The sequence below is a fragment of the Ranitomeya variabilis genome, chromosome 1, assembly GCF_051348905.1.
Source record: "Ranitomeya variabilis isolate aRanVar5 chromosome 1, aRanVar5.hap1, whole genome shotgun sequence".
In the NCBI taxonomy this organism is placed as follows: domain Eukaryota; kingdom Metazoa; phylum Chordata; class Amphibia; order Anura; family Dendrobatidae; genus Ranitomeya; species Ranitomeya variabilis.
The window spans coordinates 840,975,586-841,119,764 of NC_135232.1; the positions used below are offsets into that span (position 1 = coordinate 840,975,586).

General features: G+C 45.1%; 1 protein-coding gene across 1 annotated transcript; it reads right to left on the reverse strand.

The window, feature by feature from the left end:
• Positions 1-13,675: 13,675 nt before the first annotated feature.
• On the reverse strand, positions 13,676-71,452 carry LOC143771742 (transmembrane protease serine 11G-like). The gene is made up of 10 exons (XM_077260608.1): positions 71,320-71,452; positions 55,827-55,954; positions 51,334-51,473; positions 47,147-47,214; positions 43,915-44,072; positions 38,520-38,558; positions 22,764-22,932; positions 21,486-21,745; positions 17,035-17,177; positions 13,676-14,154 (listed from the first exon to the last, which is right to left on the reverse strand). The coding sequence occupies exons 2-10, from the start codon at positions 55,951-55,953 to the stop codon at positions 13,993-13,995; spliced, it is 1,266 nt and encodes a 421-aa protein (XP_077116723.1). The 5' UTR covers position 55,954; positions 71,320-71,452; the 3' UTR covers positions 13,676-13,992.
• Positions 71,453-144,179: the final 72,727 nt, after the last annotated feature.

A 144,179-nucleotide genomic window follows, 5' to 3' on the forward strand; every position in this document is an offset into this window, starting at 1 on the left:
AGTATTCAAGGGCAACAAGAACAACAAGAACAATAGGTAAAATTACAATTCAAATGCACTGGAATAAAGACCTAATTAGGAAGAATCTTAATGAAAGTCAAAGTATGACAGGGTGATGTAGGCTTCCATGGCAAAACATGAAAGGAAGCAGCTAGTTGCCTAACTATGTGTGAAGAGACCGAGGCTGCTTGGTGGGACATGGTGCTGAAAACAATTGAAGGGAATACGGCTAAGTGCCCTTTGTGATTCTGGTAATTTTTGTGCATGTACCCTCAAAAAAGAAATATGCCTGACTATATGGATGGATGCCTAAGCAAAAAACAAAAAAGAAATTGTTTAGCATTGATGTCCCAGATGTGCTTGATGGAAGACAAGTCCGGAGATGCTCCAGGCTATTGTAACACGAGCAATTAGTGACCTGTTGTTGTCGTGTTAATAAACAGCTCCTAGGACACTTTTTGAGAGTTGGCCATACCACTGGTTTCATGACCAAATCTATTGATTTGTATCTGGAATGAGGACTAGATGGTTCCGGCTACCATACATTGTTCCATCCCATGCCATAATTCCAAAAGTAGGACTAGTATGATATTCCCTTGTGAAGGCCTCTTCATGGCAATGCCTAAGTGGTCTCCAGACCATTCTCTGGCTATCTTTGGGTCCAAGACAAAATCAGGACTTATCGTTGAATAGGATTAACTTCCATTCCAGCCTTCTTTGTCATCTTGCTCTTCTTGATAACTTTTGAGAACGTGGCATGAGGTCAATGAAGAAGCTTTTATGAGAGAACGTCATTCAGCGTCGGACTGAAGCACTTTAGGCCCATCAGAGAAAATCATTCTCTGGTGGGCCCACTATGGGGCCCACTATGTAGCTACATAGAAATAAATTCAAGACCATCAATTGTGTGGTAAAACACGCTAATATCAGGGTATAATATAAGGTAGTACATGTCTTAATTATGTAGCAGGGGTTGGGGTAGAATCATAGAGGGGTAGCCCCCTCATTGAATATAATGTCGCCCCCTAATAGAATATAATGTAGCCTCCCTCATAGAATATATTGTTGCCCCCTCATAAAATAATGTAGCCCCCCTCATAAAATATAATGCAGCCCCCTCTCATAGAATGTAATGCAACACCCCACAAAATATAATGCAACTCCTTCAGGTATAACACAGTTCCCACCATAGAATATAATGTAGCACCCTCATAGGGTATAATGCAGCCCCCCTCATATAGTATAATGCAGCCCACCTCAGAATATAATGCAGCCCCCCATAGAGTATACTGTAGCCCCCTCATAGGGCATAATGCTGCCCCCTCATATAGTATGATGTAGCCTCCCCAGAATATAATGTAGTCCCCTGAGAATAATACAGTCCCCCACAGAATATAATGAAGCCCCCTCATAAAGTATAATGCAGCCCCTCTTCACCCCATCTTTGTCCTCATCACCACTTCCATCATTGCCTTCTCCCCCACCACCCCTATTATTCTCCCCCACCACCCCATCACTGCCCATTTCACCACCTCCATCATTGCCTCTTCCCCCACCACCATCATTGTCCATTTCATCATCTCCATCATCACCTCCATCATTGCCTCCCCCACCATCATTGCCTATCACCTCCATCATTGCCTCCCCCACCACCATCATTGCCCATTTCATCACCTCCATCATTGCCTCCCCCACCATCATTGCCCATCACCTCCATCATTGCCTCCCCCCACCGCCATCATTGCAGATCACCTCCATCATTGCCTCCCCAACCATCATTGCCCATCACCTCCATCATTGCCTCCCCCACCATCATTGCCTATTACCTCCATCATTGCCTCCCCCCACTGCCATCATTGCCCATCACCTCCATCATTGCCTCCCTGTCATGTTGGACGCTATTCACACTAGAGCGTCCGACAGACAGCGGTAATTCCGCATTCGTCCACTATGCGCTCAGTGGCGCCGGCTAGATTTCATCTAGGTTGTCCAGGGTTAATCTAGCTGGTACTCGGATTGGAGGCTGGGTCTCGCCCACTGCCTTTAAATAGTTTTGCTGAACTTTGGGCGTCGCCGATTATAGCTTGTGACTTGTGCCTGGTGATCTCAGTCTGGAGTGGTGGTCTAGTAGAGGAAATATCATATCTGGTGGTGTATTATCCTTCGTCATATTTCTCCTTCCTATATTTGTATTTGTTTTGCCCTGTGCACATTATAGTGTTTTCCTGTGTGTCTGCGGCGTGGTGCGTTTTTTTAGTTTTCCCTGTCTGTGCTTTCTGTAGGGGTTGGTGTGAGGTTTTATCACTGGGTGGCGGGTGGAGGTTTCAGCTTAATACTGAAACAGGAGTCAGGGTCAGGCCTGGCGGCCCAGACATGCACACCTTCAGTGTAAACTCTGGGAGAGGGACAGACAGGGTTTCCCTAGTCTGAGGGATATTGCAGGGGCCCGGGTAATCAGCTGTAGTCTACCCAGTACCCCCGTGACACTCCCCCACCATCATTGCCTAATCACCTCTGTCAATACTATTATTGGGTGCATTACACTACTATATATAATAATTATGGGGGTGCATCATACTACTATATATGACTATGGGGTGCATTATACTATTATACTGTATATGACTATGGGGATGTATTATACTACTACAGTGGGGAAAAAAAGTATTTAGTCAGCCACCAATTGTGCAAGTTCTCCCACTTCAAAAGATGAGAGAGGCCTGTAATTGACATCATAAGTAGACCACAACTATGAAAGTCGAAATGAGAAAACAAATCCAGAAAATCACCTTGTCTGATTTGGCAAGATTTATTTTGCAAATTATGGTGGAAAATAAGTATTTGGTCACCTCAAAAAACATGATTTCTGGCTCTCACAGACCGGTAACTTCTTCTTTAAGAGGCTACTCTGTCCTCCACTCATTATCTGTAGTAATAGCACCTGTTTGAGATTGTTACCAGTATAGAAGACACCTGTCGACAACCTCAAACAGTCACACTCCAAACTCCACTATGGTGATGACCAAAGAGCTGTCAATGGACACCAGAAACAAAATTGGAGCCCTGCACCAGGCTGGGAAGACTGAATCTGCAATAGGCAAGCAGCTTGGTGTGATAAAATCAACTGAGGGAGCAATAATAGGAAAATGGAAGATATAGAAGACCACTGATAATCTCCCTCGATCTGGTGCTCCACGCAAGATCTCACCCCGTGGGGCAAAATGATCACAAGAACAGTGAGCAAAAATCCCAGAACCACACGGGGGGACATAGTGAATGACCTGCATAGAGCTGGGACCACCATAACAAAGGCTACAATCAGTAACATACTACGCCTCCAGGGACTCAGATCCTGCAGTGCCAGACGTATCCCCCTGCTTAAGCCAGTACATGTCCGGGCCTGCCTGAAGTTTGCTAGAGAGCATTTTGATTATTCAGAAGAGTATTGGGAGAGTGTCATATGGTCTGATGAAACCAAAGTAGAACTGTTTGGTAGAAACAAAACTCGTTGTGTTTGGAGGAGACAGAATGTTAAGTTGCATCCAAAGAACACCATACCTACTGTGAAGCATGGTGGTGGTAACATCATGCTTTGGGGCTGTTTCTCTGCAAAGGGACCAGGATGACTGATCCGTGTACATGAAAGAAAGAATGGGGCCATGTATCATGAGATTTTGAATGCAAACCTCCTTCCATCAGCAAGGGCATTGAAGATGAAAAGTGGATGGGTCCTTTAGCATGATAATGAATCCAAGCACACCGCCAGGGCAACAAAGGAGTGGCTTTGTAAGAAGCATAGGAAGGTCCCGGAGTGGCCTAGCCAGTCTCCAGATCTCAACCCCATAGAAATCCTTTGGAGGGAGTTGAAAGTCTGTGTTGCCCAGCGACAGGCCCATAACATCACTGCTCTTGAGGAGATCTGCATGGAGGAATGGGCCAACATACCATCCAACAGTGTGTGCCAACCTTGTGAAGACTTACAGAAAACGTTTGACCTCTGTCATTGCCAACAAAGGATATATAACAAAATATTAAGATGAACTTTTGTTAATGACCAAATACTTATAGGGAATCTGTCTCCTACTTTTTCGTATATAAGCTTCGGCCACCGCGATCAGGGGCTTATCTACAGCATTCTCCAAAAGAGGTCTGGATACACATGATGAGAGCATTATACTGCCTCTGTACAAATCCCTTGTTAGACCACACATGGAGTACTGTGTACAGTTTTGAGCACCAGTTCTCAGGAAGGATATAATGGAACTAGAGCGAGTACAAAGGAGGGCAACAAAATTAATAAAGGGGATGGGGGAACTACAATCCCCAGAGAGATTAGCAAAATTAGGATTATTTAGCCTAGAAAAAAGACAACTGAGGGGCGATCTAATACCCATGTATAAGTATATATGGGGACAAAATAAATATCTCTCCGAGGATCTATTTAGACCAAGGAAGGTGACGGCCACAAGGGGGCATTCTCTGCCTCTGGAGGAGAGAAGGTTTTTCCACCAATATAGAAGAGGATTCTTTACTGTTAGGGCAGTGAGAATCTGGAATTCCTTGCCTGAGGAGGTGGTGATGATGAAGGTTCAAGAGAGCCCTGGATGTCTTCCTGGAGCGTAACAATATTGTATCTTACAGTTATTAGGTTCTTTAGAAGGACGTAGATCTGGGGATTTATTCTGACGGAATATGGGCTGAACTGGATGGACAAATGTCTTTTTTCAGCCTTGCTAACTATGTTACTATGTTACCACAGAGTAACCCTTGACTCTGCCCTGTCGTTCAAACTGCACAACCAGGTTCTAACCACTTCCAGCTCCCAATGTCCTTTACTTTGCTGCCCAATTACTCCACATTAATGCCCCCTCTAAACTAATGTCTCAATATCTACCCACACATACGCTCCTATCATCTTAAAATCTCCTTCACCTCCACACTCGTACGTTCCTCACCTGATCACCTCCAAGAGTTCTCCCAAGTATCCCCCATCCTCTGGCATTCCATGCCCCAACAAGTCCAGTCATCCATCACATTTGGAACCTTCAGATGGAAATTGAAAACCCATCTCTTCAAAAAGCTTACAACTTGCCATGACCCCCGCTGCCACCTCACCACTGGAGCTGCTTCAACCCATAACCTGCCGTTTCCTTCCCCATCACCCTGTAGACTGTAAGCCTGCAAGGACAGGGCCCTCTCTCCCTCTGTTCCAGTCTGTCAATGTTAGTTTTCTCATTTTAATTTATATCTGTATTTTGTACGTAAACCCCTTTTCACATATACTGCACCTTGTCTAATGGAGCTCTAAAAATAAATAATCATAATAGTACATTAACATTTCAGCAACACATTGATTTGGTAGTGGAACGGCAATTTCTTCAAATTGTCTTGGTGAGTGTTTTTCAACAAGACAATTCCAGCTCATATGTTGCCTGTGCTTCAGTGAGCAACCGGAGTGGCTACCATGGCCTGCCGTGTCTCCGGATTTGTCTTTCATGGAGTACATCTAGGACTCCATTGGTTTGCAATTGCAAAGGGAGCAGCCTACATTCAGCGTGGGAGGACATTCCTCAAATAATCATTAATAACCTCATTGATAGTATGACAGGGCATGTATTTGCAAATTTGGAAGGCTGGAAGTGCACTGGGGGATATCAATGCAGTTGTGTGCCAGCCTAATTTGCACAAGACATTGCATCTGAGCAAAAAAAATTTTTTTTTTGTTGAATATGGGCCTAAACATCAATACTGATTGCTCCATAAGTAAAATCCTCCTGATTGGATCTCTGTTAAAAAAAAGGTCTATGTTTCCTTTAAAAGATAAGCCATAAAAAACCCAGAATTCGTCAAAAAACTATGTTCATACATAGAAGACTGGGGGGACTTTCCATGCCTAATTTCACACTGTATTACAAATCGGCTCAGCTGGCCCAATTGGCTAATGCCTGCGCAACCAACCGTGCTCCGAGATGGGTTGACCTAGAGTCATCCCTCTTACATCCGTTTTCCTTGCCGGGCCTCATGTGGTCCACACAAAAACTACCAAAAGGTCTACACATTACAACACCTTTCACAGCACACTCCCTAATCCTTTGGAGGAAGGAAAGATTTAAATTTAAACTCCAATCTGAGTCCGCCCCACTGACCCCCCTCTTCTGCAACCCCATGTTCCCACCAGGACTTGACCCACGTTCTTTTACTTGGTGGAAGGTTAACGGAATTACTACTTTAAAGCACCTCTGCTCACCTTTTAATATAATTTTATCTAGACAAGAATTTCTCCATAAGTACAATCCACCCATTAGCGAAACTTTTCGTATCTATCAGGTTTTCCATTTTGCGGAACAGACTCTACAACGGAAAATCCCTTTTCGCGCGACTGGCTTTGAGCAGAGATGCATGGATGACCCACTGGGAAGGGGAACTATTTCTCTGCTATACGGATCTCTCAATACTGCACATGGTGATGACAAATTGCATTACATGAAACAGTGGGAGGAAGACCTGGGTATCCAATTAACTTTGGAAAATTGGAGACGATGTTGTGACACAATTTCCAGGGGCAGTCATCAAGCCTCCCTGGCAGAGACATCCATTAAGGTCTTACACAGAACATACCAAGTTCCAAGTAAACTTCACGCTATATACCCCAACATTTCAGATAAATGCTTTAGAGGATGTGGCGCTGTGGGAGATATGAAGCATATTTGGTGGGAATGCCCGGTTGCCTCGGCTATGTGGCAGGAAGTAGGATTAATAATTGGAAAAATGTATGGCGGAGCAATACAACCTGACCCGGCCACTTTCCTCCTGGGAGCCAAATACCCGGGATTTACTAATAAATTCCACAAGCTGATGGGCCAGCTGCTTATGGCCGCTAAGCTACATATTGCTACCAATTGGAGGTCGCCGTTTCTCTCTGTCCAGACAGTTAGGGATAAAATGAATTCAATCCTCTTATTTGAACGTATACACGCGACTAGGGAGGATCTGTGGGAGGCCTTCTACCAGATTTGGAAACCGTGGATAGATCTTAACTCGAATTTAAATCTTGAACAAACCTTGACTTTATCTATTTGAACTTTATTACCCTGTGAGAGATTCTGATAACACTGGGGTTAAGCCGGCGTTGGGTGGGGTGCGGAGAGATAGGAGACGGAACCCATAAAACGGAACATAGTATAACCTGGTCTGACAAATATACTACAGCTTACCACGAAACGAAGTGCAGTATCTCATTTCCCTCCCCTTTTGCCCTCTTTTATGTCTCCCCATGTTCTTGTCTTGTCATATTTGTATCTTTGAACTTGAGTTTAATATATGTATGGTTTTTCCACTTTGTTCAGATTTAATGCTTATTGAACTCCCTTGTAAGGGAAACTGTTGTTCAATTGCTATGTTATTGAAAATAAAAACTATTGAAACTAAAAGATAAGCCATGTTCCCTTTGATAGGTTAAATGCCAAGATCGGAATAGTGGCAGGAGCAAGACTGGTTTCATTAGCATTGATGAAACTGTACGTCATGGTGTGGCAAGTGACTTGGATGATGCAGGAATAAGTTAAAGCACTTCTCCTTTATAACTGATACTAGCTGTTTCCAGCCAGCTAACGCTCGACACGCTCATTGCTATCTAATTAATGCTGCTGGTGATTATGCAATTAAATGAACATTTACCTTGGCTGAAGTGGTTGAATTACATAGAAAGGAAGTGCTGGGTGTGGTAATGTGGGGGGAGGAGCCTCGTGTGGTAATGTGTGGGGACGAAGCCTCGTGTAGTAATGTGTGGGGACGGAGCCTCATGGGGTAATGTAGGGGGACGCAGCCTCGTGTGGTAATGTGTGGGGACGCAGCCTCGTGTGGTAATGTGTGGGGAAGCAGCGTCATGTGGTAATGTGTGGGGACGGAGCCTCATGTGGTAATGTGTGGGGACGGAGCCTCGTGTGGTAATGCGTGGGGACGGAGCCTCGTGTGGTAATGTAGGGAGACGGAGCCTTGTGTGGTAATGTGTGGGGATGGAACCTCATGTGGTAATGTTGGGGGCGGAGCCTCGTGTGGTAATGTTGGGGGGCGGAGCCTCATGTGGTAATGTGGGTGGACGGAGCCTCGTGTGGTAATGTGGGGGAACGGAGCCTCGTGTGATAATGTGGGGGAACGGAGCCTCGTGTGGTAATGTGTGGGGACGGAGCCTCGTGTGGTAATGTGGGGGGGCGGAGCCTTGTGTGGTAATGTGTGGGGACGCAGCCTCGTGTGGTAATGTGTGGGGACGGAGCCTCGTGTGGTAATGTGTGGGGACGAAGCCTCATGTGGTAATGTGGGGGGGGCAGAGCCTCGTGTGGTAATGTGTGGGGATGAAGCCTCGTGTGGTAAAGTGGGGGGAGGAGCCTCGTGTGGTAATGTGTGGGGATGAAGCCTCGTCTGGTAATGTGGGGGGAGGAGCCTTGTGTGGTAATGTGGGGGGCAGGATTATGTGTGGTAATGTGGTGTGGGGGCGGGATTATGTGTGGTAATGTGGTGGGGGGGTGAGATTATGTGTGGTGAGGGGGCGGGATTATCTGTGGTAATGTCGTGGGGGCGGGATTGTGTGGTGATGTGGTGGAGGCGGGATTGTGTGGTGATGTGGGGGTGGGATTATCTGTGGTAATGGGGGCGGGATTATGTGTGGTAATGTGGTGGGGCCGGGATTATGTGTGGTAATGTGGAGGGGGGGCAGGATTGTGTGGTGATGTGGGGGTGGGATTATGTGTGGTAATGTGGTGGGGCGGGATTATCTGGTAATGTGGGGGGGCGGGATTATGTGTGGTAATGTGGGGGGGTGGGATTATGTGTGGCAATATGGTGGGGCGGGATTATCTGGTAATGTGGGGGGGCGGGATTATGTGTGGTAATGTGGGTGGCGGGATTATGTGGTAATGTGGTGGGTGGCGGGATTATGTGGTAATGTGGTGGGGGGTGAGATTATGTGTGATGATGTGGTGGTGGGCGGGATTATGTGTGATGATGTGGTGGGGGGCGGGATTATGTGAAATGATGTGGTGGGGGGTGGGATTATGTGTGATGATGTGGTGGGGGGCGGGATTATGTGTGGTAATGTGCTGGGGGGGTGAGATTATGTGTGGTGAGGGGGCGGGATTATCTGTGGTAATGTCGTGGGGGCGGGATTCTGTGGTGATGTGGGGGCGGGATTATCTGTGGTAATGGGGGCGGGATTATGTGTGGTAATGTGGTGGGGCCGGGATTATGTGTGGTAATGTGGAGGGGGGGCAGGATTGTGTGGTGATGTGGGGGTGGGATTATGTGTGGTAATGTGGTGGGGCGGGATTATCTGGTAATGTGGGGGGGCGGGATTATGTGTGGTAATGTGGGGGGGTGGGATTATGTGTGGTAATGTGGTGGGAGGCGGGATTGTGTGGTAATGTGGTGGGGGGTGGGATTATGTGTGGTAATGTGGAGGGGCGGGATTATGTGTGGTAATGTGGTGGGAGGCGGGATTGTGTGGTAATGTGGTGGGGGGTGGGATTATGTGTGGTAATGTGGTGGAGGGGCGGGATTATGTGTGGTAATGTGGAGGGGCGGGATTATGTGTGGTAATGTGGTGGAGGGCGGGATTATGTGTGGTAATGTGGCGGAGGGTGGGATTATGTGTGGTAATGTGGTGGAGGGGCGGGATTATGTGTGGTAATGTGGAGGGGCGGGATTATGTGTGGTAATGTGGTGGAGGGCGGGATTATGTGTGGTAATGTGGGGGGCGGGATTATGTGGTAATGTGGTGGGGGGCGGGATTATGTGGTAATGTGGTGGGGGGCGAGATTATGTGTGATGATGTGGTGGGGGCGGGATTATGTGTGATGATGTGGTGGGGGGCGGGATTATGTGAAATGATGTGGTGGGGGGTGGGATTATGTGTGATGATGTGGTGGGGGGCGGGATTATGTGTGGTGGGGGGTGGGATTATCTGTGGTAATGTCGTGGGGGGCTGGATTGTGTTGTGATGTGGTGGGATTATGTGTGGTAATGTGGTGGGGGGCGGGATTATGTTGGTAATGTGGTGGGGGGGTGGGATTGTGTGGTGATGTGGGGGGCGGGATTATGTGTGGTAATGTGGTAGGGGGCGGGATTATGTATGGTAATATGGTGTGGGGCGGGATTATGTGTGGTAATGTGGTAGGGGCGGGATTATTTGTGGTAATGTGGTGGTGGGGGCGGGATTATCTGTGGTGATGTGGTGGGGGGCGGGATTATCTGTGATGATGTGGTGGGGGGCGGGATTATCTGTGATGATGTGGTGGGGGACGGGATTATCTGTGGTGATGTGGGGGGTGGGATTATCTGTGGTGATGTGGTGGGGGGCGGGATTATATGTGGTGGGGGCGGGAATATATGTGGTGGGACAGGATTATCTGTGGTGATGTGGTGGGGGGATTATGTGTGGTGATGTGGGGGGTGGGATTATGTGTGGTGGGGGGTGGGATTTTGTGTGGTAATGGGGTGGGGGGCGGGATTATGCGTGGTAATGTGTTGGAGGCGGGATTATGTGTGGTGGGGGGGCGGGATTATGTGTGGTGATGTGGTGGGGGATTATGTGTGGTGATGTGGTGGGGGTGGAGCTACTGTGCAGGGGGTGGGATTAGTGAGTGTGATGCGGTGGGGGGCGGGATTATGTGTGGTGATGTGGTGGGGGCGGGATTATGTGGTAATGGGGTGGGGGCGGGATTATGTGGTAATGGGGTGGGGGGTGGGATTATGTGGTAATGGGGTGGGGGGCGGGATTATGTAGTGATGCGGTGGGGGGGCGGGATTATGTGTGGTAATGTGGTGGGGGCGGGATTATGTGTGGTAATGTGGTGGGGGGCGGGATTGTGTGTGGTAATGTGGTGGGGGCGGGATTGTGTGTGGTAATGTGGTGGGGGGCGGGATTGTGTGTGGTAATGTGGTGGGGGCGGGATTGTGTGTCATAATGTGGTGGGGGGGCGGGATTGTGTGTGGTAATGTAGGGGGGCGGGATTGTGTGTGGTAATGGGGTGGGGGGCGGGATTGTGTGTGGTAATGTGGTGGGGGGGCGGGATTGTGTGTGGTAATGTGGGGGGGCGGGATTGTGTGTGGTAATGTGGGGGGGCAGGATTATGTGTGGTAATGTGGTGGGGGCGGGATTATGTGTGGTAATGTGGTGGGGGCGGGATTATGTGTGGTAATGTGGTGGGGGGCGGAGCTACTGTGCAGGGGGCGGGATTAGTGAGTAATCACAATGCCTCTTATATATATAGATATAATTTGGCTTATCTTTTCAACCAGTAATCAGATAAGGCAGCATGGAACTGCTCACAGAATTGAGCATTGATCCGTTCTAAAAATGGATCTATCCGTTCTAAAAAATGGATCTATATATTTCTTAAAATAATTAAGCTGGTGATATACGGTAAGTCACTGTCCACAGATATTAGTTGTTTTCAGACATATGCAAAAACATTAAAAAAAAAAACACTTAAGACACATATTAAATAATACAGAGCATAGAAGGTGGTAAATGCTAAATGTTTAATAGTGCAGTACAAAACTGAGCAATGACTGGCATGCACCTACATAATAAAACCAGTAATTAAATTATATTGCTACTGAACTAGTGCTGAAATAAATTAAAAGACCTGGCATTGGGTCAAAAGTGGACAATTTTTGCTTTTTTATTATTCCTGATGTTTATGAGTATGACGGCTTTTTCTTTTTTTAAATTTGCCATATGATTCCAGAGATTTGGGCCTTTTTATTTAGTGCTAAAGTTTATGGTGTTTACAAGGAGGTGTGGCTCACAAGGAAATAATACACAGCAGCCTAAAGACTCACCCCTAGAGAATCCGTGTGCAACACCCCTTTGGTGAATTGCAGAAAAATGTGCACTAAATATAAAGGCCGATGTCTCTGGAACCATATTGCGGATTTAAAAAAAAACAAAAAAATGAAATCTCAGTGTAGCAGTGGGAATAAAATAAGAGAGAAATGTCCAGTTTTAACCTGGAGCCAAGTCCTCCTTAAGTGCAGTCAGTAAAAATCTCAAGTACCAAGTCAGACGGTGTGCCAGGTATACAACGGCTTGTGGTGACTTCACATTAAGTTCTTATTGTTTCACAATTAATTTTTCATATTATATTCAGTTCATGCTGCCTCTAAAACAGTGCACAGTATTTCATCACTGTTTCATCACAGACTTATCATAAGGCATTTATATTATATACAGTAAAATAGTAATAGTACAGCATTATTATATAGAGATAGTGCAGTATTTTTTTTTACATGGTAATAATCGGATACATATAAAATGTTAACATAAATGAAGTGCTATAATTCTTTCATTTAAAATCTTAGTATCAAGTTTCTACATTGTCGCAAAGCAATATGCCATACACAATCCTGTATAACAGGAATACATCTAATAATGAAGTCGAAAGGAAGCTCGTGATCAGCTTCCGAAGTGCTAAGTGCTAGTTACGTTTTTCAATAACATGTCCCTTAATGGGAATATGTCAGGAGGTTTTTGCTTAATCTGAGAGCAGTAAAATATAAGGGTAGAGATCCTGATTTCAGAGATGTCTCACTTACTGGGCTATGTGCTGTAGTTTTGGCAAAATCACTATTGTATCAGCAGGAGATTATCATTAGAGGACAAGTAAACCTGCTGTCATGTAGTCTTCCACATTCATGACCTCTGTATAACCCCGCCCCCACCATTGAAAGGCAGATTTCTGCCTATGCACAGTTGCACACAAAAATATGACAATCAGTGATGTGGACGGGGTTACACAGAGCTCAGCATTTAGAGAACTGGTACAAAACAGTGATTTTATCAAAAGTTCACCAAGCAGCCCAGTAAAAGATACATCACTAGAATAAGGCTCTCTGCACCTATATCATGCTGCTCTCAGATGGGTTAGCACAAGCCTGGTGACAGAGTCCCTTCAAGGTGCCTAAACAACTTAAATAAGTGTCATAACGGTCTTTCCAGACCCCGATATACATGCACTCTCAGCTTGGCCAACCTCTCCTGGTCAAAACAAAGGATAGGGCATTTTCATTTAACAGAAATACAGTATGTCACATGGAAAGAAGAGTTAAGGGCTCTTGATTTGACGGAGCACTTAACAAGATTCTGCCTATGGAGGTTGATCACTATCTGCTTTCCTTGCCTGGGGCATGGTGTCACACAGAGCTATCAATCAAGCTAAAGAGGCCGCTGCTCAGCGGGGAAACTATCTAATGAGCCAGAGGCTTGTTAAATGCTCTGCCCCACCCAGAGCTCTTGACAGCTAATTTTCATATAATAATAATAATTATAATAATAATAATAATCTTTATTTTTATATAGCGCTAACATATTCCGCATCGCTTTACAGTTTGCACACATTATCATCGCTGTCCCCGTTGGGGCTCACAATATAATAAAACACACATTTTTGAGGAATTCAGAAACAGAAGATATAAAGGTGTCAGTGGATTTCTAATTCAAAGACCATCCTGCCCCTAGATATGATTTTGGAGAGTGCAGAGAGCTAATCTTACTGATAGATTCACTTTAACATGCTCAATGCATCTCTCCCTAGACTTCATGTGTTGGGAACAGTTGGGAGGCCACCTAAATGTGTATGGAAGCTGTTAGCACTGACCGGTAGAAATTAGAAGACAAGCACTGACACTGAGTTTATTATTTACATAGGATTAGCCCAGTATTTTTTATGTCTTTCCTTTTTTGCACGTGAGGCATTTTGAAGAAATCAGGAGAAGGTGGTCAATATTGAGCCTCCTATTTTCCAGGGTATTTCCTATATGGACACTTCCTTATCCATGTATTTCATATAGGCGTACTCTCTTTTACTGGAGAAAATGGACCGCTATCTATCTCTGGAATAGTATATATCACCATCTTCATCTGAAAGTGCTCTGGACCCAAGATATAATCTTCAAATTTCATAAGTATTGAACTATGAGAAATAGAACTGTTGTACATCACAGGCCCGAATGCTTATTGATCCAATTCCGCAAATAGGTGACACTGGAGTAGACACCAGGCTTATTCCTTAAGGCACATCCATATCCGAAGCTGACAATTCCAATAAGCGTCCACTTTCCATTATTTTGTGTAGTTACCAGGGGACCTCCGGAATCCCCCTTATTAAGAGAAAACATAAGAAACAGCAAATTAGTTCATCTATAAAGCTAAGAGATACAGTATATCCAATCATTGTGAACAGACAATGAGCTTTTATAAATGCCAGGATATGCCATTATATGTTAATATACCTATGGACTTTATTAAAGGGAATCTGTTGTTTTAGCTACCTCATCTGAGAACAGCATAATGTAGGGACAGAAACCCTGATTCCAGCGACGTATCACTTAGTTTAATGGCTGCAGCAATTGTGACACAATCAGAGTTTTTAAATATAGCATGTAGCAGGGGTCAGAAAGCTAAGGCTACTTTCACACATCAGGTTTTTGCCGTCATGGCGCTTTACATGTGAAAAAGGGAAAATATAGACAAATACAATAAACATGAGCAAAAAACAAGGCACTAGCAGGTACAAAAGGAGGGAGGACCCTGCCCACGAGGACTCACAGTCTGCAGGGGATGGGTGAGGATACATTAGGAGAGGGTAGAGCTGGTTGTGCGGTGGTTCAGTAGGTTGAGGATCACTGCAGGCTGTAGGCTTGTTGGAAGAGGTGGGTCTTCAGGTTCTCTTTGAAGGTTTCTATGGTAGGCGAGAGTCTGATGTGTTGGGGTAGAGAGTTCCAGAGTATGGGGGAAGTACAGGAGAAGTCTTGGATGCGGTTGTGGGAAGAAGAGATAAGAGGGGAGTAGTTAAGCGTGTAAGTAAGTACGGGGAGACCATGTCACAGATGTATGGAGGAGACTGGTTGTGGATGGCTTTGTATGTCATAGTAAGGGTTTTGAACTGGAGTCACTGGACGATAGAAAGCCAGTGAAGGGCTTGGCATAGGGGAGAGGCTGGGGAGTAGCGGGGAGACAGGTAGATTAGACGGGCAGCAGAGTGTAGATGTAGAGTGTAGTGTGGATTCGAGTGGTGCCAAAGTGCTAGAGGGGAGGCCAGAGAGTAGGAGGTTGCAGTAGTCAAGGCGGGAGATGATAAGGGCGTGCACTAGTGTTTTTGTGGTTTCATGATCAAGGAATGCGTGGATCCGGGAAATATTTTTGAGTTAGAGATGGCAGGAGAAGGCTAAAGCTTGGATATATGGCTTGAAAGAGAGGGCAGAGTTGAGAATCACCCCGAGGCACTGAGCATGCAGGACTGGGGAAAGTGAGCAGCCATTGACCTTGATGGATAGGTCTGTGGAGGGGTAGAGTGAGATGGGGGAAAGATGACGAATTCTGCTTTGTCCATGTTCAGTTTTAGAAAGTGAGCAGAAAAGAAGGCCGAGATAGCAGACAGACAGTGTGGGATTTTGGTGAGTAAGGAGGTGAGGTCAGGTCCGGATAGGTAGATCTGCATGTCATAGGCGTAGAGATGATACTGCAAACTGTGGAATTCTATGAGCTGTCCCAGGCCGAAAGTGTAGATGGAGAAGAGTAGGGGTCCTAGAACTGAGCCTTGTGGGACTCCGACAGATAGGGGACAAGGTGAGGAGGTGGTGTGGGAGAGGAAAACACTGAAAGTTCGGTCTATTAGATAAGACGAGATCCAGGATAGGGCCAAGTCTGTGATGCCAAGAGATTATAGAATCTGTAGCAGGAGGGAATGGTCCACAGTGTCAAAGGCAGAAGACAGGTCCAGGAGAAGGAAGACAGAGGAGTGTCGCTTGTTCTTGGCGGTTAGTAGGTCATTGGTGACTTTAGTTAGGGCAGTTTCAGTTAAGTGATCGGGTCGGAAGTCAGAATGTAACCGGTCAAAAAGGGAGCAGGAGGAGAGGTGAGAGGACAGTTCAAGATGGACATGCTGTTCCAGTAGTTCTGAGGCATAAAGGAGAAGAGATATCGGGCGATAGCTAGACATAGAGGATGGGTCGATGGAGGGCTTTTTGAGGATGGGTGTGATCTTGGCATGTTTGAAGGATGAGGGGAAGACACCAGTTGTGAGTGAGAGGTTGAAGAGGTGTGTTAGGGTTGGGATGAAGACTGTGGTGAGGTTAGGGATGAGATGGGACGGGTGCGGATGAAGCGTGCAAGTGGTGAGATGCGATCTTGACAGGAGGGTGGAGAGCTGGTTTTGGAGGAACAGGGTTGAGCAGCTAAGAGGGGCATTTGGCGCTGCGGGCCAAAGCTTTCTCTGCTCGTATCGATCTTCTGTTTAAAGAAGGAGGCAAAGTCTTCAGCAGAAATGAGAGGGAAGGGAGGAGGTGCTGGGGGACAGAGTAGAGAATTGAAAGTGTTGAAAAGCTGTTTAGGGTAGTAAGACAGGGAGGATACAAGAGATGAGAAATAAGTTTGTTTTGCGGCAGTGAGCGTGGACTTGAAGCTGGCGAGGGACTGCTTGTATGCAGCACAGTTGGTTCCGACCTTTCTATAAATGCAGGCTTTACCATGTTATTAGCCATAGGTAAGTGTTCACACTAGGCAGAGAAGTCAGGTACCCATCCGATCTGAGATTACCTTGACGTTTGGTGGATGGGCTCACAATTTTTGGCCAAATCTTGTGCTAAGCATCTCATGTGTTTTTTCATAGATTTCACAAGCCATTATGCTATTCACATTTCATGCATCGCACATTTCCTTGCTTTAGTACAGTAAAAATGAGTGCAGCCATTGATCTATTTACTATATGTCTTTTTTTGGTTATGCACCAGTTCAGACTAGATTGCTGTTCAGTCAGTTTTCCTATATTTACTATGCACATCAGGAGCGGGCATAGACAGAAGAGGGCTCCTGGTCAATAACAGTATTTGGGCCCCCAATAGCTCATTATAATTCACAACTCCACCTGCTTTGGAGACAGAAGTGGCCCCTATCCACTTGGTCTACCAGGTGCGTTAATGATGCGTCAGTCCCTGAAGCACACAGTGTAATTAGCATATAACTAATACTCCCTAACTTACCTGACAGGCGTCAATTCCCCCCTCAACGTATCCAGCACATATCATGGATGGATCTATTACATTTCCATACATCTGTTGGCTGCCACATAGATTGGAGTTGATTATCTTTACTTCAGCTTGCTGTAGAGTTGGCGATGGCGGGCCTGAAAAGGGTGAATATTAAAAAAAATCTGATTTTATGCTGTCAAAGCAACCAGGGAATTCCCATTTTTTGCTTATAAGGTTATCATAGTTAGTTACTTAGAAGTAGAACAGTCTAGATTCTCGGTTTATATTGTTCTGTACATCTATAGCATCTTGTTGTAAATCTCTAGCTAATTACTTGCAATTGTATAAGGTCGTGTTCTCGCTAATGTCATAGGTTCTGTTTGTTCCTGGCACATGTGCAGTTACTGTACACCAGCCATTCATAGTGGTTTTTGTTTTCAGCCAAAATCACTACACAAGTGAGAACAGAGCCTTAAAGTTTAACAGTCGTTTTATTTTATTTTTTTGTCATAAAATAATAGTGCAAGAGAAAATAAGAAATTTTGTAATCTATCTTATTAGAGAAATCTGCCTATTTCTCCACCAGAACTAATCATTCATTGTCAAAATTCTCAATTCACAGGTAAGATCTGTGAATATAGATTTTCCCATTATGAGATAAGAGATGACAGTTGGTGCTTATAAAGTTCTATGGAGAACTGGAATTGTTGCAGCAGAATCGCTGTATCTGCCTCTATCGCCTCCCTTCTCTTCCTCCTTCTCCCTTTTCCTTAGTATTTTAAAAGCTCCAACTTCCGTCCTGTCTCAGTAATGGGAAATCTGTCTTCATGGAGTAAGATTTTACCCATAAATTGAAAGTATAAGATTAATCTAGGAGGCGATAGAAGTAAATTTGTCTAAAAAAAATCTATTACAAAGTTGATTATTTTTATGTGTGCTCTCTCTACCAATTCCCCCCACACATGAGCACTCGGATTGGTCTAGGAGAGCGTTCCTGTGTTTTCAGTGGGGAGAAAGGATAAAAGCCCTCTGTCTTCCCTGAAAACAAAATCACTGGCCTTTGAAATTCCAATGCCCAGACTCTTCTTTCTTCTGACATCATTTGTTGGGGGAGACTCAGGAAGCCACCATACACATGAAATTAACCAAAACCTGGTGACGGATTCCCTTTAAGTGCATTAGATTACATGTTCAGTAGATTCAGTAGGTCCAGCTGACCATCCTGTGTGCATTGGGGGCTCTACACATAGATCTATGCACCAAGATAATGAGAGTGCACAGGAATGGTTTTGATAGACTAAATGCTTATCCACATTATTCTACTTTACAGGATGCAATTACAAGGATACATTAAAATTAAAAAAAGTTGGAAGAACAAGACCATACGTAGGGTTGGGCCACGATCACGCGTTCAGTATTTGGTCAGTATTTTACCTCAGAATCTGTAAGCCAAAATCAGGAGTAGAACAATCAGAGGAAAAGTATAATAGAAACATGTCACCACTTCTGCATTTATCACCCACTCCTGGTTTTGGCTTAGGCTACTTTCACCCATCAGGTTTTTCCCGTCAGGCACAATCCGGCGAATTTTAAAAAAAACGGATCTGTTTTTTTTCTGCCGGATCTGTTTTTTTTCTCATAGAGTTGTATTAGTGCCGGATTGCACCTGATGGCCTAACGTTTCATCCGTTTTTTTGCCGGATCCTTCAAAAATTAGTTTTCTGGAGGCCGGAGAAAATGCCCAGAGGACGTTTTTTCTGTCCGGTGGAAAACCGCATAGCGACTGATCCGGCGAAAAATGTATGAAACGTGAGGTGAAATGACCGAATCCGGTGACCGAATCCAGTTTTTTTTTACACAAATCATACATTTTCCTTTCTGGAATATTTCTCTCTCTGCCTCTCTCCCTCTCTCTCTCTCTCCTCTCCGGAAAAGGAAATCCAAACTCTATCCCCGGTTTAAAAAAAACAACCACAAACCGGATTCAGCAAAAAACCGGATCCGTCGCATCAGTTTTTCACATTTTGCACCGGATCCGTTTTTTAAAAATTCAACGGATCCCACCTGACGGCAAAAACCTGATGTGTGAAAGTAGCCTTAGAGATACTGAGGTAAAATACTGACCAGATACTGAACATGTGAACGTGTGCTTAGTCTACACTTAGCGCTCGCTATGTACCCAGGTACACCAATGTAGCTGAAAAACTGTTGCGATTTTATTAGAAATCAGTCCTTTTTTAAATTTATTAGTAATGGCTACATGTGATTGGAGTAAAATATGCTGTATTCCTGAAAAACTACGTGGTCATTAACTCAATATATATTTATATCTTAGCCATTTTGCATTGTACTTATGCCACTGATGAAGCCACACATTTAGTGGCGAAACGCGTGGGATTTTCACACCCCTATCTGCTCTATTTATTTCCCTATACAGGTTGCCCCAACATGCTTATTACTCGATCCTTCTGATGATCCCTTCTTTGAGGTGCTGGTAGTATGTTATATTGTTTTAAGGATTTTCTATAACAATGTTTCTTGCATACATATTATGCTGTATTAGATAGACAGTTTTACATGGGCAGTGTTATATCTGACCACAGATTTGTATATGTTCTAAGAATACTTACTATTAAAGTGGGATATTTATTGTGCCTGTTCCTATATGTTTGGCGAACTTTCACTTTTGGCATTTATTTGATGCCCTTCCTTGTGATATACAGTATGTGTTATGAATCCGGCGTGCACTCCTTTATCACATTCAGTCGGCTATCGCTGTTGGGCTTTTTGTATCATTTGGCAGATAGGGTGGACTGAAACTTTATCATTGCTTTCTGTCTGATTTATTTTATAGCCTTTCGGCTTTTTAATTGGTTTTATGTGTTTTTTTTTTTGGCTTATGTGTTAATAAATATTTATATATCTAATTTCTAACGTGATGCCTTATTTTTTGCATACTACTTTTTTCGTCATATACTTCACAAAAACCGAATCTGTGGACGTAACATTTACTCAAACACTCCCTGTCACAAGGAGTGCCCATAGCACTCCTACACGGGAAACGGGGGGGCAAACTCCCCAAATATAGAAATCCTATCAACTACCAAGAGCCTGATGCCCCATATAAACGCATGACACTTATTGCTGAACAAGTGTAAATTTATTTAATGAATAACATACAAAAATATTAAATACATGTACTGACAAAATGGATGAGGACAAGGTGAATGACTCAGAAGGACAACCAGCCACATAGGAATATACACATAATATAGTAAGGGTTTTAAATGTGGATAGCCCAAGCAATTTATGTCACCCAAACAGCAAGGTATACTGCTGGGTGTAAATGGGAGGGGAGCCAAGGCAGGACAAGGATATCTGGAAAAAATAACAGCAAATGGCGTGTACTGTGCCTATCCCAATCACTCCTAAATCCCCCTAGTATTGCAACAATGCCCATAAAGTGCACAAGTAATTAAGAGCTATAGCATCTATTGGGCTTACCCATTTGTGTTCCTGTGTGGTCAGTGTCCAGCAAGAGGCCCTGACGCGCGTTTCGCGTGATGTGCTTCTTCGGGGGGCATCCATCAAACACCATACCTACTATAAAGCATGGTGGTGGAAACATCATGCTTTGGGGCTGTTTCTCGGCAAAGGGGCCAGGACGACTGATCCGGGTACATGAAAGAATGAATGGGGCCATGTATCGTGAGATTTTGAGTGCAAACCTCCTTCCATCAGCAAGGGCATTGAAGATGAAACGTGGCTGGGTCTTTCAACATGACAATGATCCAAAACACACCGCCAGGGCAACGAAGGAGTGGCTTCGTAAGAAGCATTTCAAGGTCCTGGAGTGGCCTAGCCAGTCTCCAGATCTCAACCCTATAGAAAACCTTTGGAGGGAGTTGAAAGTCTGTGTTGCCAAGCGAAAAGCCAAAAACATCACTGCTCTAGAGGAGATCTGCATGGAGGAATGGGCCAACATACCAACAACAGTGTGTGGCAACCTTGTGAAGACTTACAGAAAACGTTTGACCTCTGTCATTGCCAACAAAGGATATATTACAAAGTATTGAGATGAAATTTTGTTTCTGACCAAATACTTATTTTCCACCATAAAATGCAAATAAAATGATAAAAAAACAGACAATGTGATTTTCTGGATTTTTTTTTCTCAGTTTGTCTCCCATAGTTGAGGTCTACCTATGATGTAAATTACAGACGCCTCTCATCTTTTTAAGTGGTGGAACTTGCACTATTGCTGACTGACTAAATACTTTTTTGCCCCACTGTATGAGCTTCTTTTCTCAGACTTGCTGGGGCTAGGCTGCTTTGGGTAACACATTTATATAAGTTCCATAGAAATAATACACAATTACTTAATACATGGCATTTTATTAATAATAATAATAATAATAATAATAATAATAATAATAATATTTAATAATACATTTGGTACTGACCTTCGGATACAAGTGCTCCCCATCCCGTAACGTAGCATGACTTATCATCCGCAAAGTTCTCGGACCTGCTTGGCAGACATACGGATCGGGTGTTTGGGTTATAGTTAACTGGATCGGACAACTCAAGAAGCGCAATGTCATTTTGGTGCGTTTCGCTGGTGTAAGGTTCATAGATTATAATTTGTTTCAGCTTGAATCCAAATTCAGGCTTTGATGAAATTGTACCTAGAACTACTGTCCACATATCAGCGCTGTTATCACTGAGGAGACAGAAAAAATTATGCAAACATGAAAACTGAGCACTTCAGTGTACCACACAACATACGAGGCATAAGGCCCTGTTCACATTTTACCCTCAAGGCCTTTTTGTCCACTGCCCTATTCCTAGTGTTTTCCCGTGTATAGATTCCATGTATATCTGCATGAATTCTTCTTTCCACTGGCTTTATGGTAAAGGACAACTCAATAATTGATTTATCGGCTTATGCTAAATCCTCCAAAATGCTGCAATTCTAATTAGGTGCAAGCCATGCCTCTCGGCACCATGTATGGTGTGTGAAGCACTTTGTATGGTGAGAGCAAAATCATTTTGATATATTGTAATCATCGTTTCTAAAGTGGCACTATAACCATCTCATCGCCGACAGATGCAATCATTTTTGGCCACAAAAATGTCTTTAAGCGCCAACTCCAGTGTTTAAAATGGAAAACACGGTGCCCCCATAAATATGAAATGCATCACCCACATACCAACTTCAGCTACAGTACCCCATAAGTATTTAGCATATTGCCCCCCACACTAATTTCAGCTACAGTGCCCCATAAGTATTAACCATATTGTCCCCACACCAACATCAGCTACAGTGCCCCCATAAGTATTAACCATATTGCCCCCATACCAACATCAGCTACAGTGCCCTATAAGTATTAACCATATTGCCCCCATACCAACATCAGCTACAGTGCCCCCATAAGTATTAACCATATTGCCCCCATACCAACATCAGCTCCAGTGCCCCCATAAGTATTAACCATATTGCCCCCATACCAACATCAGCTCCAGTGCCCCCATAAGTATTAACCATATTGCCCCCATACCAACATCAGCTACAGTGCCCCCATAAGTATTAACCATATTGCACCTCTATATATGCCAGTAACACAGGGAAAATACATCTAGAATCTACTGAATAGTCTCATTTGCTTTGATCAAAACTAAGTAAACTTCTTATTGTTCCAGTGGTAAATGCATGATGTAGGATGGAGATGAGCACTTACTTATCAAAGCAGTGAGCAGCAGTGAGGAGCCAGGTCCTGCTGATCAGTGACGCTCCACACTTATGGATCCCATTAAGGTGCAGACTGGCCTGCCAGGGCCACGACCCCATAGATGCAGGTTCACCTCCTACTATCCTGCTCGTTACTGAAGGTCCTCCGACTCCACAGTCTGTTCAGAAATTAATTAAATATGGTGTCAGGCAATGTTTATAAAATGTTAAAGTCATGTATTGCTTCAGACAAACGCCCCTTAAAGGGTTTTTCTCATCATCAAAAGTTATCTTCTATCCATAGGAAAGGAGATAACTTTCTGATCCCTGGGGGAGTCTGAGTGCTGGGACCCCAGAGGTCTTCAGCACAGGGATCTGGATCCCCGTCTTTGTCGAGCCCATTCTAAATGGAGTGGAGGTGCCTATGCTTGGCCATTCATTGTATATAGGACTGCCAGAAAAAGCAGAGAGCAGTGCCACAGACAAGGCATGGAGCAGAGGTCGCCCATTCGCTGCTCTGCTGTACTGTGATGAAAATGTACTCTCAGAATTGGCGTACCAGTGGTTACATCCACAGCAATCAGTAATAACTTACAGAACTGGGAGTAACACTTTAACCCCATACATCCCATTAAAGGTGGCTAAAGGTAAGGAGGTGGTCCACCCTTGAAGTCTCTATTACCTAACACTGCAGGCTGCTCCCTGAGCTATAGGAATCCATTGTAAAAATGGATGAATTGATTTCAGAGGTTCTTCCTTGGTAACTGACCGCAGGGGCTCTAAGCAGAGGATGGTATTAAGCCAGGGGGTGCACAGCTCTCACTTCTGGCTTTCATTTGGGCTGTTGTTTACCTAAAGGCACTCCTTCATATAACTAGCCTAATGGAACTGATAGCTGATTGCTAAAATTGTTAAGTAAATGAATCTTATCTGTCCTTGTATATGACACATTAGCCCAGACCCTAGGTCAGTGATTCCTAACCAACCTGTTTGGAGTGATACAGCCAGTGGCCACATGGGGACGCCCTTGATCTATAAAAAAATGTTTATGGGCGGGAAAGGGAAAAGGAGGAGGAAAGGAATGTGAACTAATAAAAATGACCTTTTATTGTTAATTGTCTCTACAGAAAGGAAGAGGACTAGAACTCTAGCGCCATCTATTGGGAGTAGTAATCCTAAAAGTCAATATTGACCCTCTATCGAGCCTCACCACATGACAGGATAAAAGCCAAAAGCAGTGCTGGGTGAGAGGCGTCTGACTGGGATCTAAGGGGTAATGAATCTCTTTGCAGAGACTGATATGTCAAGCCTGACATGCCAAGGTGAGGAAACTTTTAAGTCTTGCAATGCTCCTCTGGGAAATTGTCTCTCACCCGGCCAACCCAGATCGTACACTTTGCACTGATGAGGTGCAGTATCCCGAAACACTGTGTCTGCAAATTGAGATTTTGCTGTTGGCTTTTATCCTAAGTCATGTGGCAAGGCTCGTTAAAGGGTTGATATTGACTTTTAGGATTGCTACTTCCTATAGGTGGCACTAGAGTTCTAGTCCTCTTCCTCGCTGAAGAGATAATTTGCTTATTTCCCGGAGGAGCATTGCAATGATTAAAAGTCTCCTCACCTTGGCATGTCAGGCTCGACATGTCAGTCTCCGCAAGGAGAATAGTTACCTCTTAGATCCCTTTTAGTGTTATAAATTAAAATGTATATAATAAAACAAGGACCTAGCGATCAGTCTGCCGCCTGATTGGTTGGAAATTGACTGGACTTCCAAAATATATTAGTACAGCCAAAAATTAAACAAAAATTCTATATCAATTATCGAAATTATGGAGTATTAAAGGGATAATGACCCACCATTTATTATTATTATTTATTTATATAGCACCATTAATTCCATGGTGCTGTACGTGAGAAGGGGTTACATCAAAATTAGTGTTGAGCATTCCGATACCGCAAGTATCGGGTATCGGCCGATACTTGCGGTATCGGAATTCCGATACCGAGATCCGATACTTTTGTGGTATCGGGAATCGGAATCGGAAGTTCCCAGTGTATGGTTCCCAGGGTCTGAAGGAGAGGAAACTCTCCTTCAGGCCCTGGGATCCATATCCATGTAAAAAATAAAGAATTAAAATAAAAAATAGGGATATACTCACCCTCTGACGCGCCCTGGTAGTAACCGGCAGCCAGCTTTGCTTAAAATGAGCGCGTTCAGCACCTTCCATGACGTCACGGCTTCTGATTGGTCGCGTGCCGCTCATGTGACCGACACGTGACCAATCACAAGCTGTGACGTCATTCTCAGGTCCTAAATTCCTAGAATTTGGAATTTAGGACCTGAGAATGATGTCACGGCTTGTGATTGGTCGCGTGGCGGTCACATGAGCGGCACGCAACCAATCAGAAGCCGTGACGTCATGGAAGGTGCTGAACGCGCTCATTTTAAGCAACGGAAGCTGCCGGTTAACAGCGGTAAGGTGCAGGGGCCTCCGGACAGGTGAGTATATCAATATTTTTTATTTTAATTCTTTATTTTACACATTCATATGGATCCCAGGGCCTGAAGTAGAGTTTCCTCTCCTTCAGACCCTGGGAACCATAAGGCATACCTTCCGATACTTGAGTCCCATTGACTTGTATTGGTATCGGGTATCGGTATCGGCGAGATCCGATACTTTTCGGGTATCGGCCGATACTATCCGATACCGATACTTTCAAGTATCGGACGGTATCGCTCAACACTAATCAAAATACAAATATCACTTACAGTAAACAAACTAACAGTGACAGACTGATACAGAGGGGAGAGGACCCCTTACATTCTACAGGATTAAGGAGACAGTAGGTTGAGGGTTGCAGTAGCTCCAATGGTGTTGAGGTGGTCGTGTGGTCATTACAGGCTGTAAGCTTCTTTGAAGAATTGGGTTTTCAGGTTTCTTTTGAAGGATCCAAATGTGGTGGATAACCGGAAGTGTTGGGGCACAGAATTCCAGGGTATGGGGGATATTCAGGAGAAGTGAGGGGCGAATAAGCGTGGAGGAGAGAAGGAGGTCTTGGGAGGACCGGAGATTACGTGAGGGAAGATACTGAGAGATTAGTTTTGAAATATACGGAGGAGAAAGGTTATGGATGGCTTTGTAGGTCAGTGTTAGTAATTTAAACTGGATACGCTGGGAAATTGGGAGCCAGTGAAGGGATATGCAAAGAGGGGACGCAGGAGTGTAGCGAGGAGAGAGATTAATTAGTCAGGCAGCAGAGTTAAGGACGGACTGGAGGGGTGCGAGAGTGTTAGAAGGTAGGCCACAGAGGAGGATGTTGCAGTAGTCGAGGCAGGAGATGATGAGGGCATGCACAAGCATTTTGATAGAGTGAGGGTTGAGGAAAGGATGGATTATGGAAATATTTTTGCGCTGGAGGTGACAGGAGGTGGCAAGAGCTTAGATGTGCGGTTTGAAGGACAGGGCAGAGTCCAGAGTTAAGGCCCCGTCTCACTAAGCGATTTACCAACGATCACGACCAGCGATATGACCTGGCCGTGATCGTTGGTAAGTCGCTGTGTGGTTGCTGGGGAGCTGTCACACAGACCGCTCTCTCCAGCGACCAACGATCAGGGGAACGACTTCGGCATCGTTGAAACTGTCTTCAACGATGCCGAAGTCCCCCTGCAGCACCCGGGTAACCAGGGTAAACATCGGGTTACTAAGCGCAGGGCCGCGCTTAGTAACCCGATGTTTACCCTGGTTACCAAAAAAAACAAACAGTACATACTCGCCTTTCGGTGTCCAGGTCCCTTGCCGTCTGCTTCCTGCTCTGACTGAGATCCGGCCGTACAGCGAGAGCAGAGCGCAGCGGTGACGTCACTGCTGCGCTCTCACTTCTCACTGTACGGCCGGGAGTCAGTGAGAGCAGGAAGCAGACGGCAAGGGACCTGACGGACATCAGAAGGCGAGTATGTACTGTTTGTTTTTTTTTTACATTTATGCTGGTAACCAGGGTAAACATCGGGTTACTAAGCGCGGCCCTGCGCTTAGTAACCCGATGTTTACCCTGGTTACCAGTGAAGACATCGCTGGATCGGTGTCACACACACCGATTCAGCGATGTCAGCGGGACCTCAACGACCAAAAAAAGGTCCAGGCCATTCCGACACGACCAGCGATCTCACAGCAGGGGCCTGATCGCTGGTACGTGTCACACATAGCGAGATCGCTATGGAGGTCGCTGTTGCGTCACAAAACTTGTGACTCAGCAGCGATCTCGCTAGCGATCTCGCTATGTGAGACGGGGCCTTTACTCCGAGGCAGCGGATTTTGGGGACAGGGGAAAGTGTGATTTCATTTATTTTGATAGATAGATAAGGTAGGGAAGATATGCAAGATAGAGGAAAGATAATTAGTTCAGATTTGTCCACATTGAGCTTGAGGAAGCAAGAGGAGAAGAAGGAGGATATGGCTGATAGACAATCTGGGATTCTGGAGAGCAGAGAGGTGACATCTGGGCCAGAGAGGTAGATCTGAGTGTCATCAGCATATAGATGGTACTTGAAGCCATAGGACCTTATGAGTTGTCCCAGGCCCAGTGTATAGATTGAGAAGAGTAAGGGCCCAAGGACAGAGCCTTGAGGGACACGAACAGAGAGGGGGCGAGATGAAGAGGTAGTGTGGGAGTAGGAAATGCTAAATGTGCGGTTGGTAAGGTATGAGGAGATCCAAAATACGGTGAGGTCTTTGACCCCAAAGGAAGAGAGGATCTGTAGTAGGAGGCAGTGGTCAACTGTGTCGAATGCAGAGGACAGGTCTAGAAGGTGGAGTATAGAGAATTGTCTGTTAGCTTTGGCTGTAAGTAAGTCATTAGTAATTTTGGTCAGGGCAGTCTCAGTGGAATGGTGGGGACGGAAGCCAGATTGTAGGTTGTTGAAGAGAGAGTTAGATGCAAAGTGAGAGGAAAGTTCAGCGTGGACATGCTGCTCAAGGAGTTTGGATGCAAATGGGAGCAAAGATATTGGGCGATAGCTGGACATAGTGCTTGGGTCAAGGGATGGCTTTTTGAGGATAGGTGTGATTGTGGCATGTTTGAAAGCAGTGGGGAAGGTACCAGAAGTTAGTGATAGGTTGAAGAGATGGGTTAGGGATGGGATTAGTGTGGTGGTGAGGTTGGGGAGGAGGTGGGATGGGATGGGGTCAAGTGCACAAGTGGTGATGTGTGATTTGGAGGGAGGATAAGCATGGATGTTGCTCCTATTTGGCATCACTATACTGCTGGAATTAAAATCGCAATGTGAAAGATATGGATTAATATGTAACATAAATATCCATCATCCACCCTAATGATTGATGGTTGCTATTTTGTATCTAGGAAATTAATTATATGTCAGATAAGAGATTATGACAGTGAAGCATAGGTTACGTTAGTGAATTGGATTATCGTATAGATGCCAATCTCCTATTGCACCACTGTGTATTACAACAGACAAGCAGTGTCTGGCAGCATGAGGCAATGTGAGAGATCAGCTGGCGGGCCACATGGAGGCTATAGCTGCATTTATACTACAAGATAATCAGGGAAACACTCGCTAAATGGCCTTCTTTTAGTGTAAACAGGAATCACAACAGATCATTGTTTTTGGTGGTGCATCTGTAGAGGAGAAGACCGCGCTGTGGGTGCTGACAAGGCACTGGGTCCAGAACTGCTGGGGTCGGGCCTTCTGTTGCAGGGGGGAGGGAGATTGAGGACGGAGCAGACCCTTGGCCTGTGTAGAGGGGGCATGGTGAGCCAGGGAAGTATAAGAGGTTTTGTGCGGGAAAAGACAGGGGCGTTTCTCGCCAGAGAGAGGACTTAGTGAGGACCGGCGCTGAGTCGCAGGTAGAGAGAGGCCGCATGGCAGCGATTACGGCCGGGTACAGCAAGGACTCTCAGACCTCATCCAGCGTGCAGAGGGACAACGCCGAATGGAGGATGTGTCATGCCGTTCTGTCTGTTTCTGGTTTTCGGCATGACAATCCATATGTTTGCTTTAACCCTTTATTCTTTTCCCCCTAATTTGAGCTGGGATACTGTTGGCTGTTACCTGGATGGAGCCTTCTCAGTTCCCTGCTCTGCTGCACAGCCATATGGAGCGCCCCCACTGCCGCAGGGCCGAGGGGTACCCGGTACCGGGCCTCTCTGTCTCGGTTCTGGGGTTGTCACGGTGGCTAGACCCGGTCCGTGACCCTGCTGAGGGGCGTCCAGTGAAAGTTGAGAATGTGATGATGTTGTGGTGTGGTGCAGGTCGCGAGGAATAACGAGGACACCAGGTTGCAGTCTCTTTACCTCTTTACTGAAGGCTTCAGGATCCTCAGTCCGGAATACGGTTAACCGGGCTGCTTGAGTCCGGCCGGTCCAATGGCACCTCCAGAGTTCCCTTTGCAGGTGGAAATCTGTGCCTACCTTCTAGCGCTTGTGTGTTGTAGTCCTTCCCTGCTGAGCTTACGGGATAGTCCTCACAACTGTTGTGTCTGTTTCTGATGTTCCCTCACAACTGATTCTGATGTTCTTCTCCGTCCCCCAGATGATATGGTTAGGATGCACCCGTATGACGGGTAGGCTCGGAGGTCTTCCGGGACCCTAGAGTCGCCCCTCTCCAAATGTTGCCCCCTGTGTCTGCTTAGGTGATTTTGGGTGAGACAGCCCGCCTATAACTGACTGTCCAGCCGTAGGTTTGAAGTAAGGCCTGGAGCTCAATACTTCCTCGGTGTTTCCGGCCACCGGCTGCGCGCCTCAGTAGGATGTTGCCTCGTCTTACAGCACGACTCCTACTGGTGTTTCTCCTTGTTGCGTTGATCTCGTTTCTCACTCAGCACAATAAACCTCGCTTCTTGTCCTTTCTTGGGGTACCGCCGCAATGAAGTGCAGGCGCGGTCCCGTAACGTTCTTTCTGTTCGCTAGGCCTCTGTCAGGATCCCACCCCTGACAGGGACCCCCCTGAATCTTCCCCTGCAACACCCTCTGCCACAGGATGTTGCCTGGTTCCAACCCAGTCAGCTTTCTGTCTAACTTTCTATCTAACCCCCAGTTTTACCAGATTGTGAGGAGTGGCCTAATACATAGCGCCCTTAGCTCCCCCTGGAGGCCAGACTGTGAAGTGTATTGGTGTCTGTGATACCTGGTCAGGTGAACTCCTTCAGTGCCATAAGACGTACCATAGCCCCCCTTAGCGGCGGAGCATCAATACTGCAACGACAAGGACTCTGGGGCGCTGCACATACATGGTGGTTAGGTCTTTTCTGCTTAGGACCATCTGCATGTGCGGTCCCTGGTTGCTGCTGTGAAGCTGTCCACGGGTTGTGAGGTCATTTGCAGCTGGTGCATGTCTTTCCACGTGGGTCAGTGCTTGCAGTCCCAGTCAGGTGCCCTGAGCCTCAGATCCTGCACTGATTGTGCTGTAATGGTTTCTGTGTGTGCTTAGGGAGTGCGCGGCCACACCTCCCCTTTTATCAGGGTTAGGGTGTGTACTTGAAATGCTGTCCCCAGCCAATTGCTGAGGGGCAGATCCTATATAATGTTCCCCTGCCCTATGGGCGGGGCTGAACTACTCACAAAGCTCCTGAACTTTGCAATGTGTGTTTCTGTTCCTGCACCTCTCCTGTCTATGTTTTGGTACCAAAGTCCTTGCCTTGATTCCTGTTTTGTCTTGTTCTGGCGCCTGTCCTGGAGGCGGTATATCCAGGCCCGAATCCTTGATCCTGAACCTGTCCTGTACCTGAACCTGTCTGAACTGTGTCTGCTGTGATTATGTTCCTGGAATCCCTCTGCATCTGGAGCCTCATTCCCAGTGACTTTGAGTCTCTTGAAACCGGTGTTTCTGCTGAGCATCTACTACTCTGTGCTCTGACTACCATGCGGTGTTAAACCCATCTGGCTCACATCCAGTACGGCGGTGCTTGCACCATCACGCTTGAGTTCCTTCCTAGTTCCGATGCCCAGAGCCTGACGACCGCAGTCTGGAACCCGATGACCGCTGCCTGGAACTTGGAGCCTGATGACTGGTGGTACCTGTAGGTCGTGTCGGATGTCCGGAACCGAACGACTGTCTGATGTCTGATTTCTGCCAGTGACCCTGGGTCCAGATGTCCTGATGTCCTGTCTGTACCCTGATTTCCTGCCTGTGTCCTGATGACCTCATGGACCCTGATGTCCTGATGTAACTGATGTCCTGGGCTGCCACACCAGTGTCCCAGCCGATGACCTGGGCTGCCACGCCAGTGTCCCAGCCGATGACCTGGGCTGCCACGCCAGTGTCCCAGCCGATGACCTGGGCAGCCACGCCAGTGTCCCAAATGTCTATCCGGTATCCCTGATGTCCTTCCTGTGTTCGATGTCCTGATGTAACTGATGACCTGGGCTGCCACGTCAGTGTCCCAGCTGATGACCTGGGCTGCCACGCCAGTGTCCCAGATGTCTATCCAGTATTCCTGTGTCCTGATGCCCTGCCTGTGTCCTGATGTCCTGAGGTCCTTCTTGTGTCCAGATGTCCTGATGTCCTGTCTGTATCCTGATGTCTTGCCTGCGTCCTGATGTCCTCGTGTACCCTGATGTCCTGCCTGGGTCCTGATGTCCCGCCTATGTGTGCCTCGGTGTTCTGTTGGTGCTTTGGGCTCCACTGGGTGGTACCCTTCTGGAGGTGTGGAATCGGGAGCCTGATATCATCATGTTTTGTTTTTGTACTGTGTGACTTTACTTTAGTAAACTTTACTTTCTTTATACCTGAAGTTGTGCGGTGTAATCAAGTCCTACGTGTCTCTTTCCTTGTCTACATGCTCAGCTGCCACAGAACCCCGGTCTCTGCCCTCCCCTAGTTCGGGTAGGCCCGGGTCCCCCTCTGCGGTTTAAAGGGTCCGTATTGCGTCCCTGTTGGACGCGCGCCCCACGCCTTCTGAGGTTGGTCGGCTTGGGGGCGTCTATGGGCTGGGCCGCATTGGCAGCTGCAGCTTAACCATGACAGGATCGCAGTGAGTTACTCCCTGCTGCGCTGCAGCATAACGGACTAGGGGCTCAGCGGGTCAAACCGGTGACCGCCCGACTTGTTAGGCGGGGCAGCCGGAAGAACTCAGCACCTTCCTCACCTTGTTTATTCCCTGTTGCTCCCTGCGAGGAGCTTGTCCATGTACTGTACCTATTAAATAAGTAATTGTTTTCCCCTGTTACCCTTTGCTCTGTGCCTCTGTGTCACTGCATCCTAGTACCTGTGTTACACATCGTCCTGTGGAAACCGGACTCGCGCTGTCAAGAACCATGGATTTCTATATATACTGAGCAATCTAGTATATATCGCTCCTTTACTTTGGTGTGCCTGTGTAGACAGGTATTTAAATGACTGATGATCAGTAAAAGTTTACCCATCGGCAGTTGTATCATACCGCCAGGTGGTCCAAGTAAATGGACCTTAAGAGTGCTGAGTATACTGATCCTTACTGTGACAGGCACCTCCTAGTATCAGTCTCATGACTGGCACTGCACAAGGGATTTGCATGGCTGGGGGTGTCTATCCCTCCCTTATTCTGCCCCTGTTTAGAGCTTCAGAACATAGCCTCATTAATATACTGTATATACTGTATGTATTATGAATTTTGGGGACAGAAAGCAACAAATATCAAGAGAAGAATAATGGAATTAAAATGTTAGATTAGTGATGCTGCTCTATACCTTAGGCCAGTGTCACACTGGCGTTTTAAACGGCCGAGTGCAATGCGATAAAAAATCGCATTGCACTCGGACCAATGTTAACATATGGGGCAGCTCCCAGCAGACGACTTTTTGTCGGCAGTCTTCCTCGGTCCGAGACAATCGCAGCATGCTGCGATTGTCTCGGACCGAGGAAAACTCTCGGCTCACTCGCACCCATATAAGCCTATGGGTGCGAGTGAGACAGCGCACACCACTCGGATATCATCTGAGTGATGTGCGTTATAAGCGGACCCCGGCAATGGAGGAGATGGAGAAATTCATTTCTCCACCTCCTCCGCAGCTGTGCTCCGATCCTCCCTGTGCGAGAGAATCGGAGCACAGATGCATGACACTCAGCTCCTGCTCGCAGCAGAGCAGGAGCCGAGTGTCATTAGCATATCGCATCCGATGATCTTGCATCGGATGCAATACGCTAATGTGACGTCGGCCTAATGAAGATTTCCAAGGTATCTAAAATATTGAGGCCCAATAGGGAGCTTAACCCCTTCATCCATAATTTTCTTTTTTTCGTTTCCTTTTTGCCTCCCTTTCTTCCAAGAGCCATAACTTTTTTTTGCGGGACAAATTATACTATAGAATGGCATCATTCATTTTATCATATGATGTACTGGAAAGCAGGAAAAAAAAGTGTGTTGAAATTGCAAATAAAGTACAATTGCACAATTGTTTTTTGTTTGTTTATTTACCATGTTTACTATAAGTTAACACTGACCAGGCAATATGATTCTCCATGTCAATATGAGTACTCAGATACCAAACATGTATAGTTTGTTTTTTTAAAAGTGGTGAAAACAAAGAGATATTTGTAAGAAAAACTAATTTTCCTTGTGTCGCCATTTTTTAAAATCAGAAACAATTTCTTTTGGGATCTGGGGATGCGTGATGGATCATTTTCTACACCATGAGCTGATATTTTTTGGTGATACCATTTTGGGGTAGACTCAGTTTTTTTGCCATGTTGTGGCTGCCAAAAAAAACGTAAATTTGTAATTTTGACTTTTTTTCTTATTACGCCATTTACTGACCTTATTAACTTATTTTACTTTTTGATCGGACATTTATAAACACAGCAATACCATATATGTGTATTTTTTATTTTTTTTAAATTATTTTTAATGGGGCAAAAGGTAGGTGATTTGAACTTGTGTGGGTTTTTTAAATATTTGTCAAAACTTTTTTTTCACTTTTTACTGTATTTAATAGTCCCCAAAGGGACTGGAAGCTGTAATCGTCTTCTTGTGCTACACATAGGAGTGCATCAAATCCATTCCACACGCTGCTGTTAACCCCTTAACGCCCAATGACGTGCAGTGTCCATCATTGGACACCTCCCACTTTTTGTGCTGATAGCTCATCGCAAGAGCCCACACCTTTTCCAGCACATGACGGCTGATCTGATCAGCTGTCATGTGCCCCTAACAGCCGCGGGTGGAATCACGATCCACCCGCAGCTGTTATCATGTTAAATGCTACTGTCAATCTCTGACATCGGCACTTAACATGCATATGCAGGGAGCATGTCATTACCTCCTCCCATCGGCGCCCATATCACATGACCGTGGGTCGCTGATGGGTTGGCATGACAACCCGGGGTCAGCAGAAGACCTCTGTGGTTGTCATAGCTGGATAGCAAATGAACATATCTGCTACATAGAAATTAAACTTAAATGAACTGTGTTTTTTTTGTGCTATACCTGTGATATCACCCATTCAACTTTGTCCTTTAATTGCTATTATTATTTTGTTTTGGTTTACATGTCCTTTGAATAAATTATGATAATGATTTTATCTGGGATTTTTGTGTTCTTCTTCTCCTGTGTTGCATGAAGCAAGTAAAAAGTAAAAAAAAATGTTTTTCAAAATATATAAAAAAAAATATATATATAAAAGTTCAAATCACCCCCATACGCCCCATTCAAAATAAAACAATAAAAAAATCTAAGTTACATATATTTGGTATCCCCGTGTTCAGAATCGCCAGATCTATCAATGTATAAAAATAATTAATCCACTCAATAAACGGCGTAGCGAGAAGAAAAAAAATTGAATGCCAGAATTAAGTTTTTTTGGTCACTGCAACATTGCAATAAAATGCAATAGCGGGCGATCAAAAGATTGTATACACACGAAAGTGGTATCAATAAAACGTCAGATCGGCGCACCAGATCATGAAAAATGGAGACGCTAAGGGTCTTGGAAAATGCCAACTTTTTTTTTTTACAAACTTAGGAATTTTTTTTTCACTACTGAAACAAAAAAGACCCTAGACATGTTTGGTGCCTATGAACTCATAATGACCTGGAGAATCATAATAGCAGGTCAATTTTAGCATTTAGTGAATATGGTTAAAAAAAATCCCAAAAACAATTGTGAAATTGCATTTTTTTCACCACATTTGGAATTTTTTTCCAGTTTTCCAGTACGATATGGTAAAATTAATTATGCCATTCAATTGACGGAAAAATAAAAAAGTTATGGCCGTGAGATGAGGTGGAACAAAAAATGGAAACGCAAAAATGGAAATACCTCTGGTCCTGAAGGGGTTAAAGGCACATGATGACTGATTAAATCAGCCATCATATATGAGGAAAAAAGCGGGCTTACAAGTTGGGGTTAAAAAATGGATTTGGGCTATGGACATATTGTCAGAAGCTCGGTAGGTATTTGCCCAAGTGTGGCCTCAGTCAGGATGGTATTGGTCAACAATAGTGACCATTATAAAAAAAAAAACATACCCCATGGTATATCTCTTTATGCTGTGGCTCTCAGTACCAGAAAAAACAGTCTGCAGTTAAACAATATACAGTTAAACAAATGGTATGCAGACACGTCAGGCAAGGCCAAAAACCACACTTGGCCTTCATCTGGAAAATAATGGTCTATTGGAAAGTTGGAGTATATGTTGGGAAAAGCTCAAGTGCATGACGCTAAGTCCACAGACACAATGCCTTCTGTAAGAATCAATGTTCAAGAATGTTGGGTAAAATCCACTATTAGACTATGTGCATGCATTCAGGATTTTTTGTGTTTTTTTGGCGATTTTTCCCGCTGTTTTCCATGGGAAAAACGCTAAAAAAAGCATACATAAGCATCCCATCATTTTTAATGCATTCCGCAATTTTTGTGCACAAGCTGCGTTTTTTTTTCCACGAAAAAACGCATCGTGGTAAAAGACGCAGCATGTTCATTAATTTTGCTGATTTTTTGCGTTTTTGCCTCTATATTATTGCATTGGGAAGCTCCAGAAAAAACACAATAAAAACGCGAAAAAAAACGCATGCCGATTTCCTGCAGAAAAAGTCTGCTCAAAAGAATGCATATATGCATAATTCAATGGATTGAAAGATACAACTGGAAAAGGATGACAGCTAAAAAGACTTAGAACAACACTCAGGAAACAACAACAAAAAAAAGGCACAAAGGACTCTTTAGTAGTGTTGAGCGATACTGTCCGATACTTGAAAGTATCGGTATCGGAAAGTATCGGCCGATACCGGCAAAGTATCGGATCTAATCCGATACCGATACCCGATACCAATACAAGTCAATGGGACTCAAGTATCGGACGGTATCCCTGATGGTTCCCAGGGTCTGAAGGAGAGGAAACTCTCCTTCAGGCCCTGGGATCCATATTAATGTGTAAAATAAAGAATTAAAATAAAAAAATATTGCTATACTCACCTCTCCGATGCAGCCTGGACCTTACCGAGGGAACCGGCAGCGTTCTTTGCTTAAAATGCGCGCGTTTACTTCCTTCCGTGATGTCACGGCTTGTGATTGGTTTCGTGCCGCCCATGTGGCCGCGACGCGACCAATCACAGCAAGCCGTGACGTAATTTTCAGGTCCTGAATGCAGAATTAGGCATTCAGGACCTGAAGTTACGTCACGGCTTGCTGTGATTGGTCGCGTCGCGGTCACATGGGCTGCACGCAACCAATCACAAGCCGTGACGTAATTTTAAAATGCGCGCGTTTCCTGCCTCCCGTGACGTCACGGCTTGTGATTGGTTGCGTGCCACCCATGTGACCGCGACGCGACCAATCACAGCAAGCCGTGACGTAATTTTCAGGTCCTGAATGCAGAATTAGGCATTCAGGACCTGAAGTTACGTCACGGCTTGCTGTGATTGGTCGCGTCGCGGTCACATGGGCTGCACGCAACCAATCACAAGCCGGAACGTAATTTTAAAATCCTGAATGCCTAGAATTAGGCATTGAGGACCTGAAAATTACGTCACGGCTTGCTGTGATTGGTCGCGTCGCGGCCACATGGGCGGCACGCGACCAATCACAAGCCGTGACGTCACGGAAGGAAGTAAACGCGCGCATTTTAAGCAAAGAACGCTGCCGGTTCCCTCGGTGAGGTCCAGGCTGCGTCGGAGAGGTGAGTATAGCAATATTTTTTATTTTAATTCTTTATTTTACACATTAATGTTGTTTCGATACCGATACCCGATACCACAAAAGTATCGGATCTCGGTATCGGAATTCCGATACCGCTAAGTATCGGCCGATACCCGATACTTGCGGTATCGGAATGCTCAACACTACTCTTTAGGAAAAAAAACGGCAGAGTTTCTTGAAAAATTCTGCTTGAAAAACTTGTTGGGTTCACCTGAATTTATGCCTTGTGCACATACCCTTGAGAGGTAAATTTGTGGCACCCCAGGAGTCCTGATGCCACAGTAGCAAAGCATCCCTCACAGGGGGTAATGTCATGCCTGGAAGCAAGAAGGGATCCTCTTAACAGGTACATCAGCATGCAACACTTTCCTGACTCCAGACCAGAAGGGGGAGCTCTAAAACCTGATTTCAGAGGAGCTTCCCTGACAAGTTCTGGTCTGGAGGTGGGGTTAGTCAGTCAGTCAGAGCTAGTCTGAGGAAGAGGAAGGAAGTGAGGAGAGCCTGGGATTGGAGCTGCGACTGAGCTCACCCCAGGACTGAGCGCCAAAAGATCAGACACCAGAGTCCCTAGTTGTTTGAGAACTGCAGACCCAGCACTAAAACCAGAGGACCAGAGATTGCAGGTCTCCTGGTCCCATCTGACACCTGAAGGCACAGCAGCAGATCAGAGCCCGGAGTCAGCACGAGGAAGTGACACCTGGAAAAGGCTGAAGCTGCCTGCCATGCAGGTAGTGTACCATTCAATGAACAGTCTGTAAGAGGGACTTGAATAGAGCATAAAGCATCAGGAACCCAGAGAACAGCGCAGCAGGGAGGCTTCCATCCCCACCTGGCTAGGGGGATACCAAATTGCTTCCAGGCTACCTGGATCTTTACTACCACTTGTTACCTGTGCTCTGGACTGCACCTTTGACCAGGAATTAAAGGTAAAGAAAACTGCAGCCCTTGTGTCCTCTACTCCTTTTTCCGCACCCTTATTCCTGCACCCCAATGTCCAACATCCCTCATAAACTGTTCTGGTAGCCCTGGGGCCCCGCTCCACCTGTGGGGAGCCAAACCATCTCAGCTGCAACACCACTGGCCCCAGCGGTCCCCTTAAGCAGCGTCGACCATCTATAGCCGAACACCACAGGTGGCGTCACGAACAATCCCCTACAAACATTCCCTCATCCCTTTCATTGCACACCCAGGGCCATAGACCGGGTCACCACTGCCGTGACCAACCCTTAAATTGCTGTGCGACCAAGTTACGAGTGCCCCACGGCCCTAGCGGGTGTCGCATTTCAATGCTTCTGTTTTTCATAGGCAAAAATATGCTGTTTCTTCCAGTAAGAAAATAGGCAAGAAGAATTTCTAAAAATTGAGGAAGAAAATATTCAGGAATATACCGTATGTCCTTTCCACATCAGCTCACAGTTTATAATTGTGGACAAGGTGTATAGGACAGAGGGTTTGCCCATGGTTATAAAGATCAGACCAGGTAAGACCTTGGCCGAATCAGATCACCTGAATATACTCTATATTCTCTCGGATGTCAAAAAAATGCAAGAAAGGAATATAAAAAATATCAACTGATAATTTATTCAAAACATTTTACAGTCATAGCAATAAAATAAATGAGGTTATGTCATCTTACCATAATAGAGAAGGTTTTCTGCATTCACGACTGTGATTTCTAAAAAGAAAGATTATCATTTATTATATCGTTGAGTTCATAAAGGGCCTCTAAATAACTTTTAGACATACTAACTATTATTTAGTACATATCCTTAGAGATTATTCTAAGTATGATCCAAGCACTTAGTTCACCTAGAATAAAGACTAGAGGGGTCTGGCTACAGTATATTATGCCAACCCAGACCATAATCCTGGGTGTAAAACCAATGTGACATTCCCGCGTGAAGCCCTCTTCATGCCATTGCCCACGTGGTCTCCGGACAAATCTACAGCTATAATTGTGTTCAAGGCAAAAGCGAAGCTCATCACTGAAGAGGACCTTCATTCCAGTTTGTAATGCTGTCTTGCTCTGCACCATGATGGCCTTTGAGAGCAGTGATTTGTTGTCACCTGTAGCTGGACATCTGTATGTAACCCAATGTCATGCAAAAGCCTTCTGATGGTTTGTGTAGACAAGGTTTTATACCTCAAACTTGGTATGTGATATCTAATTTAACTTGCAGTACAGAATGCACAAATCTTGGAACCAGTGGTACGGCTGTTTCTCCAAAGTGTCCCAGAAGCCATTTATCAAGACGACAATGCCAGGATTATGCTACAGTGAGCAGCCTGTGTGGCCTAAATGTTCTACTATGGCCTGCAACATCTCCTGATTTGTCTCCCATTGAGCACATCTGAGACATCATTGATCAGCACTTGCTAAGGAAGATGCCAGCAGCGGATCTTGATGATTTGCGTGCCCAATTGTATTCAGCGTGGCAGAACATTCTCCAGACATTTCATCATTTGCATATCGTTAATATGTCTGAAGATTCTGTGATTTTCATAATTCCACAACTTTTTGTTCTTGGTGTTGCAATATCAATGATGAGGAGTGTATCTAATAGAAATATGTTTACCACATAAGCAATAATTGTGTGATTACTGAAGGTCCCACTGTTCCTTCTTTCTGTGGTGGGGGTCCAGTAAAGAGGCATGGTTGAGTATGACTACTGCTCCTCTATTCATATCTTTGGAACTGATGAAGATAGCTGAATCCAATGCCAAGTTATCTCCATCAGTTTCATAGACAATGCATGGCGTGTCAGTGTTCATGTGTTAGTATGCCACTCCATCTTACCCCACTGCTGTGAACAGTAGACCCCACAGCAGCAGATGTTCGATGAAATGTGTCCAATCTTTTGGAAGTTTATTTCCCTCTCCCCATTATAATAAATATTCATGCTCAGCTGAGTCATAAGTATAGTAGAGTCAGCCTGTCCGCTGAAAGAGTAGTTGTCTGACAGCTTTCTAATGTGCCAGGCCATTTTTGACATTTATTGCATATGCTATGCATGCGGTTTAGGTAAATGACGATCAACGGACATGTGCCCCAGGTGCTGGGTGGTTGGGAGGACCAAAAAGCTAGTGTGATTTGGTCATAATAGAGACTTAGAAGATTAAATAGGTATATTTTCACTTTTTATTTTTCTATTCATACTGTATTTTTCCTACAGAGATGTGTTCAACATACCATCTTGTTGATGTCTACACTATACACATTATTAGGTAGTGACAATGGTAATGTGAATTGTAGCTATTTCCTCATACTATGTATAATGTGCTCATCTGCTATAAACAGATATTTAAATGGCCTAATAGAAAACAAGTGTGTCTGGTCACCAGGCATGTGTCACCATGCATGTGCACATGTACCATTACGAAAGGCAGGAAATGACACCTATCTCACATGTCAGCCGAGGTTCACTTTAGCAGGATAATCCAACCATTCATACAGTACACTCATGTGTGCTGCAATGTGTATTCTAGTGCTATAAATTCTTGTGTGGAAGGGCAGGATGAGGACCTCTTGTTTAGCATGGAAAACTGAAACCTTTTACCTTCTTCTGCCTAGCCGCCATCTTGATATGTCAGGGGGATGGATTATCTTGGCAAAGGAGAAGAGCTCAATAACACAGATTTAGTCAAATTCGTGAACAATATTTTAGAGAAAAGGCTTTCGGTGTTTGTAGAAAAAGTGTTAGATCTTAGTTCAGATCATAAAAAATGGGAGCAAAAACAAAAAGTGTTGTGTTTATATTTTTGTTCAGTGTAGAAAGCATGACGCACTTTATTAGTTTGTGTCAACTTTAAAACGTGATTCCCATATCAGCTATTCATGGCTAAGATGTGAAAACCTGTGTCTATGTGCTGATCACAGTAGCGTAGCTACCAGGGGGGCAGAGGGTGCGGGTGCCCCGGGCCCGGTGCTCTGAGGGGGCCCACCCGGAGCTACACTACTGTAACTGTATCGGCGCGCGCAGGAAGAAGAGAGGTTAGTATTTATTTATTTCTTTTATGGGTGCTGCCGCCTTATTACAGGGTCTGCCTATGGGGGGATGCCTTATTACAGGGTCTGCCTATGGGGGCTGCCTTATTACAGGGTATGACTTTGGGGGGCTGCCTTATTACAGGGTCTGACTATGGGGTTCTGCCGCCTTATTACAGGGTTTGACTATGGGGGTGCTGCCTTATTACAGGGTCTGACTATGGGGGTTCTGCCTTATTACAGGGTCTGACTATGGGGGTGCTGCCTTATTGCAGGGTCTGCCTATGGGGGGCTGGCTTATTACAGGGTCTGACTATGGGCCTGCTGCCTTATTACAGGGTCTGCCTATAGGGGAGCTGCCTTATTACAGGGTCTGACTATGGGGGCAACCTTATTACAGGGTCTGACTATGGGGGCTGCCTTATTACAGGGTCTGACTATGTGGGTGCTGCCTTATTACAGGGTCTGCCTATAGGGGTCTGACTATGGGGGTGCTGCCTTATTACAGGGTCTGACTATGGGGGTGCTGCCTTATTACAGGGTCTGCCTAAAGGGGTGCTGCCTTATTACTGGGTCTGACTATGGGGGCTGCCCCACAGACCCTGTGATAAGGCAGCCCCCATAGTCAGACCCTGTAATAAGGCAGCCCCCCTATAGGCAGACCCTGTAATAAGGCAGCACCCCCATAGTCAGACCCTGTAATAAGGCAGCACCCCTATATGCAGACCCTGCAATAAGGCAGCACCCCCTTAGTCAGATCCTGTAATGAGGCAGCACCCCCTTAGTCAGACCCTGTAATGAGGCAGCACCCCTATAGTCAGACCCTGTAATAAGGCAGCCCCCATAGTCAGACCATGTAATAACAAGTAACAAGTAACTTGTATTTACGAGGCCATTTTCACTAGCACCATATATTCACAACATTTTTGTCGAGTGCTAACCATCAAATACTATAGACCCTGTAATAAGGCAGCCCTCATAGTCAGACCCTGTAATAAGGCAGCACCCATAGTCAGACCCTGTAATAAGGCAACCCCCCTATAGGCACACACTGTAATGAGGCAGCACCCCCATAGTCAGACCCTGTAATAAGGCAGCACCCCTATAGGCAGACCCTGAAATAAGGCAGCACCCCATAGTCAGACCCTGTAATAAGGCAGCCCTCATAGTCAGACCCTGTAATAAGGAAGCACCCCCATAGTCAGACCCTGTAATAAGACAGTACCCCCATAGTCAGACCCTGTAATATGGCAGCACCCCTATAGGCAGACCCTGTAATAAGGCAGCCCCCATAGTCAGACCCTGTAATAAGGCAGCACCCCCATAGTCAGACCCTGTAATAAGGCAGCCCCCCATAGGCAGACCCTGTAATAAGGCGGCAGACCCTGAAATAAGGAAGCACCCCCATAGTCAGACCCTGTAATAAGACAGTACCCCCATATTCAGACCCTGTAATATGGCAGCACCCCTATAGGCAGACCCTGTAATAAGGCAGCCCCCATAGTCAGACCCTGTAATAAGGCAGCCTCCATAGTCAGACCCTGTAATAAGCCAGCACCCCCATAGTCAGACCCTGTAATAAGGCAGCACCCCCATAGTCAGACCCTGTAATAAGGCAGCCCCCCATAGGCAGACCCTGTAATAAGGCGGCAGACCCTGTAATAAGGCAGCAGCACCCATAAAAAAAATAAATAAATACTCACCTCTCTTCTTCCTGGTTCCTGCGCTGCTCCCGCTGATCTATTGACAGCAGGCACCGGGCAGTGACATCATCGCGCCCGCTGTCAGTGTCGGCGACATCAGACGCCGACACTGACAGCGGGATGATGGGAGAAGGAGCGCAGCGCTCCTTCTCCCATCAATGCAATCAGCTGTATCGGCTAAATGCCGCTACAGCTGATCTTCCGATGACGGCGGGGGGCCCACTGCTGGCACCTGGGCCCCCCGCCGGCTCATAGCTGGCGGCAGAGCAGGGAGATTGATTCTCCCTGCTCAGTCGCAGAAGGTAACTGTATCGGCGGAGTGCGTTTTACTATATTGTGGACTATTTGGTGCATTATGCTACTGTATATGGAGGCTATCTATCTATCTTCGTCATCGAGTTGTAATCAAGGTTACCTGGTTAGGGGCCCACTCAGAAGTTTCGCCCCCCCTGAACCAAAACCCTAGCTATGCCTCTGGCTGATCATAAGCGTTCAGATTCAGAAAACAGCCAAGTGTGTTGTTATTTGCAGCATTGTTGCCTCATTGACCCGAGCTGGAAACAAAGGCAGATTTGCCTGTACAAGAATGGAGCAGTGCAGGATACTGAAGCTAGCCCCAGTGATCGGGCCAGGTTCAGAACAGCTCGATTGGAAGGCGATTGTAAGCACTCACTCCAGCATTATTAAATCCCCACTCCAGCATGGATGGTGCTACTAACCCTTGTTCCCTGCCCCTAGTAATATGTTTAGCAGCCACCATATTCAGCTCAGCTGTACCTGGCGCCAGTCCTGTCCCGGATTCACCTTCTTATGACTGCAACTTCTGACTGACCGGAAGTCTGAGCTAACAGTCACAAGCTCTCAGTATAAGTCTATGAGGGCCTCTACCTTGATCTCATAGACTTACATTGAGGAGTGTCTTCTGGCACTCCCTGCAAACACTGGAGTGATCCGGCAGATCACAGAGAGCGGAAGACGACCAGAGCAGCACTGAGAACAGAATACGACGGCTGGTAAACTTACAATAGTGACATCACTCCAGTAGTAAAATAAAAAACAAGCACAAAAAACACTAGTATGGTGCTTAAAGATAATCATTATAAACAATATCATTTTTTTTAATCAATGATCCATTCGTCACAGGCAGTTTACTTCTTTATGGCACCGGATGAATACCAAACATTATTATGCATGTGTAATGTATTACCTAATCAATTATAAGACTCCTGTTTTTGTATTACTCTGTAATGTCTGATATTGTATGTACATGTCCCCTCTGAATTGTACAGTGCTGCAGAATATGTTGGCGCTATTTAAATAAAGTATTATTGTTGATTTCTTACCTGACAACTGAAGTGAGCTTTTGTCGATGTCAAACCTTGAAGCTGAAGCATTAATTAAGTTGTTGTAGAAAATGTTCTGAACAGAAGTAAATGAAAATGATTTGCTGTCAGCATTCAAAACTTCAAACAGAGTCACAAAGTCTAAAGTATTCCCAGGGCTGCAAAACAATGACATTCATTGTATCAACTCATTGTAAATAATTAAAATAACAGGAAAAATTTGCCTCAGCACAAAACTGCATTTGCTTTCAATACGTAAGAAGAAAAATTGAGTTGTTACTGGCACCACAACAATTTCCTGGACCATAGTTCTAAGCATCCTCCTCATTTACATAAATCTACATGCTCAGTCTGAATTCTCCATGTTCATGTAGAAGTAGAAAACTTTTGGCCAAGTGAATATATTGCAGAGTCTATTATGTATGGCTACTTTGCACCCCTGCTAAGTTTCATATAATTTGTCACAGCCCCTTGGGTTTCATATTAATAATTCATTATTTTTTATATTTCTAGTGTATCAGACCTCTTCTTTCCCTATTGTCTTGGGTGCCATATGACTCCTTCCTTAGCTCTACTATGCACAAAACCACTGTTTCCCTAGCACTGATACTTGCCAGAATGGGCTTAGTTCACATTAAGGTAAAATGTTAACCAAACGTTCTTTGATTTTGTCAGGTTATAAGGGAAAGCTGAAGGAGTATGGGTATCTTAAAGAGAACTTTTCACCAACTTTAGCATGTCAAATAGGTTACATCGTGAAATAGCTGTAGAACTGAATAAAACGTCTTTTCTCTGTTGTAATTTCTAATCTCCGTTACAAAGATTTTAGCAATAAGGTTTATGTTATAATTGATAAGTCCAATGGGTCATTACCAGATTATCTTCCATGGGGGTGTGTACTTTTTTCCCTGAATGACGTTGACTAGTCATAAACAGGAGGCATCATGCAGAGAAAAAAAGAACAGCCCCACTCTCAGCCCTGATCTCTGCATCTACTGTGTAGATGAGTGTGATTACAAATACCTTCAACTTTCATTTCATGGCAGTCAGTGTGGCCCTACAGGGGCACAGTTGACAATGCTGTGAGAGGAGAACTTCAGAAGTGTTTGTTAGAAATTACAGATTGCTCAGCTCTATTCTCTCCCCCTAAACTAACTGCCAACAGTTGAAATATTGAGGTGTTTTTAATGATACTCAGATATGCACCTTCCCCCCCACGATGACTGCCATGAGATGAAAGCTAGAAATGTTTGTAATCACATTCACCTTTTCTCTATTCTACATGGTATCTATAAAAATCAGGGTTGTCTATTGCAGCGCCCCAGAGTTCTGGTCGTTGCAGTACTGTGGCTTCGCCGCTAAGGGGAGCCATGGTACGTTCGATGGCACCGAAGGAGTTCCTCCAATCAGGTATCACAGACACCAATATGTTTCACAGCAGGGCCTCCGGGGGGAGCTAAGGGTGCTATTCATTAGGCCACTCCCCACCATAGTGGGTAAACTGGGGGTCAGGCAGGAAGTTAGAAGAGAACGCTGACGGGATTGAACGGAGCAACACCCTGTGGCAGGGGGTGTTGTGAAGGGAGAGACTGTAGGGTCTCTGCCAGGGGTGGGATCCTGGCAGAGGCTTGGCATTGAAAGAACGTAACGGGTCCGCGCAGGCTCCTGGAAGCGGCGGGACTCAAGAAAGGACTAGAAGCGAGATAGATTGTGCTGAGTGAGAAACGAGATCAAGCAGAAGGAGAATACCAGCAGGGGTTTTGTTGAAAGAGGCAGCACCCTGCTGAGGCGCAATACCGGTGGCCGGAACGCCGAGGGAGTGGATTAGAATACAGCTTCAAGCCATACTCCAAACAGCGGCAGGACAGTCGGTCTCAGGCGGGCTGTCTACCACATATCACCTATGAAGTCTTGGGGGGCAATTGCGGGAGAGGGGCGACTCTAGGGTCCCGGAAGAACTCCAGGCCTACCTGACAAACGGGTGCCATTCCAACCTGAATACAGGGAAGGGGTGGATTGCAGAGGAACATCAAATCGAGTTGTGAGGGAACTTAAGAAACAGACACAACCGTTGTGGGGTTACTTTCCGTAAGCACAGCAGGGAAGGACTACAACACATAGCGCTAGAAGGAAGGCACAGATTTCCACCTGAGAGGAGAACTCTGGAGGTGCCATTGGACCGGCCGGACTTGCGTAGCCTGGTGAACCGTGTTCTGGACTGAGGACTCAGAGATCTCCAGTAAAGAGGTAAAGAGACTGCAACCTGGTGTCCTCGTTATTTACCGCGACTTACACCCCACAACTGCACCGCTTCACCGCTATCATTACTACCACCTATTACACCGGACGTCCCCCACTGACGGACAGGGCCACGGACCGGGTCTAGCCACCGTGACAACCTCGAGACTGAGAACTAGAGGCCCGGCTCCGGGTACCCCTCGGCCCTGCGGCGGTGTGGGGGCGCGCCGCACTATCATTACTTCTCATAGAAGTAAGCATGTTCTTCTGACTTTCTGGGGCATTTTTTTCACTTACATGTCACCTTCTGCTTATGATTGGTCAGTGAGATGCAGGGCAAAAGGTACACGCCAACAGAGAAGACTCTCTTCTAATGCCTCCTTGGACCTATCATAAATTCTAACCTAAACTTTAGAAGCTAATATCTCCACAACATAGATGTGAAATTTAAAAATAAATATACATTTTAGTCATCTTTGCAGACACTATTCAATGATATGGTCAATTTAACATGCTAAAACTGATTAAAGATCCTCTTCAAGATGCACTATATTAAAGATTAAGAGAACCCTCTCTGTTTTCTAAAAGGATGCATCCAAAGTTTAGTTCTAACCTGTCACACTTTTTGTAATACATTTTAGATGGCAATTTTAGCATTATGTTAGACAAGCCAATACCAGGTATGCTAAAGGGATATTTCGTATTTCTGTTCTGCTAATCTCCTTATCAAAAGGTGATCGTAGCTAGTGATGTCATACCTAACGAAACCTTCCAGGAATTATGTGCAATTGGCAGCTATTATGCATCTGACTTATTCAATAGACCAGGTGCTTGATATGCACTTTTTGGCGCACGCATACTACCAAGTACTATCCTGGTAGGTATCAGTCATGCCCCCTTCACTTCCCAACACGAAAGTGAACTGAGTAAGAAATAAAGGTTAGAATTTAGGTCCGATTTTTTTTATCTGTGAAGATTTCAAGGAACTGCTTACCTAAAGCTGATTACTTTGGACATATTGTATTGGGTCTTCAGTGCTGAGGTCTTAAAGGTTTCGCTTACCTGTGACCATGAAAAGAAAATGAGCAAACATTAAAGGGTTTGCATTAAATTAGAAAGGTGATTTTCTTCATAAAACTGCACAAATTTTATCCCAATACTGCGTGTAGTATTTTTGGTTAAACCTATTCATTTTAAGACTAGAACGAGTCTTTTAAGATATTGTCATGTTCATGGCAAAAAAGCAGCCATATATTTTTCCAATCTTACACCGAATGCCCTTTCACCAATAATGTCAATTAGGTAACATTCTTTTGAGTCTCACCATCACAATAATGTCTAAAAAGACTGCACCCAGGCCCAAACTACTATTCTTCCCTTTCAGGCATTTGCCTGGTGGGCTGTGGTGTGGCACTACTTACAGTAGGGTGGACACTAGCCCGTTTTTACGACTACTGTCCCTTTTAATTTTCCAGGTGCCTGGTGGTGCAGCATCAGATGGGGCATGGGGCATGCGCATGCAGCATTTATCAACTGAATGAAGCGACGCACATGTGGATGGATCCGGGAACGCCATGACACTGTAATACGCCAGTGTTCTTTGTGGGCAGAGAGTGATTGCTGTGCTCTTCTACCCTAGAAACCCTGCAGCCACGGCCGGCTGAAGCAGTGAGGAGCGGGGAGAGGTGAGCATTTATTTAAATCAATCAGTACTTTGCGAGGACCTTCATACTATATGGGGGACTATACTCTATGGGGGAATATATATGAGGTCATCATATTATGTGCAGGACTACATGTGGGGCCATCATACTATGTGCAGGACTACATGTGGGGCCATCATACTATGTGCAGATCTATATATGGGGCCATCATAATATGTATGGGACTATTTGTGGGGTCATCATATTATGTTCAGGACTATATGTGGGGCCATCATACTATGTGCAAGACTAAATGTGGGGTCATCATACAATATGGGGGACTATATGTGGAGCCATCATCCTATGTGTGGTATTATATGTGGGGACATCATACTATGTGCAGGACTATACTGTATGTGGGGCCATCATAATATGTGCAGGACTATATGTGGGGCCATTATAATATGTGTAGGACTATATATTGGGGCCATCATACTATGTGCGGGGCTATATGTTAGGTCATCATACTATGTGCAGGACTATATGTGGGAACATCATACTATGTTCAGGACTATATTATTATTATTATTATTTATTTATATAGCACCATTAATTCCATGGTGCTGTACATGTGAAAAGGGGTTACATACAGGGTTATAGATATCGTTAACAGTAAACAAATTTACAATGACAGACTGGTACAGAGGGGAGAGGACCCTGCCCTTGCAGACTTACATTCTTCGGGTGGGGCCATCATAATATGTGCAGGACTATATATTGGGGCCATCATACTATGTGCGGGACTATATGTGGGGTCATCATATTATGTGCAGGACTATATGTGGGAACATCATACTATGTGCAGGACTGTATGTGGGGCCATCATACTATATGGGGGAATATATGTGGGGCCATCATCCCATGTGCAGGACTACACGTGGGGCCATCATATTATGTACAGGACTAATTGTGGGCCATCCTATTACGTGCAGGACTATTTGTGCAGTGATCATACTACAGTATGTGTAGGGCTATTAGGATTTTTGTTATGGGCCCCCATGATTTCTATGTATGGGCTCCAGACCAGCAGTCAGCGGCAGTGTGTTGTCGTCCTTGCCCAATCTGCAGCAGTCTGGGTCACTGGGTGAATTAGTGTTCTATCCCAGCCCAGAGACAAATTTAGTTTATTTAAAGAGGTTGTCCACTAGTTAAACATAGGTGAGCTATCCGTAGGATAGGTCATCAATGTCTGAATGGTGGGGGGTGCGACACCCAGTACTGCTGCTGATCAGCTGTCCTGGTGTCAGTAGTGGCTAGAACTGCATAGCACAGCTCTATATACTGACTGCGACCTGGTACTGCACATTCGCCGCCTATTCAAATAACAAAGAGGCTGATGTGCAGTACCCAAATGCAGCCACTGAACATTAGACAGAGCTGTGCTGTGTAGTTTCGTAACTGACCAGTTCCCGCCGACACGGAGAACAGCTGATCGACAGAGGTGCCAGGTGTCACACCAATATCGATCAGACATCGATGGCCTATCCTAAGGCTAACGATAGGTCACCAATGTTAAAGTAGTGGACAACCCCTTTAAAAATGTATATCTCCCTCCTCTGGTCCAGAACTGGCTAATGGCTGACTTTTGCGGCTTATGATAATTATATTTTTCTCCTACTAAAAATGGCCAGTCCTCCAGCCAGTTTTCCACCAGGAGCTTATTTGGCCAAGAAGATATGATTCCTGTAGGGACTGATTGTGCTGCCCTTAGGCTAGGTTCAGATTGCGTTAGGGCAATCCACTTAGCGTTAAGCGCTAGCGGATTGCGCTAACGCAATGTCATTTTAGGGGTCATGTTAAACGTCCCCGCTAGCGCAGATCCCCGATCTGCGAGAGCGGGGAACGGACCTCGGGCGCGCCGCGGATGCTGCAAGCAGCGTCCGAGGCGCGCCACAAAAGAACGGCACATCGCTAGCGCGTGCCGAAAATGGCACTCGCTAGCAATGCGCTTTAACATTGCTGGCAATGGGAGCGCTAACGGACGCGTTGCACGGCGTTAATTTCGACGTGCAACGCTGTCCGTTAGCGCTCACACTAAAACGCAATGAGAACCTAGCCTTGCAAAAATCATATCAGCCCCTACAAAGATCATTTTAGGTCCCAAAATGTTGTTGATGCTGTAGTCAGCATCTGTATGCGGTAGGGGTAGGGACAGTGATGCCGGCATCGGAGAATCCTCACAGTGCATTTAGAACAGATCGCTCAGTGCTCATCGTTTACCACAGTCACCCAGTGTACACAGGCTAATAACCAACCACCAATCGCTAAAGGACTACCAGATGTAGGCCATCTAGTCCTGCCTGACAGCCCATGTAAGCACCATGTTAAAGGGGTTTTCCTGTCATGAAATATTGATGACTCCTCCATCTATATGGGATTTGTGAGGGTCTGATGCTCAGCACCCCCAGCAATCAGATATTATTTTATATGGCACCTGCAGGAGGTAAACTCTCTGAATGTGTTTTTGCTGCTGCTGTGTGCGGGACTAGAAACCTTTACTTTCGTCACCTGCCATAAAAAATAACAGGTGATTGGTGGGGGAGCTGATTGTCAGACCCCCACTGATCTCACATCGATCACTTTTACTGTGGAATGGTCATTAGTATCTCGTGATTGCACAATCCCTTTCATTTTTTCTTTGTGTGGTTTTAACATTAAGGGCTCCAGGGCCGGACTGGCCATTTGGCAATTCTGGCAAATGCCAGAAGGGCCGGTCTGGTTGTGGGCTGCCTTGTGTGCTACTTTGAATCTTTGAATACTACAGAATCAATGTTCTCAAGACAACCATACTGTTAACAGTTGTGACGGAGCACAAAGCCGGTCACTCCGTCACTTACCTCAGCATGCCATGGGTATAATTAGAAATATTGGTCTTGTAGTAAATCTTCCTTTCCTCCATCCAGGGCAATATTAATAATATATCCCATCTAGTTATTGGGGATGGGGACACCATGGGCCTGTGTGATTTCAAATGCCAGGGCTGAATTTCATCCCCAGTCCGCACCTGAAGGGCTCGCTCACACAATCGATGAGTGCCAGAGAATCGAATCCATTTTCATAATGACACTCTGCTCAAACTCTGGTCTGAGTGTCACAGGTACGGAGAACTTACAGTAATTTATCCATCTTATTCATTGTCTGTTTCCACCTAAACCAGACTGCACTCGAATGATATCCAGAAAACAGTACAGAAAAGATTGCATAGAAAAGACACACTCCCATATCAATAAACAGCGATTTGCATGTGGGCAGTTTTGGTTTGTGTGCCAGGGCCTAATTCGGCCCTGACTGCACTTCTAAGTAATGCTGAACTTGGCATTGCTGGCAGAAAACGCTTGTGCTCACATTACAATTTTCATTTATTGATTTTACTCAGAAGAGAAATTGTGAATAAGCAAGCACTAATGCCAGAGCGGCTGAACAATAGCAATACATATATACAGTATAACATTACATAACTTCCCTATTGTATACTCACAATGAATTCGGTATCAGCTGCCAGACTTCTGAATTCATCACTGCTACTGTCCTCGTAAGCATCATTGTAGTTTACGTTAAGAATTCGGAATGAACCCCTGAAGTAATGCCGAATATTACTGGACCCAGATTTGCGTTTAACTGTTGAAGAAACATGTGAAACCAGCAGTAAAGATTGATTCTAAAAGATCAAGGGTGCAGGTTTTTATGGTTCTGTATAAATTAATGGTGTGTAATGTAATCATAAAAAATTATTGTCTTGAGTCAGTCATGGTATATTTTGTAAAGAAATACCATATGGGTACCATATGGGTATTACCATTTCTGAAATTTAGATGAGAATGGTCCAGAAGTGCACAATGTTGCCCATATGGGATGTAGCTGGAAGATTACTACAGCGGTAGCTAGATAGTTAAAGGGGATGTTCCCTTTCAATTACGTTTCTACCCTGGCTACAGTTATAGTGTTATAAAAAATCCAAACCAATCTGGCTGTGGCGGATATCATATCAACAGTGCAGCAGCCAATCAGTGAGCTCAGCAGCTCTACCAGTGAAGATGAAATGTCTCAATCAGAGCAATTGAGCTCACTGATTGGCTGCTGCACTATCGATATGAAATCAGCACCACAGTCAATGCCAGACACTGGGTGAGGTCTCGCCGATGGACCCAGAGAAGGTGAGTATAGCGTGGTTTGTTGTTTTATAAGAAGCTGCAGCCAGGGTAGAATCTTGATTGACAGAGAAGAACCCCTTTAAAGACAACATGTTACATGCCATAAATATGTAATTTGTTTCTACGTTTTGTAAATGCTGTTGTTTCCTATTCTAGTTTTGCTGATTTTATGTTCCTATGCCATCTCCATTCCTGAGATATGGCTTCCTCTTCCCTGTATATAAAACTAGTCGGCTAAAACACAGAGAAACACAGAGAAGAGAAGATGATCCCGCTCACATTTCTACAAAGATTACGTTTACATACAGTGAAGAGGGGCCACATCTCAGAAAAAGTAAAAAAAAATACCATACATATTTATGGCAAGTGAGAGGTCTTCTTTAACTCCATCTGCAGCTGTAGCCCAAATGAATACCTTAAGTTGCTTTCATACAAGCCATTTTGAAACATTTTTTGCAGCCAATTTCAGGGGTGCATCATAAAGAAGTGCTATGTAGAAAAATTAGTGATGGGCGAACCCGCAGATGTTCGGGTCTGGCTGGTTTGACCGGACTTTTTAAAAATGTTTGGTTCGGGTACCAGAACGGTACCCAAACCCAGACCTGGAATCCATTCAAATGAATGAGGGCCCGAACATCTGTGTGACAGTGTGGGAAACAGCGTCTATGACCTGCGGTAACATTACATGTTATCGCTGGTCACAATGTTGCTGTTCCCATGCTGTAAAACAGATGACAGTGTGTGAGCCAGCCCAGCAAATGTGACTGGCAGTACAAAAGGTTACCACTGGTCAGGCATCGGCTGATGAGAGTACTACTGCTCTTGGTGATAGGACAAAAAGCAGGTGACACTGATGAGAGTAGTACTCTCATCAGCTGGCGCCTGGGCATTACAATAAAGATGTAAGTGTGATATAGTGCAGTCAGTGAGTGTGAATCTTACTGTACAATGTGTTTATTGAATAAGTAAGAAAGGTAATTAAAAACACGGTGTTGGGTTTCTTGTAATTTTCATAACCAGCTGAGGGAAAGTCAACGGCTGGGGGCTGATGTTAATATTCTGGAAACGGAACAGTATCCATAAAGGCTCCCAGACTATTAAAGGGAACCTGTCACCTGAATTTGGCGGGCCCTTTTTTCGTCCGATGGGCGGTGTTTTCGGGTGTTTTATTCACCCCTTCCTTTCCCGCTGGCCGCAATATCGTCTTGAAGTTGATTGGCTTTCCTTCGTAGAACACGTCTTAGCATTAGCGCCGGTGCACTAATGTCCCAGAACACAGCGAAATACTTCCGGGACATAGTGCGCCGGCGCATGCGCACTAATGCTTTTTGGCTTTGCCCGCAGTTGGGCAAAGCATACTGCGCGTGCGCAAGGCAAGATTGCCTTGCGCAGGCGTGTTCTACGAAGGAAAGCCCATCAACTTCAAGACGATAGTGCGGCCAGCGGGAAAGGAAGGGGTGAATAAAACACCCGAAAACACCGCCCATCGGATCGAAAAAGGGCCCACCAAATTCAGGTGACAGGTTCCCTTTAATATCAGCTCACAGCTATTTGCTTAGCCTTTACTGGCACATGTGTGATTTGTCTATAGTACATGTTAAATAAAGTTAGTTTTGTTTCCAAAAATCGGCAACGGCATTTATCACAGTGTTTTTCACTTTCTGGTGTTTTGATTTTTTTTGTTACATTGTTCTCCAATCAGATTAATTTATTTTATATTTTGATAGATCAGACATTTCTGAACTCTGCGAGACCAAATATGCAAACTTTTTATTTTATTGTTTTATTTTCAATGGAGCAAAAGGGTGGTGATTTGAACTTTTGCGTTTTATTATTTTTTTCATATTTTTAAAAACTTTATTTTTTTCACTTCTATTTATTTGTTAGTTCCCTTAGGGACTTGAAGCTGTGATCATCTGATCATTTGTGCTCTACATAGAAGTGCACAAGCAAAAATCACGTATGTCTGTATAGCAGAAATCACAATTTATTCACAGAAGGATTGTAAAGGCAGGCACAGGAGTCAGCAGCAGTCATGACAACAAATTGGCACCCTGCGATCACTTCACAGGCTTCCTGTTGCTGCATGTTACATCCCACTGTCAGAGATTGACAGTGGGTTTTAACGGGTTAATAGCCACAGGCGGAGCACCGCTCTGCTGCGGCTGTTAAAAGAACATGATGGCTGATTAAATCAGCTGTCATGTGCCGGGAAAGACGTGTGTTCGGCAAGCCCACATCAACAGCAGGGGCATATGATGGAAACGTACGTCATACGCTTTGAAGGGCTTAAACTGGCCACATCTTGGAATAGTTTCTGCAAAGTTGAATAAAACATCAGTATACTTTTTTTTTCATTTTCCCACCTCCATTGTCGAGTTTTTATCTTGAAAAGTTTAGACTATCACTTTATAATATAATCGAGGTAGCGTTAGCAGACATTCTTCATTAAGGGGGTGTACTTTTTCACCTCCATGATATTGACCAATCATAAGCAAGAGGCATCATGCAGGAAGAAAAAAAGAAACCTCCCCCAGAGAAGTTCAAAATTAGCTTTCTCTTTGTACTATGCTGAGACAAACAATGACAAATAGCTCTAGTCTCCTCCCTAGGTCACACAGATCTCACTGTTGGCATCTATGGTGACTACAAACAGGGTGGCAGGGGGCAGGAGAGCAAGCTATGTGTGTTATTACAAAAAACTCTCTGCCTTGATAGCTTGTAGTGATTTAGAGAAGTATGTGACATACTGCAGCTCTCATCTTACTGTCAGCTTTGCTCTCCTCTTCATCCCCCCACAATGTCGGTGTTAAGAGATGAGAGCTGCAGAGTATCACATACACCACTCTGGATCCGTCCAGCTATCAGAGTATTATTATTCTCCAATGCCTGGGATAGATTCAGAGAGGTGCTTGTAATGACACACAGCTTTGCTCTCATCCCTCCCCACACTTGTAATCAAAATAGGTGTAAGCAGTGAGACCTATGTGACCTCAGAAGGAGAACAGAGCTGTATGTCATTGCATGCCTTACCATATCACACAGAGAAAGCCGGTTCTAAATTTGTCTATGGGCTTTGTCTTTTTACCTCTGCATGATGTCTCCTGCTTATGATTGGTCGATGTCATACAAGGGAAAAAATACATGCCCCCAGAAAAGAATCTCTGCTAACACCGCCTTGGCTATAGTGCAAATAAGAATCAACAAGCCAATATCTCTACAGCGAAGATGAGACATACAAGCTACGTTTTCCTCAGTTCTGTAGACACAATTCATGATGTGGCCAGTTTAACATGATTAACTCTATAAGGAAAGAAAAATTGAGTTATTTATTAACAGCAGGTGGAACTGTGGAGATGGTGAATTATGTTAGTAGTCTTAATAGGGTACAATGGCTGCATGAGAGGGGAAAAAAGTTAGTGATTAACGAATGTTAACTAAATCATACACTCATGTCTATATAAGAGGTGATATGTGAAATGGGAAAGATAGCGTACAGCCCTGGTCATTCCTTTTGCTATTGAGTTTGCGAGAACATATGCACCAAATGGTGGTAAATAGACCCAGCATTTATGGAATGGGTTCAGCGGGTAAAATAAACACTAGACCATTATTTACTGAGTGGTAACACCATTTTGCAGTTTAATTTTCCCTTTTCGGTGAAGCCCCTCTCTTCTATGATCGCCTTTCACCTTGAAATGAAACCTTTGATTGCATGAATCAATAATTCTGCATTACTATTTTTTTTTACAGAAGCCTTTAGGATGCAAAAAAATAGCAACATTCAATTTATAAATGATCTTGTAATTTACTTTCTTACCAATGACCAGATCTATAACAATGGCAGCAACAATAGCTATAACGATAATGGTGATGGCCACGCTGATGACTGCTATTGTGATCTTGCGCTGCCGAGAAGACTTTGGTGGTTCACCTGATTCAGACATCCTAAAAAAAGATACAAAAAATGACGTTCAGCATCTACAAGTTCAGTGATATCTTTTTATGCTAAAATGTAGACAACTTTCTAAAATGTTCTGTCGGTTTTTGTCATTTGTAATTGATCTCCAATTGTCGTAATTAGTTAATGGAATCTTTGAAAACTTTTTATTGTTTAATCTGTCCTGATTGTGTCCATTTTCACAAACCAATATCCACTGATTGAAAGAAGGGTTCCAGCAGTGGAACCTGGGATTATTCGTCCAGTGTATCGGACCGTTACACCTGTATCATTTTACATAGTAACACAAACATTGCAATGAACTAACAGCAAGCAGAGGCCATGAGACTAGTGAAACATGATTCATCTAGAATGAATAATCCTTTACTGTTTCAAAAATCCAGAAAATATGTTTAATAGAAAAAATGAATATTTATGTATATAGTTTTAGCAATTATCAACTTCCAACTTTGAACTCACCTAAAATCTATTGCTGCCTATATAACTAGTGATCTCTTTTTACTCCTATTGATGTTGCCATAGAGCAAAGCTGTAGGTTGCCAGCAACTGTTTATTCTGCTGCCTAATAAACAGGTGCCAGTAAGCCAGCAGAGAAAGGAAATGCCAGGTAAGCTGAAATACTGATGGGAGTGGTGTTGGAAATTGCTGCAGATATATGTTACTTTTCACAATGTGAATCATCACAGGTTGAGAGAGGACAGCGTTAGATCATGGAGACATAGCAGTGTTCAGTCCTACAGAGAGAACAATTCTGTATAGTGTTATGTGATACTTCTACATGTTATCATGGAGATAAACTACAAATCACCAAACTGTGACATTTACTTAGGGAGGTGACGGGCCACTGCATTGGAACTACAAAATCACCTGGCAAACCTAAAAAAAGGAGTTGTCTGGTCTTCTGATGCAGACTTCTGAATCCTTCAGTGTAAGCATCTCACGCTATCAGCATTCTTTGGTGTTGCCAATGAGAGAGGTCAGTCACATGACTGCAAGTATGTGATTTGCCTCCTTTCGGTCACATGCTAACTAGACTTGTCCAGCCTCGGTCAATTCACTTGTATTGAGCGAGGTCAAGAATATTTAATCAACATGTAACCACATGTACGCAAATCGCATACTTGAAGTTATCACACTGGGGGGTGTGGACCCACTGGGCCACAGGCCTGGCTTACCCTGGAGGAGCCTAACTAAGCGTCTACCTGGTCTTCACTACAGCCATTGATGGTGAGGTTAGGCTTGAGCTGCAAGTAGATGCTAGGTACCATTCAAGGGCAGTCCCTGATACTGCAGCAGCTTACACCAAGGGTAAGGAATGCAGGTACTGACTCAGAGTAGCAGCCAGGGCAGGATCTGGATTACTGGAAGTATGGACACTTATGTTATTCAGATGGACCTGCTTCTGGAACTGGTGCAGGTTCTGACAGGATGAGTTCAAGGTCTGGTTAGTGAACAGTCTGTAAGAGTTAGCAGGACGGATTCAGGAGCACGGGATAGACTCAGGTGCAGGGTCACAGAATTAATTCAGGGTTAGGAACAGAGGAAAGATTCTTGTACAGTGTCGCAGGATGGGTAAGCAAACAGGCACCTAACAGCGAACTAGTGGGCTAATACAAATTATACTAAATTTACTCAGGCATCTCCCTACAGTGGGGGGTGTCTTAAATACCTAATGTCTCCCAGCTATAAGCTGGGGACATTTCTGGAATATGTGCGATGTCCCTTTAAAAAGCTGGGAGCCTGCATGCGCAAAGCACATTGCAAGGAGACCTGCACAACATACACAGGCACTGGGACCTGAGGCAGAAGCCGGAGCAGGAGAGGCCGCAGAATGGCCGTGACGGTGAGCTTTTGGCATCCCTGCCAGGGGAAGAAAGGGAAAACATGCAGGGACATCAGAATTACAGCAGTCACCTGACCTCCAGCTCTCACTTGCAATACTGGAGAATCCTCTCAATGTGTGGTACAAATCTTGTAAGTTCCCATGCTTTTATGATGGCCCCCTTAGTAGTAGCCCCCTCACTGTTAGAATGGCTCTCTTAGTAGTAGCCCCCGTGATGTTATGATGGCCCCTTTAGTAGTAGCACCCACGCTGTTATGATGGCCCCTCTAGTAGTAGCCAGTACGCTGTTATGATGGCCCCTTTAGTAGTAGCCTTGTGCCGTTAAGATGACCCCCTTAGTATCAGCCACCGTGCTGTTATGATGGCCCTCTTAGTAGAAGCCCCAACGCTGTTATGATGGCCCCCTTAAAAGTAACCCCATGCTGGCTGTTATAATGGCCTCCTTGTAGTGGCCACCGCAATGTTATGATGGCCCCCTTAATAGTAGTTCCCACGCTTTTATGATGGCCCCCATAGTAGTAGCCACCAAGCTGTTATGATGGCATCTTAGTAGTAGTAGCCCCTCGATGTTATGATGGCCCCTTAGTAGTAGCCCCCATGTTGTAATGATAGCCCCCATAGTAGTAGCCCCGTGCTGTTATAATGGCCCCCTTAGTAGCAGCCACCGCGTTGTGTTGATGGCTTTCTTAATGGCAGTCCTCACGCTGTTATGATGACCCCCTTAGTATTAGCCCCACTCTGTTATGATGGCAGCCTTAGGAGTAGCCCCCAAGCTGTTATGATGGCCCCCTTAAAAGTAACCCCATGCTGGCTGTTATAATGGCCTTCTTGTAGTGGCCACCGCAATGTTATGATGGCCCCTTTAATAGTAGTTCCCACGCTTTTATGATGGCCCCCATAGTAGTAGCCCCCAAGCTGTTATGATGGCATCTTAGTAGTAGCCCCTCGATGTTATGTTGGCCCCTTAGTAGTAGCCCCCATGTTGTAATGATAGCCCCCATAGTAGTAGCCCCGTGCTGTTATAATGGCCCGCTTAGTAGCAGCCACCGCGCTGTGTTGATGGCTTTCTTAATAGCAGTCCTCACGGTGTTATGATGACCCCCTTAGTATTAGCCCCACTCTCTTATGATGGCAGCCTTAGGAGTAGCCCCCAAGCTGTTATGATGCCCCCCTTAGTAGTAGCCCCTGAACTGTTATGGCTCCCTTAATAGTAGCTGGCCTCCAGTAGGAGTCCAGTAGACAGTGGCAGGTCCCAGGCAGTCTGATGCAGTGACATCATCACGCTAGGACTCTAACGTCCCGTGCGTGGCGCGTCGCTCCATCCTGGACCTACTATTCTGTAGGCCTCGGGCCTAATGCGATTTGCGGCTTACAAAACGAAGAGTGGCGGTGCAGGGAGACCATCCATCACATCAGCATGGCTGCTCAGAAGAAGAGTTTGAGTGATGATCTGGCTGCCTGTAGTCTGGACCTTTCACCAACAGAAACATTAAACATCTGGAACTTTATGAAACAGAAAATCCTGAAAAGACGACTTGGAATTTTGAGCCTTTAGAATCCTACACCATACAAGTATGGATGATGTTGCATGATGACGATGATAATACATTATATTCACAAGTCTGAACCTAGTGTTAGTGAGACTATAACCATATTTTACTACTCATGCCATAATATGTGCCAATATGACTTTTCCAGCTACAGAAATTGTTTGGACATAAAGGAATCCCAGAAAAATAATACACAATATATACCTGTCATCCTATTATGCAAACTGGACACCTCTGACAGTGCTCATCTCAAGGGTTTTTGAAGAATGGGCATTGGATTGAAATCCAACAAGACTGATTCTTGTTGCCCACACTTGTAGATGCAGGCAAGTTAGCCCATCCTGACAAGAATTGGGGCATGTCCAGATTACAGTTTTTTTGTGAGTTTTTTAGCGTGTTTTTGAAATTAAATTATCAGAATCAATCAGTTCAAAGTCTGATTAGTTTCAATGGGACAAACTGCTGTCAAATTGCATCACTTCGCAGTAATGAAAAGCCATATTGTATTTAATGTACTGTTACTGACATAATATGGGTTTGTACATCGGTGCTTGCCCATCTCTCTAATTTATCATTTACTTTTCTGTATGTTTACGCATTAGGCTGTGTAGCCATGATGAGTAATACTAGCATTCTTGCACAGTACAAGCGCAGTGCATCGAATTGTTAGAAATCCCATGCCATCTGTGCTTCTTTTTATCTCTGCGTAAAATCACCGAGGGTTTCCGTGCCGCAGCATGTTAATTTCTCTTGCAGGAATGCTCAGTCTATTGTGCGCAATTTCCCAATAGATATGCATTAGATGTGGTAAATCCATAGTTTAAAAAATCACATGTGTTTTAAGTGTATTTATACAAGTGTTTTTAGCCTGGTTTAACCTAATAAATATTTTTTAAAAATTACGTGGGATCCATCCTGCAGACTTATATTATCAGGCTGGGAAAGTCCATGGTAATTGGGCCCTTACCAGCCTAAAAATACAAGCCCACAGCTGCCCCAGAATTGGCGTGTCACATAAGACTACGTACACTATGGAGGGGCATCGTGGGAACATTTTGGGTAATAAATTGTTGAAAGAGAGACAGTATTTTTTCTGTTTTTCACGTATCACTTTCGGGACTACCTCAGATTCGTTGGATTACTGTGGACCTGCATGGGATTTTTTTTCTTCAATAAATTGGTGAGCGAGGGAAAATGTGGGGGAGTCTTTATTCAAATAAAGTATTTTTTTTGTGTGTGCGTTTTTATTTTTAATTCCTTGTTAGTAATGGGGGTGTCTGATAGAATTTTGACAAATCACAATGGTCATCAATCCGATTTACCATTACCCCGATTGCTACCACACCAGGACAGTCAGGAAGAGCAGGGCAAAGCACCAGAGCTGACGTATCTAATGTGATGCGCAAATTGTGAGGTAACTGTGGGCCTGTATTTTTAGACTTGGAATGGTCCAATATCCATGGACCTTCCCAGCTTGATAATATAAGCCCACAGCTGTCTGCTTTACATTGAAGCCTTGACACGCGAAACAGCCGTTGTCCACCCACTCTCACTCCACATGCCTCTGTACCCTGCACATCACAGTTAATGTCCTGTAACCTTCACATGGAATAAAGGACTTTATCTACGAAAGCAATGGTGAGTGCAGCATACTTTTTATAACACTATAATATAAGCCCACAGCTGTCTGCTTTACCTTGGCTGTTTATTAATACATATGGGGCAATCCATGTCATTTTTTTCATTTATTTATTAGCATTAGGCTGGTTTCACATTTGTGGATGGAGGTGCTCCGGAGGGCTGCGTACGTCCGCCATGAAGCTCCACACCTCCTCCGTTCAGCTCCGCCTACGTCGGCATGCGGCGTGCATACCCTATCTTTACCATTAGGTATACAGGCCATGCCGATGTATGCGGATGCCTCCGCATGCGTCGTTTTGATGGTGCGGCGACCGCACCAAATTGCAACTTGTTGTGTTCGGTGCAGGTTGCCGCACCGTCAAAACGAGGCATGCGGAGGCATCCGCATACATCGGCAGGGCCTGCGTACCTAATGGTAAAGATAGGGTACGCACGCCGCATGCCGAAGTAGGTGGAGCTGACCGGAGGAGGTGCGAAGCTTCATGGAGGATATACGCAGCCTTCCGGAGCACCTCCATCTGCAAATGTGAAACCAGCCTAATACATGTACAGTGAACTATACACACGGCACTAATTACATATCTCACTGATATCTTTCTATCTATGTATATCTTTGCACATCAAATCTAACATTTCAAAGAGAGACAAAAATCCATAAAAAATGGCAAGTGAGCTGAGGTGCGTTTGTGCGGACATTCACCTGCATTAAATCCTGAACAAACACTGATAATGGGACCGTGCGCTTAATTAAATTATTTCATTTATATTCAGCATGTTTTTTTACAAGATATGGAAGACAATGTGTAGCCCTACTGCTTTTTCCCATGCAACGATCACAGAAAACATTGAAGTAATCACAGTTCCTCAATAAGCCACTGCAATATGAGACATTTAGGACAGAGAGTTTAAATTAATCTAACAATCCATTTATATATTTCATACTAACATGTTTGGTTTACCACACTTGGATAGTCTCCTTCTGGACCACATGTCCTGAAGACATTACTAGTATCTGGTTTCCCACATTTGGGTATTCTTGAGGTCCACATGTTCATATGACATTACTAATATTCTTGGTTTACCACATTTGGGTATACTTACGGATCACATATGACTGATGACATTGCAAATATAAAAAGATGGAAATGCTGTCCATGTTCCCCCTTGAAGAATATGTGTTTTGTTGATGTGTAATGTGAACTGTGAAATGTGTTATGGTGTTCATATTGCATTCTGCCCAGCAACAGGTAGTTGATAGGGACAGCCAGTTAATGGTTGGGACTTGCCCAGAATGGCAGGGTCTAATCTGAAGGGACAAGAGACAGTTCCTGTCAGAATGTTATAAAGGGCCTGGAGTGCAGAGAGAAAAGACCTAAGTTGTGGTGTGAGCAGTGCCACATTTCTTGGGTGTCCCTAGTAGTAAGAAAAGACCAGGAGACAGAGATAGCTTGATCCAGAGCAGAAATGAGGAAGACTGAGAGACAGAGTGATTTACCAGAGATGGATCCTAGGAGGGAACACCTAGCAGTACGGCCCAGAGTTTATTACTCCTAAAGATAACGGGAGAGTGACCCAGGCGGGAGTTCCAGAGCGTTAGTAGAAGAGAAGATAAGTAATGGCCATACTGGCACCATAGTATCCCAGAGGGGAAAGAAGACGCAGAACTGTTGCTTGAGTAAAGGACTCTTGCTAGTTGAACTGTACTGTCAAGCTGGGTTGTGATGAAGTAGTAAGGAATGGTGAAGACAGCTAAAAGGAGAGAAGAGAAAGGGACTGAATCTGTGTGAGGAAAATTGTTACATATTATAAAGTAAACATTTGAGAAGCCATGTCCCCGCTAGCTACTGTACATAACCCTCTTCAATTTAATGTTCACTAAAAGGTTTCTTTTAAACTGGTGGTCTCCCTTATTGAGCTGTAAAACATCTGGTCCTAGCCAACCAGCAACATTAGTTAAATGCAGCATGCAAGGGCGTAGCGCCCCCACAGCACAAGTTCACACATCCAGCCAGGACCCCCACCTTCATGTAACATTCTGGGGTGTAAGAGATGAGAACCTCATCTATGGCTACCGCCCTGCACCTCATTACACTTGAAAAAACAAAGACAGAAACATGATTAACCCCTTAGTGACAGAGCCAATTTGGTACTTAATGACCGAGCCAATTTTTACAATTCTGACCAGTGTCACTTTAAGAGGTTATAACTCTGGAACGCTTTATCGGATCCCACTGATTCTGAGATTGTTTTTTCGTGACATATTGTACTTCAAGTTAGTGGTAACATTTCTTCGATATTACTTGCGATTATTTATTAAAAAAATGGAAATATGGCGAAAATTTTTAAAATTTTGCAATTTTCAAACTTTGTATTTTTATGCCCTTAAATCAGAGAGATATGTCACAAAAAATAGTTAATAAATAACATTTCCCACATGTCTACTTTACATTAGCACAATTTACAGTTACAAGGGTAACAGGAGAAAATGGACACCAGAAGTTGTTGTACAATTTGTCTTGAGTACGCCGACACCCCGTATGTGGGGGTAAACCACTGATTGGGTGCATGGCTGAGCTCGGAAGCAAAGGAGCGCCATTTGACTTTTCAATGCAAAATTGACTGGAATTGAGATCGGACGCCATGTCGCGTTTGGAGAGCCCCTGATGTGCCTAAACAGTAGAAACCCCCCAAAAGTGACCCCATTTTGGAAACTAGACCCCCCATGGAACTTATCTAGATGTGTAGTGAGAACTTTGAATGCCCAAGTGCATCACAGAAGTTTATAATGCAGAGTCGTGAAAATAAAAAATATATTTTTTTTAACAATAAAGAATTTTAGCCCCCAAGTTTTTATTTTCACAAGGCTAACAAGAGAAATTGGACCCCAAAAGTTGTTGTCCAATTTGTCCTGAGTATGCTGGTACCCCATATGTGGGGGTAAACCACTGCTTGGGCGCACGGCAGAGCTCGGAAGGGAAGGAGCGCCATTTTGGAATGCAGACTTTGATAGAATTGTCTGCGGGAGTTATGTTGCGTTTGCAGACCCCTAATGTACCTAAACAGTAGAAACTCCCAACAAGTGACCCCATTTTGGAAAATAGACCCCCCAAGGAACTTATCCGGATATGTGGTGAGAACTTTGAATGCCCAAGTGCTTCACAGAAGTTTATAATGCATAGTAGTGAAAATAAAAAATATTTTTTTTTCCCACAAAAAAAGATTTTTTTAGCCCCCAAATTTTTATTTTCACAAGGGTAACAAGAGAAATTGGACCCCAAAAGTTGTTGTCCAATTTGTCCTGAGTATGCTGGTACCCAATATGTGGGGGTAAACCACTGTTTGGGCGCACGGCAGAGCTCGGAAGAGAAGGAGCGCCATTTTGGAATTCAGACTTTGATAGCATTGTCTGTGGGTGTTATGTTGCGTTTGCAGAGCCCCTGATGTACCTAAACAGTAGAAACCCCCCACAAGTGACCAAATTTTGGAAACTAGACCCCCTAAGGAACTTATCTAGATATGTGGTGAGAACTTTGAATGCTCAAGTGCTTCACAGAAGTTTATAATGCAGAGTAGTGAAAATAAAAAAATATTTTTTTTTCCCACAAAAAAGAATTTTAGCCCCCAAGTTTTTATTTTCACAAGGGTAACAGGAGAAATTGGACCCTAAAAGTTGTTGTCCAATTTATCCCGAGTACGCTGATGCCCCATATGTGGGGGTAAACCACTGTTTGGGCGCACGGCAGAGCTCAGAAGGGAGGGAGCACCATTTGACTTTTTTAGCGCAAAATTGGCTGTCGTGTTTGGAGACCCCCCTGATGTACCTAAACAGTGGAAACCCCCAAATTATAACTCCAACCCTAACTCCAACACACCCCTAACCCTAATCTTAACCCGATCCATAATCCTAATCACAACCCTAACGATAATCACAACCCTAACCCCAAAACAGCCCTAATCTCAACCCTAACCATAACCCTAATCAAAACCCTAAATCCAACACACCCCTAACCCTAATCCCAAACGTAACCCTAATCCCAACCCTAATCCAAACCCTAATCCCAACTCTAACCCTGACTTTAGCCCCAACCCTAACCCTAACTTTAGCCCCAACCCTAACCATAACTTTAGCCCCGTCGTCACAAAAAAAGTTCAATGTAACCCTTTTTTTGTACGTCGCGTTCGCCATTTCCGCGCATGCGTGGCCGTAACTCTGCCCCCTCCTCCCCAGGACATAGACTGGGCAGCGGATGCGTTGAAAAACTGCATCTGCTGCCCACGTTGTGCACAATTTTCACAACGTGCGTCGGTACGTCGGGCCGACGCATTGCGACCGCCCCGTACCGACGCAAGTGTGATAGAAGCCTAAGGCTACTTTCACACTAGCGTCGTACTCGGCCCATCGCAGTGTGCCGGGCCGACGTACCGACGCTAGCGTTGTAAGCGCCGCACAACGGGTGCAGCGGATGCTGTTTTTTCAACGCATCCGCTGCCCCATTGTGAGGGGAGGCGGGGGCGGAGTTCCGGCCGCGCATGCGCGGTCGGAAATGGCGGACACGTCACACAAAAAAGTTACATGTAGCTTTTTTTGTGCCGACGGTCCGCCAAAGCATGACGCATCCGTCGCACGACGGATGCGACATGTGGCAATCCGTCGCAATGCGTCGCTAATGCAAGCCAATGGAGAAAAAACGCATCCTGCAAGCACTTTTGCAGGATGCGTTTTTTCTCCGACGCATTGCGACGGAAGCCAAAAAACGCTAGTGTGAAAGTAGCCTAACCCTAACCCTAACCCTAACCCTAAATTTAGCCCCAACCCTAACCCTAGCCCTAACCCTAACCCTAACTCTAGCCCTAACCCTAACCCTAACTCTAACCCTAACTCTAACCCTAACCCTAACCCTAACCCTAACCCTAACTCTAACCCTAACTCTAACCCTAACTCTAACCCTAACTCTAACCCTAACTCTAACCCTAACCCTAACCCTAACTCTAACCCTAACCGTAACCCTAACTCTAACCCTAACCCTAATTTTAGCCCCAAATCGTCTTCTCCTGCCGGCCGGCAGATGGCAGCAGATGGCGGGCGCACTGCGCATGCGCCCGCCATAAGGAAAAAGCCGGCTGGCAGGAGAAGACAGAAGAGGACCCAGGGACACCGGGTGAGTATGTTAGGGTCCCCGAATCCCCCTATTTCTCTGTCCTCTGATGTGTGATCACATCAGAGGACAGAGAAATAGAGATCGCTTTTTTTTTTTTTTTGCGGTCGCCGGTAAACTAAGTTTATGTCCCAGTTCATACCTTTGGGTTTTTTTTCTGTGTGTCTGCATCATGTGCATATAAAGGTGTGGCCTGCCTTTCTTTTGAGCTGGGTATTAATGATGTGGTCTCCCTTGGCTGTGTCCACTGGTTGGGCTCAGTCCTTCTCAGCCCTTATCTGCATGCATGTCACTTGACAAACGGTAAGGTTTTTAATATTAGAGCTACGACTGTCCCAACTAATGTCGCCGTGACGAGGCAGGATGGCTTTTACATTTTTTTAATCAAAAAACCTAAACTTAACTAAGTACCGTATATTATTTTTATGTACTATGCTATTTATTTATTTATTTACTGCAGGGTATTTAATCATTATGTTTCTGCCTTTTTTATGTTTAGTGGCTAGTGTGAATGTGCACTTATCTGCTGCTTGCCCACCAGTTTATACCTTTTTTTTCTGTCTGTTTGCATCATGTGCATATAAAGGTGTGTCCTGCCTTTCTTTTGAGCTGGGGTGATAATTAGTGTGCATACTGTCAGAAAAGTGAGGTGCCGGTGGAACGGGCTGTGAAGCCCTGAACTCTATAGAATCAAAATTCACGTCACACTCATAGGTACAATCGTTTTATTCAAGTCTATTACCTAAAGAAAATCAAGGGAGCAGGTCAATTTGATGGTACAGACAGGCGACTATGAATTATAACAGATGTTTCGACCCATCCCGGGTCTTAATCATTAAGTCTTTAATCTAAAGGCAGTAAGATATCTCATGTATTTATTGAAAAGGTAAGGTACAAGAGAAGGAGAGGAACTGTCTCTGCATTCACAGGAGGAAGAGGAAGGCCAGTGAAGGAAGATGTAGTCTGAAGCTGGAAAAGTTCACGTTGTGCTCGTTGCATTCCTCAGGCCGGAACTACCGTGATCAGATAGCTAAACTTGTTGTTTTTACCCCAGCTAGATTAAGAGACACTGCAGCCGCTAGAAGGTCCTACACCCTCAGTCAAGGACTGAATCTAATCCAGGATTGGTGTCATCCCTAAGGGACTGTGTGTGTGTCTGTCTTGTGGACAGTAGTGGAGCTTAAGGACTGTGTTTCCGTCCTACGGATTGATGGGGGGGAGCGGCAATTGACTGTGGCCTTAATGTGAAGGGCTACCCTTACAGGGATGGACTGTGCCATGTTGTATGGCTTAAGGGCCCTTATGAAGAGGGGCCAAAGTTAACCCGGGGGACTGTCAAACATCTGGTCCTGATCAACCGGCAACATCAGTTACATGTAACCTGCAAGGGCGTAGCACCCCCACAGCACAAGTCCGCACACCCAACCAGGACCCCCACCTTTATGTAACGTGTCTGGACATAAGAGATAAGTACCGCACCGACGGCGACCACCCCTTCCCACATTTCACTAACATGCCTGGTTTCCCACATTTGGGTATACTTATGGATCACATGTCCTGATGACATTTCTAACTTGTCTGGTATACCACATTTTGGTATTCTTGTGGACCACATGTCCTGATGACATTACTAACATATTAAAATGTTTGGTTTAACACATTGGGGTATTCTTGTTTACTAAAGATCCTGGTGAAATTACTAACATGCCAGGTTTACCACATTTAGGTATATTTGTGGAACACATGTCCTGATTACCACATGTTCATATAACATTACTAACATTCTTGGTTTACCACATTTCAGTATTCTTGAGTACCACGTGTCCTGATGACATTATTAATATGTCTGGTTTACCACATTTTGGTATGCTTGTGGATCACATGTTCTGTTAACATTATTAATAATCAGAACATGAATATGCGATTGTTATTTATTATCCTGTGAACAATGCCCTATGTGTAGTAGGATAATCAGAGCAGGATTTGTAGTTTTCCATTTCGCGGTGTGACATGCTTCGAATATGACATACAGCTCTGGCAAAAATTAAGAGACCACCACATCAAAACCCTGTCATGGGCAACCCAATCTCCAGACCTGGACCCCATTGAAAACCTCTGGAATGTAATCAAGAGGATGATGGATAGTCACAAGCCATCAAACAAAGAAGAACTGCTTAAATGTTTGCGCCAGAAGCACTGTGAAAGACTGGTGGAAAGCATGCCAAGACGCATGAAAGCTGTGATTAACAATCATGGTTATTCCACAAAATATTGATTTCTGAACTCTTCCTGAGTTAAAACATTAGTATTGTTGTTTCTAAATGATTATGAACTTGTTTTCTTTGCATTATTTGAGGTCTGAAAGCACAGGTTTTTTTTTTTAATTTTGACCATTTCTCCTTTTCAGAAAAAACAAAACAAAATGTATTGCTTGGAAATTCGGAGACATGTTGTCAGAAGTTTATAGAATAAAAGAACAATTTACATTTTACTCAAAAATATACCTATAAAGAGAAAAATCAGACAAACTGAACAATTTGCAGTGGTCTCTTAATTATTGCCAGAGCTGTATATACTTGTGGACCACATACTGTATACTGATGACATTACTAACATACTAACATGTCTGATTTCTCACATTTGGGTATACTTGTGGACCACATGTCCTGGTGACATTACTAACATGGCTGGTTTACCACATTTGGGTATAATCTGAGTAGGATTTGCAGTTTTCTTATTTAGTGGTGTGACATGTTTCGAACATGACATACTATATATACCTGTGGACCACATATACTGATGACATTAATAACATACTGACATGTCTGGTTTATCACATTTGGTTATACTAATGAAGCAAATGTCCTGATTACATTAATAACATTGAGACTATGAATATGTGACTGGTATTTAGTATTCTGTGATCAGCCCTATGTGAAGTAGAATAATCAGAGCAAGATTTGTGGTTTTCTCATTTAGTGTAGGAGCAGACGATCAGTAAACGCTGTGGGTTGGACACTGCATACTTGTGCAGCATTAAACCCACAGCCTCCAGATGTTACAGCATAGTGGATGGGATTTCAAGAAATCTCATGGCCACTATGCGTCCAGAGACGCCCGCAGCTCATCCGCAGAGACAGACATGCAGCACGTCTCTCCAGACCGCAGCATGTCTATTTCTCTTGTGGAGACGTGAGCCTCTGCAAGATAAATTTCACCTGTACAATGTATTGGATACGGTGATTCCATACGATTCAATGAACACATGCGGATTCACCTGTGTTCAATAGCTGGCAGCGCTTTAGACGCAGCGGCCATGTGGTGCGTCCAAAGCGCTGCCAATTCCTGAACATCTGCACATACCCTTAGCGGTGTGACATGTTTCCAACAAGACATTTCTCTCTGTAGTATACAAACACTGCATTTAATGTGACTATATTTGTCTAGTCTTCCTTGTCTGTTCATACCAAACTGTAATTACGGGGGCTGAAGGCTGTCAGATATGTGTGACATTTTATGGTCAGAATGATTTTATATGTGATCTTGAATAAGACAAAGATATCCTCTGGTATTCAGAGAATTGAAACTTTCACTTTGCAGTTAGGATTAGATGTCAATCATTAGTGTATTAAATGCATCATTATGCATCATTTATTGCAATGATTATTGACCTGCTTTGCCAACCTCCCAGGATGATTTAAAAGAGATCTATTAGTTTAACATGCTGCTCTGTGTAGGGACAGAATAAAACAACTGCAATACTTGTTTAATAGAACAAAATGGAACAAGCAGTGTATACAGTATTACTGCATTCATTTAGAAACGAACCTATATAAAATGCTCTAAGTTAACTTAAAGTGCTTTTGCCCTAATATGAATACTGTTAACTTTGTACTTTAAAATTATAAAGGGGTTGACCTGCCATAACAACTTATCACCTATTGATATTGATGCTGATTGCTGGGGATTAACTGCTGGGATCCCTTCTGATCTTGTGAATGAGACCCTAATATCCCCCATTTCAATGAAACAAAGGTAATAATTTTAAAAAATTTCCATTTTTTTTCGGCCCATTAGGGAACTTGAATTGATGATTGCTTAATCATTGCATAATGTTTTTGGAGTACTCAGTAAATTCCCAATCCTAATTGCTTTGCTGTGTTGTCCTTTATGCAGTTGTTTGGTTATTATTTCATGGGAAACAAAAAAAAGAGATGTGAAGCTTTCAACTACAGTAGGTGCCACTGATTTTGGCTTACAGATATTGATCAGTCCCCAAAAAAGTATGACGGATCTGAGGTCCTTTTTTAGGCCTCTGTCGTGGTACAACATAAGCCTCTAATCCTTGACTCGATGAAGGTGCCAATTTTATGTCGAAATGTGTAGCTTGAATAAAAGAACATTGACTTACATTCTGGACGTCCATTATCAGCAGCACTCATATCCTACATTTTCTGCTTTATTGTTGTGTCTATCGCAGGGCACCAATGAATTTACAGAGAAAGTCCCTTTTCTCTAATAAGCTCTTTAGATGCCTCAGTCAATATTGGTTTCTCCGATCCCAGCCATAATTGTAGTTCGGCTGTCAATCACCGCTGGGCACCCATTGTTGATCATCTTCTGTTCCCATGCAATATCCATGATGAAGAATTCCATGACATATATGGAGTATTAAAAGATTACCACAACCACTTTTTATGTCAAAGAAGGGTCTGCAGCACAGGGCTTTCATTTTAGATCTAAAACAAAACATTTTCTGCTCATACAAACCCCATCTATAACATGATTGGTCCTTCATTTGATTGAAGAGCATGTGATGCTATTGGAAAATGTATTGCCTTAAAGAGCATCCCCAGTGAAGTGTTCAATGTAGCATAATTACAAAAGAACCCTAGTTCTATACTAAAAAGAAGTACCCTTTCTAATTGTATACAGTGACAACTAGGTACACAACATAGGGAAACATCAGACAACACGGAATAACTACAATATCTGTTCTGAAAAGTCATTCAATACCTTTAAGCAAGTTGTCATAAGGCTGATGTGTACATCCCCATACAGAAAAATGAAATCCATACAGACCTTAGTGCCAGTGTTGCTTAAAATGTTCTGCCTTTCTAGTGACTTGGTATATAATCCTTCAGAATCAATAGAATATTTACCTGAGACTAGTACGTCCTTCTCCGCTTCTTCCTTGTATCGTCTCTGTGATGATTATGCCGCTATGAGTGTTTCTCTGGTGTAAGAAAGTTCTTTAACTGTCCTTACTGAGCCAAAGGGTTGAACAATCCTTAAACAAGCGAACAAAAACGTGCTTAGCCTCAAACTTGTCAGACTGGTCCTGGTCTACAGGTGACTTTGATAATATAAGATTGTGCGCTAGACAGAAGGTGCTATTGGATTAATAACAAGTAAGTTATACCTGCTTCCTCAATTAAATTGGTTGCAACAGAAGAAACTAGTTGGAAGGGTGTGTTAGGACACATGGTAATGAGATGTGTGTAGCCAAAGGCTTGGCAAATTATTAACATTTCCACCTACTGTTCATCAAGTGTTATTATCCTGACGGATGAATACTTTCAGAGCTGACCAAGCTTTTCATATGTTGAACACCACATTTGCTGTGGAGGTATTTTAAAGCAGCTGTCCATGGTGAACCCAAGGTTTCCAGCTGGATCGAGGGTGTCCTAGTGCTGAGACCCCCAACAATCAACTGAAACATGTGAGGTATTCTAGCATGAAATCAATAGGCTGTCCCTGTAATGCACAGATGTCCTGGGTTCTCCTAAATGAGAGACCTTCTCTGTGCTCAATCTTGTAGACAAAGGTCCTAAAGGAGGAATTCCCTAATTGGGTAATTAAATTTTTTCCTAAACCCCATGACACCAAAGTATTGAAAAAAAGAAACTTAATATGCTTTGCTGGGATTAACCATTATCATCACTTCTGGTATGACTGTTTTAATAAATACTTGTGTTTCTCATGAAATAGCAATGCTATAGCACTGTTTTGTTGAATCTCTACAATAAGCTGTTCCTCTGTTAATTCTCTTGGAAATGTAGGAAAAATGTACCCTAGGCTAAACAGTGTGGCCAGGTTGTAGCCATGGTGCGGCCGCATTGCGGGCGGAGATCGTAGCTTCTGCTATTTTCTATTTTGTGACTGCTTAAGAAGTTAAAATTTTTCAATTTCTTTCCCAAAAAATAAAATGACTAGAGTTGGTGTGAAGTCCAGCAGCAAGGTCAGATAATCAGGCCATAGGAAGGGAGCCCTGAGAAATGTCTCTGACTTGCAGACATCCATAGCTCTTCTGTTGATTAGCAGGCCTGATGTGACATAATTGTTTCGGTGTTTCCTGCCTTGCGAATAAAATGTTGCCCATTGGACTGGGTCCTGTGAATCGATTTGCAACAACTTTTCAAAAGACTGTTTAGTGACAGAGCCAATTTTGTACTTAATGACCAAGCCAATTTTTACAATTCTGACCACTATCACTTTATGTTGTTATAACTCTAGAATGCTTCAACGGATCCCACTGATTTTGAGACAGTTTTTTCATGGCATTTTGTACTTCATTTTAGCCTTAAAATGTCTTCAATATGACTTGCGTTCATTTATAAAAAAAACGGAAATATGGCAAGAATTTTGAAAATACTGCAATTTTAAATTTTAATTTTTTCGCCCTTTAATCAGATTGTGGTGTTACTCAAAATACTTAATAAATAACATTTCCCGCATGTCTACTTTACATCAACACAATTTTGGAAACCCAATTTTTTTGTCAGGAAGTGATAAGGGTTAAAACTTGACCAGCGATTTCTCATTTTTCCAACAAAAATTACAAAACCTTTTTTTTTTAGGGTCCACCTCACATTTGAAGTGAGTTTGGGGGTTCAATATAACAGAAAATACCAAAAAGTGACACCATTTTAAAAACTACACCCCACAAGGTGCACAAAACTACATTCAAGAAGTTTATAAACCCTTGAGGTGCTTCACGAGAGCTAAAGCAATGTGGAAGGAAAAAATGAACATTTTACATTTTTCACAAAATATTTACATTGGAACCAATTTTTTTATTTTCACAAGGGTACCAGGAGAAAATTAGCCACAAAATTTGTTGTGCAATTTCTCCTGAGTACGCAGATACCCCACATGTGGGGAAAAGCCACTGTTTGAGCGCATAGCAGGGCTATCAGAAGGGAGGGAGCACCGTTTGACTTTTTGAACACAAAATTGTCTGGAATCAATGGTGGCGCCATGTCACGTTTGGAGACCTTCTCATGTACCTAAACAGTGGAAACCCTCCAATTCGAACTCCAACCCTAATCTCAAAACACCCCAACCCTAACCATTACCCTAACCACAAACCTAACCCCAACACACTCCAAACCATAATCCCAACCCTAACCATAACCCTAACCACAAACCTAACCCTAACACACCCCTATCCCTAATCTCAATCCTAACCTTAGCTCTAACTGTAACCCTAGCCCTAACCCTAACTTTAGCCCAACTCACTTTAGCGCAACTCTAACCCTAATGGAATAATGGAAATAAAATTGTTTATTTCATTATTTTTCTCTAACTAAGAGGGTGATAAAAGGGGGTTTTATTTCCTTTTTTTTATTTTGATCACTGTGATAGGGTCTATCATAATGATCAAAATGAACCAATAGGAAAAATGTCCTATTGTTGCCGGGTGCCGGTTGGCAGATCTCGGCAGGCGCACTGCGCATGCGCCCGCAATTTTCTCCCGGAAGAAGACTCCGGCGACCCGGGGGACTTCACGGGGGCATGCAGGGACACCACAGGTACCGGGGGGGTGATCGGGGGACACGATTTCTCTTTCCTCTGATGTGCGATCACATCAGAGAAGAGAGAAATTAAACGGGAAATCTGACTTTTTTTTTTGCGGTCGCCGTTATACAGTTAATTTGTTGTGCAATTTCTCCTGAGTACGTCGATACCCCATAAGTACCCTTAACTGCCGCAGTTAAAAGGCGTATCGGCGGTCGTTAAGGGGTTAAAGTGAACCTATCAACAGGATTGTGCAAAGTAACCTACAGGCATTGTCAGGTTGGCGCCGTTATACTGATTAATATGTCACCTTGGTTGATGAAATCCATCTTGTGGTTGTTTAATCTTTATTTTTAGTTTTCAGTTAATAATATGCTCGTGCTCCGGGGAGGGGGGGGAAGGGGCTTGTTGGGTGGGTCTTCATGTGGTGCTCTGATTAGGTATTCATCAGTATGGCTTCCAACAGGTCACTGATCCCTCACTATAGTATAGAAAATGTTTTAGCACAGCCTGCTAAGGAGGTGCACAAATATAGGTTCCCAAACTTTGATACGTGAAATAATTTATAATTGGCACACTCCAGAAATGTGATGCAAAGGGGAATATTTAATGTACATACAGTAGTCACAAACGTTTCGGTCTGCGTGGACCTTCATCTGTGTGCTACAGGGACAAAAATCAATATACAATGTGCATAAACATAAATACAAAGGGAAAAAAACATAAGGAACAAAATATAGAAACTAAAAATATATACATCAGAGGGAACAACAAGGTCATACTAATTATTGAAACACAATCGTATAAGAATACCTGCAACATATAGAGCTGAATAAATGGAGCTTAATGAATCTTGTAGGACCTTGTAAAGCCATGAAGCTCATATGGACAGGAGTGCAATGCAAATTTAATGGAGGTGTGCAAAGAGATACGTAGATACTGGGGTATAGTAGGTAAATGACAACATACCTAGATATATAGCTGAGGTGATGTGAACCATATAGTGGGCCCCAATACAGTTAGTTTGCATCTAAGAAGGAAACAGGGAGTGATGCAATAACTATGTGAACAATACAAGACATGTGGGGAGGGCCAGAACTAGTACTTACCAACTGGAGAGTGTTGAGGAGAACACTAAATGATGTGGCAATCTGTAGGGAGATACAGCGGTTATAAGTAACAGTGCATATATCGCATGAATGTGACATGGCGTGCCCTGTGCGAGAACTTACCCAGCCGTTGAAGGAAAAAGCGCGCAAAGGACTGGTGCAGCTACGCGGTATCCACCGCAAGTAGATTGTGCATAGATGAGTGTCTGCGGGCTCTATAAGGCAGCGGTGAAATGTGCGCTGGGACTGGCGTGTGTAAGCCGGAAGGGGCGGAGCCATAGTGACGCGCACGTCACATGATCAAGCACCGCATACATGCGATATATGCACTGTTACTTATAACCGCTGTATCTCCCTACAGATTGCCACATCATTTAGTGTTCTCCTCAACACTCCCCAGTTGGTAGGTGCACATTGTATATTGATTTTTGTCCCTGTAGCGCACTGATGAAGATCCATGCGGACCGAAACGTTTGTGACTACTGTATGTACATTAAATATTCCCCTTTGCATCACATTTCTGGAGTGTGCCAATTATAAATTATTTCACTGATCCCTCAGTGACCTGCACCCTAGTTTACATAATGAATATTATATATATATATATACCGTATATATATATGAATCTTGGGAAAAAAATCCCTTCTGCGCTGCAGCCTGATTGCGTATGTAATGTGTATATAATTCATTTGCTTGAGGTTATTCTGAAATTCATTAAAAAAAATATGTTTCAAAATGGCACCGGTCGCGCCTGCACAGTAGCAGCTATCAGTGATCCGCATTACTTGTGTCAAGCCACTCATGACTAACAGACAACGCCAAAAGCGTCTTACACACGATGCAATCATGCCGCCACAGCGGGACACTAGATGACGAAAGAAAGTTTCAAACGATCTGCTACGACGTACGATTCTCAGCGGGGATCCGGATCGCAGTAGCGTGTCAGACACAACGATATCGTAACGATATCGCTAGAACGTCACGAATCGTGCCGTCGTAGCGATGAAAATGGCACTGTGTGACGGTACCCTTAGTCTAAGTTCACATTTGCGGTCTGCGCCGCAGCGTCGGGCGCCGCAGCGTCGCCGCATGCGTCATGCGCACCTATATTTAACATGGGGGCGCATGGACATGCGTCGCACTTGCGTTTTGCGCCGCATGCGTCCCTGCGGCGCCCGCGCCCGGGCGCAGAGGACGCAGCAAGTGGCATTTTTGCTGCGTCCAAAATCAATGAAAAAAAAGGACGCATGCGGCGCAAAACGCAGCGTTGTGCATGCGTTGTGCATGCGTTTTGCTGCGTTTTTGTTTGCGTTGTGCGTTGCGGCGCCGACGCTGCAGCGCACAACACAAATGTGAACGTAGCCTTACCTAGGCCAAGGAGAAAAAGAACTGGATTGTTGCTCAGTGGTCCAAGGTGTTGTTTTCAGATGACAGTAAATTTTGCATTTCATTTGGAAATCAAGGTCCCAGAGTCTGGAGGAAGAGTGGAGAGGCACAAAATCCAAGCTGCTTGAGGTCCAGTGTGAAGTTTCCACAATCAGTGATGGTTTGGGGAGCCATGCCATCTGCTGGTGTAGGTTCACTGTGTTTTATCAAGACCAAAGTCAGCGCAGCCGTCTACCAGGAAATTTTAGAGCACTTCATGCTTCCCTCTGCCGACAAGCTTTTTGGAGATGGAAATGTAATTCTCCAGCAGGACTTGGCACCTGTGCACACTGCCAAAAGTCCCAATACGTGGTTTAAAAACAACAGTATCACTGTGCTTCATTGGCCAGCAAACTCACCAGCAATTTGAAGATGAGAGACACCAGACTCAACAATTCAGACAAGCTGAAGGCTGTTATCAAAGCAACCTGGGCTTCCATAAGACCTCAGCAGTGCCACAGGCTGATTGCATTCATGCCATGCCGCATTAATGCAGTAATTGATGCAAAAGGAGCCCCGACCAAGTATTGAGTGCATTTACTGAACGTACATTTCAGTAGGCCAAAATTTCAAATTTTAAAATCATTTTTCAATCTGGTGTTATAAAGTATTCAAATTTACTGAGATAATAACTTTTGGGTTTTCATTGGCTGTAAGGCATAATCATCAACATTAACAGAAATAAACTCTTGAAATAGATCAATCTGTTTGTCATGACTCTAATATATGAGATTCACTTTTTGTATTGAAGAACAGAAATACTGTATATACCCGTGTATAAGCCGAGGCACCTAACTTTGCCACGAAAAACTCGGAAAACGTATTGACAAGGGTATAAGCTGGGTATGCATGGTCCCCTCATCCCTATCCTTGTATGCATGGTTCCTCATCCCCATCCTTGTGTGCATAGTTCTTTATCCCCATCCTTGTGTGCATTGCTCCTTATCCCCATCATTGTATGTGTAGGGAGAAGAGCCAAGCTAATGGTCACTCTTGTGTGTCTGGGCCGGAACTGTTGAGGCTGTCACCATTGTTTCAGGGTGAAGCGATTTCTGACCAGAGCAGTTCAGTCTTTTTAGTAGAATGCAGAGGGAGGGGGAGACTGTAACCCAATATATGAATGCATTGCAAGAGCTACACACTGCGATTATTAGAAAAGACGGCATGGGTGTAGGACCCATAGACATACTGTTACGGGACCTCCTAGTGACTGGTTTGCGAGACGTGCTGACAAAACAATCCCTGCGAGAGCGTGTACGGGTAAACCCCCAAATGACTTTCCCTGAAGTAGGGAGGGAGGCACGCATGTGTAATCATTAGCAGAGGGTGACATTCCCGGTGGGGAAGGTCCAGAGCGTGGAGGTGTCTGTAAATGCCATTGCTGGACCCCAATGGGTGGAAGAAATGAGGAGAGAACTTGTGAGTGTGAAAGTGGAACTGGCTATCATAAAGAAGAAAACAGAGGCTATCAGTAATTCTTCCGAGAACAGGGAAGGCCCAGACCCCTGCCTTGACTCCCAAATGTTTCGCCGGCCAAGGCTCATCACTTGTTACAACTGCAGAGAGAGTGGACACATCGCACGGGAGTGCACCTGCCGAGGAAGAGTGATGTCTCTCTGCCCATTAATCTAGAGGGCTCCGAGCCGGGGGGACGCCGCCCGGAGCCAGAACAGGTCAGAAAGAGTAGTGAACGTCCCACAAGTTTAGTGCCAACATGCCCCCTGGTATGGGCAGAAATGGACAGACGTGCAGTGCGATGCCTGGTGGACACGGGCTTGCAGGTGACAACGATGCCAGAAGCTTACTTCCGGTGACTTCCCGGAGCAAAAATGGCCTGAATGGGGCCTGTGATAAAGTTAATAGCAGCTAACCATCTGCCTATCCGGGTTGCAGGGGTGATATGGATGCAAGTGTCGATCTGTGGGAAAGACCTGGGACAGAAAGGCGTGGTACTGACACAGGTAGAAGTGAGTAATGGACCTGCTGTCACCTTGGGGATGAATGTGCTGAAGGAGTTCGGAAGCCTTCTCATCAGGGAGCCCTCTAACGAGACCCTAAAACAGTGGGGTCCACATACACCACAGAGAATAATTTTTCAGCAACTGGCATAAGTGGCACAAGTACAGGAGTCTAACTGTGAGGGAGGACTGTTAGGAAAAGTAATCGTCCCAGCCTCCACCAAAATCGTTCTTCCACCAGGACAAACAGTGCTGTCCATGCCCGTTCATGCCTGTGTCCCCTTAGAGGAGGTTGAGGTCCAAATTGAACCATCTTCTTCAGATGGTACCCACGGGACTCCTAGTGGCGCATATATTAGCCATTGTATGAGAGGGGACTGTTCTGATATGGTGCATTAACTTAGGAGACCAGGACATTACTGTTGCTCCCAGAAGTGTGGTGGCCCGAATAATGAACCTACCTGAAGAAATAATGCCCCCCCAAATGGCGCAACTGGAGATACAACCTGGAGACCCCTGGACTGTGTCAGTTATCCCCAGTTCAGTGGCAGAACCTTATTACATCAAAGAGGGCCGACCCATATTAGAACAAATGCAGGCTGAGCTGGCAGAACTCAAACCCACTCAGGCGCAACAGGTAGAAGCTCTGCTGGGAAGGTATAAAGAAGTTTTCACCCTCTGCGAGGATGATTTTGGCTGCACCACAGCCATTACGCACGAAATATCAACTGGGAGCATAAGAGAGCATTACCGGCAAATTCCCCCACAGTTATACCAAGAAGCAAAGAGCATGTTGAATCAGATGTTGCAAACCAGCGTGATTAGGGAGAGCCAGAGTCCGTGGGCTGCTCCAATTGTGTTAGTATGGAAGAAAGACGACACCTTGCATTTTTGTGTGGATTAACAAAAACTCAACGCCTGTACTGTGAGGGACTCGTACCCAGTACCCCGGATTGAGGAGTCCCTGTATGCTTTGGAAAAAGCTAGGTTCTTCTCTACACTGGACCTCGACAGTGGCTACTGGCAAGTCCCCATGTCTGGACAAGATCGAGCAAAGACTGGCTTCATTCTTCCCATGGGCCTGTACAAGTTCAATCGTATGCCGTTTGGCTTAGCCAACGCTCCCGGAACTTTTCAACGTCTCATGGAGAGGTACCTATGGGACTTGAACTTTGAATTGATGCTCATCTACCTGGATGACATTATAGTCTTTGCAGCTTCATTCGAGGAACATCTGCAAAGCCTAGAATAAGTGTTGGCCCACCTTCATATGCAGAAACTAAAAGTAAAGCCCAGAAGTGCCATTTGTTCCACACGCAAATTAAATACTTGGACCATGTCGTTTCTGCCAAAGGGGTAGAACCCTCCAGAGAGAAGGTCACCATGATTCAAGACTGGCCCATTCCAGAGACTATGAAGGATATGCGGGCGTTCCTGGGACTGGCCGGTTATTACAGGCGGTTTGTGAAGAGCTTCACTCGACAGGCAAAGCCTGAACTCAATCCGAACAATTACAGTTCTTTCAAGTTGGAGCTGCTGGCGTTGGTGTTGGCTATGACAGAGAGATTCACGGAATATTTGTCTGGCTCCGAAGTGTTGGTGCGTACTGATTACAACCCGCTTGTGCACCCGGAGAATGTGAGACTGGGGGCCCTGGAACAGCGATGGATAGCCAGAATGGCAAAATTCCGCTATAACATTGCCTACAAAAGGGGAGCAGAAAATACCCACGCCGATGCCCTGTCCATGATGAAGAGTACCAGACCTGAGCAGGATAGAGACGAAGAGCTAGAAGATGATGAGTGTTATGATCCGGTGACCTTGGAGCCGCATGAGAGACTTTCTCAGGAGTAGGTGGTACCTGTACTGACCGCAAACCCTAAACTGACACCGCAACTAGAAGTAGCCGTGGGGTGTACCTAACACGTCCTAGACACCTCGACACAGCCGGAGGACTAAATACCCCTATAGATGGAAATGGGAATTCTATCTTGCCTCAGAGCAGAACCCCAAAGGATAGGCAGCCCCCCACAAATATTGACTGTGAGTATAAGAGGAAAGACACACGCAGGCAGAAAAACAGGATTTAGCAAAAGAGGCACTTCTAGCTAAATAGAAAAGGATAGGACAGAATTCTAAGCGGTCAGTATTAAAATCCTAAAAATATCCACAGCAGATAATACAAATATTCTACATCTAACTAAAGACATAGAAAGTATATCTGCATCTCCTGAGAATCCAGCATGCCTGAAAAATCCAAACAAAGTCTAAGCTGGGCAAAAACACAATGAATTGCACTGAATTGCAAAGCACACTGCATGTGTGCACAGAAACAAAAAACCAGACACTTAGCTGAATTGGCAGCAGGGCATGAGGAACCAGAGAGAGATGCAATCCCTCCAAGAGCAATGGACAACTGGCAAGGACTCATGGATCCTGCACACCTAAATACCTAGTAGAGCTGCAATCAGCAGAAACACCTGCCCTAAATTACAACCCCAAGACAACTGCACTACCACCAACAACCACAGGAGGGAGCCCAAGAGCAGAATTCACAACAGTACCCCCCCCCTTGAAGAGGGGTCACCGAACCCTCACCAGAGCCCCCAGGCCGATCAGGACGAGCCAGATGAAAGGCACGGACCAAATCAGCAGCATGGACATCAGAGGCAAAAACCCAAGAATTATCCTCCTGGCCATAACCCTTCCATTTGACAAGGTACTGAAGCCTCCGGCTCGAAAAGCGAGAATCCAAAATCTTCTCAACCACATACTACAACTCCCCATCAACCAACACAGGAGCAGGAGGATCCACAGAGGGAAAAACGGGCACCACATATTTCCGCAATAAAGATCTATGGAAAACATTATGGATGGCAAAAGAGGCCGGAAGGGCCAAACGAAAAGACACCGGATTGATAATCTCAGAAATCCTATAAGGACCAATAAACCGAGGCTTAAACTTAGGGGAAGAAACCTTCATAGGAACATGACGGGAAGACAACCAGACCAAATCCCCAACCCGAAGCCGGGAACCAACACACCGACGACGGTTAGCAAAACGCTGAGCCTCCTCTTGAGACAACACCAAATTGTCCACCACATGAGCCCAAATCTGCTGCAACCTGTCAACCACAGAATCCACACCAGGACAATCAGAAGGCTCAACCTGCCCCGAAGAAAAACGAGGATGAAAACCAAAATTACAAAAGAAGGGCGAAACCAAGGTAGCCGAACTAGCCCGATTATTAAGGGCAAACTCGGCCAATGGCAAGAAAGCCACCCAATCATCCTGATCAGCAGACACAAAACATCTCAAATAAGTTTCCAAAGTCTGATTAGTTCGCTCGGTCTGGCCATTTGTCTGAGGATGAAATGCGGAAGAAAAAGACAAATCAATGCCCAGCCTAGCACAAAAGGCCCGCCAAAACCTAGAAACAAACTGGGAACCTCTGTCGGACACAATATTCTCCGGAATACCATGCAAACGAACCACATGCTGAAAAAACAATGGAACCAAATCAGAAGAGGAAGGCAATTTAGGCAAAGGCACCAAATGAACCATCTTAGAGAACCGGTCACAAACCACCCAGATAACTGACATATCTGGGAAACCGGAAGATCTGAAATAAAATCCATAGAAATATGCATCCAGGGCCTCTCAGGGACCGGCAAAGGCAAAAGCAACCCACTAGCACGGGAACAACAAGGCTTGGCCCGCGCACAAGTCCCACAGGACTGCACAAAAGAATGCAAATCACGCAACAAAGAAGGCCACCAAAAGGACCTACCAACTAAATCTCTGGTACCAAAAATACCAGGATGGCCAGCCAACACAGAACAATGAACCTCAGAAATCACTCTACTAGTCCATCTATCAGGAACAAACAGTTTCCCCACTGGACAGCGGTCAGGTTTGTCAGCCTGAAATTCCTGCAGAACCTGTCGCAAATCAGGGGAAATGGCAGAAAGGACCACCCCTTCCTTCAGAATGCCGACCGGTTCAAGTAGCTCAGGAGAATCAGGCAAAAAACTCCTAGAGAGGGCATCAGCCTTAATATTCTTAGAACCCGGAAGATACGAGACCACGAAATCAAAACGGGAGAAAAACAGGGACCATCGAGCCTGTCTAGGATTCAGCCGTTTGGCAGACTCGAGGTAAATCAGATTTTTATGATCAGTCAAGACCACAATACGGTGCTTGGCTCCCTCAAGCCAATGTCGCCATTCCTCAAACGCCCACTTCATAGCCAACAACTCCCGATTGCCGACATCATAATTGCGTTCAGCAGGCGAAAACTTACGGGAAAAGAAGGCACATGGTTTCTTCAAGGAACCAACAGAATTCCTCTGAGACAAAACGGCCCCTGCCCCAATCTCAGAAGCGTCAACCTCAACCTGAAACGGAAGAGAAACATCCGGCTGACGCAACACCGGGGCAGAAGTAAATTGGCGTTTAAGCTCCCAAAAGGCAGAGACATCCTCAGAGGACCAATTCGTTACATCAGCGCCTTTCTTCGTCAAATCGGTCAGGGGTTTATCCACACTAGAGAAGTTAGCAATGAAACGGCGATAAAAATTAGCAAAGCCCAAACATTTCTGAAGGCTCTTCACGGATGTGTGCTGAATCCAATCATGAATGGCCTGAACCTTAACCGGATCCATCTCTATAGATGAGGGAGAAAAAATGAAGCCCAAAAAAGAAACCTTTTGCACTCCAAAGAGAGACTTAGACCCCTTCACAAACAAAGCATTATCACGAAGGATCTGAAATACCATCCTGACCTGTTTCACATGAGACTCCCAATCATCGGAAAAAATTAAGATGTCATCCAAATATACAATCATGAATTTATCAAGATAATTCCGGAAGATATCATGCATGAAGGACTGAAAAACAGATGGAGCATTAGAGAGTCCGAATGGCATCACAAGGTATTCAAAATGGCCTTCGGGCGTATTAAACGCAGTTTTCCATTCATCACCCTGCTTAATACGAACAAGATTATATGCCCCCCGAAGGTCAATCTTAGTAAACCAACTAACTCCCTTAATCCTGGCAAACAAATCGGAAAGCAAAGGTAAAGGGTATTGAAACTTGACCGTGATCTTATTCAAGAGGCGATAATCAATACAGGGTCTCAAGGAGCCATCCTTCTTAGCAACAAAAAAAAATCCCGCTCCCAACGGTGAAGAAGATGGCCGAATATGCTCTTTCTCCAAAGACTCCTTAACATAACTCCGCATGGCGGTATGTTCAGGCACAGACAGGTTGAAAAGTCGGCCCTTAGGAAACTTACAGCCTGGAATCAAGTCAATAGCACAATCACAGTCCCTATGCGGTGGAAGGGAACTGGACTTGGGCTCATCGAATACATCCTGAAAATCAGACAAAAACTCTGGAACTTCAGAAGAGGAGGAAGAGGAGATTGACATCAAAGGAACGTCATTATGAACCCCCTGACAACCCCAACTAGTCACAGACATAGACTTCCAATCCAACACAGGATTATGTATCTGAAACCATGGAAAACCCAGCACAATAGCATCATGCAAATTATGCAACACCAGAAAGCGACAATCTTCCTGATGGGCTGGCGCCATGCACATGGTCACCTGTGTCCAAAACTGGGGTTTATTTTTAGCCAAAGGTGTAGCATCAATGCCCCTTAAAGGAATAGGGTTCTGCAAAGACTGCAAGGGGAAACCACAACGCCTGGCAAATTCAAAGTCCATTAAGTTCAAAGCGGCGCCTGAATCCACAAACGCCATGACAGAAAATTACGACAATGAGCAGATCAAGGTCACAGATAACAGAAATTTAGGTTGTACAGTACTGATGGTAACTGAACTAGCGATTCTCTTTGTACGCTTAGGGCAGACTGAAATGACATGAGAAGCATCGCCACTAGTGTTGAGCGATACCGTCCGATACTTGAAAGTATCGGTATCGGAAATTATCGGCCGATACCGGCAAAGTATCGGATCTAATCCAATACCGATACCCGATACCAATACAAGTCAATGGGACTCAAGTATCGGACGGTATCCCTGATGGTTCCCAGGGTCTGAATGAGAGGAAACTCTCCTTCAGGCCCTGGGATCCATATTAATGTGTAAAATAAAGAATTAAAATAAAAAATATTGCTATACTCACCTCTCCGACGCAGCCTGGACCTCACCGAGGGAACCGGCAGCGTTCTTTGCTTAAAATGCGCGCGTTTACTTCCTTCCGTGACGTCACGGCTTGTGATTGGTCGCGTGCCGCCCATGTGGCCGCGACGCGACCAATCACAGCAAGCCGTGACGTAATTTTCAGGTCCTCAATGCCTAATTCTAGGCATTCAGGATTTTAAAATTACGTTCCGGCTTGTGATTGGTCGCGTCGCGGTCACATGGGCGACGCGACCAATCACAAGCCGTGACGTCACGGGAGGCAGGAAACGCGCGCATTTTAAAATTACGTCACGGCTTGTGATTGGTTGCGTGCCGCCCATGTGACCGCGACGCGACCAATCACAGCAAGCCGTGACGTAATTTCAGGTCCTGAATGCAGAATTAGGCATACAGGACCTGAAATTACGTCACGGCTTGCTGTGATTGGTCGCGTCGCGGTCACATGGGCGGCACGCAACCAATCACAAGCCGTGACGTAATTTTAAAATGCGCGCGTTTCCTGCCTCCCGTGACGTCACGGCTTGTGATTGGTCGCGTCGCCCATGTGACCGCGACGCGACCAATCACAAGCCGGAACGTAATTTTAAAATCCTGAATGCCTAGAATTAGGCATTGAGGACCTGAAAATTACGTCACGGCTTGCTGTGATTGGTCGCGTCGCGGCCACATGGGCGGCACGCGACCAATCACAAGCCATGACGTCACGGAAGGAAGTAAACGCGCGCATTTTAAGCAAAGAACGCTGCCGGTTCCCTCGGTGAGGTCCAGGCTGCGTCGGAGAGGTGAGTATAGCAATATTTTTTATTTTAATTCTTTCTTTTACACATTAATGTTGTTTCGAAAACGATACCCGATACCACAAAAGTATCGGATCTCGGTATCGGAATTCCGATACCCGCAAGTATCGGCCGATACCCGATACTTGCGGTATCGGAATGCTCAACACTAATCGCCACAATAAAAACACAACCTATTCTGACGTCTGAATCCTTGTTGTTTCGTTCTAGACAGAATCCTATCACACTGCATAGGCTCAGGCATCTGCTCTGAGGACAACGCCACAGCGCGCACAGTTCTGCGCTCCTGCAAGCGCCGATCAATCTGAATGGCCAGAGACATAGAATCACTCAGACCAACAGGCGTGGGAAACCCCACCATAACATCTTTAACAGATTCAGAAAGACCCTTTCTGAAAATTGCCGCCAAAGCATCCTCATTCCATTTAGTCAGCACAGACCATTTTCTAAATTTCTGACAATACAATTCTGCCGCTTCTTGACCCTGAGACAGGGCCAACAAGGTCTTCTCCGCTTGATCCACATAATTTGGTTCATCATATAATAATCCTAGAGCCTGAAAAAAGGCGTCTACATTAAGCAAGGCCGGATTCCCAGATTCCAGGGAAAATGCCCAATCCTGAGGGTCGCCACGCAGCAGGGAGATGACAATTTTAACCTGCTGAATGGGATCACCAGAGGAACAAGGTTTCAGAGCAAAAAACAATTTACAGTTGTTTTTAAAACTCAAAAATTTGGACCTGTCCCCAAAAAACAAATCAGGAGTAGGAATCCTAGGCTCTAAAAGCGGAGTCTGAACAATATAATCAGAAATACCCTGTACCCTAGCAGCAAGCTGGTCTACACGAGAAACTAATCCCTGAACATCCATGCTAGCACAAGACTCCTCAGTCACCCAGAGGAAAAGAGGGAAGAAGAGACAAAACAGACTACAGAAAAAAAATGGCTCAACACCTTTCTTCCCTTCTTCTGAGATGCATTTATCTCATTGTAGGCCAGTTGTACTGTTATGATCCGGTGACCTTGGAGCCGCATGAGAGACTCTCTCAGGAGTAGGTGGTACCTGTACTGACCGCAAACCCTAAACTGACACCGCAACTAGAAGTAGCCGTGGGGTGTACCTAACACGTCCTAGACACCTCGACACAGCCGGAGGACTAAATACCCCTATAGATGGAAATGGGAATTCTATCTTGCCTCAGAGCAGAACCCCAAAGGATAGGCAGCCCCCCACAAATATTGACTGTGAATATAAGAGGAAAGACACACGCAGGCAGAAAAACAGGATTTAGCAAAAGAGGCACTTCTAGCTAAATAGAAAAGGATAGGACAGAATTCTAAGCGGTCAGTATTAAAATCCTAAAAATATCCACAGCAGATAATACAAATATTCTACATCTAACTAAAGACATAGAAAGTATATCTGCATCTCCTGAGAATCCAGCATGACTGAAAAATCCAAACAAAGTCTAAGCTGGACAAAAACACAATGAATTGCACTGAATTGCAAAGCACACTGCATGTATGCACAGAGACAAAAAACAGACACTTATCTTAGCTGAATTGGCAGCAGGGCATGAGGAACCAGAGAGAGATGCAATCCCTCCAAGAACAATGGACAACTGGCAAGGACTCATGGATCCTGCACACCTAAATACCTAGTAGAGCTGCAATCAGCAGAAACACCTGCCCTAAATTACAACCCCAAGACAACTGCACTACCACCAACAACCACAGGAGGGAGCCCAAGAGCAGAATTCACAACAGATGAGGTCCCTAGATTCCGGAGGTCTGCCAGGACCGTGGTGGCAACGCAGGGACAGATACATTCTTCAGTCCAAGACGGCATACTAGGACGAACTCGACATGAGTGGGTTCAACTTCAACAGGAAGATGGTGAACTGGCTTTGTTAAGACGATGTGTGGCTTCTCAAAGACTTCCCAGCTCAACAGAAAGAGGTACTTTGTCCCTGGAGGTGTTGCAGATCCTACGACAGTGGGAACAACTACAGATGAAGAACAGCTTACTATATCGGAAAACACAACTGCGGACTGAGCCAAATGCCCTGGCAAGTCCTCGTTCCAACAACGTGATCGTCTAAAATTGCTGTTGCTGCACAAGAGCAAGGAGCCCACTTTGTTTCAGAAAAGACCTTCCAATGGCTACAACGGTTCATCTTCCACCCCCAGTTGAAGACGAAAGAGGACGAGGCCTGTAGGAAGTGCTGGACATTTGAACTGGCTAAGCCGCGGAGCAGAAAGCTCCCTTTCAGTCCACTGTAACCTCCGCTCCTCTGGAACTCTTGACAATAGACTAGCTAACCATCAGCCCGGACCATCAGGGCTATGAACTTTGCCTGGTAATGGTGGATCACTTCACAAAATTTGCAGTGGTGACTCCCGGAATCAGACTACAGAGTCTGCTGCATATGCAATATGTAAGAACTTCATCCAACCCTATGGGTGTCCGTAGAGAATTCACTTTGATCAGGAAGTTTGTTTCTTGGGAAGAGTAATGGATGAATTGCACCGCCTGTACCGGTTTGAAAAGTCCCGCACCACTCTGTACCATCCTCAAGGTGCCTGTGAACAATTTAACTGTACACTGATTCAGATGCTAAGAACTCTAGAGGAAGATCAGAAAGCACGGTGGCCAGAGTACGCATCTGAACTTGTGTGGGTATATAATAATCGAGTACATCGAACCACAGGATAAACACCTTACTTTCTTCTGTTCGACTGAGAAGGAAAAGGAATCACTGAGTTGGCATTGGACCCAGAAGAGGACTCCACATGGAGGAGGTGTCCTCCTGGGTCCGGGAACATCGACACCACCTGCAGACCGTACACCGGTTGATCCAGATCAGATTACAGGAGCTAGTACATGCAGAGAAGACCCCATCCAGAACAACAGAGTTTCGAGTTGGAGACCGTGCCTTAGTGCGGGAGAAGCGCCCTCAAGACAAGCTGGAAAATTGTTGAGAGAAAGACCCGGGTAAAAGAAGAGTTAGTCCAGACGGACTTGTCTACAAAGTCCAGCCTGAAGGAAAGGAAGATGCCCCCACTCTAACTCTTCACCGGAATATGCTCCAACCCTGCCTGTCTAAGAACCCTGTCCGATTAGAAGAGGAGCCCAAGGCTCCTGAGATGGTCCATACGCCAGTGGAAGAAGAGGACGAAGAAGGGGGTGAAGGATTAAGATCCGAGAGGTTGGAACCAGAGAATACAGGCTCACCCATGGCTCTTCCCCCACAGCCGGATTCAGCCCCACAAGAGAGCTCCACTACTTTTCCTGATCTGAACGAACAACAGCTGGCAAGCCTCACAATCGCTATGACTAAGAAAATTTTGTCTGGCAACAATCCGCACAGAAAAAGAGAAGACAGTCACACACTCCATGAAGAGTCTCGTCCGTGGAATGGTGAGGAAAAAGAGTGGGGAAGTGTGGGGAGGAGAGCCAAGCTAACGGTCTCTCTTTCGTGTCTGGGTTGGAACTGTCGGGACTGTCACCATTGTTTCAGGGGGAAGAGATTTCTGATCGGAGCAGTTCAGAACACCTGACTGATGGGGGCGAGTCCGACATAAATAGCAGTCTGAGCGGGAAGATGGGCCACTTGTGTTGTGAATTAGACTTTTTTGGCTCCCTCTTGTGGTCACTAGTGATATGACTCTGGGATTGTCTTTCCTCAGTTTGGCACCCACCTGGGTCGTTAGTCCAGGGGTGTTGCTATATAAACTTCCTGGTTTCTCAGTCCAGTGCCTGGCATCGTTGTAATCAGTTCCTTTCTGTTTGCTCCTGTCTGCTGGTCTTGGATCTTGCAAAATTAAGCTAAGTCCTGCTTCCTTGTTTTTTTTGGTTATTTGCTTGCTCTTATTTTTTGTCCAGCTTGTACTAAATGTGATTCCTGATTTTGCTGGAAGCTCTAGGGGGCTGGTGTTCTCCCCCCGGGCCGTTAGACGGTTCGGGGGTTCTTGAATATCCAGCGTGGAAATTTTGATAGGGTTTTTGCTGACCATATAAGTCATCTTACTATATTCTGCTATTAGTCAGTGGGCCTCTCTTTGCTAAATATCTAGTTCATTCTTACGTTTGTCTTTTCTCCTTACCTCATCGTTATTATTTGTTGGGGGCTTGTATCCAACTTTTGGGGTCTTTTCTCTGGAGGCAAGAAAGGTCTATCTTTTCCCTTCTAGGGTTAGTTAGTTCTCTGGCTGGCGCGAGACGTCTAGAACCAACGTAGGCACGTTCCCCGGCTGCTGCTATTTGTGGTGCTAGGATTAGATATATGGTCAGCCCAGTTACCACTGCCCTATGAGCTGGTTTTTTGTGTTTGCAGACTTGGTATGTACTTTTGAGACCCTCTGCCATTGGGGTCATAATAGTATGCCAGGCCAAGGTTGAATGTTTTATGCATTGCAGAAGTGGGATTACAAGAAAGGAAAGTCTGAGTTTTTTTTTTTGTTTGTTTTTTTTCTTTCCTCTCTTTTTTCCTCCCCTTTACCTCTGAGTGGCTTGTGCTTGCTGCAGACATGAATGTCCAGACTTTGATTACAAGTGTGGATCAGCTTGCTGCTCGTGTGCAGGGCATACAAGATTTTGTTACCAGTAGTCCAATGTCTGAACCTAAAATACCTATTCCTGAACTGTTCTCTGGAGACCGATTTAAGTTTAGGAATTTCAGGAATAATTGTAAATTGTTTCTATCTCTGAGACCCCGTTTATCTGGAGACTCAGCTCAGCAAGTAAAAATTGTTATCCCTTTCTTACGGGGCGACCCTCAGGATTGGGCCTTCTCGCTAGCGCCAGGAGATCCGGCATTGGCAAATATTGATGCGTTTTTTCTGGCGCTCGGATTGCTTTACGAGGAACCCAATCTTGAAATTCAGGCAGAAAAAGCCTTGCTGGCTATTTCTCAGGGTCAGGATGAAGCTGAAGTGTATTGCCAAAAATTTCGGAAATGGTCCGTGCTTACTCAGTGGAATGAGTGTGCTCTGGCCGCAAATTTCAGAAATGGCCTTTCTGAAGCCATTAAGAATGTGATGGTGGGTTTCTCCATTCCTACAGGTCTGAATGATTCCATGGCGCTGGCTATTCAAATTGACCGGCGTTTGCGGGAGCGCAAAGCCGCGAATCCTCTGGTGGTGTTGTCTGAACAAACACCTGATTTAATGCAATGTGGTAGAATTCAGACTAGAAATGAACGGAAAAATCATAGACGTCAGAATGGGTTGTGTTTTTACTGTGGTGATTCTACACATGTTATATCAGCATGCTCTAAACGCCTAACTAGGGTTGTTAGTCCTGTCGCCATTGGTAATTTGCAACCTAAATTTATTTTGTCTGTGACTTTAATTTGCTCATTGTCCTCCTACCCTGTTATGGCGTTTGTGGATTCAGGTGCTGCCCTGAGTCTTATGGATCTGTCGTTTGCCAAGCGCTGTGGTTTTGTTCTTGAGCCGTTGGTAAATCCTATCCCTCTTAGAGGTATTGATGCTACGCCATTGGCGGAAAATAAACCGCAGTTTTGGACACAGGTAACCATGTTCATGACTCCTGAACATCGGGAGGTGATTCGTTTTCTTGTTCTGCATAAAATGCATGATTTGGTCGTTTTGGGTCTGCCATGGTTACAGACCCATAATCCAGTCTTGGATTGGAAGGCAATGTCTGTGTCAAGTTGGGGCTGTCAGGGAATTCATGGTGATTCCCCGCCGGTGTCTATTGCTTCCTCTACTCCTTCGGAAGTTCCTGAGTATTTGTCTGATTACCAGGATGTATTCAGCGAGTCCAGGTCCAGTGCTCTTCCTCCTCATAGGGACTGTGACTGCGCTATAGATTTGATTCCAGGTAGTAAATTTCCTAAGGGAAGATTATTTAATCTGTCTGTACCTGAGCATACCGCAATGCGTTCGTATATCAAGGAATCTCTGGAGAAGGGGCATATCCGTCCATCCTCTTCCCCTCTTGGTGCGGGATTCTTTTTTGTGGCCAAGAAGGACGGATCTTTGAGACCTTGTATTGACTATCGGCTTCTGAATAAAATCACTGTTAAATTTCAGTATCCTTTGCCTCTGTTGTCGGACTTGTTTGCCCGGATTAAAGGTGCCAAGTGGTTCACCAAGATAGATCTTCGTGGTGCGTACAACCTTGTGCGCATTAAGCAAGGAGATGAATGGAAAACTGCATTTAATACGCCCGAAGGTCATTTTGAGTACTTGGTGATGCCTTTCGGGCTCTCTAATGCTCCTTCAGTGTTTCAGTCCTTTATGCATGATATTTTCCGGAAGTATCTGGATAAATTTATGATTGTTTATCTGGATGATATTCTGGTTTTTTCTGATGATTGGGACTCGCATGTAGAGCAGGTCAGGATGGTGTTTCAGGTTTTGCGTGAGAATGCTTTGTTTGTTAAGGGCTCAAAGTGTCTCTTTGGAGTACAGAAGGTTCCCTTTTTGGGTTTTATTTTTTCCCCTTCTGCGGTGGAGATGGACCCAGTCAAGGTCCGAGCTATTCATGATTGGACTCAACCCACGTCAGTTAAGAGTCTTCAGAAGTTCTTGGGTTTTGCTAACTTCTACCGTTGTTTTATCGCTAATTTTTCTAGCGTTGTTAAACCTTTGACGGATATGACCAAGAAAGGTTCTGATGTTGCTAACTGGGCTCCTGCAGCCGTGGAGGCCTTTCAAGAGTTGAAGCGCCGGTTTATTTCGGCGCCTGTTTTGTGCCAGCCTGATGTCTCGCTTCCCTTTCAGGTTGAGGTGGATGCTTCTGAGATTGGGGAAGGGGCCGTTTTGTCGCAGAGAGGCCCTGGTTGCTCTGTAATGAGACCATGTGCTTTTTTCTCTAGGAAGTTTTCGCCTGCTGAGCGGAATTATGATGTTGGCAATCGGGAGTTGTTAGCCATGAAGTGGGCATTTGAGGAGTGGCGTCATTGGCTCGAGGGTGCTAAGCATCGTGTGGTGGTCTTGACTGATCACAAAAATCTGATGTATCTCGAGTCTGCTAAACGCCTGAATCCTAGACAGGCCCGCTGGTCATTGTTTTTCTCCCGTTTTGACTTTGTGGTCTCGTATTTACCAGGTTCAAAGAATGTGAAGGCTGATGCTCTTTCAAGGAGCTTTGTGCCTGACTCTCCTGGAGTCGCAGAACCAGTTGGTATTCTCAAAGAGGGAGTTATCCTGTCAGCCATTTCTCCGGATTTGCGACGTGTGTTGCAGAGATTTCAGGCTGGTAGACCTGACTCTTGTCCACCTGACAGACTGTTTGTTCCTGATAAGTGGACCAGCAGAGCCATTTGCGAGGTTCATTCCTCGGTGTTGGCAGGGCATCCGGGAATTTTTGGCACCAGAGATCTGGTGGCTAGGTCCTTTTGGTGGCCTTCCTTGTCACGGGATGTGCGGTCATTTGTGCAGTCCTGTGGGACTTGTGCTCGAGCTAAGCCTTGCTGTTCTCGTGCCAGCGGGTTGCTCTTGCCCTTGCCTGTCCCGAAGAGGCCTTGGACACACATTTCCATGGATTTCATTTCAGATCTTCCGGTGTCTCAGGGCATGTCTGTCATCTGGGTGGTATGTGATCGCTTTTCCAAGATGGTCCATTTGGTATCTTTGCCTAAGCTGCCTTCCTCTTCCGATCTGGTTCCTTTGTTCTTTCAGAATGTGGTTCGTTTACACGGCATTCCTGAGAATATTGTGTCTGACAGAGGATCCCAGTTTGTTTCCAGGTTCTGGCGATCCTTTTGTGCTAAGATGGGCATTGATTTGTCGTTTTCGTCTGCCTTTCATCCTCAGACTAATGGACAAACGGAGCGAACTAATCAGACTCTGGAGGCTTATTTGAGGTGTTTTGTTTCTGCAGATCAGGATGATTGGGTGACCTTCTTGCCGTTGGCTGAGTTTGCCCTTAATAATCGGGCTAGTTCCGCTACTTTGGTTTCGCCATTTTTTTGCAACTCTGGTTTCCATCCTCGTTTTTCCTCGGGACATGTGGAGCCTTCTGACTGTCCTGGGGTAGATTCCGTGGTGGATAGGTTGCAGCGGATCTGGAATCATGTGGTGGACAACTTGAAGTTGTCACAGGAGAAGGCTCAGCGTTTTGCCAACCGCCGCCGCGGTGTGGGTCCCCGACTTCGTGTTGGGGATTTGGTATGGCTGTCTTCTCGATTTGTTCCTATGAAGGTCTCGTCTCCTAAATTTAAGCCTCGCTTCATCGGTCCTTACAAGATATTGGAAATCCTTAATCCTGTGTCCTTTCGCTTGGATCTTCCGGTGTCGTTTGCCATTCACAACGTGTTCCATAGGTCTTTGTTGCGGCGGTACGTTGTACCTGTGGTTCCTTCTGTTGAGCCTCCTGCTCCGGTGTTGGTTGAGGGCGAGTTGGAGTACGTGGTGGAGAAGATCTTGGATTCTCGTCTCTCCAGGCGGAGGCTTCAGTATCTGGTCAAGTGGAAGGGCTATGGTCAGGAGGATAATTCCTGGGTGGTTGCCTCTGATGTGCATGCGGCCGATTTAGTTCGTGCCTTTCACGCTGCTCATCCTGATCGCCCTGGTGGTCTTGGTGAGGGTTCGGTGACCCCTCCTTAAAGGGGGGTTACTGTTGTGAATTAGACTTTTTTGGCTCCCTCTTGTGGTCACTAGTGATATGACTCTGGGATTGTCTTTCCTCAGTTTGGCACCCACCTGGGTCGTTAGTCCAGGGGTGTTGCTATATAAACTTCCTGGTTTCTCAGTCCAGTGCCTGGCATCGTTGTAATCAGTTCCTTTCTGTTTGCTCCTGTCTGCTGGTCTTGGATCTTGCAAAATTAAGCTAAGTCCTGCTTCCTTGTTTTTTTTGGTTATTTGCTTGCTCTTATTTTTTGTCCAGCTTGTACTAAATGTGATTCCTGATTTTGCTGGAAGCTCTAGGGGGCTGGTGTTCTCCCCCCGGGCCGTTAGACGGTTCGGGGGTTCTTGAATATCCAGCGTGGAAATTTTGATAGGGTTTTTGCTGACCATATAAGTCATCTTACTATATTCTGCTATTAGTCAGTGGGCCTCTCTTTGCTAAATATCTAGTTCATTCTTACGTTTGTCTTTTCTCCTTACCTCATCGTTATTATTTGTTGGGGGCTTGTATCCAACTTTTGGGGTCTTTTCTCTGGAGGCAAGAAAGGTCTATCTTTTCCCTTCTAGGGTTAGTTAGTTCTCTGGCTGGCGCGAGACGTCTAGAACCAACGTAGGCACGTTCCCCGGCTGCTGCTATTTGTGGTGCTAGGATTAGATATATGGTCAGCCCAGTTACCACTGCCCTATGAGCTGGTTTTTTGTGTTTGCAGACTTGGTATGTACTTTTGAGACCCTCTGCCATTGGGGTCATAACACACTTGGTGGGGAATGAGCTTGCGAGCAGTGATACGGTTGATTCCCCCTCGACGGACCCATGCCAGCTAGCCACTCCTGCATTCCCAGCTAGCAAGACTACCGACACATTCTACCCTCAGCCCAGAGAGACTTCCACACCGGGTAGTGACCAGGATAGAGTTCATACCATGGCTCCGCTCACCACTGTGGAGGCATTGCTTAGTCCCATCCCTGCAGTGACTGCTAAGGACCGGCCTGTGCCTGTGGCTGCATCCGCTGGACTGTGTGCTTCTACTGTGGCCTTGTCTACTGAACTTTCTGCTTCTTCCATTGTGCCCCCGACCATCATCTCTACCCCACCGTGTGCCCGGACCAGGAGATCACGTGCCGAAGGACCCAGAGGATTTGTCATTGCAAGGAGACAGTGCATCGCCCTTCTGCGGGACCAGATCGGAGACATCTTGCGCCGCCTGCGGCGCCACCGAAGGATCTTCCAGCCACCTTCTTCCACCGCACAGAGACTGATAAGTTAACCTGTTACTAATTTCTGCATTTGACTTTCCCCATCCGCAAGTTTACACCCTTTACCCCCTGCTTGTACTATCACTGTTTGATATAAAGAACCTGTTAACCCTTGCTCTGCCTCCTATGTGTCACTGCATCCTACGCACCTGCTAGGATCCTACATATGCATGACTCCTTATCCCCATCCTTGTCTGCATGGCTCCTTATTCTCATCCTTGTATGCATGGTTCCTCATCTCTTTCCTTGCATGCATGGCTCCTCATCCCTATCCTTGTATGCATGACCCACCATGAGAAAAGCATTAAGAAATCCTACTTACATTCCCTCTGCACTCTCGCAGCATCTTGTTACGATGCCAACAGCCCCTGGACCGGGTGATCACGTGTCCCCGCTCATTAAGGTGATGAATGTTAACCTCTCTCCACGTCTATGGGAGTGGAGAGAAGTGAATATTTATAACTCTTAAGTAGCGCGCACCCGTGATAGCCCTGCAGCTGCTGGAAGCCGGCGGCTGTGGCTGACATTGTGCGCTCTATAAGAGAAATGAATATTCACTACCATTGCAATGAATATTAATTTCTCTTTGGCAGGGGGCCCAGGCTTTAGCCGCAGCAGCTGGCTCCTGCCTCCTGTGACCCACTGCTCCGCCGCTTCCGCTCCCCTGCCGTCTTCTGGGACAATGACTTGAGTATTAGCCGAGGGGGGCGTTTTCAGCACAAAAAAATGTGCTGAAAAGCTTGGCTTATACTCAAGTATATACGGTAAATTAACTTTTTGATGATATTCTAATTCAGTGAGAAGCACTCGGAATATTCATTATGTAAACTAGGGGGCAGGTCAGTGAGGGATCAGTGACCTGTCCGCAGTCTTCGTTATGAATAGAAAATCAGAGCACCACATGAAGACCCACCCAACAAGCCCCTTTCCCCCTCCGACGAGCATATTATTAACTGAAAATAAAGATTATACAATCACAAGACGGATTTCATAAACCAAGGTATCATTGTAATCAGGATAACGGCGCCAACCTGACACTGTGTTTAGGTTACTATGCACAATTCTGCTGACAGCTTCCCTTTAATATGCAATTGAAAAACTGCAGTGACAGTTTTGGGCCATATTGGGGCCACACCATGAGCGCTACCCAGCCATTTGGTTTGTCTTTACCGTTATTAATGCCTTTGTTAATGCCCAATCATATTCTGCAACTTTCACTGTCCAATTGATGTTGATAACTTAGACTGTTTTGGGACCCACATTAATTCCAAAGTGAAAGACAACACCTATTTAATCACACATTTACAGGAGGAATAACAGAGAAATTACACAAAATGTAATTATGAGAAAAGACACCCCAGAATTGTAATATAATACAGAATATTATTTACTAAGGGTATGTGCACACGTTGCGGATTTGGCTGTGGATCCACAGCGGATTTGATGCTGCGAATTAGCAGCAGTTTTTCATGCGTTGTACAGTACCATGTAAGGGTATGCTTCCACGTGCAGGAAACGCTGCGTGTTTGAAGCTGCGCAGAGCTGCAGCGTCAAACACGCAGCGTCCAGATGTTACAGCATAGTGGAGGGGATTTTATCAAATCCCGTCTCCACTATGCGTGGTAACACGCACCCGGCGGCCCTGCGATTCCGGACATGCTGCGCGTCTTTTTAGATCGCAGCATGTCCGTATACCTTGCGGCGACGCTGCGCCGCTGCAAGGTAAAACACAGGGCCCTATATGTGGGGTGCGATGATTCCGGATGTGTGCAATGAACACATCCGGCATCCTCGCGTCACATAAGGGGGCGGGGCTTAGGGCGGAGCGGGTTTGCCGCTCCGTCCAAACCGCCGGCCATCCTGAAAGTGGACACGTACCCTAAATGTCTGGAAAACAAAATCCGCAGTGCACATGCTGCGGAAAATACCGCACGGAAACGCTGCGGTTTATTTTAAACAGCATGTCAATTCTTTGCTCGGATTCCGCAGCGTTTTACACCTGCTCCATTATTGGAATCTGCAGGTGTAAAAACGCATGTGAAAACCGCACAAAAACAACGGTAAATCCGTGGTAAATCCGCAGGTAACAATCAGGGCATTTTACCTGCAGATTTTTCAGAATCTGCGCAAAAAAATCCGCGCACGGATCCGCAACGTGTGCACATAGCCTTAAATGGACTATTTGCTGCAGATTTTTTCTGGAGGACTGTGTATGTGTGTGTATCTTTATAGGCATGACACATAATACTCATGCTTTTTGTATGTACTTCCTTGTTGGTATTAAAGAGATAATTCCCATGAATTTGCTATTCATATGACTTAAGTAAACAAAAGCATGATTTCCAAGTAATAGCAAAGCTCACATTTCAGGACATAGAATAGAAAGGCACAAGCTACCAGCACAGTTTCTTTTTCAAATAAAAGAATAACATATAACTTCACAGATAATGTACCGTAATTACTGCCAAAATTCTGATTTAAATGTTCTTTTCTGGACTTCATGGTATTTAATGATTCAGTAATCCAAAAAACATATAATTACCATATGAGGAGTCTGCAATCATATCACCAAGAACAACATCTCTCAACATCTCCCCAACAGCTGACATCTGGGGTGTATACAGTAGTCATCAGGTCCAGCTGAAATAGGCGAGTTTGGGCAACATTATGGCCAGTTTAGAGAGGTTTTCCGGGCTGCAGCTCAATTTCTGCAATCCCCCTAACAATGTGTATTATGCACACTGCCAGGATTCCGCTCTGTTTCCTGCTTGAGTAAGTGGTCACGTGACGGCAAGCATGTGATTTGCATAGTTATGGTCACTTGCTGATTACATTTTGTCTCAATGGAACATTGAAAGAAGCTGGAAAAATTGCTAGTTGCCATATGACTTCAACTATGCAAATTGCTCAAGCAGGCAACAGAGCAGAACCTTGACACTGTCCACCCTGCACGCTGTCAGGATTCAGCAATTTGTAGTCACATAGCGGGATTGCAAAAATGGATTTATCTTGGTGAGATGCCTGAAGAATTGTCACATGATAATTATACATTATCTTAGAACACTGAATCCTTAAAGAATGTTACGATCACTACATAGTTATATAGAACATCCACTGGTCACATTAGAGTGATGGTGTCTAAACCATAAACACATCCATGTGCTTCCATTTAAACAAAAGGACATGTAAATGTATGATAAGGAATAGTATTTTGCTTGAGATAATCCAGATTATATACATCATACTTGCACTCTCATTTTTTGCTATGGATATAATAAGGCTTTTTGCAAATAGTCTGGTTTCCTTTTAATTAACCAATGCAATTTTGACACTTGATGAGACAAATTTCGAATAGCACTGTTCTTAAGGTCACATTCACATGTTCAGTATTTGGTCAGTATTTTACATCAGTATTTGTAGCCAAGATCAGGAGTGGAACCATCAGAAGAAAAGTATAATAGAAACCCGTCACCACTTCTCTATTTCTCACCCACTCCTGGTTTGGGTTTACAAATCCTGATGTCACATAGTGACCAAAATACTGTTGTCTGAACATGGCTTAAGATGGATTTCACTGTGATCTGTGTTTTATCTAGTATTCAGCATAAGGCATTGGAGGTCCAGTTGCTTGGATGGTGCCTTGTGGAGGTTGGCATCAGGTGCAATTAAATTTTCACTTATAATTCCTTTTAAATTACCTCCATCAGATCACCCTCCAAACCATTAAAACTTGAGCATTCTCTGGTATTATTTGCTGATTGTATGGTGGTATTATTTAATAAGTGTATGGCAGTCCAATCACTGTATGAGGCTTTCCCAACAGAGCAAAGGAGCTTTTTTTGGCGTATTTGCACCTTGTCCAAAACGTTGCATTCTACGATACAAGCACAGTGAATTGGAATCCCATGCCCACTGTGCTTATATTTCATGTTGCGCAAACTCGGGTTTACAACCAGCAGGATGTTAATTTCTGTAGCGGAGATGCTAGTCTCAAATGCAGATTATAGAATGTGATTATATGTGGTAAATCCACGTAGTTACCTAAACAGATGCGTTTTAATAGATCTCAGCGCTTTGGACTCAGCGAAAATACACTGTGTCCAAAATTCTACTATTCCTGATCGTGAGTACGCAGCCTAATTTCCACATGATAAAAAGTCAATAGTTTCCTCCATATCCCCTGAAGGTCGTGTCACAACTTGTTTATTCTCCCTTCCGATATAGCTTCCTAGAAGCAGAATATTTTCCCAAATAATTCTCATTATCTGTTGGGTGGAGATCGAAAACCATAGTACAAAAATAAACATGATACATTATAATAATACACACTGCAATGCACGGTACAAAGCGGAGGTTACGCAATGATAATTTGCTAAATATATTGTACAGTGGTAGAATAAAATAATACACTTACATACACACTACACAAAATACATGTCCATCCCATAATCATAATTCTATAAGACCACATAAAAGTTTCCCTACTCAACAGAGTAATGTAAAGGAAACCATCTAAGCTCGAAACTATAATGAATACTGTAGTGAATTTTTTAAAGTTTGAATACCAGTAATGTCTTCCCTTCTTCCTCCTAGCTTTTATTAATATTTTTTGTAAGGCAGGTGGGGTAACAACTATTAAAAAAAACAAGCAATTCTCTCCTTCCTTTTCGCTGCTGCTTTCTGAAAACCATATTTTACAGCACTTTTTTGGTCAACATAGATGTATAAAGGATTGTTTTAGCGAGATAAGTTGACATGTTTAGAGAGTGTAACTGTGCCACTGTGGTGTATGTATATATTATTGACTATAATTTATTATAATTTATTGACCTGTTTTCTGGTAGGGGGAAGAGAGGGTGTGAGGTTAATGAAAAAAAAGCAGATCACTGAGGATCCAAGACAAGAAATACCATAGGTCAATTGGCAGATCTTTTATTTTGCCTGCTGCAGCCAAGTGGCTAATAGGCTGGCTCCTGATTGCATAGGATGATAATGAACAATTTCCTGGTGAAGCAGAAATAGTCTTGTTGGTCTAAAGGTACCTTCACACGAAGCGACGCTGCAGCAATAGCGACAACGATGCCGATCGCTGCAGCGTCGCTGTTTGATCGCTGGGGAGCTGTCACAGAGACCGCTCTCCAGCGACCAACGATGCCGAGGTCCCCAGGTAACCAGGGTAAACATCGGGTTACTAAGCGCAGGGCCGCGCTTAGTAACCCGATGTTTACCCTGGTTACCAGTGTAAAAGTAAAAAAAACAAACAGTACATGCTCACCTGCGCGTCCCCCGGCGTCCGCTTCCTGACACTGACTGAGCTCCGGCCCTAACAGCACAGCGGTGACGTCACCGCTGTGCTTTCACTTTCACTTTAGGGCCGGCGCTCAGTCAGTGTCAGGAAGCAGACGCTGGGGGACGCGCAGGTGAGTATGTACTGTTTGTTTTTTTTACTTTTACGCTGGTAACCAGGGTAAACATCGGGTTACTAAGCGCAGCCCTGCGCTTGGTAACCCTATGTTTACCCTGGTTACCAGTGTAAAACATCGCTGGTATCGTTGCTTTTGCTTTCAAACACAACGATACACGGCGATCGGACGACCAAATAAAGTTCTGGACTTTATTCAGCGACCAGCGACATCACAGCAGGATCCTGATCGCTGCTGCGTGTCAAACTAAACGATATCGCTAGCCAGGACGCTGCAACGTCACGGATCGCTAGCGATATCGTTACAAAGTCGTTTCGTGTGAAGGTACCTTAAGGCCTGGAGGTGTTTAATGGGTAGATAGCTGGTGGTCTGTCAAAGTAAAAGGATTGAATGTAAAATCCAAGATGGTTTAGCGCAGTTGTCCCCAAACCTTCTGACCTTGAGAGCCACATATAGCTCCATGAGAGAGTCACAAGCTACATTCAGCCCTGATAGAGGGTCACAAACTACATCCAGATCCTGCCCCGTCACAGTATTGACATCCAGAGACCCCGTCACTGGTTTGCTGTGACAGAGAGGAGCCAGAAGAGCGTAGTGTTTGAGTTCACACACTCCTGCACTGAATAGAAGCTCTTCTACCTCATATTAAACAGTGCAGGTTTATTTCAGCAGTGTAGGGATTAAACTGTTCAGCTTGGAGTCTCTGTAGCTTCCTGAGTGGAGAATCTCAGCTGTGCAATATCAGCCACTCCCCTCTGCTATATACTCTCCTGGGTTGCTAGTGTTAAGTCTTGTACTGCCTGGTGAGGAGTGGAGAATTTGGTGTTCTGTAGAGACGTTTTTTAGAGTTGTTCTGTGACTGTTGCTTCGTGTTTCGGCTGTGTGCATAGTCCCGATCCGCTCCTATTTTGTTTACCTTCCTAATATCTCTGGTGTTTACTTCTGTTTTCTGTAAGTGCATATTTTGTATGATTGGTATTTTCATTTATCTTTGTATGTCCTTCCTTGATTGTCTGGTTTGTGTATTTACATACACATTCCTCGCCACTTCCCTGGGCGATGGAGGGGGCAGATAAGGGCTGCTTCGGTAGTGTATGCAGCTCCAGCATCTTCACCATCAGAAGTAACCTGTGGAGCAGGGATAGCTAGGGCGAACCTAGCATTAGGGATAGGGTAGGGGCATCTGGCCCAGACTTATCAGACAACAGAATCGTGACAGTAGCACTGGCCCATATTATTTTTTGATCCATCATGGATCCTATTACTGCTCTGGCTGGGCAACTGTAGCAGCTCAGTCTAGAGGTGGCAGATCTTTGCTCTGTTGCACACGCAGCACACGAACATGTCTGGTTTTGGGACTGCAACTCCCAAACATTCTCTGGCGGAGTCCATGGTTGCTTTGCCTGACTGGTTCTCTGGGGAACTCAGTGATCGTACTCAAAGAGTGGTAATAAATGATTGCACATCATGTGATGTAGCAGGAAAAAAGGCGAACAGTTCTAGGATGTATTAAGAAAAGCAAAGAGTCTAGATCACATGAAGTAATTATCCCCCTCCACTCCTCCTTGGTCAGGCCTCCAGATTTTTAAAAAGACATTGAAAAACAGGAGCAAGTTCAGAAAAGAGCTACCAGGATGGTGAACAGACTGCAAAGTATGTCCTACATGGAACAGTTAAATGATCTGGGAATGTTTAGGCTAAGAGGAGACTTAATAGCTGTCTACAAATATCTGAAGGGATGTCACAGTGTAGAGGGATCATCATTATTCTTATTTGCACATGGAAACATGAGTAGCAATGGAATAAACCTGAAAGGGAGAAGATACAGATTAGATATTAGGAAAAACTTTTTGACAGTGAGGGTGATTAATGAGTGGAACAGGCTGCCATGAGACATGGTGAGTTCTCCTTCAATTGAAGTCTTCAAATAGAGGCTGGACAGACATCTGTCTGAGATGGTTAAGCGAATCCTGCATTGAGCAGGCGGTTGGACACGATGACCCTTGAGGTCCCTCCTAACTCTAACATTCTATAAGGTCAGCCAGTAGCACACAGGAGCATTAAGTAGTTTGAAGGAGCAGGATGTAGCGTAGTAAGGGATAGCCAGAGGTTGGTACATGGAGCAGCAGTAGAATTTTAAGACTAAGCAGCAGATGAAAGGAAGCTTGAGTAGAGGCTGGCAGCTCAATAATCTCGCAAGGAAGGTGTCACGGGCTCCTTCTCCAGTACCACACAATCAACAGAGCAAGAGAATAGTGAACGATTCCAAGACCTTTATTTAGGCAAAAACACGAAAGGTCCATATATACGATCCATCACACAAAGGATAAAATATTCCAGAACACTAATGCATTTCAGTAACAGGATAAGTCCAACAATCCAGCACAGAGGATAACAGTCCATATTCCCTTCTTTCTCTCTGATATGCTCTTCACATCATGGTTCCACATCAGACTGATCTCTGTGTCTCACCTCCCTGATATTTACAAATCTCCCCCCTCATTCACAGGCCAGGAGGGGGAAGGTCTCAGGGGCTCATTGTTTCAACAAGCTAGGTCAACATGTCATTAGCATATTAGCAAACAACATTATTCACTCACCCTGTGGAGAGATAAGAATACAGAACTGTGGGGAGAATATCAGATGGCAAATAACAACTCATCCTACAAGATACAGTAACACCATGATAATCAGTAAAATAGAAATATACACAAAAATGATACCCACATAGCATATCACACCATCACAGAAGGGAATGCAATGCCAGGTTTAAATAAGGTGCTTAATCAAGATGGAGCCAATCAGAAACTCAGGGTGGAGACCAACAAGAACTCAGGGTGGTCACCATCATAAACAACATAAATACAAGTATTTGCTAGTGTATTTGTCATCGGACAAGTTTTGGGAAGACTGTATCTTTATGGTATTTGGGTTAACACAGAACTGTCCAGCAAGCTGTTTAGCTCAGAGAGAACAGCTGCTGCCTGGTGCACAAGAGCTGCTGGGTTCGAATTTTAACAGTACTCCCCTCAGGTGCTGGCTTCTCTGTGTGTCTCAGATCATAGAATCATAGAATGGTAGAGCTGGAAGGGACCTCCTGGGTCATCTGGTCCAACCCCCTGCTCAAAGCAGGATTCACCAAATCATCTCAGACAGATGTCTATCCAGCCTTTTTTGAAGACTTCCATTGAAGGAAAACTTGCCACCTGTCATGAAAAGATGAAAAGCTCTTGTACGTCTGGCTGCATGGATGTTGCCTCCGGCTCCCATGAATTATCTTCTGGTCTGCAACCCCTCCATTGCACCAAATATTGTAGTCTTCCTCTAAATCTTCTAAAGTCCAGAATTTCAGCCACAATGTACTCTTCTTCACCACGGCCTTTTTCTAGTGGAGGAGGTGGCTGAATTCTTCCTATATACAGGTTCTCAATGAATGATTTGAGCAAGGATACATGGACCACAGGGTGAATTTTAACCCCTTCACCCCCAAGGGTGGTTTGCACGTTAATGACCGGGCCAATTTTTACAATTCTGACCACTGTCCATTTATGAGGTTATAACTCTGGAACGCTTCAACGGATCTTGGCGATTCTGACATTGTTTTCTCATGATATATTGTACTTCATGATAGTGGTAAAATTTCTTCGATATAACTTGCGTTTATTTGTGAAAAAAATGAATATTTGGCGAAAATTTTGAAAATTTCGCAATTTTCCAACTTTGAATTTTTATGCCCGTAAATCACAGACATATGTCACGCAAAATACTTAATAAGTAACATTTCCCACATGTCTACTTTACATCAGCACAATTTTGGAACCAAAATTTTTTTTTTGTGACGGAGTTATAAGGGTTAAAAGTTGACCAGCAATTTCTCATTTTTACAACACCATTTTTTTTTAGGGACCACATCTCATTTGAAGTCATTTTGAGAGGTCTATATGATAGAAAATACCCAAGTGTGACACCATTCTAAAAACTGCACCCCTCAAGGTACTCAAAACCACTTTCAAGAAGTTTATTAACCCTTCAGGTGTTTCACAGGAATTTTTGGAATGTTTAAATAAAAATAAACATTTAACTTTTTTTCATACAAAATTTATTTCAGCTCAAATTTGTTTTATTTTACCAAGGATAACAGGAGAAAATAGACCCCAAAATTTGTTGTACAATTTGTCCTGAGTACGCTGATACCCTATATGTGGGGGTAAACCACTGTTTGGGCGCATGGCAGAGCTCGGAAGGAAAGGAGCGCCATTTGACTTTTCAATGCAAAATTGACTGGAATTGAGATGGGACGCCATGTTGCATTTGGAGAGCCCCTGATGTGCCTAAACATTGAAACCCCCCACAAGTGACACCATTTTGGAAAGTAGACCCCCTAAGGATCTTATCTAGATGTGTGGTGACTGGTGAGCACTTTGACCCAACAAGTGCTTCACAGAAGTTTATAATGCAGAGCCGTAACAATAAAAAATCATATTTTTTCACAAAAATGATCTTTTCGCCCCCATTTTTTTATTTCCCCAAGGGTAAGAGAAGAAATTAGACCATAAAAGTTGTTGTGCAATTTGTCCTGAGTACGATGATACCCCATATGTGGGGGTAAACCACTGTTTGGGCGCATAGCAGAGCTCGGAAGGGAAGGAGCGCTATTTTACTTTTCAATGCAAAATTGACTGGAATTAAGATGGGATGCCATGTTGCGTTTGGAGAGCCCCTGATGTGCCTAAACATTAAAAACCCCCACAAGTGACACCATTTTGGAAAGTAGACCCCCTAAGGAACTTATCTAGATGTGTTTTGATAGCTTTGAACCCCCAAGTGTTTCACTACAGCTTATAACGCAGAGCCGTGAAAATAAAAATTCTTTTTTTTTTCACAAAAATGATTTTTAGCCCCCAGTTTTGTATTTTCACAAGGGTATCAGGATAAATTGGACCCCAAACGTTGTTGTCCAATTTGTCCTGAGTACGCTGATACCCCATATGTGGGGGGGAACCACTGTTTGGGCGCATGACAGAGCTCGGAAGGGAAGGAGCGCCATTTGGAATGCAGACTTAAATGGATTGGTCTGCAGGCGTCACGTTGCATTTGCAGAGCCCCTGATGTACCCAAACAGTACAAACCCCCCACAAGTGACCCCATATTGGAAACTAGACCCCCCAAGGAACTTATCTAGATGTGTTGTGAGAACTTTGAACCCCCAAGTGTTTCACTACAGTTTACAACGCAGAGCCGTGAAAATAAAAAATCTTTTTTTTCCCACAAAACTTATTTTTTGGCCCCCAGTTTTGTATTTTCCCAAGGGTAGCAGGATAAATTGGACCCCAAAAGATGATGTCCAATTTGTCCTGAGTACGCTGATACCCCATATGTTGGGGTAAACCCCTGTTTGGGCACACGGGAGAGCTCTGAAGGGAAGGAGCACTGTTTTCCTTTTTCAACGCAGAATTGGCTGGAATTCAGATCGGATGCCATGTCCCGTTTGGAGAGCCCCTGATGTGCCTAAACAGTGGAAACCCCCCAATTATAACTGAAACCCTAATCCAAACACACCCCTTACCCTAATCCCAACAGTAACCCTAACCACTCCTCTAACCCAGACACACCCAACCCTATTACCAACCGTACATGTAATCCAAACCCTAACCCTATCTTTAGCACCAACCCTAACTGTAGCCCCAACCCTAGCCCCAACCCTAGCCCTAACCCTAGCCCTAACCCTAGCAATAACCCTAGCCCTATCACTAGCCCTAACACTAGCCGTAACACTAGCCCTAACCCTAACCCTAGCCCTAACACTAGCCCCAACCCTAGCCCTAACCCTAGCCCTAACCCTAGCCCCAACCCTAGCCCTAACCCTAGCCCTCCCTAGCCCCAACCCTAGCCCTAACCCTAGCCCTAACCCTTGCCCTAACCCTAACCCTAGCCCTAACTCTAGTCCTAACTCTAGCCCTAACCCTAACCCTAACCCTAATGGGAAAATGGAAATAAATAAATTTTTTAATTTTTTTATTTTTCCCTAACTAAGGGGGTGATGAAGGAGGGTTTGATTTACTTTTATAGCGGGTTATTTAGCGGATTTTTATGACTGGCAGCTGTCACACACTGAAAGACACTTTTCATTGCAAAAATTATTTTTTGCGTTACCACATTTTGAGAGCTGTAATTTTTCCATATTTGAGTCCACAGAGTCATGTGAGATCTTGTTTTTTGCGGGACGAGTTGACGTTTTTATTGGTAACATTTTGGGACACGTGACATTTTTTGATCGCTTTTTATTCCGATTTTTGTGAGGCAGAGTGATCAAAAACCAGCTATTCATGAATTTCTTTTGGGGGAGGCGTTTATACCGTTCCGCGTTTGGTAAAATTGATAAAGCAGTTTTATTCGTTGGGTCAGTACGATTACAGCGATATCTCATTTATATCATTTTTTTTATGTTTTGGTGCTTTTATACGATAAAAACTATTTTATAGAAAAAATAATTATTTTGGTATCGCTTTATTCTCAGGACTATAACTTTTTTATTTTTTTGCTGATGATGCTGTATGGTGGCTCGTTTTTTGCGGGACAAGATGATGTTTTCAGCGGTATCATGCTTATTTATATCAGTCTTTTTGATCGCGTGTTATTCCACTTTTTGTTCGGCAGTATGATAATAAAGCGTTGTTTTTTGCCTCGTTTTTTTTTTTTTTTCTTACGGTGTTTACTGAAGGGGTTAACTAGTGGGACAGTTTTATAGGTTGGGTCGTTACGGACGCGGCGATACTAAATATGTGTACTTTTATTGTTTTTTTTATTTTATTTAGCTAAAGAAATGTATTTATGGGAATAATATATTTTTTTTTTCTTTATTTAGGATATTTTTTTTTTTTTTTTACACACATGTGGGGATTTTTTTTTTTACTTTTTTACTTTGTCCCAGGGGGGGACATCACAGATCATTGATCTGACAGTGTGCACAGCACTCTGCCAGATCTGCGATCTGCTGTGCAGGGCTGCAGGCTTACCAAGTGTCTGCTCTGAGCAGACACTCGGTAAGCCACCTCCCTCCCTGCAGGACCCGGATGCCGCGGCCATCTTGGATCCGGGACCTGCGGCAAGGAGGGAGGTAGGAGACCCTCGGAGCAACGCGATCACATCGCGTTGCTCCGGGGGTCTCAGGGAAGCCTGCAGGGAGCCCCCTCCCTGCGCGATGCTTCCCTATACCGCCGGTACACCGCGATCATGTTTGATCGCGGTGTGCCGGGGGTTAATGTGCCTGGGGCGGTCCGTGACCGCTCCTGGCACATAGTGCCGGATGTCAGCTGCGAATTGCAGCTGACACCCGGCCGCGATCGGCCGCGCTCCCCCCGGGAGCGCGGCCGATCGCGTATGACGTACTATCCCGTCGGTGGTCATACGGGCCCACCCCACCTCGACGGGATAGTACGTCAGATGTCAGAAAGGGGTTAAGGTTGTTAGAAAGCTTTAAATGGAAGGCAATAGGGTTAATTTGTGCAGAAATTTGAAAATGTCCTATGAATTTTTGACCCAATTTGGAAGACGGTATGTTCATTTTCAGATTTTTTTGCAGAAAGCCAAACCTTGTTACCGACCTGAAGAGTAGGAGGGGCTTTGCAATGTTTTTCTGCTGTTTCTTTGTAATGTTCTTGGGCCTTTTGTAACATCTCAGTTAGTTCTTTTTGAGCTTTCTGCAACTCTGTAAAGGCTGAGTCACACATAACGATATCGTTAACGATATCGTTGCAACGTCACGCTTTTGGTGACGTAAGCAACGATCCCGCTAACGATCTCGTTATGTATGACAGCGACCAACGATCAGGCCCCTGCTGGGAGATCGTTGGTCGATGGGAATGATCAGGACCTTTTTTTGGTCGCTGATCACCCGCTGTCATCGCTGGATCGGCGTGTGTGACACCGATCCAGCGATGTGTTCACTTGTAACCAGGGTAAATATTGGGTTACTAAGTGCAGGGCCGCGCTTAGTAACCCGATATTTACCCTGGTTACCATTATAAAAGTAAAAAAAAAAAAAAAGTACATACTCACATTCTGATGTCTGTCATGTCCCCCGGCGTCCACAGGGTTGACTGTGTCAGCGCCGGCCGTAAAGCACCGCGACGTGACGTCACCGCTGTGCTCTGCTTTACGGCCGGCGCTGACACATTCAGTGCAGGGAAGCTCTCGGCAGCAGCGCGTGCATATTAGCAGCGCTCCTGCCGAAAGCAGTTTTAACCCTGTGGATGCTGGGGGACGTGACAGACATCAGAATGTGAGTATGTACTGTTTTTTTTTTTACTTTTACAATGGTAACCAGGGTAAATATCGGGTTACTAAGCGCGGCCCTGCACTTAGTAACCCGATGTTTACCCTGGTTACCCGGGTGCTGCAGGGGGACTTTGGCATCCTTGAAGACAGTTTCAACACTGCCGAAGTTGTTCCCCTGATCGTTGGTCGCTGGAGAGAGCTGTCTGTGTGACAGCTCCCCAGCGACCACACAACGACTTACCAACGATCACGGCCAGGTCGTATCGCTGGTCGTGATCGTTGGTAAGTCGTTTAGTGTAATGGTACCATTTGTCTGCTTGTAACAGCAGGAACCAAAGTACCAAAGTATTAAATGGAAGATTAGGAATAAATACCAGATGCATGCCATACTTAGCAAAAAATGGGCCATCTTTGTGAGCCGATCCACCACAATAAAGATAAGTCATTTTTTTTATGGAGGTAGGTCCACGATAAAGTCCATTGAGATTGATCCCCAAAGCCTGATTGCCACTGGAAGAGGTTGAAGGAGACCTAGAGGAGAAGATCATGGCATCTTGTTCCGTGCACATGTCACACAGGAGGAAACATATTTTCTCACGCAGTATTTCTTGCGTTTCATTACTCCTGGGTGTCCAACAAGTTTAGAATCATGGAGACATTTAAGAACTTCAAGTCGAGCAGATTTAGGGACATATATTTTGTTGTTCTTAATCCAAAATCCCTTCTTAGAAAGATAGATCAATGTCTGTGGAAGGATGGCTAAGAAAACAGTCAGTTTGGTATCCCTCGCTAATATTTGTCAAAAATTCTTGGGAGTCCAGTATTCCAAAAAAAAATTTGTACGTAGAATGGTACAGTCAGTGTTAGACCTCTTCTGAGGTCCAGGTTCAGTGAATATCCTGGACAGAGCATCAGCCTTGCCATTCCTTGAACCAGGCCGATAAGAAATTCTAAAATTAAACCTGGAGAAAAATAAGGCCCAATGTGAATGTCTTGCAGACAACCTCTTAGCTGTAAGGATAAATTCAAATTTTTTGTGGTCAGTAAGAACCGTCACCGGATGATTGATGACTTCCAAAAAATGTCTCCATTCAGAAAAGGCGACTTTAATAGCTAAAAGTTCTTTATTTCCAATGTCATAGTTCTTTTCTGCAGATGACATGGTATGAGAAAGGAATGCACATGGATGAAGCTACATCTTGTCCCCTCGATGTAATAAAATGGCTCCTACCACATAGTCTGAAGCATCTACTTCGACAACAAATGGCAGTTCAGGATCTGGATGGACTAGTAATGGTTCGGAAGTAAAAAGTGTTTTTAGTTTGTCGAACGTCACTTGTGCCTCTGGAGACCAGAAAAACATTTTGTTTTTTTTTGTGAGTGAAGTAATTGATAAAATGATTTTTGAAAAGTTTTCAATGAATTTTCTGTTGAAATTTGCAAATCCTATAAAGCGCAGAACATCTTTTGAATTTCTTGGGGTAGGCCAGTCAACTACCGCTCTGATTTTACTGGGATCCAAACTTAGACCTTCTGGGGAGATGATATATCCCAAAAATTGAGTTGCTTTTTTTTCAAATTCACATTTTTCTGATTTGATATAGAGATGGTTCTCCTGTAGACTTTCCAGGACTAGCTGGGCATGTCTGCGATGCTCCTCCAAGGAATCTGAAAATATAAGAATATAATTGAGAGAAACAATAACAAATTGATCCAAGAAATCTCGAAAAACATCATTAGTGAAGTGCTGAAAGGCGTCAGGGGCATTGCTAAGGTCGAAAGGCATAACCAGATATTCAAAATGTCTATATCTAGTTTTAAAGGCAGTTTTCCACTCATCTGGGCAGATTCACATGAGATTATAAGCCCCTCTTAGATCAAGTATGTAAATTCTGGTAGTCTCTCCAGCAATTCTGGGATTAAGGGGAGTGGGTAGCGATTTTTAATGATAATCTTATTTATTTTTCTATACTCACTACATGGCCGCAGGGTTGAGATCTTCTTTTCTAAAAAAAAAAAAAAAACAAGGGTGCTCCAGCTGCCAAAAAAGAAGGTTGAATGAAGCCTTTCTCTAAATTTTTGTCTAGGTATTCTTTTAGTTCTTTCAATGCTAGAAAGATTGTAATTTGCTCAAATGGAATGGATGCACCAGGAAGTAATTCAATGGGACAGTCGAAAGAGCGATGAGGAGGTAGTTGATCGGCTTTCTTCTTACTGCAGACCTCACTGAACTGCTGGTACTGAGGTGGTAGTTTTTCAAAATTCTGATGAGAAATCTAGGATACTTGAATTTGTTTGTAAACAGATACTGTACATTAGCATGGCAATTGTTCTTACAGTACTCAGAGGGAAAGGTAATGGTCTTTGATGCCCAGTTGATAAGAAGGGTTATGGATTGAAAACCAGGGAATTCTTAGAATAACTGGAAATTTTGGAGATGAAATAAGATGAAAATTAACCGCTTCATGATGAGCCGGTTCAATGCAGATTTGAAGTTTAATTGCCTTTTTGAGTAACAGGTCAAGATGATAAAGGTGATCCATTCACAGCTTCCATATCAATTGGCATAGATTTAGTCCTACTTGCAGTGCTATTATCTAGTGTGATTTGTAAGTCCATGAAATTTCCTCCTGCTCCAGAATTTAACATGACAGAGCATTGTATTTTTGGAATCCAAATTATGACCTGTATGGGAACGACAAAATGAGATGATGGTGATTGCTCTTTGCCTTTATCCTGCATTACAGATGAGATGGTCTGCATAACGGGATCTAGCCATTCAGAAAGGTCTAAATTGGTTGCAGTTGCAGTTTTGTCATTTTCTTAGGACAATTAAGTGCAAGATGTCCAGAACCCCACAAAAGAGGCACACATTCTCTGTATATCACCTCTCCTTCTCCACAGCAGAGAGAAGTTTTCAGATTACATCAATTTGCATAGGTTTAGGAACACTTTCCATTTCCTTTTGGTTTTTTAATGCAGATTGTGTAAAGGAGTAGTTAGGGTTGTTTCCAAATACTCACAGTCTTTCCTTTCTTCGTTCAGTGAATCTTTGGTCAATTCGGATGCAAAATTGAATAAAGTCTTGTAAATTATCAGGGGTCTCGACCCTTGAAAGTTCATCTTTCATAAGCTCTGATAATTCTCAGTGAAATTGACTCCTCTGGGCAGCTAAATTCCATATGGTACCTGCTAACCATCGGTGGAATTCGGAGGTATATTGTCATGTCGGACGCTATTCACACTAGGGCGTCCGACAGGCAGCGGTAATTCCACATACGTCCACTATACGTTCAGTGGCGCCAGCAAGACTTTATTCAGGTTGTCCGGGGTTAATCTAGCTGGTACTCGGGTTGGAGTCTGGGTCACGCCCATGGCCTTTAAATAGTCGTGCTGGACTTTGGGCGTCGCCGATTATAGCTTGTGCCTCATGCCTAGTGATTCCGGTCTGGAGTGGTGGTCTTGTTGGAGATATATCATATCTGGTATGTCTGGTTTGTTATGTTTCTCCTTCCTATATTTGTATTTGCTTTGCCCTGAGCACATTATAGTGTTTTCCTGTGTGTCTGCGGCGTGGTGCGTTTTTAGAACATGTTAGGCAGGTGTTACAGCTACTCAGAGAGAATAAGCTCTATGCAAAACTTGAGAAATGTGTATTTGCTGTTCAGGAGTTGCCTTTCTTGGGTTATATTGTGTCCGCTTCGGGGTTTAAAATGGACGCCGCTAAGGTGCAAGCGGTGTTGCGGTGGGAACGCCCTGATAACCTAAAAGTGCTCCAGCGGTTCCTTGGGTTTTCTAACTATTATAGAAAGTTTATTAAAAATGTTTCTATCATTGCTAAACCGCTTACTGACATGACGAAAAAAGGTACCAATTTCTCCGCCTGGTCTGAGGCTGCTGTATGCGCATTCGAGTTCCTGAAGAATAGTTTTGCTTCGGCCCCCATTCTGGTGCAACCGGACGTATCGAAACCATTTACCATGGAAGTCGATGCGTCTGAGGTTGGAGTGGGGGCGGTGCTATCACAAGGCTCATCTTTGGGCGAGTTGCATCCTTGCGCCTACTTCTCCAAGAAGCTGTCGTCCGCCGAACGTAACTACGATATCGGCAACAGGGAGTTATTGGCTATCAAGTTGGCATTTGAGGAATGGAGACACTTCTTAGAGGGGTCGGTCCACCAGGTTACAGTTATCACCGACCATAAAAATCTGCTTTATTTGGAGTTAGCCAAGCGTCTGTCCCCCAGGCAGGCTTGCTGGGCTTTGTTTTTCACGCGATTCAACTTTTTTGCTACTTACCGACCTGGGTCTAAGAACACTAAGGCGGATGCTTTGTCCCGGTGTTTTCCGGGGGGAAAACCTCAGGAAGATCCGGTACCCATCCTCCAAAAGGGTGTTGTGGTCTCGGCTCTCACGATCGAGGTTGAGGCTGAGATTGCCGAAGCTCAGGAGGAGGTTCCATCAGAGCTTCCCATTAACAAATCCTTTGTACCGCTCCATCTTCGCTTAAAGGTGTTGGGTGAGCATCATGATGCTGTTCTGGCTGGCCACCCAGGGGTTAGGGGTACCTTGGAGTTGGTGTCGCGTCGGTTTTGGTGGCCCAAAATCCGACAGGACGTGGTCTCTTACGTATCAGCATGCACCACGTGCGCTAGGGCTAAGACGTCCCGCTCCCGTCCTGCTGGCACACTACTTCCTCTCGGGGTACCCAGTAGGCCATGGACGGAGATCTCCATGGATTTTATCACAGATTTGCCCTCCTCAGCCAGGAACACGGTCATCCTGGTGGTTGTTGATCGGTTCTCGAAGATGTCGCACTTTGTGTCTTTGCCTTCGTTGACTAGCGCGAAGACTCTGGCTCAGGTATTTGTGCTGGAGGTGGTCAGACTTCACGGAGTCCCATCTGACATCGTGTCTGATAGGGGTTCTCAGTTTGTGGCAAAATTTTGGAAAGCTTTTTGCTCACGGCTGGGGATCAAGTTGTTGCATTCGCCGGCGTTTCATCCTCAGTCAAATGGTCAGACCGAACGTATGAACCAGAATTTGGAGCAGTACTTACGCTGCTTTGTCTCTGACAACCAGGAGGAGTGGTCGATGTTCCTTCCTTTGGCTGAGTTTGCCATAAATAATCACCGCCAGGAATCCTCTGGGGAGTCCCCGTTCTTTTGTGTTTACGGGCATCATCCTCAATTTTGTACTCTACGTCAGGGGGGCTCTGCTGGAGTCCCAGAGGAGGACCAGCTAGGAGCACAACTGTCATCAGTGTGGAGGAGAGTGAAACAGTGCTTGCTGAGTGTGGGGGCAAGGTACAAATGAGTGGCTGACAGTAGACGTGTGCCAGGTCCAGACCTGAGTGTGGGTGACTGGGCGTGGTTGTCCACAAAAAATATAAAACTCAAAATACCATCCATGAAATTGAGTCCATGGTTTATTGGTCCATTTAGGGTCGCTGCCATCATTAACCCGGTAGCCTATCGATTGGAGCTCCCTTCGGTATATAAGATATACAACGTGTTTCACAGATCTTTATTAAAAAATGTGGTGGGTTCAGTGGACGCGGCGCCGATGCCACCTCCAGTTTTGGTGGATGGCAATTTGGAGTTTGAAGTCTCCAAGGTAGTTGACTCTTGAGTAGTGCGCCGCACATTACAGTATCTGGTACACTGGCGTGGTTATGAGCCAGAGGAGAGGTCTTGGGTTCCAGCCTCAGACATTCATGCTGACCGGCTGGTCTGTATGTTTCACAGCCGCCATCCGGACAAGCCGGGTCCTATAAGTCGTGAGGGCCCTGGGATCCCTCGTAGAAGGCGGGGTACTGTCATGTCGGATGCTATTCACACTAGGGCGTCTGACAGGCAGCGGTAATTCCACATACGTCCACTATACGTTCAGTGGCGCCGGCAAGACTTTATTCAGGTTGTCCGGGGTTAATCTAGCTGGTACTCGGGTTGGAGTCTGGGTCACACCCACAGCCTTTAAATAGTCATGCTGGACTTTGGGCGTCACCGATTATAGCTTGTGCCTCGTGCCTAGTGATTCCGGTCTGGAGTGGTGGTCTTGTAGGAGATATATCGTATCTGGTGGTGTATTAACCTTTGTTATGTTTCTCCTTCCTATATTTGTATTTGCTTTGCCCTGAGCACATTATAGTGTTTTCCTGTGTGTCTGCGGCGTGGTGCGTTTTTACTTTACCCTGTCTGTGCTTTCTGTGGGGGTTGGTGTGATATCACTTCACTGGGTGGCGGGTGGTGGTTTCAGCTTAGGGTTGAAACAAGAGTCAGGGCCAGGCCTGGTGGCCCAGACAAGCACACCATTAGTGTAAATTCTGGGAGAGGGACAGACAGGGTTTCCCCTAGTCTGAGGGATATCACAGGGTCCCGGGTAACCAGCCTTAACTTCCCTGGGCTCTCCGTAACATATATTCAGTTACAGAGCGCCGCCCTTGATGTAGGTTATACAATTTTGTTTCAGCTATAGCATAACGATTCGGGTTATCAAACACTTGATCTATAGCTGTGATGAAGGAAATAAAGTCGCTAAGGAGGTTGGAATTCTGTTCCACATAAGGTGAGGCCCATGCAAGAGCCTCAGCAGTCAGTAGATTAATGATGAACAGAACCTTTTTCCTGTCATTGGCAAATGGAGAAAGTTGCATATGAAAATAAATATGGCATTGTTTAGGTAATGTTAACGATCCCCCCTAATTTTGCGGACATTGGTATGCGTGCATTTGATTCTAGGCCAGAGTTGCCCAAATCCTGAAGTTGCCTCTGTAACTCAATAATTTATTTTTGCTGACCTAGCACCTGAGTTTGCAACTCAGAAAATTTTTCTTGGTATGTGGCCCCAAAATTCTGAAGTTCAGCTACCTGTTGCCTCAGGGTGGCTGCCACAGACTCCATTTTGTGTGCAAGATTATTCTGTTATGGGTTGGATTAGAGGTATTGCAAGCACTAGGGACTGCAGAGGCAGGTAATATAGTCAGGGATAGCCAGAGGTTTGCATACAAGAGGAGCAAAGTAGTTTGAAGGAGCATCACGTAGAGTAGTCAGGGATAGCCAAGAAGTCGGTACACAGGAGCAGCAATGTACTTTGAAGGAGGAGCATGTAACTTAGTCACGGATAGCAAGAGGTCGTACATGGAGGAGCAGTAGAATCCTGACGATAAGCAGCAGATGAAAGGAAGCTTGACTAGAGGCTGGTAGCTCAATAATCTCACAAGGAAGGGAGTGCATTGCCAGGTTTAAATAGGGTGCTTAATCAGGTTAGAGCCAATCAGAAACTCAGGGTGGAGACTAACAGGAACTCAGGGTGAAGACCATCAGAAACAACATAGGTACAACAAGCATTTGGGTTAGCATGGAACTGTCCAGCAAGCTGAATAGCTCAGCGAAAAGAGCTGCCGCCAGGTGCACAAGAGTTGTGGAGTTTGAATCCTGACATCATGTGTGGTAGAATAACACCCTATGCTCTGTTAACTATCTAGATGCTACAGAAAGTAATGTCAGCAGCATCTAGGGGGTTAAAAGGTCATGGTTCATGCCAACACCGATCATGGCTGATGCCATAGGGTTTCCACTATAATGTAGCACCAACAGCTACTGGGTTTTCACCCATACGGGGTGGTTTACGCTCATATTTCAGGTCACTAAATAGTTGTATTGGTGTATTAAGTGGTTGGCATTGAAATGTTAGGAAGGATACAAGTGCTACAGTGCAACCTTATCAGTTTTAGTAATTAAAATCTGGCCACAGGTTCTCTGTGTAAAACTACAGCTGCCACCTCTCCACTTCCTTTACTCCTGGACGCATTCACCACTTCAGCTTGCAGAGCCTAGATCAGAGAACACCCTTTTTTTCAGTAGCAAAGGAACATCCAATGAAGTATCTACGTTCCCACGATGAAGTTTTGGTAAGTTGCACATTTTCTCCATTTCTGCACCCATTAAGTAAAATAGGTTACTCGCATTTTTCAAAAAATATGCAGCATAAAAACTCACCAAAAACTCATTGTGGGGACATAGCCTAAGGTGGGAAAACTTCTTTAAAATTGTTTATAAACCTGGAAGTAACTTGGAATGTTGGTAAAATAAAGACACCAATGTTATGACAAGTGAATTTCTTTGTCTTTGGTTTGTTTGTTTATGTACAATAAAAGTGTCAATTAATATGTTAAATGTATCATAAGTTTCGACTGAGAATGTGATTACTAGACAAAATACACGTGTATAACAGAGAGTTGTATTCATGCTGCAGGTATGAGAACTAACAAGTCAGGCAAGGTCATCGTCAATTTACAATTTGGAATTCAATGTTATTATCTAAATAAACAAATGGAAGACAAATTCTTTGACTGCTACTGGGATATGTACCATGTATGTAAGGGTGTAACAGGGATCGTCATACTCCTCTCCCCCTGAAGATATCGTTATATGGTTTTATTGTGCATAGAATCTTATAGGCACTAAGGTGCACAGTTAATGTATAATGTTCCTTATGTATAACATATAGGGTTAAGAATAGAACACAGATATAGTTAGAGCATTAGGTAAAGATAAGCCATGGGAAAGTGCAATGGTGGCCACTACAGAATTAGGGAGTAAATAGGTACAGGTTAATAAATGTGTTTTTGAGTAGCTCCTATATGTAAGGACAGCGTCAGTTAATCAGTGGGACACTTCCTGATTAGAGGCAGTCCGAGAGAGAATGTGATTGAAGATGGAGAGATAGCAACAGTGGAAAAACTTGAGGGCACTAGGAGCACGGGCTGTTCAGAAGAATGTCAGCCATAAACTTAGAACGTACATTCCAGGAACATCCGGAGCCAGCGGTCAAACTGAGGTACTTCAAAGCGTGCCTCAATATCTTCCTAGAAGAGGAAGTCAGATGGAGAATCACATAAGGGAGTTAGGTGGAAACTGCAGAGCCGTATGGGCTATCCCATGGGCAAGCGATGCCAGACCAGAAAGGGAAAGCTCAGAACGTGCTGTGTTATGGATGGTGAAAATGGACGGTTAAGTTAAGTTCTTTATTATAAAACGAATTGGTTGTCCCTTATTGTGGGTGTGGCGGTTCCTGAAGGTGAACAACCAGAGAAAGCAGATGCCTGTGACCAAAACGTGAGTGCTATGCAGCACACACACAGCACAGGAGAATCTACCACCCTGTGCACCTTACAACTATAACACCATTACTGAGATGCTGATCACTAAAAGGGTTTATTTTATAGGAGCTGTCCAGGACAAATCCAAAGTTCACTGCCCTAAAAAAATGTTCTGTAAGGTCTTCGATGAGCTCGGCCATGCTTCTTCCACAGCATTTGCTCTACTTAGGCTGCGTCAGGGTATCCTGACAGTAGGCCAGTATGCTGATCACTTCCGCCCCATGTCTTCTGAACTCAGCTGGAATACTGAGGCTCTGGTGGCTACCTTCTGGGAGGGCCTTTCTGAGTGAATTATGAACGAGCTCTCTTGTCCTGTTATACCTACCTCTTTGGATGACCTGATGTTCCTGGCTACCGGGATAGACTTCAGGCTTCAGGGATAGACTTCAGACTTCAGGCACTCCTTCAAGAGGCAACTGGCGAAAGGAGATCTGTGCGCCTAGCTCCAATCTTCCAGAGGTTGATAACTCAACAAGTCTCAGCTTTAGGACCTCTCTAGAGTTTATGCAGATTGACCAGGTGAAGATGGCTAAGCATCGTCAGGAGGTTTGTCATGCAGAAAGAACATGCTTTTATTGGGGCAGTCCCGAACATCTTATTCGATCCTGCCCCGAGAAACCTGGAAACTCCAGAGACTAGGCTCTGTTGGAGATGCTACCCTGGTCAAGAATCACTCCTCTCCATTCCTGACTCTGACAGTATCTGTCTCCTGTGGCAACATCCATTTTGTCGAGTCTGCCTACCTGGACTCTGGTTCTGCAGGCAACCTCATACAAAAGGCCGATGTGGAGAAGTATAAAATCCTGATCCAATGTTTACAGTATCCGCTGATGGTTTTGTCAATGGATAGGAAGCCTCTTTCCAAAACCATCCTATTTGTTACTGAGTCTGCGGTTTTCAGGTAGGAATGCTACACTCGGAAGATTCCTCTCTATGTGCTGTCGGGTCTGTCTCACCTTCTGCTACTAGGTCTGCCATGGCTGCGGAGACACAAGCCTGTCTTGAACTGGAAATCAGGAGATGTACTCCGTTTCAGACAGAAATGCCACAAAAATTGCCTTGCTCCCATTCATCCTGCTTGACCCCCGGCTTCTCTATCTAACTTACCTGGCTTGCCTACGCCATTTTGGACGTACGCCAATTTTTTTGACAAGAAAGAAGAGTACTACCTCATAGACCGTATGACTGTACTATCGATCTCCTTCCAGGTGCATCCCCGCCACGAGACAGAATACATCTCCTGTCGCATGCTGAGACCCGAGCCAAGTCCGAATATATTAAAGGGGATTTATCCACAAGTTTTCCTCCCCAGCTGGAGCAGGATTTTTCTTTGTAAAGAAGAAGGAAGGTTCACTTCAACCTTGTATCGACTATAGGGGACTCAATGAAATAGCGATCAAAAATAAATATCCTCTACCTCTCATCTCCGAGCTGTTTGATTTTCTTAAAGGTTACAGAGTCTTCACCAAACTTAAAATTTGCCAGGGAGAGGAATAGACAACAGCCTTTAATACCCATGATGGTCACTATTAGTATCGTGTTATGCCATTTGGACTCTGTAACACACCTGCAGTCTTTCAAGAACTGGTGAACGACATCTTCTGGGATCTTCTTTACACATGTGTGGTAACGTACTTGGATATCTTGGTGTTGTTCACCAATCTGCCTTCACACCGAAGAGATGATTGCCAGGTTCTGCAGAGATTAAGGAAAAACCGTCTGTACGCCAAATATGAAAACTGCATCTTTGAGCAGACTTCTCTTTCATTTCTTGGATACATTATCTCCAAGACTGGCCTGAAAATGGATCCAGAGAAAGTGTCCGCCATCCTTCAGTGGCCCTGTCCAGACGGTCTGAAAGCTATCCAACGGTTTCTCGGATTCGTGAACTACTACTGCCAGTTCATTCCCCATTTCTCCTCCCAGACTGCTCCTATCTCTGCCCTGAGCCGCAAAGAGCCCAATCCTAAGAAATGGACGCCAGAGGCTGAAAATGTCTTTGCATCATTAAAATAGGCCTTCTCCTCAGCTCCTGTACCGCATCGTTTGGACAACAATAAGCAGTTCTTTCTGGAGGTGGATGTTTCTTCCTCAGTGGCCGTAGCCGTTCTTACTCAGGAGTCTTTGTCCGGCCGTATGGTGACCTGTGGCTTCTTAGTCTACAACAGGCCAGGTGGTCTCTGTTCTTCTCCTGCTTCAACTTTACTCTTCATTTCTGGCCGGCTGATAAGAACATCAAGGCAGCCGCACCCTGCAGATCGTTTCTGTCTTCCGATCAGGAGGAGGAGCCTCAACACATTATTGAGCCCTCCAAAATGATTCCGGATCTCCATTGGATTTGTCTCATCTCCCCTCCAGAAAGACTTATGTTGCTGAACCAGAAGTGGGTCATTCTCTGGAGTCACTCATCTAAATTAGGTGGCCATGCCGGACAGAAGAAAATGGCTCTCCTCAGTTCCCGACACTATTGATTGCCAACCTTGTGCAAGGATACTGCAGATTTCATCTCTGCCTGTTCCTCTTGTGCCCAAAACAAAACTCCTTAATAGGTTCTGACCAGATGGTTACTGGCAGTCCATTTCCACACTATGACCACAATGGGTGAGGATCATTCTTGTACTTACTTATGCAACTAGGTGTCTTTCAGGACATACTGTTTGTTATTATATGGCCTATATGCCTTAAGATCTTGATGCCTCTGGCTGGACTTTGTTTTATTAGTGTGGATTATTGGATTTTTTACCTGTGTGAGTCGCCCGCCAGGGCCGTGGGGTACTTGGTACTGGGTCCTGCATTCACAGGGGGATGTCACGATGGCTGCAACCCGGTCCGTGGCCCTGGGCGCCCATGTTAAAGGCCCACGACAACACGCATAACTCCTCCTGCACGCCACATGGTGCTCTAATGGTGGCGGTTTTGGCAGCAATTTTGGTGGTATTTCACAGTGCACAAACAATTAAACACTGTTCAGGCACAGTATTTTAGGCACACATGTCCCGATTTGCTGGGTCAGTCCACCCTGTTCGTGACGCCTAGATGAGTCGCCCTCCAGGGCCGTGGGGTACTCGGTACCGGGTCCTGCATTCACAGGGGGATGTCACGGTGGCTGCAACCTGATCTGTGGCCCTAGACGCCCATGTAAAAGGGAAAGGTCTTTAAAGGGAATAAAGTTTATGTTCGTGACGCCACCTGTGGCATTCGGTCAGTGGGGACCGATGCTGCTTTAAGAGGTCCTTTGGGGTGATGTTATTTCAGCTAGATGGTATACCTTCCCACAGGTGAAGTATATCCCCAGGGCTCCTGGTGTGTAGATGGAATATGGTGAGGAGTGCAGTGAAGAACGAGACCACAGGTTTGCAGTCTCTTTACCTAATTTACTGAAGACTTTAGGCAGCCACAGTCCAGGGTACCAGATCACAGGATAGGTAGAGTCCGGCCGGCTTGGAGGCAAGTTAGGAGTCCCCTTATCCAGGTGGAAATCAAAGCCTTCCTCTAGCGCTGTGGTGTTGTAGTTCCTTACTGACTATGGCTTCATATAAGGTCCTCACAGATGTTCTCTCTCTCTGTCCCCCATATAGGATATGACATAACCCGTATGACTGGTGACTTGAGCCTTTTTACAGGGACTCTAGCACGCCCCGGGCTCTACAGGTGTCACCGTGCCTCCTGGGTATTAGGGCGGACAGGTAACTTGCAGTTCAGCTGTCCTGCCAGTCTCTGATGTAATAAAATAGATAAACTGACCGAACAATATATATATATATATATATATATAAATAGTTTGTAGCCAAAAAAAGTCAAATATAAAATAGATCAATGGCCAAACTCGTCTGTGCTAAAAAATAGGAAAATGTGAAATATGTGAAATATGAAATAGCATACTGGCTTATGAACTTAATGAACAAACACATGAGATTTTTAGCACAAGATTTGCAAACGTTGTGAGCCCATTCACCAAAACGTCAAGGTAATCTCAGATCGAATGGGTGAATGGTGAATGGGCTCACAACGTTTGCAAATCTTGTGCTAAAAATCTCATGTGTTTGTTCATTAAGTTCATAAGCCAGTATGCTATTTCATATTTCACATATTTCACATTTTCCTATTTTTTAGCACAGACGAGTTTGGCCATTGATCTATTTTATATTTGACTTTTTTTGGCTACAAACTATTTATATATATATATATATATTGTTCGGTCAGTTTATCTATTTTATTATATACTCTTTTCTGACTTGAACGTCCCGCCCTTCTCCATGTTTTAATTACATCTCAACACTATTGGTTCTGAGCCTCCTATATTAGTAGGCTTTACCCTGTCATTAGCCACAAGTAAGTGTTCACATTAGGCATTCAGCTCAGATACCATAGGTAAGTGTTCACACCAGACAGTCAGTGTAGTTACCCATTCGATCTGAGATTACCTTGAGGTTTTGGTGAATGGGCTCACAACGTTTGCAAATCTTGTGCTAAAAATCTCATGTGTTTGTTCATTAAGTTCATAAGCCAGTATGCTATTTCATATTTCACATATTTCACATTTTCCTATTTTTTAGCACAGACGAGTTTGGCCAGTCTCTGATGTAAGTCGTGGAGTCCCTTACATTCCTCGGTGTTACAGCTACCGGTGTCTGCGCCTCAGAAGGATGCAGCCTGCTTGTGGCTGGTCTCTCACTGGTGTTCCTCTCCTGTGCTTCGCTCTCCTACATGCTCACTGCAATATATTCAGCTTTCATATAATCTCTTCCCAGGAGCTGCAGCACTGCGGCTACACAGCTCTGTACACCTTCTTCTGCCTCAGACTGCTCCAGTCTGTTTCCTGGCATGAACTGTCTAACTTTCCCTACAAACTACCATATATATGGGGAGTCACCTAGTAAATAGGATCAAAAGCTCCCCCTGGTGGCCTGGAGTGTGAACATATTGCATGCCTCTGTTTACCTGGTGACAGTTATCTTTTCTTGCCTCCAAACGTAACATCACCTCCCCCATGAGGGAAGCAGTGCTACTGTGATGACCAGGACCATGGGGCACCACATGTGTCCTTCAAAAGTGTTGTTATTTTGAGATGATTATACGTACTTAATGTACTGTTGTAAATTGTGACCATACTATGCGATATTGTTATTTAATAAATACTATCTTTGTTATTCTAAGACAGTAGTTTTGACTCCAATTGTTTGAATTTTGTATATGATTAGTCTGTCCTTAGCAAGCTTGCCAGTTGTTAGGTTGCTCGTACTTGCTTTCCTATCTGTATTTCAGCCTTGCCAGCCTGCAACTGCCGGGGCTCAACTGTATACCAGCCAGCCCACTCTGCACCTTCCAGTGCTCATCTGGATACTAAATGTACCAGTCAGTATCGCTGGTCCCTGTGTGCGTGCCATAACAAACTGTATAAGCTGTACCCTACTACTGGGCCGTTTCAGCTTCCTGTCCCCTGGGGGTCATCTGCAGTGCGTCCGAGGTCTGCCCTGGAGTAGCACCTGGTGTTCATCAGGTGCAAAGCCTAACCCCACCATCTGGGGATCTAGTGAAAAGTCAAGTGCTTACCTAGTCATGCCCCTCCTGGCTCTCATCGGACCATGTCACAGTGATTCTACAATCCCCATTACAATTTGTCCACACGTTCAACAGTGATGACCTGTCCTTAGGAAGTAGGGAAGTACTTGATCGATATATCAAGAAGTTGCTATTGACAATAAAACATGACTTTTTGATTAATAAAAAATTCATTACATTTGTCTTTTATATATTACCCAAGACACATAATTGATTGGATAAACCCCCCAAGACGTCCGATTGTGGTGTCCACAGATTTTTTTTTATCACCTTATGAGACTCGCTTTATCACCTTTGTCTAATTTATTGAAAAAGGTGCTTAAACCATTGGTGAAACAAACCCAGTCATTTCTACTAGACAGAGCTGATAAAAAATCTGGGGCCTATACTTCATTAGACAATATTGATTACTTGGGATCTCAGTAGTCTCTATACATCAATTTCCAATGAACAAGGTATGAAAGAAGTCTGTCATGACTCGAACCCAGCACCTCTCGTGCACCAATCGGTAGTTCTTCCCTCTGAGCTCGCTGGACAGTTCCATGGTAACCCAGATACTTGTACCTGTGTAGTTCTTGATTGGCTCCATCTTGATTGGATACCCATTGTAAACCTGGCATTGCACTCCCTCCCTTGCGAGATTATTGAGCTACCAGCCTCTAGTCAAGCTATGAGGGCCGTTCATTAAAGGTTTCCCCTGACCAACTTCTATTTATCACACGATGCTGAAACTGCACATGTGTAATGATATAAGCCTCTATAGGTTTCATGCCAATTTGCAACTCAGAACTGATAACGGTCTTGATTTTACAGGTGCTCAAGTGGTGTGAGGTGTGATATTGGACTCAGTGGAATACATACAGTCATCAAGTTCCTTTACTTGAAAGGCCTCACACCAAAGGAAACGTTCGATGAGATGAAAGAGGTTTGTGGGAACATGGGGGTGGAAGCATCATGTTGTGGGGTTGTTTTGCTGCAGGAGGGACTGGTGCACTTCAATAAATAGATGGCATCATTAGAAAAGAAGATTATGTGACAATACTGAAGCAACATCTCAAGACATCAGCCAGGAAGTTAAAGGTTGGGCAGAAATGGGTCTTCCAAATGGACAATGACCCGAAGCATACAGCCAAAATGGTGACAAAGTGGCTTAAGGATAACAAAGTAAATGTTTTGCAGTGGCCATCACAAATCCCTGATCTCAATCCTACTGAAAATGATGGGCAAAGCTGAAAAGGCAGGTGCAAGCAAGGCGACCTACAAACCTGGACCAGTTACACCAGTTTTGTCAGGAGGAATGGGCCCAAATTCTGACCAACTATTGTGAGAAGCTTGTGGAAGGATATCCCAAACGTTTGACTCAAGTCATTCAGTTTAATGGCTATGGTACCAAATTCTAACAAAATGCATTTAACTTTTGACTTTGTAGTAAGTAATAAAAATGCCTTAAAACATTCTCTCTCTCATTATTCTGGCATTTGGCAAATATTAATAATTATGGTAATCTTAATTGACCTAAAACGGGAAAGGTTTATTCTGATTTCATGAAAGATATTGAGAAAAACATGTATATGTGTCTTTTTATATAGTGTATGTAAACTTCTAGTTTCAACTGTAGATAAAAAAGATAGACTTAAGAAAGTGATTGGTTAACCCCTTTCTGACATTGGACGTACTATCCCATCGAGGTGGGGTGGGCCCGTATGACCACCGACGGGAGAGTACGTCCAGCACGATCGGCCGCGCCCCCCGGGGGAGCGCGGCAGATCGCGGCCCGGTGTCAGCTGACTATCGCAGCTGACATCCGGCACTATGTGCCAGGAGCGGTCATGGACTGCCCCCGGCACATTAACCCCTGGCACACCGCGATCAAACATGATCGCGGTGTGCCGGCAGTACAGGGAAGCATCGCGCAGGGAGGGGGCTCCCTGCGTGCTTCCCTGAGACCCCCGGAGCAACGCGATGTGATCGCGTTGCTCCGAGGGTCTCTTACCTCCTCTCCCTGCAGTCCCCGGATCCAAGATGGCCACGGCATCCGGGTCCTGCAGGGAGGGAGGTGGCTTACCGAGTGCCTGCTCAGAGCAAGCGCTTGGTAAGCCTGCAGCACTGTAAGTCAGATCGCCAATCTGACAGAGTGCTGTGCAAACTGTCAGATCAGTGATCTGTGATGTCCCCCCCGGGACAAAGTAAAAATGTAAAAAAAAAAATTTCCACATGTGTAAAAAAAATAAAGAAAAAAAAAATTATTCCCATAAATACATTTCTTTATCTAAATAATAAAAAAAACAATAAAAGTACACATATTTAGTATCGCCACGTCCGTAACGACCCAACCTATAAAACTGTCCCACTAGTTAACCCCTTCAGTGAACACCGTAGGAAAAAGAAAAAAAAAAAACGAGGCAAAAACGCTTTATTATCATACTGCCGAACAAAAAGTGGAATAACACGCGATCCAAAAGATGGATATAAATAACCATGGTACCGCTGAAAACGACATCTTGTCCCGCAAAAAATGAGCTACCATACAGCATCATCAAAGAAAAAATAAAAAAGTTATAGTCCTCAGAATAAAGCGATGCCAAAATAATTATTTATTCTATAAAATAGTTTTTATCGTATAAAAGCGCCAAAACATAAAAAAATGATATAAATGAGGTATCGCTGTAATCGTACTGACCCGAAGAATAAAACTGCTTTATCAATTTTACCAAACATGGAACGGTATAAACGCCTCCCCAGAAATAAATTCATGAATAGCTGGTTTTTTGTCATTCTGCCTCACAAAAATCGGAATAAGAAACAATCAAAAACTGTCACGTGTCCAAAAATGTTACTAATAAAAACGTCAACTCGTCCCGCAAAAAACAAGACCTCACATGACTCTGTGGACCAAAATATGGAAATATTATAGGTCTCAAAATGTGGAGACGCAAAAACTTTTTTGCTATAAAGAGCGTCTTTTAGTGTGTGACGGCTGCCATCATAAAAATCCGCTATAAAAAATGCTATAAAAGTAAATCAAACCCCCCTTCATCACCCCCTTAGGGAAAAATAATAAAATTAAAAAAATGTATTTATTTCCATTTTCCCATTAGGGTTAGGGCTAGGGTTAGGGTTAGGGCTAGGGTTAGGGTTGGGGCTAGGGTTGGAGCTAAAGTTAGGGTTAGGGTTGGGGCTAAAGTTAGGGTTAGGGTTGGGGCTAAAGTTAGGGTTACATTTACGGTTGGGATTAGAGTTAGGGGTGTGTCAGGGTTAGGGGTGTGGGTAGGGTTACCGTTGGGATTAGGGTTAGGGGTGTGTTTGGATTAGGGTTTCAGTTAGAATTTGGGAGTTTCCACTGTTTAGGCACATCAGGGGCTCTCCAAACGCGACATGGAGTCCGATCTCAATTCCAGCCAATTCTGCATTGAAAAAGTAAAACAGTGCTCCTTCCCTTCCGAGCTTTCCCGTGCGCCCAAACAGGGGTTTACCCCAACATATGGGGCATCAAGGTACTCGGGACAAATTGGACAACAACTTTTGGGGTCCAAGTTCTCTTGTTGCCCTTGGGAAAATATAAATTTGGGGGGCTAACAAATCATTGTTGTGGAAAAAAATATTTTGTATTTTCACGGCTCTGCGTTATAAACTGTAGTGAAACACTTGGGGTTTCAAAGTTCTCACAACACATCTAGATAAGTTCCTTGGGAGGTCTACTTTTCATTATGGGATCACTTGTGGGGGGTTTCTACTGTTTGGGTGCATCAGGGGCTCTGCAAATGCAACGTGACGCCTGCAAACCAATCCATCTAAGTCTGCATTCCAAATGGCGCTCCTTCCCTCCCGAGCTCTGCCATGCGCCCAAACAGTGGTTCCCCTCCACATATGGGGTATCAGCGTACTCAGGACAAATTGGACAACAACTTTTGGGGTCCAATTTATCCTGTTACCCTTGTGAAAATACAAAACTGGGGGCTAAAAAATCATTTTTGTGAAAAAAAAAAAGAATTTTTATTTTCACGGCTCTGCGTTATAAACTGTAGTGAAACACTTGGGGGATCAAAGCTCTCAAAACACATCTAGATAAGTTCCTTAGGGGGTCTACTTTCCAAAATGGTGTCACTTGTGGGGGGTTTAATGTTTAGGGGCTCTCCAAACGCAACATGGCATCCCATCTTAATTCCAGTCAATTTTGCATTGAAAAGTCAAATGGCGCTCCTTCCCTTCCGAGCTCTGCTATGCGCCCAAACAGTGGTTTACCCCCACATATGGGGTATCGGCGTACTCAGGACAAATTGCACAACAACTTTTGAGGTCCAATTTCTTCTCTTACCCTTGGGAAAATAAAAAATTGGGGGCGAAAAGATAATTTTTGTGAAAAAATATGATTTTTTATTTTTACGGCTCTGCATTATAAACTTCTGTGAAGCACTTGGTGGGTCGAAGTGCTCACCACACATCTAGATAAGTTCCTTAGGGGGTCTACTTTCCAAAATGGTGTCACTTTTTTGGGGTTTCAATGTTTAGGCACATCAGGGGCTCTCCAAACGCAACATGGCGTTCCATCTCAATTCCAGTCAATTTTGCATTGAAAAGTCAAATGGCGCTCCTTCCCTTCCGAGCTCTGCCATGCGCCCAAACAGTGGTTTACCCCCACATATGGGGTATCAGCGTACTCAGCACAAATTGTACAACTTTTTTGGTCCATTTTCTCCAGTTACCCTTGGTAAAATAAAACAAATTGGAGCTGAAATAAATTTTGTGTAAAAAAAAGTTAAATGTTCATTTTTATTTAAACATACCAAAAATTCCTGTGAAACACCTGAAGGGTTAATAAACTTCTTGAATGTGGTTTTGAGCACCTTGAGGGGTGCAGTTTTTAGAATGGTGTCACACTTGGGTATTTTCTATCATATAGACCCCTCAAAATGACTTCAAATGAGATGTGGTCCCTAAAAAAAAATGGTGTTGTAAAAATGAGAAATTGCTGGTCAACTTTTAACCCTTATAACTCCCTAACAAAAAAAAATTTTGGTTCCTAAATTATGCTGATGTAAAGTAGACATGTGGGAAATGTTACCTATTAAGTATTTTGTGTGACAGATCTCTGTGATTTAAGGGCATAAAAATTCAAAGTTGGAAAATTGTGAAATTTTCGCCAAATGTCCACCAAATTTCCGTTTTTTTTCACAAATAAAAGCAAGTTATATCGAAGAAATTTTACCACTATCATGAAGCACAATATGTCACGAGAAAACAATGTCAGAATCGCCAAGATCCGTTGAAGCGTTCCAGAGTTATAACCTCATAAAGGGACAGTGGTCAGAATTGTAAAAATTGGCCCCGTCATTAACGTGCAAACCACCCTTGGGGGTAAAGCGGTTAAAAGGAACTTGACAGCAGGATTTATCCCTACTAATTACAGCACTGTCTTAGGAAAAATATATCTTTGTACCATGTTAGCCAGTAGATACAAAAATAATAACATTCCATAGCCTCATTGGTAGAAGCCTTTAAATGACTAACTGAAAAAATGGTGATAAATAGCCACTTTCCAGACTCCTCATGTCTCTGTGTCCTGTGACTCTTCAGATTTTGTGTTATACTATGCCTGATGTGGAGACCTGAGGAGTCTGGAAAGTTGTTATTTATCACCATCTTTTCAGTTAGCCATTAAAAGACATCTACCACTGAACACTGAATTAGTCATGTAACGCTGATTTCTAGCAACCCCAATATTAAAGGAAAGTTGCCAGCATAATTGTAAAATAAATTTTTAATCTTGTGATGCCACATATTAAAATTACTATGACTAGTCGGAATGGCGCGCACTGAGCAGTTAAAGGAAACCCGTCATCATTTTAATCATCTAAACTGTCACCAGTGCTTTGTTAGTGATGCAATGTGGGGCTGGAGCTGCTCATCACAGTGCAAGCACGAATCCACGGGATTTTAAAGCGGATTCCAGTGACGTCACTGCAACCCTGGGAACAGCACTCAAACTGTGTGGGCCGCGGCAACCATGACTTAATGAAATGAAGCACACCCCTATCTAATATATAATTGCCTAGAATACTACTTCCTGCAATTTGTGCCAACTTCCGTGGCTTTGTCCGGAGCTAATGTCCGGACCTAATGTCCGGAGCTAATGTCCGGAGATAAGTGACGTCACCAGTGTCCTACACCCAGGCAGAGCACAGTGGCCCCAGGCAGAGCACAGGGGCCCCAGGCAGAGCACAGGGGCCCCAGGCAGCATATGGGGCCCCAGGCAGAGCACAGGGGCCCCAGGCAGCATATGGGGCCCCAGGCAGAGCACAGTGGCCCCAGGCAGAGCACACACTAAATCGGAGGCCGAGGGGCCCCGCCAACCAAATCGGAGGCCGAGGGGCCCCGCCAACCAAATCGGAGGCCGAGGAGCCCCGCCCACCAAATCGAAGGCCGAGCGGCCCCGCCCACCAAAGCGGAGGCCGAGGGGCCCGGCCCCACCCACCAAAGCGGAGGCCGAGGGGCCCCGACCACCACATCGGAGGCCGAGGGGCCCCGCCCACCAAATCGGAGGCCGAGGGGCCCCGCCCACCAAATCGGAGGCCGAGGGTCCCCGCCCACCAAATCGGAGGCCGAGGGTCCCCGCCCACCAAATCGGAGGCCGAGGGTCCCCGCCCACCAAATTGGAGGCCGAGGGTCCCCGCCCACCAAATCGGAGGCCGAGGGTCCCCGCCCACCAAATCGGAGGCCGAGAGCCCCCGCCCACCAAATCGGAGGCCAAGGGGCCCCGCCAACAAAATCGGAGGCCGAGGGGCTTCGCCAACCAAATCGGAGGCCGAGGAGCCCCGCCCACCAAATCGAAGGCCGAGCGGCCCCGCCCACCAAAGCGGAGGCCGAGGGGCCTGGCCCCGCCCACCAAAGCGGAGGCCGAGGGGCCCCGCCCACCACATCGGAGGCCGAGGGGCCCCACCCACCAAATCGGAGGCCGAGGGTCCCCGCCCACCAAATCGGAGGCCGAGGGTCCCCGCCCACCAAATCGAAGGCCGAGGGTCCCCACCCACCAAATTGGAGGCCGAGGGTCCCCGCCCACCAAATCGGAGGCCGAGGGTCACCGCCCACCAAATCGGAGGCCGAGGGGCCCGGCCAACCAAATCGGAGGCCGAGGGGCCCCGCCCACCAAATCGGAGGCCGAGAGTCCCCGCCCACCAAATCGGAGGATAAGGGGCCCCGCCAACCAAATCGGAGGCCGAGGGGCCCCGCCAACCAAATCGGAGGCCGAGGAGCCCCGCCCAACAAATCGAAGGCTGAGCGGCCCCGCCCACCAAAGCGGAGGCCGAGGGGCCCGGCCCCGCCCACCAAAGCGGAGGCCGAGGGGCCCCGACCACCACATCGGAGGCCGAGGGGCCCCGCCCTCCAAATCGGAGGCCGAGGGGCCCCGCCCACCAAATCGGAGGCCGAGGGGCCCCGCCCACCAAATCGGAGGCCGAGGGTCCCCGCCCACCAAATCGGAGGCCGAGGGTCCCCGCCCACCAAATCGGAGGCCGAGCGGCCCCGCCCACCAAAGCGGAGGCCGAGGGGCCCCGCCCACCACATCGGAGGCCGAGGGGCCCCGCCCACCAAATCGGAGGCCGAGGGGCCCCGCCCACCAAATCGGAGGCCGAGGGTCCCCGCCCACCAAATCGGAGGCCGAGGGTCCCCGCCCACCAAATCGGAGGCCGAGGGTCCCCGCTCACCAAATTGGAGGCCGAGGGTCCCAGCCCACCAAATCGGAGGCCGAGGGTCACTGCCCACTAAATCGGAGGCCGAGGGGCCCCACCAACCAAATCGGAGGCCGAGGGGCCCCGCCCACCAAATCGGAGGCCGAGGGTCCCTGCCCACCAAATCGGAGGCCGAGGGGCCCCGCCAACCAAATCGGAGGCCGAGGGGCCCCGCCCACCAAATCGGAGGCCGAGGGGCCCCGCCCACCAAATCGGAGGCCGTGGGTCCGCGCCCACCAAATCGGAGGATAAGGGGCCCCGCCCACCAAATCGGAGGCCGAGGGGCCCCACCAACCAAATCGGAGGCCGAGGAGCCCCGCCCACCAAATCGAAGGCCGAGCGGCCCTGCCCACCAAAGCGGAGGCAGAGGGACCCCGCCCACCAAATCGGAGGCCGTGGGGCCCCTCCAACCAAAGCGGAGGCCGAGGGTCCCCGGCCACCAAATCGGAGGCAGAGGGACCCCGCCCACCAAATCGGAGGCCGAGGGGCCCCGCCCACCAAAGCGGAGGCCGAGGGTCCCCGCCCACCAAATCGGATGTCGAGGGTCCCCGCCCACCAAATCGGAGGCCGAGGGTCCCCACCCACCAAATCGGAGGACGAGGGGCCCCACCAACCAAATCGGAGGCCGAGGAGCCCCGCCCACCAAAAGTAAGTGCGGCCCCAAAAGTAAGTGCGCCCCCGGGTGCAAAAGTAAGTGCGCCCCGGGTGAAAAAGTAAGTGCGCCCCCGGGTGCAAAAGTAAGTGCGCCCCCGGGTGCAACAGTAAGTGCGCCCCCGGGTGCAAAAGTAAGTGCGCCCCCGGGTGCAAAAGTAAGTGCGCCTCCGGGTGCAAAAGTAAGTGCGCCCCCGGGTGCAAAAGTAAGCGCGCCCCCGGCCCCGGGTGCAAAAGTAAGCACGCCCCCCAGTCCCGTGTGTGAAAAGTGCTGCTGTAAAGCTGGTAGCGCTGTTCAAGCACCATGTATTTCCTTCAGGAAATGCCCATCTAATATATAATTGCCTAGAATACTACTTCCTGCAATTTGTGCCAACTTCCGTGGCTTTGTCCGGAGCTAATGTCCGGAGATAATGTCCGGAGCTAATGTCCGGAGATAAGTGACGTCACCAGTGTCCTACACCCAGGCAGAGCACAGGGGCCCCAGGCAGCATATGGGGCCCCAGGCAGAGCACAGTGGCCCCAGGCAGAGCACAGGGGCCCCAGGCAGCATATGGGGCCCCAGGCAGAGCACAGTGGTCCCAGGCAGAGCACAGGGGCCCCAGGCAGCCTATGGGGCCCCAGGCAGAGCATAGTGGCCCCAGGCAGAGCACAGGGGCCCCAGGCAGCATATGGGGCCCCTGGCAGAGCACAGGGGCCCCAGGCAGCATATGGGGCCCCAGGCAGAGCACAGGGGCCCCAGGCAGAGCACAGGGGCCCCAGGCAGAACATGGGGCCCCAGGCAGAGCACAGGGGCCCCAGGCAGAGCACAGGGGCCCCAGGCAGCATATGGGGCCCCAGGCAGAGCACAGGGGCCCCAGGCAGCATATGGGGCCCCAGGCAGAGCACAGGGGCCCCAGGCAGCATATGGGGCCCCAGGCAGAGCACAGGGGCCCCAGGCAGCATATGGGGCCCCAGGCAGAGCACAGTGGCCCCAGGCAGAGCACAGGGGCCCCAGGCAGAACATGGGGCCCCAGGCAGAGCACAGGGGCCCCAGGCAGAGCACAGGGGCCCCAGGCAGCATATGGGGCCCCAGGCAGAGCACAGGGGCCCCAGGCAGCATATGGGGCCCCAGGCAGAGCACAGCGATATTGTGGACAACTGTGCGGTGTTTCAGACCCCCTGTGTGATGTCTGGGGCCCTGTTCTTAAGTATATTAAAGATTAAAGTAACGTATATTAAAGTATATTATAGATCAAATTTGACACGTTTATGAGCACCATTGAGTGATATACTCAAGAATGACATAATTTTTCAACATTTTATGGTTTCAAACTATAAACACTCAGAGTTTTTTTTACTTCAACCAGAAAACCTTAACGGTTCATAAAAACCTTGACTGTTCAGGATATGATAAAAGTCATAGTATTCTGAATCTTTAACTTATAAAGATACCTTTACATGGGGTGATTATTGGTTCCAGAGAGGCTTTCGGCCGATAATCGTACACATGGCTGGTGACAGGACAATACAATATAAACGTTCAAAGGTAAACACTGATAACATTAAAATCTAATATATAATTGCCTAGAATACTACTTCCGGCAATTTGTGCCAACTTCCGTGGCTTTGTCCGGAGATAATGTCCGGAGATAAGTGACGTCACCAGCGTCCTACACCCGCTCAGGGTGGACAAAGATATATGCCTTCGTGGTGCGCGGCACTTTTCTGATTGGTTGCCGCCTGCTGCGAGCGACCAATCAGAAATGTGCCGTACTGTCAAGAATTGTCAAGAGCTGGTGAGTGCAGCCATTTTTTGTTCTTTCTTACTATTATTTATTAATTGTATTATTCTTACATTTGAATAAATAAAGTATATATGGATTCTAGACTCCCAATTCTTTAGAATCGGGCTGCCATCTAGTGACTAAATAAGCAGGTACGATCTAACTATATAAAGTGCTTTTTAAACAAGATTACACCGTCATTTTTAATGGAAAAAAAAACATGTTAGTGATGCAAATTGCATCACTAACAATGCACTGGGGACAGTTTAGATGATAAAAATTGCATGACAATTTCCCTTTAAGCCCAGCCAGCCGATATTACGACCACAGTGACATGATTATAGACTCTCCTCCGCCTCCTCCCTAAATAATATACATGTCATTTCGGACATGCACAGGGATCATCTGCCAATGGGGCACAGCAGTGGTGTGATATTGTGCAGACCCGAACTCTGATTGACTGAGCGCTTCCCTCTGATCTGTCACGGCAGATGTGCTGTGCTGCTGTTTAGTGTCGAGTGGGCATGTAGTGGCACAACGTGGCAGACGTTCACTGTACAAGCTTGAAGTACGTGCAACGACTCAGCACTATAAGGCCAGGGTCACATGATCATATATTCTCTCTCCAAGAGAATTGGATCAATTATGTTAATGACACTCTTTCTCAGTTTGATCAGAGTATGAGCTTAGTGTGATCCGATTCTCTCGCTTGATTGGTCAGACTGCAGATCCACACAGTGGGAAGGGGCGCCATTTTATTTTTCGCTTCAGTTACCAGGGAAAGCTAGAATCAGCATTGCCAGTGGTTTCCTCTGAGGCTATTCACATCACCAACAAAATGGTGCTACACTGTGATCCTAAACTTTAGCCTTTCCTTTTACAAACACCCAGAAGGGATAGAAAGAAGTGACTGTTTTTATGACAGCAGCTGCACCGCATAGTATTTAAAAGTTGAAAATATCAAAACTTCTTAAAATATATTTTTATATTTTATACCATTAAAAAAAAATGTTGACATTAAAAATGATTAAAACGTTAATACTTAGCATTTTGTCAGTTGTTGAAAAAAAAATTCTGTGGCACATTCATAATGGGAGGATTGTTACTATCCACAACCTAACAAATGACACTGCCCTTAAATATCAACAAGGTTTCCTGTTGTGCTTATAATCATAAATCTGCTGTTTTAGGGTTGGCATTTTTCCATTCTCCAGTAATTTTGCACTTGGCTGTTATCGCACTTCTCACTCTGTGCGGTATATTTACATTAGAGATGGAATCGCATTCATAATCACCAGCTTATTGTCGTCATATTGAATGGTGCTTATTACATATTGCTAGATTTGTCTTCGGATCAAGTGAACCTTGAATTTTAGCCAGTTGTCTCTAGCTTGTTCAGGCATGTCAAAAGAATCCTGTCTCAGTGATTTGAAAGAAACAAAAAGAAGCATAGCAGATCATGGGGAGGATTCATCAGATAGTGGCAGTATTAAATGGCCAGTATGGCGTCAATGTGCTCATCTGCTTTTGTTTTTAAAGGGAACCAGCCTGAACCACAGGCAGTATGAATCAGACACGGGCTCTGTCATTGCATCAATGTATGTTTAACTTTTCAATGCTACATGGTTGCTCTGAAAATTTACTTTTAAAAGCTAGAATAATAGTCACAAAGGCAGGTCCCCTCCAGGTTTTCCCCGACCTGCTCCTCTTGAATGACAGGTGACACACACAAGCACACACATACGAAATGACCTGTCAATATAGGTGAGCAAGTAAAGATACCACTGACTGGACTATTGAACTAACCATCCAAGTCACATTATCCACAGCCAGCTTTTAAAAGTATTCTTTCTCTTAAACTCTGCAGAATTCAGAATGTGACTTGGATACAATAACGGTGCCGGTCTCTGATTCATGCTGCCAATGGTTTGGGCAGAATGATCAGCTGTCAGGTTCCCTTTAAGATGGAGTCAACTCTTTGTGTTCTCTTGTTTGAATGTGTATTGCATTTATGTTTGCTAAATGGTGCCTGTCCTGGTGGATATCAGCTTCTGGGCCAAATCCTGACTGATGGTGATGTATTCTTACCTAATCAGTGCTTGGAGTTTATCTCAATTTCATTGCTTTTGTTTTTCCAATCACTTTTCAAGATTTGACCAAAGATTCTCAACAGAATTTAGTTCTGTGGTGTTTCCTGGCCATGGATCCAAAAGTTTTATACACCTAGACACTTAGGGTATGTGCACATGTTGCGGATTTCTTGCAGAAATTTCCTGAAGAAAACCGGAAATTTTCTGCAAGAAATCCGCATATTTTTTTTTGCGTTTTTTTTCCGTTTTTTTCGCGTTTTTTTAGCATTCTGCAAGCGTAATTAGCTTGCAGAATGCTAAAGTTTTCCAAGCGATCTGTAGCATCGCTTGGAAAACTGACTGACAGGTTGGTCACACTTGTCAAACATAGCGTTTGACAAGTGTGACCAACTTTTTACTATAGATGCAGCTTTTGCAGCATCTATAGTAAAAGATAGAATGTTTAAAAATAATAACAAAAATAAAAAAATGCTTATACTCACCCAGACATCTCCTCACCGGCGTCCGTTCCTCTTCCTATAGCTGGTCTGTGCGCACAGGACCTTCCGTGACGTCACGGTCACGTGAGCGGTCACATGACCGCTCACGACCAATCACAGGACAGTGACGTCATCGGCAGGTCTTTTCACCGCACACCAGCTACAGGAACCGAAGCGACAGCGTGCAGTGGAGGCGGGAAGACATCGAGGGTGAGTATAGGACTATTTTTTATTTTAATTCTTATTTTTTTACCACTTATATGGTGCCCAGTGCGTGGAGGAGAGTCTCCTCTCCTCCACCCTGGGTACCAACCGCACATAATCTGCTTACTTCCCGCATCGTGGGCACAGCCCCGTGCGGGAAGTAAGCAGATCAATGGACCCCTAGGTGTGCGGAATCCCCTGCAATTCCGCATTTTAATGAACATGTTGCTTTTTTTTCCGCGATGCGATTTTTTCGCGGAAAAAAAGGCTACATCTGCACAAAAAATGCGGAATACGCTTAAAATAATAGGAGGCATATGTAAGCGTTTTTTTCGCGTTTTTATCACGTTTTTATAGCGAAAAAACGCGAAAAAAACGCGAAAAATACTTAACATGTGCACATCTTCCTTTGGCCGCGCGTGCGCAGAAGCGGCGCTCTGCTGGCCGCGGCTTCAGGAAAATGGCCGCCGCGATCTCCATCTGCGCACGCGCGGCATCCCGCGGCCATTTTCCTGAAGCCGCGGCCAGCAGAGCGCCGCTTCTGCGCACGCGCGGCCAAAGGAAGATGGCCGCGCCCACCGACCACCAATGGAATAACGGACATCGCTGCTATTTTCACCCCCCCGTGCAGGATTGGGGACCTTGGACATGCGCACACCACTACGCCACCAACGGAAAACTACGCAATATCTGGGGGAAGAAGCCACGCCCATCCGACCTGACCAGCCTGATTGACAGGCGAAAATGACTACTTTGGTAACGTATTTCGGCAGCATAGGTAGGGAATCGGGGTCCACAAAATACACTGTTGTAATGCACAGCTCAGGCCCTATTTAACAGTATTTTTATCTCATACCGAAAAAAACGGGGTGATAGGTTCCCTTTAATTGTTGCGAGAAGTTGTTCTTGTGGGATGTTTAGATACCATTCTTTATTTTTGACAGTGTTCTTAGGCAAAATTGTGAATGAGCTCACTCCTCTGTCATGATCTCTGCAGGCAGAGATCATAGCAAGCCTATAGAGGGACAAGCTCTCGGAAGATGGAACTATACTGACCATGAACTAAGCCTGCCGCGCAACTAGAAATAGCCAGGTAGCATTTCCTATTTATCGCTAGATGCCCAGCTCTGGCCTAAGACCTAAATAGCTAGCAGAGGGAAATATAAGACCTGGCTCACCTCTAGAGAAATATTCCAAAGAAGACAGTAGCCCCCCACATATAATGACGGTGAGTTCAGATGAAACAACAAACGCAGCAGGAAAATAGTCTTAGCAAATTTGAGGTCCGCTTACTAGATAGCAGAAGACAGATAGTATACTTTCATGGTCAGCAGAAAAACACTAACAAAACACCATCCAGAGATTACCTTAAACTCTGGCATTAACTCATAACGCCAGAGTAGCAATCCCTGATCAACGAGAGCTTTCCAGACACAGTAACAAAACTTCAGCTGTGAACTGGAACAAATAGGCAAAACAAAACATGGACAAAAGTCCAACTTATCTAGTAGTAGTCTAGAAGCAGGAACAAGCACTGAGAGGCATCAGATAACATTGTTGACCGGCAAGAAACCACCAGAGAAATGAGCTTAAATAGCGACACCCACTACTGATGGAACCAGGTGAAACAGGAAAGAGGATGACAAGTCCAATTCCACAAGCGGCCACCGGGGGAGCCCAGAATCCAAATTCACAACAGTACCCCCCCCTCAAGGAGGGGGCACCGAACCCTCACCAGATCCACCAGGGCGACCAGGATGAGCCCTATGGAAGGCACGAACAAGATCAGAAGCATGAACATCAGATGCATTGACCCAAGAATTATCCTCCTGGCCGTAACCCTTCCAGTTGACCAGATACTGGAGTCTCCGTCTGGAAACACGAGAGTCCAAAATTTTCTCCACAACGTACTCCAACTCACCCTCAACCAACACCGGAGCAGGAGGCTCAACTGAAGGTACCACAGGTACCTCATACCTGCGCAATAACGACCGATGAAAAACGTTATGAATGGAAAAGGACGCAGGGAGGTCCAAACGGAAAGAAACAGGATTAAGAATCTCCAATATTCTATAAGGGCCGATGAACCGAGGTTTAAACTTAGGAGAAGAGACCCTCATAGGGACAAAACGAGAAGACAACCACACCAAATCTCCAACACAAAGCCGAGAACCAACACGACGATGACGGTTGGCAAAACGCTGAGTCTTCTCCTGGGACAACTTCAAATTGTCCATAACCTGCCCCCAGATGTGATGCAATCTCTCCACCACCGCATCCACTCCAGGACAATCCGAGGATTCCACCTGACCGGAGGAAAATCGAGGGTGAAACCCCGAATTACAGAAAAACGGGGACACCAAGGTGGAAGAGCTGGCCCGATTATTGAGGGCGAACTCTGCCAATGGCAAAAAAGCAACCCAATCATCCTGGTCAGCAGAGACAAAACACCTCAGATATGTCTCCAGGGTCTGATTAGTCCGCTCGGTCTGGCCATTAGTCTGAGGGTGAAAAGCAGATGAAAAAGACAAATCTATGCCCATCCTAGCACAGAATGCCCGCCAAAATCTAGACACAAATTGGGTACCTCTGTCAGAAACAATATTCTCAGGAATACCGTGCAATCGGACAACATTCTGAAAAAACAGAGGAACCAACTCAGAAGAAGAAGGCAACTTGGGCAGAGGAACCAAATGGACCATTTTAGAGAAACGGTCACAGACCACCCAGATGACAGACATCTTCTGGGAAACAGGCAGATCTGAAATAAAATCCATCGAGATGTGTGTCCAAGGCCTCTTAGGAATAGGCAAGGGCAACAGCAGTCCGCTAGCCCGAGAACTACAAGACTTGGCCCGAGCACAAACGTCACATGACTGCACAAAGACTCGCACATCTCGTGACAGGGAAGGCCACCAGAAGGATCTTGCCACCAAATCCCTGGTACCAAAAATTCCGGGATGACCTGCCAATGCAGAAGAATGTACCTCAGAGATGACTCTGCTGGTCCAATCATCCGGAACAAACAGTCTATCAGGCGGACAACGATCCGGTCTATCCGCCTGAAACTCTTGCAAGGACCGCCGCAGATCAGGAGAAACGGCCGACAAAATTACTCCCTCCCTAAGGATACCTGTGGGTTCAGAATTACCAGGAGAGTCCGGGTCAAAACTCCTAGAAAGGGCATCTGCCTTAACATTCTTAGAACCCGGTAGGTATGACACCACAAAATTAAAGCGAGAAAAAAACAAAGACCAGCGCGCCTGTCTAGGATTCAGGCGTCTGGCAGTCTCAAGATAAATCAAATTTTTGTGGTCAGTCAATACCACCACCTGATGCCTAGCCCCCTCGAGCCAATGGCGCCACTCCTCAAACGCCCACTTCATGGCCAAAAGCTCCCGATTCCCAACATCATAATTCCGCTCTGCGGGCGAAAATTTGCGAGAAAAGAAGGCACAAGGCCTAATGACGGAGCAGTCGGAACCTTTCTGCGACAACACTGCCCCAGCTCCGATCTCCGAAGCGTCAACCTCAACCTGAAAAGGCAGATTCACATCAGGCTGACGCAACACAGGGGCAGAGGCAAAACGGCGCTTAAGCTCCTGAAAGGCCACTACAGCATGAGGGGACCAATTAGCAACATCAGCGCCTTGTCTGGTCAAATCAGTCAGTGGTTTAACGACATCCGAAAAACCAGCAATAAATCGGCGGTAAAAGTTGGCAAAGCCCAAAAATCTCTGAAGACCCTTAAGAGAGGAGGGCTGAGTCCAGTCACAAATAGCTTGCACCTTGACGGGATCCATCTCAATGGAAGAGGGAGAAAAAATATATCCCAAAAAGGAAATTTTCTGGACCCCAAAAACGCACTTAGACCCCTTCACACATAAAGAATTAGACCGCAGAACCTGAAAAACTCTCCTGACCTGCTGGACATGAGAGTCCCAGTCATCAGAAAAAATCAGAATATCATCCAGATATATTATCATAAATTTATCCAGAAAATCGCGGAAAATATCATGCATAAAAGACTGGAAAACTGAAGGGGCATTAGAAAGACCAAAAGGCATGACCAAATACTCAAAGTGGCCCTCGGGCGTATTAAATGCGGTCTTCCACTCATCCCCCTGCCTGATCCGCACCAAATTATACGCCCCACGAAGATCAATTTTAGAGAACCACTTAGCACCCTCTATACGAGCAAACAAATCAGTAAGCAATGGCAATGGGTATTGATACTTAACAGTGATCTTATTCAGAAGCCGATAATCAATACATGGTCTCAAAGAGCCGTCTTTTTTTGAGACAAAGAAAAACCCAGCTCCCAAGGGAGAAGAAGATGGACGAATATGTCCCTTTTCCAAAGACTCCTTTATATATTCCCGCATAGCAGCATGTTCCGGCACAGACAGATTAAACAAACGACCCTTGGGATATTTACAACCCGGTATCAAATCTATGGCACAATCGCACTCACGGTGCGGAGGTAACGACCCAAGCTTGGGTTCGTCAAAGACATCTTGATAATCAGAGAGGAACTCAGGGACTTCAGAGGGAATGGACGACAAAATAGAAACCAAAGGTAAGTCCCCATGAATACCCTTACATCCCCAGCTCAACACAGACATTGCTCTCCAGTCCAAGACTGGGTTGTGAGACTGCAACCATGGCAATCCCAGTACCAAATCGTCATGTAAATTATACAGCACCAGGAAACGAATAATCTCCTGGTGATCCGGATTGATACGCATGGTTACTTGTGTCCAGTATTGTGGTTTATTATTAGCCAATGGGGTGGAGTCAATCCCCTTCAGAGGAATAAGAGTCTCCAAAGGCTCTAAATCAAAACCACAACGATTGGCAAAGGACCAATCCATAAGACTCAGAGCGGCGCCAGAGTCAACATAGGCGTCCGTGGCAATGGATGACAAAGAGCAAATCAGGGTTACAGACAAAATAAACTTAGACTGAATGGTGCCAATGGAAACAGACTTATCAAGCTTCTTTGTACGCCTAGAGCATGCTGATATAACATGAGTAGAATCCCCACAATAGAAACACAATCCATTCTTCCGTCGAAAATTCTGTCGCTCGCTCCTGGACAGAATTCTATCACACTGCATACTTTCTGGCGTCTTTTCCATAGACACCGCCAGATGGTGCACCGGTTTGCGCTCCCGCAGACGCCTATCAATCTGAATAGCCATTGTCATGGACTCATTCAGACCTGCAGGCACAGGGAACCCCACCATAACATCCTTAACGGCATCAGAGAGACCTTCTCTGAAAGTTGCCGCCAAGGCGCACTCATTCCACTGAGTAAGCACAGACCATTTACGGAATTTTTGGCAGAAAACTTCAGCTTCGTCTTGCCCCTGAGATAGTGCCATCAAAGTTTTTTCTGCCTGAAGTTCCAAATGAGGTTCCTCATAAAGCAAGCCCAAGGCCAGAAAAAACGCATCCACATCGCGTAACGCAGGATCCCCTGCTGGCAATGAGAAGGCCCAATCTTGAGGGTCACCCCTGAGCAAGGAAATCACAATCCTAACCTGCTGAGCAGGGTCTCCAGCTGAACGAGACTTCAGGGACAAATAAAGCTTACAATTATTTCGGAAATTCTGGAAGCTAGCTCTATTCCCTGTGAAGAACTCCGGCAAAGGAATTCTCGGCTCAGATACCGGAGCATGTACCACAAAATCTTGTAAATTTTGTACTTTCGTGATGAGATTATTCAAACCCGCAGTTACACTCTGGAGATCCATTATTGTCAGGTGCACACAGAGCCATACAGAGATTAGGAGGAGAGAGAGAAAAAAGACTGCAGCAAGGCAGACTGGAGGAAAAAAAAAAAAAAAAAAAAAAATTCCAGCAGACTTCTTATAACTCTCCTTTCTCAACCTGGGTCTTTAACACTTTATTGGCCGGTCAAACTGTCATGATCTCTGCAGGCAGAGATCATAGCAAGCCTATAGAGGGACAAGCTCTCGGAAGATGGAACTATACTGACCATGAACTAAGCCTGCCGCGCAACTAGAAATAGCCAGGTAGCATTTCCTATTTATCGCTAGATGCCCAGCTCTGGCCTAAGACCTAAATAGCTAGCAGAGGGAAATATAAGACCTGGCTCACCTCTAGAGAAATATTCCAAAGAAGACAGTAGCCCCCCACATATAATGACGGTGAGTTCAGATGAAACAACAAACGCAGCAGGAAAATAGTCTTAGCAAATTTGAGGTCCGCTTACTAGATAGCAGAAGACAGATAGTATACTTTCATGGTCAGCAGAAAAACACTAACAAAACACCATCCAGAGATTACCTTAAACTCTGGCATTAACTCATAACGCCAGAGTAGCAATCCCTGATCAACGAGAGCTTTCCAGACACAGTAACAAAACTTCAGCTGTGAACTGGAACAAATAGGCAAAACAAAACATGGACAAAAGTCCAACTTATCTAGTAGTAGTCTAGAAGCAGGAACAAGCACTGAGAGGCATCAGATAACATTGTTGACCGGCAAGAAACCACCAGAGAAATGAGCTTAAATAGCGACACCCACTACTGATGGAACCAGGTGAAACAGGAAAGAGGATGACAAGTCCAATTCCACAAGCGGCCACCGGGGGAGCCCAGAATCCAAATTCACAACACTCCTCTGGATGAAAAGTGACCCCATACATGAATGGTCTCAGGATGCTTTACTGTTAGCATGACAAATGGTAGCATTGAACTTTTCTTCTCAATCTCAATCCTGTTGACAACCTGTTGTTATAAATGAGGCCTGGACTTACATTGACTCACCTTGGAAATCATCTGAAATCCTTCCATATCATCAGCACTGGCATTGGAACAGGTGTGATGTCTTTGGTCAGCACAGCAAGGGTTAAATTGACTCTTCTTTGCTAATCATAGCATCATAAGCAGTCCTTAGTGCACAAGACACATGTCAGGGTTGTAGCATCGAGACAATTACCTGATTGTTCACTAGCTTCCCTCAAAGCTTTATAAGTGATAGGAAACCACTGGAACATGATAAAAACGTAATAACACAGTTCATTAAGCATCATAGGATGATCTTCCTCTCCAATTGTGGTTGTCAGTTTAGATACTGCAATCGTGGTTGTCAGTGATGGATACTGCAGTTGTGGTTGTCAGTGATGGATACTGCAGTTGTGATTGTCAATGGTGACATGAATTGTAATTGTCACAGTCTATTATTACTCAGAAATCATAGCATTATTACCTTGTGAAACTTCTGGATAGCGGCTTTTCCTTCTTGCATCTTTTAAGAATCAATTGAATTTAGAAATATGAAAAGTCTTTATTAACATAACTCCAGTATCTTGATTGAAGTCTTCATTCCCTAATTCTATACCAAATCTGGTAATTTTCCTAACCTATAATATCACAGCGTACCATAGCAATCAATGATACCCATATAATTATTATCAGAATAGTAATATGGAATTAATTTTTGGAAAAATAAAATAATAAATGATAATACATTATTAACCATATTGTTCATGTGATAGATCATTTTTATGTTATAGGTGTAATTTCTTTT

Bases quoted from the DNA above. Each gene is read 5' to 3' on its own strand.
- LOC143771742 (XM_077260608.1), bottom strand. From the start codon at position 55,953: ATGTCTGAATCAGGTGAACCACCAAAGTCTTCTCGGCAGCGCAAGATC. The intron at 51,474-55,826 runs GTAAGAAAGTAA...TTTCTTCAACAG, and splicing joins TGTTATAGATCTGGTCATTG to TTAAACGCAAATCTGGGTCC. The intron at 38,559-43,914 runs GTAAGAAATCAA...CTTTCTTTTTAG, and splicing joins AAGCTCACTTCAGTTGTCAG to AAATCACAGTCGTGAATGCA.